Source organism: Elgaria multicarinata, chromosome 15 (assembly GCF_023053635.1).
Source record: "Elgaria multicarinata webbii isolate HBS135686 ecotype San Diego chromosome 15, rElgMul1.1.pri, whole genome shotgun sequence".
Classification (NCBI taxonomy): Eukaryota; Metazoa; Chordata; class Lepidosauria; order Squamata; family Anguidae; genus Elgaria; species Elgaria multicarinata.
Genome location: NC_086185.1, coordinates 21,105,875 through 21,250,053, shown reverse-complemented (window position 1 = coordinate 21,250,053; position 144,179 = coordinate 21,105,875). Strand labels below are relative to the sequence as shown.

At 43.8% G+C, this 144,179-nt stretch overlaps 1 protein-coding gene across 1 annotated transcript; it reads left to right on the top strand.

Moving 5' to 3' along the window:
• Nucleotides 1–24,082: 24,082 nt before the first annotated feature.
• KLHL4 (kelch like family member 4) lies at nt 24,083–84,294 on the top strand. Its single transcript, XM_063141936.1, has 11 exons — nt 24,083–24,523; nt 55,071–55,247; nt 56,819–56,955; nt 58,298–58,494; nt 63,319–63,531; nt 65,313–65,499; nt 75,916–76,140; nt 77,860–78,022; nt 78,977–79,189; nt 81,015–81,186; nt 83,764–84,294. The coding sequence occupies exons 1-11, from the start codon at nt 24,099–24,101 to the stop codon at nt 83,821–83,823; spliced, it is 2,169 nt and encodes a 722-aa protein (XP_062998006.1). The 5' UTR covers nt 24,083–24,098; the 3' UTR covers nt 83,824–84,294.
• Nucleotides 84,295–144,179: the final 59,885 nt, after the last annotated feature.

Below are 144,179 nucleotides of genomic sequence, written 5' to 3'. Positions count from 1 at the left end.
AGCTTAAAGATAACCAGGGGCCCTTCCGCACTTCGTCCCCAGAGCGCATCTATTCGACCCCAGTGCACTCTGAGGACGATCCTGTGACTTGCCTGTAAAAGAAACGACGATGAGAAGTCCTCGGCGCTGGCGCCGCCGGTGCCGCTACCCAGCTTCCTGCTCCCCGCCCGGGATGGATAGCTCGGCGGAAGAAGGCGGAGGAGAGAGCGGAAGAAGCTCTCTCCCCCGCCTTCTTCAAAACAAGCTATCCGTCCCGGGCGGGGAAGCAGGAAGCTGGGTAGCGCCGCCGAGGACGTCTCATCATCATTTCTTTTACAGGCAAGTCACAGGATCGTCCTCAGAGTGCACTGGGGTCGAATAGATGCTCTCTGGGGACGACGTGCGGAAGGGCCCCATAAGAACTTTACCCAGCAACAGTTGGTGCCCAGGCAGCGGGTTGTTCAGGAAGGCATGGAGTTAATCTTCCACACTATGGGGAGACATACTGTATTTCTATTGAAATGCTCATCATGGTTGCTAAATTTGTATCTATTCATATAAATTAGCACATGCAAGCCTCTGTCTTCTTTTTTGGTGAGGCATTCTCTCCATTTGGCCGATGCCACCCTAGTTGCAGCTGTGATCTCCCCCATCCCCACATTTTAAAAGTCAAGGCGGGCAACCATGCTGATTTCAAGAGAGGCTGTACAATCTCTTCGAATCCAGGTATCAATGCTCAGGTGGCAGGGGGCTCGCTATTGTGGGTGTTATTATTTATTTTAATTTCTTTATCATATTTATTACCTGCTCCTCAGCCCCAAAAGGCTCTCGGAGTGGCTTGCAATCAGTTAGCAAAGAAGACAGTCCCTGCCCTTTAATAAAGGCATGACACACAAGGAAAAGGAGTTCAGGAGGGAAGAGGGAAAAGAGAGAGAGGGAAGAGATAGAGAGAGAAATTAAGTAGACCGGCAACAGGGCAGATGGGGTTGTCCTGCTCCCGAAGGAGGGGAATCCAATTAGAGCAAGCCTTATGTCGTGTTCGTGCCTGTCCTCTCTGGCATTCACATGTGCTGGCAAGCTCGCATGAAACACTCACATCAGCGAGACTTCTTTTATTGAGGAAATCACATGGTAGACAAGCTTAATGGTTAGCGAGTCTCCAAAACACACTTAAAGCTGAACGATGGTTAGGAAGCTTTAGGCTCTTTTTTCTGAACAATCCTTAAGGCAAACACTCGGAGGGGTGTGTGTGAACAGGGTACGCCAATAACAGCTTTGAGCTTCTCCAGATGCCGCATATGCTGGCTCCTCAAAGGGACATGGCCAATGTCTTAAAACAAAGTCCCAGGAAAGGTTGCTCTGAGCCACCAGAGCCGGGCAGAGAGATCCGTCACGCACTTGTCAATCTCAGCCTACCACTACTGAGCTGACTCCATCACCACGACTTCAGGAAAGGTTAAGCCTCAGGCTCAGCAGTCCCATCCTTCTGCTAAGGACCAGGATCTCCCTGCCACCTGACACTGGGCACAGAACACAGAATCCACAGCATAGGCAAGTTCAAGTCTATGAAAAGCCTCACTACTTTTCATGGCACAGTTCTTAGATATCCAAAGTCCAAAGAGCAAAGCGTCCATGTGCAGAGTGCTTTCAAAGTCCCAAGCAGAGATGGAATCCAAAGCAGGAGGGAGGTCAGGCATTGCGCCGAGAGATGAAACCTAGCAAAGTTTTGTCCGCTTTGCCCCAGCATTTAAGGGCTGTTCAAAGCCACTTGACAAACAGGTCCTCTGGCCTGTAAACCAAGCCCACGTGCCAAGAGGGCAGAATGTTATCCACTTGGAAGAGGGCCCCCCACCTTTTCCAAAACACTCTGAAGTTCCCAGAGAACCAGCCCCTTCAAGGCTGAGACAAAGGTGTGAACCAGCTACTCCCATGGGAACTTCTTACAGAGATTAGCTTGCAGAGAACATCTGACATTCTCAAACTATTTCCTAATAAATCTAACCACTAGGTACAAGGCCGGCCTTGTGCCTATACCTGACACCCTAATGTTTCTCCCACCTGCTTCTGTCCCCTTGCTCTTTCTTCTTTCCCGCAGGGCCAAGTTGGCAGTTAGCCCTGGGGGGGCGGAGGGAGAGTCCAATTGGAGCAGGCCTTGATGTTTTCTCCATTTTTATTCCGGGGGCTTCCTTGGGAACATGCCAGCTTTTTTTCTGCCAGTCTTTGGATCAGAGGTGTGAAAGCTACTCTCCTTAACCAAGGTTTTTAGCTTGACTGCCTGGAATTTTTGCAGGCTGTTGACTGACATGTAAATACTCCCCCTACACATCTTTTTCTGTGGAAAGCTGGAATTCTTACACAAGATGAGACCTTCCTGTTTTAATCCCAGGGCAGTTTACAAGGAATTGAGATTGTAAAAAACCATTTAAAGGAGAGGGGGAAAGGGAGAGTTTAAAAGTGCAGTAGGAATGGACAAATCTCTCAGTTCCTCTCAGTTCCTCATTACTTCAGCCTTAAGTCTGGATCGTCTCAAACTTTGGGTCTCTGTGTGTGTTTTATAAAGTTTGCACGAAAATTCACATTTTGGTGCAATTTCTCCCAATGGATGCGATTTTTGTAGGTATCTTTGTGTGTGGCGAATATTTATTTATTTATTGAAAGCAATTTTCCTAATATTGGGTGACCCTATGAAAAGGAGAACAGGGCTCCTCTTTCTTTAACAGTTGCATAGAAAAGGGAATTTCAGCAGGTGTCATTTGTAGGCATGTAGCACTTTGTGAAATTCCCTCTTCATCACAACAGTTAAAGCTGCAGGAACCCTGCCCTCTTGACCAAGTACAAAACATTACATGCAGACCAGGATTTCTGGGCTTGTCTCTCCCCAGACAAGCCAGAGAAACAAACCATGCCTCCACCCCGGCTTGTCAAACATACCAAAACTGGAGAGGAGGCATGGAAGATAAACCACAGTGTGGGCCATGGTATAAGTCCAGAAATCTACAAACGACAGTCTCATGGCACCTCACAGTATGAATGCATGCAACCCTTTTTTTTTTTTAATGGCATACCCTTTCATGGACTAGAGTCCATGCAATGTGGAAAAGGTCATTTCAGAATTGAAATAGAAACACTTCATTTGTGACTCATGAGATGGTATATATACGGTATGGTAGAAGCTGGGGATGGAAGCTGTGACTATTTGTGCGCAGAGTATGTGCTCTTACTATGCCCCCAACCTTCCTTCCCGAGTTTCGGTATTATTAACAGAGAAAGAACCCATGGTTTGTTCTCAGGTTGTTTCTCTGGCTTGTCAGAAAGAGCTCTTCCTTGAGTGCCTTCCCTGTTAGCTCCCCACACTAGAAAAGAGATAGTAGCTCCTTGCTAGAGCCTGAAACCTGTCTATTTTTCTTGGAATCCACCAGGCAACTGCACAACAGCCCCAGTCAATGCCATCTCTCACGGCGGCATTCAACCAATAAACAAAGCAACAATATGTATAATTTCTCTGAAGGACCTATCACATCAGCATCTTGCAGCCAGTGATACAAACGAGTATTGACTGATCTATTTTTGACACAGCGTTGATGCCTCTTAGGACACAGGGAATCGTTGCTGGGTTCCTTAACATGCAGTGTTGCAAACTGTCACTTTTTGCCTCCTAGACACTTTTGTCCTCTCTTTTAGCAGCATGACTCACAAAAACAGGGTGTTGTGGGTGGGGGGGGGAGGGAGAAAGGAGAATGGGTTTGTAAGCGTGGCGAAATCAAAGAGAAGCAAGCATATTCTTGTTCTTATAGCATCATGGCTGGAGCAGCCATCCCTAACCTGGGGCCCTCCAGAAGTGTTGGACTGCAAGCCCATTATTCTGGGGATGATGGGAGTTGTAGTCCACCACATTTTGCAGTTACCATGTAGGGAAAAAACTGGATTAGAATGATGGATTAGGAACAGGAAAACATGGGTTCAAATTAGGGGTGTGCTCCGCTCTGTTTTGGATCCCCGAAACTGAAGAGGATTGGGCCAATCCAGACCTCCTAAACATGGTTCTGGAGCAGGTTGGGGGAGGTCTGGATTGACTTGAAGTGGTTCAGAACAGTCCAAATCGATTCAGACCATTCCGAAGCTTCGGAGGCAGGTAAGTGGGGCTTACCTGCGTCTGCTGCCTGCCACTGCCACCACTGCTGTGCTTGTGTCCAGTGGCTTCAACTGCCGCTGGACGCACAAGCCTGGAAATAGGCCGTGGCCTACTTCCGGCCTTAGGCGTCGATGGCAGTCAAAGCTGCCTCACAGATCACGGCAGTGACTGAGCCAGGTAAGTGGGGAGAGGGGCTTACCTGGCTCTGCCATCCGCCACCGCCGCAGTCCGTGTGGCAGTGGACAGCAGAGCCAAGTAAGTGTGGAAGGGGGGAAAGGGGCTTATTCAGAAGCCATTTTGTCCCCACTTACCTCCCTCCACCGCCCGCCGCAGAGGCAGGTAAGTGGGGAGGGGGGCAATATGGCATCCGAATATCAATCTGGACCTCCGGATCTCACTCTGGATCTGGTTCCGGAGTGGGTCGGGGGAGGTCCTGGATTGACCTGAACCAGTTTGGGCCCGATCCGGAAGGTCCAGATTGGGATACGAAGCGGTTCCGGGGGGTGGGGATACACGCACAGCCCTACTTCAAATTCCCTGCTGGTCACAAAAGTTCACTGGATGTCCTTACTCTCTTAGCCTCACCTACTTCACTGGGTCCAAAGGTCTCACTGCTCTTGCTACATTGGAACATACATCCTTCAGCCATCGATTTCATATGGATGCTTATTTAGATCTGCATCTAGAAGTCTCAAACCCTCCCCTCCTTTTTTCTCCTGTTTAGCAATGGTGTTATAAATTATTATTGTGAATGTGTATATTTTTATGTCTTCTTTTTTCTCTTCCTTTATTCCTTTTTTGTCTCTCTTTTCTTTTTTCCCTTCTTGTTTGTTTTTGTTATATTTGCAAATGCATTAAAATAACCTACTTCACAAGGCTGTTGTGGGGATAAAAAGGGGAGCAGAGAACAAAGTTCACAACTTCTTGGATGAATGAGAAAATAAATGTAGTAGTAGTAGCAGCAGAGAGGCTTGCCTGGCACCTACATTGTGCTCTTTCCAGTGCCAGCGGAAGACCTTTTTATCATCCCAGTTTTTCTTTGGGTTTTTACTTTTATTTAATACTGTAGTTTAAAGCTTTTAATTTTTTACCATGTGTTTTATACTGTATTTTGCGGTTTTCGTCCTTGTGAACTGCCCAGAGAGCTCCGCCTATTGGGCTTTATAGAAACATAATAAATAAATAAACAAATTAAATAATTGTTCATCATCTTCATCTGTAATACAATTATGGAGAGTCCAATCGATGCCCAGAGAGAAACATTTTTCCATTCCTTGTTAGCTCAAAACTTTCCCAGCATGCATTAGCAAAGAATTGGGCACCAAATGACAAAAGAAGAAAGATGAAAGGTTTGGATAGCAGGTATCATATTCCAGGGTTCCAAGCCTCTCTGACCCATAACTTCTGACCTCTCTTTACTTCATCCATTTACACTACTGATCCTGTTAAGTCATAGCAAATCTGCTGTCCATTGGAGCCCAGGGGTGTCGAATCTGTGGCCTGCGGACTAAGTCCAGCCTGTTTGTGGTCTCAGTCCCCAGAGGGCTAGATTTGGCCCTGCACCCCTGGCAGACACCAACGTGATGTGCATGATGTATCAAACCTTTCCTCACATCTTCTCATGTATGAACACCATCAGGTGCAGTGGGGGAAATCGCAGTTTCCTACCGTCGCTTCTCCACCTCTGCTCCTGTCCCACAACACTTCCTCTTTCTTCCTGGAGAAGAAAGAGGAAGTAAACAAAGACCATGTTGCCCATTCAGGGGGCATTTTTATCACACCACTTTTCCTGAACACAGAAGGAAATTGCTGGCACGTTCCATTCCATCCCACCACCATTACAAAAAAAAGTTGGAATAAAAGGGGTCCATTTTGTGATGGAAAAAAGGAAGGAGTGAGAGGCATGTAGGAAGTGGATGTCATCTAAAGGACACATGAAAAACTGTGAGTGGGCAGTAGCGAGCATGTGATGAAACGGCTGTCTCATGAACCCCTATATAGCTGGGACACTTCAGGAGGAAGTCCAAGGTACTGTAAAAAAAAATACTAATATGTTAATGAAGGGTCATCAAGGGAAACCATCAACATAGTTTTGACTAGTTTACTTTACTTTCAGGGTGGATCAGCACGTGCATTTCCTCCCATTATTCCACTGTGCTGCCTGTATTTACTGAAAAACATTTAAAATAAAACTAGGCAAATTTGTTCTGGGAGAATATAGACAGATGGATAAACTTCCTAAATTTGGTTTTCAGAAATGTGTTTTATCCGGGACCCTGGATAAAAATAACAGCAACATATTTGGAGAGGCAAAATTGTTCCTAAGCACGGCGGTCTAGAGCAGCGGCAGGCACGAGTAAGAATCCAATCTGCTGGTGGACATGTGAACAGTTTTTGATGGACCACCAAGGTCTGGTTGGTCGCTGTGGATTTTTGCACATTATTCTCAGCTAGATGGGTCTTGATCTGATCCAGCAATCATTGGGCACTCCTGATCTGCACTGAGCTCTGTCGCAAGCACATTTATAACTTGGGGAGACAGCTTCTGTCAGGTAAAAGGATCCATGGCTATTTTGGGCTCTATAGCTTGCAAGAGAGAAAGAGAGAGTATTGTAACGATCAGTTTCTTTATGCTTCATAGTGCTGAGCCTACACCCTTATAACCTTTTTCTCCGCTGGCGGTGATATTTATATCTTTGCTGCTTACATCCATAGCTTAATTTCCAACCTTGTTGCTGATGTAGCCAAAGTGACAGCTTCCTTATCCCCAGGTGAGCATTTCATTAATTAATCTTCACCATTCACCCTTCTTCCCTTGGCACTGTGGACTGGGAAGAATTTCAGGCAGCTTCGAAGCACTGACAAATTCTAGTGCCGAGAACCCGTCGCGCATCCCCTGGCCCGTCATGCCTGTAATGAGACATCAGAGCCTTTATAGAATGAGCAGGGCTAACTCTGCTGGCGCTAACAGGGAGAAAAGTGTGCGTGTGTGTCTGTGTGACACGGATGACACCAAGACTCCGACATTTCACATTACCTCCTAATGAGAAAATATCTTGCAGTCTCACACACACAGAATTACACACAAATAGCTAGGCCAACTGCCTGGCCATCTGAGACAGGGAGGAAACCACTTTCAAAGGGTTTCCTCTATCCTTTTCCATCAGCTTGAACAGAGTGTGGGCAGACTTCAAGCGTGTCAGGTCTATTTTATTTTAGCTAGGACATGATGATGATGATGATGATGATGATGATGATCATGTTGGCATTTATATCCCACCTTTCCCCCCTCCAAGGAACCCAAAGTGGCATACATAATCCTCCTCTCCATTTAATCCTCACAACAACAACCTTGTGAGGTGGGTTGGGCTGAGAGTCTGTGACTGGCCCAAAGTCATCCAGTGGGTTTCCATGGCCGAGTGGGGACTAGAACCCAGATCTCCCGACTCCCAGTCCAGCACTTCACCCACTACACCACACTGGCTCTCAAGATCCACTAACCAGATCCAGGTGCAAAAGAAGAGCTACTTAGAATCCCCAAACAGGTTGCCTCTGAGCATATGCAGCACCAGAACTGAAATGAGCTCACAGAACACAAAGGTTCACTCCTGTTGGCTCCAAGCTTTCTTCTTTCAGTGGCCTAATTTAGGTGGGAAAAGTCATTACACTGTTGCTATTGTTAAACAAAGTGGACATGGAGAGGACAACCATTCAAACAGAGGATGCCTTCACATCGGGGGCAGTCCTCTGTAAAAGAGGACACATGGCCACACTAGCCAGATGATTGGTTCCATAAGGCTTCTGACTCAGGAAAGTCAAAATGAGGGAGGGATGATCTGGAGGAATAAAATGATTCAATTCTTCCCCAGATGTTGGAACACGCTGGTCACTCAGTACTCCCTAGATCCTGTGACTCCAACGTCCCTTGTTCCATTGTATCTTATGGGCTCCTTTCCAGATTGAGGTCAAAGCAGAAGAGGATCCCTTCTGCTTTGACCTCAATTTCAAAATTGAGGTCAAAGTTGATTTCAAAACCAATTGATCATGTGGTACGGAGATGGGGGTGAACATACTTTTCAAGAAACATAAGCTCCCAAAACCCTTGTAGACCCGGAACTAACTACACAACATCACAATTCTTCGGAGATTACACACGCACACACACACCCTGACACACACAGCACTGTTCTTTTTGTTAGTCTAATAAAGCCACTGGTCTCTCAGAGCAAATAAAATTAAATTTATAGACAAAATATCCAATAAAGCTATTAAATTAACATAGTCTAGCTAGACTCATGAATAGAATATGCATCAACGTACGCCCCAACATTGTAAAACCAGCCACATTTCTAGTTATTTAGGTATCTGAATTGGCACTCACAATCAAGAATTACTGATTCATAAAATATGTTGTCCCAATGGTGGTGAAAGTGAGGGGTGGGGTTGGGGGGAGACGGAAGCAGATGGACCTAAAACTTCAAGCCACTGTCATTTTGAATTACTGCATAACCTCTGCACAAGACATTCCTCATAAAGTAATTAAGAGCAATAGATGCTGGGAATGATTTATGGTTTGGGGAATAGCTGCTGAAACTCGATGGTTTTTGCTTTTGTTTGTTTTTGATGGGGAGCAGAACGAGCCAGACATAATACACATGGGCTACGTCAATTCCTGACTAAGCGAAGAATCAATGGTTCAAACATTTTTATAGTTAACTCAAGAAGCTAGTGATATCACTGATGTCTATAAATCAATGTCATTGTCGCTATGATGGTCCCATGAAACTAAAGCCACAAGATCAGCGAAATAAATACTGCCGAGTGGAGATAACTCAGATGGGTTGCTGCGGAGAGGCTGTGTTGAATACAACAGAAAAGGAATGAGCCGACGTGGTCCAGTACTCCATAGAATATCATCCATTTTGATCTGGAAGAGCTTGCGCCAGAACCAGGTGTAAAATAGTATCTGTGTGAGAGGAGGACCTTAATGCAAAATGAGAGAGTTTTGCCTTTAAAAGTGGCCTAACTCACCCTTCCTCCAACACATTTTAAATAAGTAAATAAAATAAAATAATAAATGAAATGGTGCCAGTTGAGGCTGTTAGCTAGACCTGTTAGTCTGCGACGGAGGGGTGAAGATCTCGCAATGGTTTTATTGCGAGATCTCCTCTCTGTTTACATGCGCATGACGAACTCAGGAGAAGTGTCGCGCACGCCATTTTAATTTGGCGATTAAAATGAGATTTTTTTTTTAAAGGGACAGCAGCGCACGAACGCTCATGCACAAAAGGTGGGTGGTTTTTTTTAAAAAAATAATTACTTTCCCCACTCCCCCCACTCCCCCCTGATGGGCACAGTGCTCCTGAGGAGCGCTGTGCCCCTTGTGCAGGTCCTGGCTCCTCGCGAGGAACCACGAGGAGCTGGGACAAACCGTGGCGCCGGGACACATGTTCCACGGTTTTGGGCTCAGCCTGAGATCATGGTAAAACTGGGCCTAAAGGGTAGGGCGAGATCCCGGGACAAGGGAGGGATCATCCCTCCCTGATCCCGGGATCCCCTGTGCATCATGTGAACGCACAGGGACGAACATGGGGATCGCCCTGTCTAGCTATGGCCTATGAGTGATTCCATTCTGGGTTTCAGTCAAGACTTTAAAGGAGCTATCCAACGTGCTGAGCCCATTTAAGGGATTTTGTACGAGCTCCTTGGATAGCATCTATAAAGTTTTGTCAGTGGGCTCCATCACACGTAATTTCACCCCCTGCTTTGTCTCCGTGTTGTTGTTGTTTTTACCTCCGATGTTCTTTCACTTGTTTGCTCTTCCACTCCACTCCACCCCTTCTCTTCCTCCCTCCAGTTCATTGGTTGCTCCTTCCGTCCCCCACTTTAACAAGACAGGGCCTTTCAGATGAGTACTTCAACCAGACCGCCTTTCTGCACAGCAAAAATGGAACAACCCTTTAGTCTGGCTCTTTGAGGGCATTGAGGGAGTGTAATCCTGTCTCTGCAGAGATTCGGGGGTTGTACAATTTTAAAAAAAATGTTTTCAAGCCTGGGATGCAAGGTTTGGGTTTTATATTGAGGCTTGGAGCCAGTGGCTGGGAGAGATTGCTTTTCCCTGCCAGGACCTGATGTAATCCATTCAAGCCAACAGGAAGGCTCCCATCACAGCAGCACCCCCCAAAAAGGAAAATGTGTTTAGGGAAAATAATCCAGACTTTAGGCATTCTAGGGAAAAACGGAACAGGCTGGGGAAGAGGAGGGATATCAGCAGGACAGGCACAGCGTCATGTGAGCACCGTGCTGCAAATCTGCACACCAGGCATCGCGACAATGCACTAAATTATTGGTGTGATGAAGCTCTGGAACTCAGAGCGGATTCAAAAACCCACTGCCACCATAGCCACCAGCCTCCACTGGTTCAGCTCAATCTCCTTGCATAACTCTGGTTGCTAAGCTATACAATGTAGAATGATTTGGAACATAATTGACCTGTGATTCATTTTGATGACAAACAACGTTGTTTTGGATAGAATCATCCATTCACTCTGGAGAAATTCTGAATCCCTGTGCATTAGTGGAACAGAGAGAGAGAGAGAGAAAAAGCTCAAGGCCTCTTTCAGTACAATACAACACACTTTGATCAAACCTTCTCCTGCCTATGTTATTATGTACCAGATAAGCCTCACTCAGGAATCTAATCATAATGAGATTGAATCAGACATGAAAACCCCCACCACTACCACCACAACAACATGTGAGTCACTCCCCAGCATGGAAAATCTGATGCCTATCTGTATACCAATGTGTGTCAATACAAGTAGAATTAACAGAAGGGTGGAAGCAGCAGGGCACTGGAATGTTGGATTTTTCCATGCAGTGAGAAAACCCTTGGGTCTTTACTTACAGTGCATAAGCCAATTGTGAAATGGAAGCTTTCAGAATTTGGGGCACTGGTTGCAATCCTGCAGGAATGAACTCCTGCCATGGCATCCTTGCATTCATTTCAGTGGACTTGGTGTGAAATGCAGGTTTCCACAGGATTGTCCTAGGTGAAGTTCAATAGATAGATCTTTGGATCTATGGCTTGCAAAGCATTGCTTTGCTTTTCATCTTCCTTGAGTAGTAGAAATTACCAGGACAGCTTTACAGGGTCATTTTCATAAAATCATAGAGTTGGAAGGGGCCTACAAGGCCATCGAGTCCAACCCTCTGTTCAATGCAGGAATCTACCTCAAAGCATCCATGACAAATGGTTGTCCAGCTGCCTCTTGAAGGCCTCTTGTGTGGGAGAGCCCACCACATCCCTAGGTCATTGGTTCCATTGTCGTACTGCTCTATGAGGATAGTGGGCACTGGAAACTGTGATGATGTTTAGCCTGGAGTTGTACAAGAAGAGCAGCTGGGAAGCAGCATCCACAGGCAATCAGCAACACATTTAAGGCAGCATCAGTTGTTGCAAATAGCTGGGATTATGGGGTGAGATACAGACTGAGGGCGTTGCTAGACGAGACCTTAGCGCGCCTTGAGAGCCGGTTTCCCTGCTGTGCTTCCACATGACGCACAGGGGAATCCGGCCCCAAGCCGCACTGAAGCCTCCTCTAATGTGCCATAAGCGAAGTTGCTTATGGCGTGCCTTTTCCGCAGCTCCGGCCTGAGGCTGGGGCTGCAGAACGTCTAGAGACTTCCATGGCTTTTCGCGGCTACTCGCAAGCGAGTAGCCGCAAAAAGCCACGGACCTGGCACAGTGCTCATATGAGCATTGTGCCCATCGCGCCAGGGGGGGTTGATCCCAGAGGGGGAGATAGGGGGGAAGGCCGGACCGCCAGGAGAGGGGGAGGGCGCAGGGCGAGACGGAACGACGAGGGAGGGTGACACGGAACGACGAGGGAGGGCGACACGGGACATGCGGAGGGAGAGGGAGCACGGGCACCATGGGCATCAGGGAAAGGGAGAGCGGGCACCATGGGCATCAGGGAAAGGGAGACGGACATCAGGGAGAGCGCGGGGGGCTTAATTTTTTTTTAAAAAGGCTCTTATCTTCTCTGGAGTCTTCGGGTGCACGTGGCCCCTTTTAAAAAAAAAAATGGCCGACGCTGCAGGGCTTCCGTCATCCCTGCGCGTTGTGCGTCTAGGAGGCTGGCGGCGCGCGTCAAAGTTAGCGCACCGTCCCCCGCCTCCCTGCCGGCTTATCCCAGCAGGTCTAACAAGGCCCTGAGTCTCAAAACCCAAATGCAATTTCTAGAATACCTTTATTCAGATAATATGCAGTTCAATTCAAGCCATCCACACTTTCCACATTTGTGCAAATAGTTACCAATGTTGGAGCAATGGTGCCTAGTGGCCAGCCAGGTTGGATACTCAGAAGTGGAGTGTGTTCAGTGTGCAACTGCCTCTCTGGAGTTGATGTCTTCCTCTGAATTCTGCTGATTTTGGCATATCTTAAATACTCTTTCTTCCCAAGTCTTTGCATGATGTGGAAAAACACATCTGTTGACTACATGTCCTAGTTGTACATTCATTGGGTTCAAGATATCTTTCTTAGAAATTCCTTTTCTTGATGCTAAAGGACACCACCTTTCCTTCAGAGGTCTTGACTACTACTTCACCTGCTGGCAACATTCTTGAATGGTTTGCCTCACATTTTCGATTCATCTTGGAAGTCTCGTTGTCCAGTGTCCTCCGTCCCCCCCCAAGTCAGCTGATTTCATGTTGTTGTTATTATCATTATTATTTATTATTATTATTATTATTATATTTATTTATATCCCACCTTTTCCCCAATACTGGGACTCAAGGCGGTTATTGTTCACATCCCACAATTAACTTTGCACACCTGTTTTTCGAGTTCTTCAGCCTTTTGCTTCCTATAACATCGTATGTTTCATTTGTCAACTTCTTTCCATTCAAACCTCAGGAACCCTTTCACCCTCAACGGGGCCATTTTTTTGATTTTATATGACACAGTCCCCCCAAAATAACAGCAGTACCCTTACTGACCCTCAAAAGGCCACTCCCCAAACTGGTCAAATTGAATCATGGGCTTTTCTTTTTCTCCAATCAAAATCAAACCTGAATTCTAGCTCCATCTCAGGCAGATTGCTGTGACATCCCTCACTTGAGGCTGAAGGCCTCACCCCTAATCCAGGAGGGGATCTACACTATTCATTACACCGTTGTTTAAGTGCATTGTTGCGTCCTTCCTTGCTACGTTACGAAATGCAACTTGAGCCCAGTCAACCGAAATACCTTTTCTTCTATCGTTTTACCCCGGCACACTCTTCTTTAGAACGTTCTTCATTATGCTCATTATGCCATCTCTGAAGTAAACCTCCTTCTTCCTGTGACTCTGAGCTTTGCTAGACCTGCCGGGATAAGCCGGCAGGGAGGCGGGGCGACGCGTAGGGACGAGGGAAGCCCTGCAGCGTCTTAAAGGGGCCACGTGCGCCCCGAAAGATAAGCGTTTTTTTTAAAAAAATTAAGCCTCTGTCCCCTCTTTCACCGCCCTCCCTCCCCCTCCCCCTCATCGCGTTGTGCCAGCTCTCCCTCCCCTCGTCTAGCAAAGCCCTCACTTGAAAGACTTTGAAAGACGGCGTTGAAAACAACGAAAGGTTGGGGCACATTGTTAGTATTAAAACGATTTTAATGGAAAGTGGAACGGTTTTAAAAGTCAGAAGAAACGTAACAACAACAGCATCACATGACTGCTGACGTCATCTCTGCCAACTTGTTACGTTTCATCTAGACAAGTGTAGATTCCCTCCAGGTCACACCAAAATCTGTAAAAGAGCCACCTAGCATAGGCAATGTACTGGGTCAACATTTGTTAGAAGTTGGTAGTACTTTGCATAGAGGCCTTCTGTTAGCTGAGGCATTTTCTTTGACAGTGGACCGACCACCTCTGGGACTTTAAAAAACAACACCAGAGACTGACCTTAGGCACGTGCTCTTATTCTGTCAACACTCAGAGATGCTATTTGATGAAGATTTACAGTGATGAACGCCAAGCACGATTGGTAACTGTGGTTAGGGGGTTGTCAGAGCTTTTCAATACTGTTTAAAATTGACTAAATATTGCTACCAGATATGACAAGTTATGAGAAAGGTCACGACATCGAAACCAGAATGGAAAATGGAGGTGCCTTTCAACTTATAGGGATTTTACTACTGTCAACGCACTGTGGAACTATTTAGTACCCGAGATTGCCAAAGATGTAGTCCTAGTTCCCATAAACAGAGGTTAGGAAGAAAACTTGTTCCTCAACTTCATTCCGAAGGTGCATTAAGCAGTTGTCTGTGCAATTTGCTCAGCTTTAGGGTTGTCTGTTGCTGGGAAATCCAATTTTTTTTGGTTCGCCAGAGTTCCGCGATGTGTACAACTCCATGGTGTGTATGGGTCAACAAAACTGAAGCTATCCCTCCATCTCCAGGAGTGTTTTTTTGTGCATTTTGGGGAAGGTTCTGCAATTTGTCCAAATTTCTGAGCAATTTGCACAAATCTTGGCTGAATTTGCATAATTTGCAAATTTCGGCCATCATTTGAAGAAACTGCTTAGAAATCTACACAAAGTGCAACTCCCTTATCTGGTACAGACTGAAAGCCAGAGCAGATTCCCGGCCCCACAGACATCAGAGTCACTGGACTCCACTGCTTCTAATTGCTTTTTCAAGACCAAGCCATCTCCAAATACTTTGCATTACAGCAAGGGTAGCTGCCAATTGTATATTGTTGCTGGTAGAATTCATTTCCCCCAGGTACTGTGATTAGCATCCCTATTAATCAAAAAGTGCTGGTGCTGTCTCCCTGTGAACCTTGGCTTGACTACACCACTGCAGAGGTCTGAGATGATTGCTTGCAGAGGGCTTTTGAAACACCACAGGTTGTATCCTTGCTCTAGGACTTAAAATGCTCTGAGGCATCACTACCAAAACCAATAGCTGTGAGGGATTCTTCCCTCTACCCTAGTTACATCACCGTGAAAAGCAAATTAAGAACATAAGAAGAGCCCTGACGCTGGATCAGACCAAGGGTCCATCTAGTCCAGCACTCTGTTCACACAGTGGCCAACCAGATGTCGACCAGGGACCAACAAAGCAGGACATGGTGCTACAGAACCCTCTCTACCCACGTTCCCCAGCAACTGGTGCACGCAGGCTTATTGCCTCGGATACTGGAGGTTGCACAAAACCATCAGGGCTAGTAGCCATTGATAGCATTCTCCTCCAGGATTTATTCAACTCCCTTTTAAAGCCATCCAAATTGGTGGGCATCACTTCATTTTGTGGTAGTGAGTTCCATAACTTAACTATGCGCTGTGTGAAGTTCTTCCTTTTGTTTGTCCTGAATCTTTCGCCAGTTAGCTTAATGGGATGACCACCATGTTCTATTATTTTGAGAGAGGGAGAAAATTGTCTCCCTATCCACATCCTCCATACCATGCATACTTTTGTACACCTCTGGCATGTCTCCCCTTTGCCTCCTTTTTTCCATGCTAAACAATCCCAGCTGTTGTAACCTTCCCTCGTAGGGGAGATGCTCCAGCCCCTCAGTCATTTCAGTTGCCCTTTTCCATACTTTTCCCAGCTCTACAATATCTTTTTTTCAGTGTGGTGACCAGAACTGTACATAGTATTCTAAGTGTGGTCGCTATTTTCCCATTCCATCAATTGGTACTAGTGAATTCTATTGTAAAATGCCTTGTTTGGGAGCTCGTCTACAGTTGCCATTACAAAATTCTCAAAAAACGCAGCTTCCAGGAGCCCTGGTTGAGAATACCAAACAAAAGGAAAAGCAATAGGCCTTCTCTAACAACCTCCTCAAGGTACAGGTATCCTAATTCAATGGCTGTCAACACTGCCAAATAACTAAGATGATTTTCACAGTTCCCATTGGCTTCCCTAAAATATTTCAGCTAGGAAACAACTTTCTATATATATATATATATATATATATATATATATATATATATATGAAGAAGAAGAAGACATTCCTCAAACTAAAGATAACATGGATACAGGAAAATTGGCTGAAAATATAAAAGTGGGCTGTATACACCAATCAACTCAAATATTTGGTTGTAAATCAAGCTACACGGACACAATATCCCCGCATAACAGGCAAATGGAGCATGCGATGGGTAACTCATTTATGAAAAATGTAATTGCTTGCCTCAGAGGGAGGCTGGAAGAAAACGGGTGATGTGTAGTGTGTAATTTTCAGAAAGCTGAAAAGTAAAAGTAGAAAGTGCTTGGGAGGTAAATTCACCATCGCCATAATTTTTCAGGTGCCTGACATTTTTTCCTTTCTTTTTTTAAGATGAGAAAGGGATTAAAACAACAACACGACAACAGCAGGAACAGCAGCAGTAATAGACTTTTCTTCTGAATAGGGGGGGGAAATCATACAATTCTATCTCACTACATTTGTTCAAACGCTTCGCATTTTTCCAGCAAATGAATATCATTATACATAGAGAGTCCTCACTCCATTCTTGGAGTATCAGAACTGTCAGGGAACTTCCCCATGACCTAGGAAATTGAAATTGGGTACACATGTAGTCCAGGACACCCTGATTACCAGGAGATCTGGAAATAAGACATTGGTACTGCTCTTCATAATAATAAAAAAAGGAGAAATAAAGCCTGACAAACGTACTGCACTTCCATTCCATATGTAACAATCCCATGAGTCATAAAGGAAAATGGTTGGTTTTAATTCTGAAATTACATTTCGGGCATGTCTACACCATCCCTATATCCCGGAATTGTCCCGGGATTGTTCCTGTGTAACCAAATGCCACACAAGTGATCCCGGTTGCTGGCAGGGACAATGCCACCATTTTCCTGGGATAACCCTTAGGTGTAGAAAGGGCCTTGGTGTTGGAAAGAGAGCAAGAACGAGGGAGAGGTTGACACAAATGGACAAAACAAAAAGGAAAGAGTTGGCCTCATATCCTTTTGACTGCCCATGTGCATAGTGCTGACCAGTCACATTACATAATTCTGGCATATAACCTACATACACCAGTTGGTGGGGAATGTCGGTGGGTGGGTTCTGGTGCACTCACATCTGGCTTGTGGGTTTCCCATTAGCAGCTGGTGTGGCCAGTGTGTGAACACAATGCTAGACTAGACGGATCCTTGACCTGATCCAGCAGGGCTTTTCTTATGCTCATTGAGCAGTAGGGTGTGAAAGGGGTGCTCAACTTGCCTTCTGTCTGAGCATCCCCGATTGTGTGGAGAGATCCACTTCACCCCTTGAGTGTGATACAGTCAGGAATCGGGGGGGCGAGGGACTGTTTTAATCATGCATTATTCTTACTGATCTTACGTCATCATGCATCATTCTTACTGATCTTACGTCATCTTACTGATGACGCTCCCATCATAAGAGTGTCAGCAGCTGAAGAGCAGGGTAAAATGCTATAAATAAATAAATAAATACAGAGCTTCATCACACTACCGTTCTAGCCTGCTATCACAGTGCAATCCATGCAAAGTGGTTGTTGTTGTTGTTGTCAATGAGCTCCATCACACGAGCCTCCATGCCTCCACCCTCCTCCAGCGTGCGCCCCGGGAGGGCTGGGGCGGGCTCCACAGCACTTATTTGGGGACTGGCGAAGGTGCTGGCTCTGCACCTTGTCATCCTTTTGCACCCCCAATGGCTGCTCAAGAAGAATCACACTAAATGAACTTCAAAATACTTTGCTACAAAGGGAGGAAGAACGGCAATCAAGGCAGGACATAGTTGACGTCATCCGAGTCCTTTGCCACGATAGCAGACAATAATGTGAGCGTCACGGGAGTCCTTTGCATGGATTGCGCCGTGATAGCAGGCTATATATGTGATGAAGCTCATAAAGAAACTAATCAGTGTTCTCCCCCCTCCCCTTGCTGCTTGATGGGTGAAATAACACTGAAATGAAATTGCAAGGTTTTGAATCCAACCAGCCCCCATACGTTGGTGTTCATCAGAATTAAAACAACCGTGAAGATTTTAGGATTTCAACAACTGGAACTTCCTCCCACCTTCCGGCACCAAAATCAAACCATAGCCAACAACTTGCTTAGGTGACTCTTTTCCTTTCCTGTGCTTCCTCAACAAGTGGGTTAAGTGGTAAGTCTTCAAAAAGAAATGTGACATTTGCTCTGTTTGCACAATGAGACAAGTGTCTAAATTGAATGCTCTCTTTTTCTGCTTCTCCCCCCCATTCTTTTTTTTTTAAAAAATATATATCTCCAGGCTATATATTCCTTCACATTAGAGAGTTTGGAACTTCATTTCTAAAAAAACCCCATGCCCTTTTCTATGCTTTTCTGATGTGCTTTGAAATATCATGGGCGGAAGACTTCATTGCTGAAAAAGGGATTTAAGCTTGATGCTGTGGGGCACCCGGCTGAAGTGGCAACTTGCAAAATATGGAGCCAGGCTACTGGACCAGCGTCAAGGGTAGGCATGGTTGGACATACCACCAGGGGCCCATGCACAAGAGGCCCACTGGACTCTCTGCTTCCCCCCTTTTTAACTATTGTTCCTCTGTTCCTTACCCTGTCCCAGACAATGGAGGTAGTGAGCCAAAAGAGCAGTAGATGCCACCTACTCATTGGCTCTCTGCCTGCCAAGCAAGCAAGTGGTAGCAATGACGAGAAAGAGGAGGAGGAGGAGTAATAGCAGTTAGTGACCATGGCAGTGAGAAGGTAGACTCATTGAGGAAGAGGTGGGGAGTGGAGCTGCATCTGTCTCCTCTTTTCTGGTGAGGCATGCCATCTTTTTTCCACTAGCGGCTGACCTAAGGCTGAGTCTGTTGGGGATGGGTGTTTCCTATATCTAAGGTCTCAAACTATGGTGGCCATAAAAGCCCATTTCCATAAATGGAAATTCATTGAATTGTGGTTCTCATTGAGGTTGGATAGCTGCCGGGAGACTCAGGTAAGTCCCACTGGCTAATGGGGGCAATGGTCACCATCACTCAGAGTCAGACTGCCTCAGCTTGGATTCAGGGTTTGGGCCTGAAGCAATGTGCAGCTGTTGTAAGTGGTTTATTTAGAAGTTTATGCCCTGCCTTTCCTCTAAGGAGTCCAAGGCAGTGTACATGATCCGCCTCCTTTCCATTTTATCAACACAACAAGTCTAGGGTGACTATATGTAAAGGAGGGCAGGGCTCCTGTGCCTTTAATGGTTGTATTGAAAAGGGAATTTCTGCAGGTGTGATTTGTATGCATGCAGCACCTGATGAAATTTCCTCTTCATCACAGCAGTTAAAGCTGTAGGAACCCTGACTAGCATGACCAGATGCAAAAAAGGGCGGGGCTCCTGCAGGTTTAACTGTTGTGACAAAGAGGGAATTTCACCAGGTGCTTCATGCATAACAATGACACCTGCTGAAATTCCCTTTTTAATACAACTGTTAAAGATACAGGAGCCCTGTCCTCCTTTCCATATGGTCACCCTATACTGTAACAACCCTGTGAGGCAGGTTAGGCTGAGAGTCAGTGACTGGCCCAAAGTCACCCTGTGAGCTTCATGGCTAAGTGGGGACTAGAACCCGGGTCTCCTCAATCCCAGTCCAACACTCTAACTACTTAGGGTGACCATATGAAAAGGAGGACAGGGCTCCTATATCTTTAACAGTTTTGTACCTGGTCAGGAAGGCAGGGCTGCAGCTTTAACTGTTGTGATGATGAAGGAATTTCATGAAGTGCTGCATGCGTACAAACGAAATCTGCTGAAATTCCCTTTTCTGTACAACTGTTAAAGATACAAGAGCCCAGTCCTCCTTTGCATATGGTCATCCTATAACTACTATACCACTCTACTGATCTTCCTCTGTAACATGCCGCTGCAGGGAGATCCAGTTGTATTCCAGGACCACCTGATGACTCCCAGATGTCTTGGACTACAAGTCTCATAATCCAGTTCCATAATGGGGACTAGAACCTGAGTCATCCCAGTCCCAGTCCAGGACACTAACCACTACATCACACTGACTCTCCTGATGGTAGGGCTTTTTTTTCTTAAGTGGCGACCTGAACGCCACTCTAAGACTTGAGTGTACTCAAGCGATTGAGCAATTAGATCTCACCAGGGGTGCTGCACATACTTCATGAGGCAGCCCCCAAACCGACAGCCTCTTTAGGCAGAGCTCATTTTAAAAACGTTGTTAATACCCAGATGACACACTTTTCATCGCTCCAGAACAGTGCTGAGTTGACAGAAAGCGTGCTGAGCCTGCTACAAAACAGGAACACCTCCACACAACCTCATACTTAAGCCAGATTCAGGTAATATGCTGTTAGTGTCCCGCCAGGATCAATTTAAGTCTGCTAAGCTGTGGATTCTCTGGGTTTTGTTGTTGTTGTTGTTGAATACACACACACACACACACAAACTGCTGAGCAAACACTTGTAGAAGCACACACGTAAATGTACAAGGCTAGGGGAAAATGCAAGGAATTATGGATGTCAGAACAACTAGACTTCAAAACATCGTACAGTCTTGGGAGTCTTGCTTCCTTTCCCTGATTTTTAAATTTTCTTTTACAAAAAAATAAAAATGTTGAATATGGAGGGAATCATAGTTAATTACAAGTTGGCTGTGAACTATAGCTCTGTGAGAGATCTGAGGTTAGGATTGGCTCGAACTGACAATCATAATTTTGAATCTGTTTCGCTCGCATCAGAACACTTTGGCCACATCTACACCAAGCAGGATATTGCACTATGAAAGCAATATCAAAGCAGTATATAAGAGGCAGGAGCCACACAACTGCTTTATGACGGTATTGAAGTGTACTAACCACTGTTGGGGCCCATTGACACATCCCATAGACCACTTTCATAGTGCTATATCCTGCTTGGTGTGGCTTCTGCCTTTTATAAACCACTTTCAGTCCACTTTCATAGTGCAATATCCTGCTTGGTGTAGATCCGGCCTTTGTTTCGATTTGTCATTTTTTCAGAAAAATGGTGAAATAAATAAGTCTCTCTCTCTCTCTCTCTCTCTCTCTCTCTCTCTCTCTTTAAAGAAAGGCAAAGTTACTTTATTCGAAAAGTTACTTTATCTCCAGATTTACTAGGCAGCACTTCATATAGAGGACACCTTCCAAAAGAGGACTGTCTTCTGTAAATCAGGACACCTGGACCCTCTATGAAGCATTCCGTGACCAGTGAGCATGCTGAGTCCTCAGTGGACTGCTTTTTTGGTGGGGGGACGGTTCCCTTCCTTAGGTCTCCCCCCCCAGTACTTTTACACTTCTGTAAACTTTGGGGTTTCCCCAAGCCTGCTGACACCTCCCTATTAGCTGTTGGTGGCCTCATTTTGACTCTATAAAGATTGACACTCAGGCCATGGCTAGACCAGGCCTATATCCCGGAATTGTCCCAGGATCATCCCTATGCATTCAAACGACACACAGGCGATCCCGGGAGCAGGCAGGGACGACCACTCCAATAAACTGGGATAATCCTTAGGCCTAGCTAAGGCCTATGAGAATGAGTTCACTATTAGTATATGAGCAATGCCCCCCAGGTACCCATTCGCACCACTGAATTTTTCCACTGAAATTCGGCAGCAAAAGGTCCCGGTTTCCTGGATAATGAGAGCAAAGTGGCCCTTTCCTCGCTCTTCACTGCCAATTTCAGTGGTAGATTTGGCAGTAGTGGTGGGGTGGTGGTAGCAGGGGGTGACAAAAAAGACCACAGCAGCCACATGCAGCTCACGGATGGCGAGCTGCGCACCTTTGTAAAGGAGAAGACCATTTGTTCTTCTGAGGAAAAGCAAAGCATTGCACTTGGGTTCATGAATGTGGTGAGATCAGTGCTGATGCTCATCCTAGACCCTGAATGCTCAACCCAGGCAGAGTTCCTGCAAAGGGTGCAAGGTGCCTCTGTGTACGCATGTTGCATCCCTTCAAGCACCCCACCACAAGTGCTCCTCCCAAACATGCCTCCATCATAATCACAACAGGCGCTTGGGTATTTATCCTAATATGGTCGAATCTATGTTTATGATTGTCAGTTTTATAAAATGGCCTAGAAAACAAATTCTCTCGGCATCCTATAGTTTAGGGTGGGCCTTCAAATCCATGCACTGAGTCTCCAGCATATCCTACTCAATGGCACAGAAGATACAGGCAGCTTTGTTGTGCAGAGTCTTTAGATTAGGCGTGGGCAGCCGGTGGTCCTAAAAGCACTGGCCACTTTGGGCTTAATGTCAAAGCCCTCTGCAAGCACTCGCTTCCGACCCGAGCAAGAATGACCTGTCCCTCTCTCAGCAGCCTGTTGTGTGGGGAGGAAGAAGTAGAGGAATGAGAGGGAGGGAGGTGACCCCAACAATACCAGCTACAGGCTTTGGGAAAGACACCCCCAATGAGCCGCCTCCCTCTGTGAGTCCACCTTCTCAGCACCATGGCTGCTCTTCATTTTCTTTCTCCTCATTGCTCCCAACCTCTCTGCCTGTCAATCCAGGAAGTGGTTGCTTGTTTGCTCAATGGGCGGAGAGCTAGGGAGCAAGCCGGCAATGGTAGCTACTGTTTCTCCTTCTCACCACCTTGGTTGTCTGGGCCAGAGTGAAAACCAGCAGGTTGCAAGGGTGAAGGGGAGGAGCAACCACAGGGTGGCACAGGTGCCCAGCTATGCCTACCTTTGATCCTGGCCCTCAACTGGCTCCACCCACTCTTAGCTTTGGCCCTGCCCACCACTAGCTTACAGACTTCAACAGATTACCCTCCAGGCAAAGTAGGAAAAAAGTTCCCTGTGTGTGTGTGTGTGTGTGTGTATGTGCATGTGTATGTGTGTGTTAGGGAAAGAGAGAGGGAGGGAGGGGGTGATGAGCCGGATGGCATGAGAATATTTACACAGGCACTTAGCCAGGAAACAGTGTTGTGTTTTCCATAGATAAGCACCTTTAGGAAGAGCATCTCATCTGATTGTTTTCAGCTTCCCCTGCATCCCTTCATATAGTGGAGGTAAATACTACAAAATTCTTCTCCTAGAAATGGAGGGGGGAGGGAAGCGACAACTGGTGTGTGCGTGTGGGAGAAGGAGAGAGGCAGAGAGAGGGAGAGGAAGAAATAGATTTGATAGAAGACGGCACTACCGATTTTAAATGTTGTCTCCTTCATTTAAGCTAAAATTAGCTGATGCTTGAGGACACCCATTTCCAGTAATTTCACATTTTACGAAGAAGTGACATGAAATGGAGCAATTGAACCGCTAGAGAAACGGGCCATATAGAATCAAGCATTAAAGAGCCCCATAAAACCACCCACCCGTTAAAAAACCTCTGTCAAAGCTCGCATCCTGTCCCTGTCCCTGCTGACTTGGAAAATAAACCCCTGTGATTTCTTGCTTCCAAGCAAAGAAGGCTTAAGGTTGCAGCCAGGCAGCCGGATTCTATGGATGGGACAGACTTCCAGGGAAGTGTAGCCTGGATTCCAAACCTAAGGTGAGAAAAGGTTGCTCTTTACAAACCAGGTGCATTCCAGCCCACCTAGGGGGCATGTGGAATAAAGTATGAGCCACTTTCTTTTTTATATGCAGCTGAAGTTGCAGGGTAAGATCCCTTAGGATGATAAGAGGGTAGGTTATATATTTGAGAGCACAGTTCTACAGTGCTGTGCGAGAGAGAGAGAGAGAGAGAGAGAGAGAGAGACAGACAGACTAGCAGCCAGAGAGTGTAATAGCAGATGCTTGCCTGCACTAAGCTGATTTACTTGTTTAAGATCTGACCTCATCATTTTGTCAGGATGGATTCCCACCTATACAGTTAGGAAGATCTTAACTGAAGTGTTCGAGATATACAGGGAAAGAGAAAAGAAAAGACGAATCCCAGAAACACATGCCCTTTTGGATGAAGAGAAGACATTGAAAACGCAGGAGACAGACAAACAGAGTCCATTTCCTTTCCAGAGCAACCGGATTTCTGTTGTTCTTGCTGCTGCTGCTGCTTCTTTCTTTCTCTTTTTAAATAATCCTGAACTTATAAAGATGTCAGTATCTGGAAAGAAGGAATTTGACGTGAAACAGATCTTGAGGCTCCGCTGGAGATGGTTCAGCCACCCCTCACAGAATTCCACAGGCACCGGAGGTTGCCTCCAGCAGGAAGGATATGAGCATAGAGGAACGCCGGTTCAAAACAGGCTGAAGAGCCACTCGCGGGACAGAAACGGGCTGAAGAAAAACAACAGCCCAATCCATCACAACATCTTGGCGCCGGTGCCTGGCCCGACCCCGGTGCCACACCGGCCGATCCAAACCTGGCATGAACAAAACCTCATCGAACATCTGCAAGGGACGGCGGAGGAGACGCCGAAAGCTGGCTCAGAGGAGAACTGTGACAACGAAGAACCTGACAAAAACACGCCGGATCTTCAAATGATCACAGAAGAGAACACTGATGAGCCCGTCGAGAGGTGAGTGCTTTAGGCAGCAGGACTAAGAGAAATGTTCTATTGCATTCTGTTGCTCCCACTGTTGTTTTTATTGTTGCTATTGTACCACCAATGTGCATGTCACTTCAAGAAGTTCCAGGGGAAAGGTCCCTGCCCCATGGAACTTACAAATGAAAAATTTGACAAGGAGGAAACAACAACAGAGAAAGAGGGGGGAAATGGGGGCAGAGGTAAAGTGGGGAAATATGTATTTATTTCAGTTACACAGGCTTAGTTAACTCAGGTATGAGAACAAGGAGTTGTACCAAAAGCTTTACAGAAAAGGTGGGTTTTGGCCCAAACTGCTCTTTTTTAAAAAAACAAACCTGATCTCCTTACTCTTATTCTTATCTTAGAATTGCAGAAAGGAGAAGGAAAATACAGCCTGGATCTTAGGAAGACTGAAAAGACAAAATAAAGATGGGGTTTATAACCCCAAATCTATGCATTTTCCTTCCTCTAAAATCAGCACCAATCGTGCTGCACAAAATTTGGATACGTTCGGCTGGCATTTCCTATTTGTGAGATGCATCCCCCACCCCGCAAGGAATAAGGTCTTTCACACTTCACCTGATTTTCTCCCCCTTCTCTAAGCATTTTCGGTAGCTCTGCAGAGCATTTTAATTCATCCTTGCATAAATGATCCTGTTCCAAATTGTCCCTTCCCTCTGACTTCATCAATGCATTCAAACTTTGATGAAGAGCTTTCGGTCTGTTGGTATTCTTGCTGCTGCTGTTTATTGCCTCCTTGATATGGTATAATTAACCTTGAACCATGCAGGAAAACAGCTATAAGCTTCTCAAAGGTTTATTTGCGAATTGCATGGATCTCATGGGCTCAGTTTGCTGCAACGAGAAGCCATGACTGCAAGCTTATGCAGTTTTGCACACTTGCCTGGGAGGAAGCCCCGTTGAATTCATAGGATTAGACTCAGGCATTCAACAGAGGATTGGTCTCTAAGATTGCAGTCCGAAACATACATGCAGTTTGATCCTCTGGAAGTTAACTCAGAAATATGCTCACCTCCCTTACTTGGAAATAAATGTCAATAAAAATAACTAGGACAACTTCTGAGCTCAGGATCTGGGTGCAAACAGCTACTTGTGAGTTGAATAAAGAAAAATATAACTGATTTTTTTTTTTTTTACATTTCTATAACACCCAATAGCCAAAGCTCTCTGATATCAATAAGATCCTAATACAAAACGGAAAAATAAGAGGTTATGGGTAGATTAGTTTGAAACGTTGGTTTCAGAAGTATGTTTAAAAATGCTCATAATGTCACTTCGCCCTTCATGCGCACGTATCCCTCCCCCACCACCCACAAATAAAAATATTATTTATAAGCAAAGAACTTTAACTTGGGTTGGAAAATCCAGAACTCACCGCAAGGAAAACTCCCACTGCATTTTAAACACAAGTAACTTGTGTTTAATTTTGTCAAGCTGCACATGTATTTGCTGCAATACAAATGATATATTAAATATTAAGTCTCAGGCATTCTTTGGGCAGTAAAAATCTTATTAGACAACCAGCTTTTTCATTACATTTCATTACTCGGAGTTGTGATATACGGCAGCTCTGATTTCCTTTAAAACCTGTCTGGGCAATTCAAACAGGAAACATTACAGATTATTGAACTCTACAGAGGGCTTGTTCAGTGTTTAGTACCAGGGTAATTCTGTGCCGACTTTGAAAAGATCACAACGACATACCTGGGAATTGAATTTCTCTTGCAAGGCCCAAGGCTTGTTTACTGCATAACACCTCCAACGGAGGTCAGTGGGGCTTACTCCCAAGCAAATATCCATGAGAGTGCAACTTGTTCTGAAGTATGGCTGATGTGCTAGAAGTCAATATGGCCACCGCCAAGAGGACACTGAAATTGAGTGGTTCTTGGCCATCCATGGAGAGTCTCCACACACTCTCCAGCAGCTGCCGGGAATGTGGAGCAGGGGCACGGAAACTCACCATGTGAAAGCAGCTCCATGAAACAAGTGCTTCTGAATGTTATAGGGTAGGCATGGGGAATGTAGGAAGCTGCCTCATACTACGTCAGACTACGATGTCCATCTAACCTACAATTGTCTTCTCCAGGGATGCTGAATCTCAGATCTGCGCACCAAACCTGGCCCATCTGCAGTCCAAATTGGTCTCTTTGGGGTTCACCAGATGGCCCTGCTTCCTTCCCCAGGCTGACTGTTTCCCCCCCACAATCGTTTGGGAGTTTCCTGCCTTTGGTGGGGGTTTTCCCCTGTTCTAGAAGATTGAAATGCCTCTCATAAGGCTTCGTTATTGACAAGCTCAAATATCCCATCTCTTTAACTTCGGCCTTACTCCTTTTGCCTTTGGCTCCTCCCATTACCAAAATAAGGCCCCTAAAAGCTTCACTGGAATGGAAGCTTGGACTTTCATCCCTTGGGCTGAAAGAGGTTCAACGCCCGGGTGGCCATCATTGGATCTTGTGGCAGGGAGTTCCATAGCTTAATTAGGCATTGTCTAAAGAAGGTTAGACTGAGAGTTCCATGGCAGAGCCAATTGTTGATCTTCAGGCTTCTCCTAGTTCAAGTCTTATAGTCCACCTTGATGTTCTAATCAATCAATCATTTTCATTGTTGTGATCTCCAAGGTACATGAGGCTGGAGGGGGTTGCAGATGGGCGCAAAGGCCCTATAGGTCTCAACTAAAATAGCTGTGGTTTAGTGCAGGGTTTCCTCGGTACTGATGCAAGCGAAAATGCAGATGGTTCTTGCATGGAGATTCCCAAACTTGTAAACAGGAGTCATGGATATTAGTAGATTCTGCATGTTCTCCTCTTCTCTCCCCATCACTTTCCCCATTTTGTGTCATGACTCTTAGCCTATAAGCTTGACTGACAGTCTCTCGGCAGGGTCTCCGGCAGAGGTCTTTCCTATCCCTGGTTTCCTAATCTTTTTACTGGAGATGCTAGGGATTGAACCTGAGACCTTCTGCAGGCAAAGTAGTTGGCCTACCACTGAGGTATGATCCCTCCCCAGACTGGACAACATCACTATGGCAACTGCAATGTGTATTCCACCCATAAAACAGCCTTGGGGCAGAGAGAAACCCCCCTAGGAATACCATTTTTAAAACAGGGGTCTTCAACTCGGGATCAGAATAAACAGCCATTTTCAGGTGTGTGTGTGTGTGTGTGGTTTAAGGAGGACTCTGTATGGATTCCTTTATTTACTTTAGAGGTAAAAAAGGCTGCATATGGAAGCTTGATCACCTCATTTTCACGCAGGGACAGGTGCACCTCGGTTTAATTGTCATTGCCGCTTTCCCAGGGGATTCTGGGGATTGTAAGAGGGAGTCAGGAATATCTAGCAGGGAGTTCTCAGGGCCAAAACAGACATTCTGTTAAATCCATATCTAGCAGCTATGCTTTCCAATATCAGAGGCAGTAAGCCTATTTACCCCAGTTGCTGGGGAGCCTGGGGTGGAGGGTGCTGTTGCTCTCATGGGTTTCCTGTCCACAGCTGGTCAGTGAGTGTGTGAGCAGAATGCTGGACTAGATGGACCCTTGGTCTGATCCAGCCGGGCTCTTCTTATATTCTAGCAAAAGTACAGCCTGTGACAACACAGCGGACATTTGAATGCCTTCAAAATCAGCACAAATGGTTTATAGGTTGCATTATATTGGATGGGGTATTTTACTCTGTTTTACTGTTATGTGATGTGTTAAAAGCTGTTGTTATCTGCTCTGAGCCCCAATGAAGGGCTCAGCAAGAAAGTGAAAGGCATAGTTGTGTTTAGCATTCCAGAACCTAACAATTAAGGGTCACCGTGTGACACTTTTCATCTGCTGCCTTCCTTTCTGAATCGTGATGACACATGCCTACTATCGCTCATGAACTTTATCGAGTGACACATACAAGAATTGTGGACTCATCTAGTGGGAGTAGTCTTGAGTCACAACCTCTTCCTATCAAGGAGTCACGGCTGTCAGGATTGACTAGGTGGTCTGTTTTTCATGTCCTCTTAAATTACTATAGACTCATTATTATCATAAGACATTGTGTTCCTGTCTCTGAAATGCTTAGTGTTTTGGCAAACATTCTAGGCATGAAAGAAAGAAAGAAAGAACGAAAGAAAGAAAGAAAGAAAGAAGGAATTGCCCATGATATTTTTATCTAGTTCTTGTAAGGCTTGAACCCAATGGTGCTGTCATTCAACTGGAAAACAACTTCTACTAATACAAACGGTAGAAGGAGATGTTTAATTACTACCAATTCCCCCTTGCAATGGCAGTCTCCCCTTTAGGACTAACTTCTCCCATACAAGCCTGTCTGCATGTTCAGTGGTTGTCTTGGACCTCTGGAATTGGCTTCTGTTAGGGTTTGTCAAGTCCAACGCTTCAGCTCTGAATTCTCTCTTGCTTCCATGATCCTTTCCATAGTCTGCAGGTTTTATTGGAGTGACTTGTTCTTATAGCATTTTATGGAATGAATGAATGAATGAATGAATGAATTCCTTTTATTGCATCAGCCACGGACCTTAGCATTTGAAAAGAAATGTACAAAAGAATAAAAGCAAGATTATACTTGACCAAAATTACCCAAGTTGCCTTCTAAAAAATTACATTAAATACAAATTCCAAAATTAATACAAGTCTTTACATATAAAATAAGAATAAGTAAATAGAACAAATAAACTTCTGTTAAGTCAAAGGAGCTGTGAATTTTTTATGGAATAGTGATGGATTAATTTTCTATTGTATTTGTTTTACATACTTTTGCATTGTTTTTTATCTTGTATGCTGCCAAACACAGTCAGACACACACACACAAAACCAAAAGGAGAGCATCCAACCAGGTAAAAAAAGAAAGAGAAACGGCTATTCAGGATGCAAATAATTTATTTTCTGCAGGCACGATCTTCTAACAACCCCCTGAGGAAGGCCTTTGAATAAAGTACAGGCCGAAATGCGTTGGACTTTGTGAAAATAAATTCTTTGCATCCTGTGAAGCTTTTTCTCTTTTTTTCTATCTTATATGCTGCACCACACTGTTCCAAAGATGCCCTTGGCCCTCGGGAGCAGTTTTTCAGGCACCACGGTGGGAAGGAGGTGGTGGCAACAACTTATTGCATGAGAGGAACTCTGCTTGTAAGGACATACGAGCAACACTGCTCTAGCAGACCAAACATCCATCTAGTCCAGTATCCAGAGTGGGCAAGATATACTTTCATAAGAAGCAAAGCAAGAAGGGAACAGCTTACACATGCTGGACCTAGTCCGCCAGCAAGTGATATTCAGTAGTGTTCTGCTCCAAATGTGGAAGCTGTTGGTAGACCTCACAGTTCTTAGGATCCAAGTGAATGTCAGGAAATGTCCATCAAGATGATTCGTATCCAAGAAATACATCTGATTCCACCCCCAAATGGACACCATGGTCAATGCATACTCCTATCTAGTAGTGAACTCATTCTTCAGATGTGGCCCCTAATGTAACTAGAATGGCAACATTCACATTAAAGAGGGTGGTATCAGAAGGACTGGGGGAAACTTAAACAAGTACCCTTCCCAACCAAGAATAATATTGTAGGAAATCCTAAGGGTGGGGAGGGGGAGAGACTCCAAAACAGCTCATTGAGGACTGAGCATGTTCCATGGATATGGCATGTTGTCTGACTGTTAGGACTGGATGGGAGATGGAGTGGTGTCTATTAAAAAGGGGCATGTCAGGCTAGCTGGAACCCTGAACAGGATAATTCCATACTGCAATATTTAATTCCAGGTCTCTCCTCAGCCTTATCGATGTAGCTGTTACTGTGACTATTAGTACTTCACAGAATAATGATTACAAAACAGGTCCCTGTCTTGGGGAGTTTCCAACCTAAATTTGGACAGTAGGAGACCCTGAGGTGGCTTTACCACCTCTGCTGATTCTCTGAATGTTCCCTGCAGCTGGTCAAGTGAATAAGGGTTGCTTCCAACAACAATGAACATGCTGCAGAAATCAGAAAATACATCTGGGAGGAAGGATCTAGGATTTAAACATGCATTTCCATCCTTAAGTAGGTAGTACAATCCGTGTTACCATTAAAATTTACTGCTACTGATGTTGAAGCTATTTCAATGTGGCTGGAGACAAAGGCTATAGCTAGACTGGGCGAAATCCCAGGGCGATCCCCGGGATTGTACCTGTGCGTCCACATGATGCAAAGGGGATCCCGGGATCAGGAAGGGATGATCCCCCCTTGCCCCGGGATCTCACCCTACCTTAGGCCTAGTTTTTCCGTGGTCTCGGTCTGAACCCGAGACCGTGGAACGTGTGGCCGGGCACCAAGGTTTGTCCCAACTCCTCGTAGATCTTCGCAAGGAACCGCGACCTGCTCATGGGGCGCAGAGCTCCTCAGGAGCACTGCGCTCATCGGGGTGGGGTCGGGTGAGCGGGTAATTTTTTTTTTAAAAAAAAATCCTTACCTTTTTCACACGGGTGCTCGTGCACATCTTTTCTTTTAAGAAAATTTTAAAAAATGGTGGGCGCGATGCCTCTCTCTCTGAATTGTCACACGCCACGTGTAAACAGAGGGGGGATCTTGCAATAAAACCAGCACAAGATCTTCACCCCTCCGTCGCGGACTAACAGGTAGGTCTAGCTAAGGCCATAGAGAAATCTGTTAGTTTTGGTTTCTCCCAGATTCATCAACAACAAATCTCACGGACTAACAGGTAGGTCTAGCTAAGGCCATTGTTTCTAGGTGGGTTGGAGGGACCTATGTGATTAGCCTCACCTGTGTACGACCTGAGTTAACATGCTTGGTGCAATAGTGCAGGATATCACCAACAATAAGTTGGCCTGAGATCATTAGTGGTAAAAGCATGGAAGATCCCGGCTGGCTCTAATTTTGGGATGGGACTATAAAGTCCCTCTCCCTTTTAGGCCACTGTGAAACCTTTGGAAATTTGCTCTCTGCAGAGTTGCACATTTAAATTTCAAGTCACATCTGCACTTTCTATGCAGATGACATTGAACTGGACCACTAACTAATAGCAGTGTAAGCTTATTTCGAGCTCACACAATCAACGTCACCCAAATAAGGTCAGGGTCGGCTATACAGAAAATCATTAAGCTGCCTGTGAGTCTGCAGACAATGGGTGTGAGATTGACAAGGTGAGAGGTACATGCCTTGGCTTCAAAAAAGATGCCTAGAGAGCCGTAGCAGCTTTGGCTTTTCTCCCCTGCATCAAATCAGTAGTTTATTATGATCACAACGACAATACATACTAACAGGAAGGAGAAGAGCGACAAATGAAATTAAAACAAGCAAACAAAAATGGTTTTGAATCAGGAAAAATGAGGTGTCTGATAAACCATGTCCCTCTTGTTACAGTCTTTGACTTTGGTGGAATTATTGAAAATCTGGCCTTTTGTTTTCAATCAGTTAAGTTCAAAGATGAGGAACAAAACAGAGGGAAAGAAGACACGAGAAGGATGGGCTGAAAAGGTTTTGTGTGTCAGCTAGATAAGGTGTCATATAGAGAAAGAGTAAACAGCAGTTGCTGTTTTGGGATAACAATTTTGTTGTTATCAAAGCACTGCAGAAAGGCATCCCATAGGCCATTAAATTTGTGCAATGTGTTCCGTTGTATATACGTCCCTCACTTAGAGTTTGTGTTCACGTAGATGTTGATGGCAGGTTGAAGATTCAACCACAAAATCCCCTACATAATTAAATACAGCTATAAGAGATAAATGCAAGAGAATTCTAAGGCCCAGATGAAAACCCAGGAAATTTCTGTAGAGAGTGGCTAGTAAGGCAGCCTTCGCCCTATGCTGCAATGTAAATTAGCACAAGGGATTGAGGTCTGTAAGAAAAAGGAAAAAGAAATAGGCCCAGTGGAACATTTTTCTACAGTCTCCCCTCCTCCCCCTTTTCCTTTCTTCAGCTTTCAACTTCCTACATCCATCATTCCTCTAGGATTCTTGCAAGGAGCTGCTGTCTGGAAGGCAGCTGCCATTTGGAAGGTGCCTAAGGGGCACACAGACCCTTTGGGAAGCATTACGCTTGTTTCTTTTGACATTTTTGGGAGGACTGGTTTTTGCCTATCATTAGGGAGAGAAATGTGTTTCGCACAAGATGTTATTGAGATGTTGCTCTCTTGCCCTTTTTATACGTTTTATTTTATTGTTTTGTATTTTGTACCTTGGTGAGCCTTGAAAGGGTCCATTGGTTTGAAAGGCAGCATAGAAATATACTATACTATACTATAAAGTACTACATTATACCATAGCATAACACAACAACGTGTGGAACCTGCTGTGTGAGATAGGGTGACCCTATGAAAAGGAGGACAGGGCTCCTGTGTCTTTAACAGTTGTATTGAAAAGGGAATTTCAGCAGGTGTCATTCGTATATATGGGGAACTTGGTGAAATGCCCTCTTCATCACAACAGTTAAAGCTGCAGGAGCTATACTGTGACTAGATTTAAAAGAGGGCAGGGCACTCACAGCTTTAACTGTTGTGATGAAGAGGAAATTTCACCAGGTTCTCCATATATACAAATGACACCTGCTGAAATTCCCTTTTCAATACAACTGTTAAAAATACAGGAACCCATGGTCACCCTATGTGAGACATAACACAACACCCCAAGTTGGTGCTTCTTAACCCATGGCCAAGATCCTTTCTTTCAGCTATCCTGTAACTTGTTTCCTGTTAGTGCTGGGCTGACTGTCAAAAATGGCAAAGTTTGTCCAGAGTGTTTGTGGGAGAGGCACTATGGGGTGGATGAGGGAGGTGAAATTGCCTCCCCTCTTCCATCTTGTGATGGATGAACAGGGCATTTTCCTGCCTCGGGCAAAGGTCAAGATGGAGCTACACCTACCATGTACAAATACCAACTGAACTGGCAGTTGAATGTTACTTCAACCCTGGTTATGGGATAGCATTCTCATGGCACCTGAGTCAGCAGGCTACTTTAGGTGGGCCAGGATGGGCCCACACAGCTTTGTCCTCCAACAGAGGGGAATGCCTAGGGGTGTCAGGAGCAACCACCAGGGAGCTGCCACCACTGCCTCCCAACATTTGCCACCTGAGGCCACTTCATTCTGCCTAATGGGAGGGCCAGTCCTGTATGGGAACAACTCTAATAATCACTTTTCCTGTGGCCTTTTTGCTGATTGCGGGTGCCATTTCCTCTCCAAATGTCTTAGAACTACACCACATCACAATCTTTTCCTAGGACACTGAGGTGTGTGTGTGGGGAATGGTGGCTGCCTTTTGGTCCTGCCCTATTTCCTATATCTTAGCTCTGCTACAATAGACCCCTATAGACTCTTCACACATTACAATGAATGTCCACTAGATGCAATGTTGCCTCCTAGGTGCATTCAGAATAACTCCCCGAAGAGCCCATGTGTTTGCAAGTAGGAGTCCTTGCATTCCCACATCTACACACATTCGTCCTAACATGCGAAGAATCCTGAAGTCATTCCATCATCCCTTCTTCTCTCCACTCTTGCCTCTTTCTTGCCTCTAGTCCCAAGCGCCATTGCTCCCATGGCTGAATTTCATTGGCATCCCCGGTGTGCACTGTGAATCTTTTCCTTGGTCAAACTGTCCTTTCACGTCCCTTTCAGAAGCTACAAAATTTGCCAGCGTTCTGTGCTTTCAGGTTTTTTTTTCCTTGCATGGCATTATCAAAGCCCAGTCAATCATCGTGAGGTCAGAGGCTACAAGCAAGAGCCAATGGCCATGTTGGCTGTGGATGATAGCTGTTGCAGTCTAATATATCTGGAGGGCACCAGATTGGGAAAGACTGGCTCAGTTTATGACAAGATTAGCTAAAAACTACTTGGCACTGCCATGGGCAAAGTGGCTTTTCAACTCTACAGGGCAAAGGAAACAACATATTCTTTACATGGACATCTTTCCTGCTGGGACATATTATTTATGTGGACATTTTTCCTACTGGGACAGATTGTTTCCTTTTTGCTTTGGTTCTCTGGTGCCTAATGCTAGACTTCTTAGGTTGAAAGCCTCTGCACTGCAAATCAGGTTTTCCATTTAATCGCATTACACTCAGTAGGGGCATCGTTTTGAAAGTAACTTAAATTATATATTGTAGTTCCTCATTATAAGCAGCAAGAATTGGCCACGGCTGTTACCTAAGGAAGCAGCCAGTCTCAGCTAGCAACACAGGAGTGGCCGTTAAATAAAGGTTATTCACAATTCTGTGAAAGGCAGAGGTATTAAGAGAAGCCACTTTACAAGTCCATTATAGGCTTTCTATGCTGCCATTGATGCCAGGCCCACCTCGAGATAAATGTGGCTATTTGTGTGTTTGTATTTATGGCTCCATCCGAATAATTAGAAGCAATGGCTCCATGGTGGATGGGGCCTCCTGGCAGCTGCCCACAATTCTGACAGGAAGCTGGAGCAGAGGTGTTGAACTACTTTCAGCCTCCCTGGAGCAATGTTCCAATGGTGGACCGAGCTGTAGGCAAAGCGACAGGGCCCCCCAAACCCAATAATACCAGTATATCTGCCTGTTCAGACAAATGGTTAGTGAATATGTTTAAAACATGTTTATGTAATCACCATGGTTAGGAATGGTTCGCATGACACACTAAGCCATAATGTTTAGCTCAAAATGCTTAACCACCATGGCTTAGTGTGTCATCTGAACAAGGTCTATGAAAGCTTAAAGCTCTTACTGCCAGTAACTAAGAGTATAGCTGAGGCTTGTATTCTGTTTTAACTCAATGTAACTGTGCATGGTCCTTATTCTAATCAAGAGAAGTGCAGTCGGAAAGAGTATTAACCTCCACCCCTGTTTTTTCCTCCTGAAATTCTAACTTCCCACCAAGGTTTATCTTCTTCTTCTTCTTCTTCTTCTTCTTCTTCTTCTTCTTCTTCTTCTTCTTCTTCTTCTTCTTCTTCTTCTTCTTCTTCTTCTTCTTCTTCTTCTTCTTCTTCTTCTTCCTCCTCCTCCTCTTCCTCTTCCTCTTCCTCTTCCTCTTCCTCTTCTTCTTCTTCTTCTTCTTCTTCTTCTTCTTCTTCCTCCTCTTCCTCTTCCTCTTCCTCTTCCTCTTCCTCTTCCTCTTCTTCTTCTTCTTCTTCTTCTCTCCATTTGCCCAGGCTGTATCAAACCTGGAACCACTCCTGTTGAAGAGCCTTCAACAGTGTGTAATACAAAGGTCGTGGCACTTGTAAATGATCCGTGATATGAGCATAGAGTGCATTTCTCCTTTTATTTATTGGATTTATATCCCACCCCTCTTCCATGGAGGTCAGGGAAGCATGCATTGGTCTTCTTTATCCTCACAACTGGTCCAATTCATTGATCCAGGGAGAGAGTGACAGGCCCAAGGTCACTGAGTTTCGTGGTTGAGTGGGATTTGAACCCAGTTCTCCCCAGTTAGTCTGGTACTCTAACCACCATGCTGCACCAGCGTTCTTCATCTGTGAAATGTTTCAGAGTAAGGTACTAGCTATGGGGTGTCAGGGACTGGGGTTCGCATACAGGCCACAGCTGAAGACCCGCTTGCTCAAACGAGAATGGTCCAATATAAGGAACAATGCTCTGTCCATTTAGTTTAACATTGTTCCTCTCTTTTTAACATGGGAAATAATGATAATGGAATGGGCGCTTTTATTCTTTCCAATTATAGTTAGTAAATATTTGACAACAGCCATGGGCTTTTCAGAAAGTGTCTGCTGACCGTGTCGGAAAAGGCAATTCAGCCCAGATGAGATGGGCCAGGTACATTGAGGCAGCATTCTCATTGTTTTCATAAAGGGGTGGGCTATGCGGCTATGGAATCAACAGGAAATTGCATCACAGTGTTTGCATTTTTAGAAGGACATAAAAAACGATTACTCGTTTTATAGAAACACAGCCTGAAAGCACTTTAGATCTAATGGACAATTAAAGGTTATTTTATGGCTGAATCATTGACTTCCAAACTATTTATGAGGAGATCGGTACAGGCCATTAGTGAAATGTGTTTCATGTTTTAGAAAGTTGCCCGTACCGTGTGCCATTAAGCCAAACTGAGTGTGTGGGCACACATTACTGATCAGCCCTGAGACTCTTAACCTATAAGGTTAATGCCTGCCTCTGAGGAATATGTGAAGTGCTACCTTTTTCTGTAATGCAATGCTAAACTGTACATTGGCTAGAACATATATAGTGGATTGTTTTGCATTAACAACCACATGCGATGCAAATAGCAAGTAAGAGAGGCTCAAATGAACTTTTAAAGATCTTCACTTGGTACAAAGAAAAGCAAAACAGGACAGCAAGGAAATACTCAGCAGATTGAGAAGAAGCAGAGTGGTCACCCAATTCAAGAAAACTTAGGTCCCAATCCTAGGTGCACTTTCCTGGGAGTAAAACCCCATTGACTTCTCCTGGGCTTACGTCTGAGTAGACATGCCTAGGATTGCTTTGTAAATCAACAAATCAGTCAAAGGTGCATACATTTGAATGTAGATAAAACTACAGACCTGCAGCAAAACACATGGTTTCTTTGTTTTTCTATGATGGACATGTATATTGCACCTTAGAAGAGGCCTTTCCTTTTCTGGGAGAGAGAAGGGCGCAATTGTCACCTAGAGGTATGCTTTAAAATCCTTGTAATCAGTAAGTGAGGGGTGCCATTTTTAAGACAGTGCCAGTGTAGGTAAAATTAGAGAGGCATTCACTTCTGTGTTAGGTGGGAAGATCATTGGTCCATAGATGTCGGCAATCTTGCCACTGGCAATTTTGATGTCTTTGTATTAAGCTTTTAGGAAGGCTACCTTGTTTAGTCTGGCCTTCTCCTGATTATGTTTTATTATTATTATTATTTATTGGACTGAATTGTAGTTGCAATTGTGTCAAAGGGTTTGTCTTTTGTTGGGGAACGTTTGTGTTTTGGAACATTTGCTGTATTATGTTAATGCATCATTTTTTTTATTATATGCACAGTGTTTTATGTTACCCCACCCTGAAACGAGATCTAGAAATGCTTTAAATAAATGCAATAAATAAATGAGTGAAAACATTTTTTAAAAAATGGCACTCAATTAATGAGGGCTACTTTTTAATTAATTAATTTATTTTTTAGCTAAAACAATCAGTCAATTAAGCCAACCAATTACTTGATTAAATAAGGAAAGGAAAGGAACCTCTTGTGCAAGCACTGAGTCATTACTGACTCTTGGAGGGATGCCAGCTTTTGCTGACGTTTTCTTGGCAGGCCTTACAGCGGGGTGGTTTGCTGTTGCCTTCCCCGGCCGTGATTACCTTTCCCCCAGCTAACTGGGTACTCATTTTACCGACCTCGAGAGGATGGAAGGCTGAGTCGACCCAAGCCGGCTGCCTGAAACCAGCTTCTGCTGGGATTGAACTTAGGCCGTGGGGAGAGTTTCAGCTGCAGAAACTGCTGCTTTACCGCTCTGCGCCACACGAGGCTCTACTTGATTAAATATTGCAGCCCTAATATGGAGGAACTGTTTCCATTTTAATGGGCGAAAAAGGGCTGTGAGTGATCATGTGCCTTGCTTTGCACTTTTTATGCTGTTTTATTAGGGATCATATTATAAACTGTTTTGAGGGCCATTGTGTCAAAAGAAGAGAGAGAGAGAGAGAGAGAGACAGACAGACAGGGAACATTCCAGGAATCATAGAGTTGGAGAAGGCCTTGAAGGCAATCTGGTCCAAATCCCTGCTCTGTTCAGGGAACCCAGAACCAGTGGATGGCTGGTGGCTCCAATGTCACTGAGGTGGTGAATCTGCTCTGGATTTCAGTTGGAAACAATCAGAACTCTAATGGAGCTATCCAAGGTGCTGAACCAATTTTAGGAATCAGTGCCTTGGATACCTCCTTTAGAGTTCTAATACCTTCTGACTGAAACCCCAGAGTGGATTCATTGCCCCACTGATAGGGGAACCACCAGCCCAGAACTAGAGCAGCTCCAGCCTCTGCTTGAGGAGAACGGGCTCTCATCTAGGTATTTCATTCCACCTTGAACTACTATCCCCATCAAGACATTTCTCCTAATGTTCAAATTCAAATTCACCCCTCCTCTAGAATTTCTTCAACTGCTTTCAGCCCAGAATGTACTGTTACCCCAATGGGCAACATCAGAGCCCATTTTTAATTAGTTTTAGCATATGGGTGATTTGGCATGTCCCACACTTCTGAGTCCTGAGATGTTCCAGGGGCTTCAATATTGGGTTTAGTTTCCTTGAGTTGAGAGAGCAGTGGACACTTAAGGTGTCTTTGCAACATTTGCTTCTCTGTCTGTCTGTCTCTATCTCTTCCACAACTGTTTCTCCCTCTCCCACACTCTCTTTCTCCTTGGCTTGCAGGGTATTACCTTAGCCCTATCCAGGTCCTTTATAGCTCAGCAGTAGAGCACCTTCTTTGGGTGCAGAAGGTCCTAGGTTTGATCCCCGGCATCTCCAAGTAGGGCAAGAAAAACTCTGGATCTATGGTCTGACTCAGTATAAGTCTGCTTCCTATATTCACAATCATGAAAAGGGTTCGACTCACTTTCAAGGAAATGCAAGTAGAAGCCCCCTTCCAACCTCCCCACTCAAAATGGGGAGGTTGGGAACATTGGTGGTTGGGATACTATGGTCACAGCCCTCTTAGGCTTATTATGGGACCCTTTTCAGGCATTATACATGAATAGGGCTAAATAATAATAATAATAATAATAATAATAATAATAATAATAATAATAATAATTTTATTTATTTGTTACCCGTTTCTCCCTCTTAATCGAGGCGGGGTACAACACAAATGCAACACCATAAGTGCTGCCTAAGTGCTGATGAGTGTCTCATTCACGCACACATGCACACACGCACGCACACACACACACACACTCCTCCAGCTATCTGGGGAACATTCCTAACCATGTGCTCCCATTGATGAAACACTTGTCGATCAGCCTGTACTTTAACTGGCAATCTGCTTAACCCATGAATGCTTGGACAGCTGCTGCTGTAAACCCCGTCTATTCCCTATTTTCTCACTCCTTCTTTCTCTAGATCTCTATGTGTCATGGGTCATTTCTACACCTCCCCTTTCCCCCTGGGATCAGCTTGGGATCATCCCTGTGCATCCAAATGACACACAGGGGATCCCAGGAGCAGGCAGGGACGATCCCTCCATTTGCCTGGGATAATCCTTAGGTGTAGAAAGGGCCTTAGAGACTGAACAGCAGGATTCTCAGTTGATTTTGTTGCTACCGACTTAACATGGCTACCTCTGTGTTACACTCCCACTGCCCACTGCAAACAAGAAAAGATGGTAGTCGTGACACCCACCTTAACTTAGTGCAACACAGGCCATAGCTAGACCTAAGGTTTATCCCTGGATCGTTCAGGGGTCAAACCTGTTCATCTAGGTGACGGGCAGGGGATCCAGTGCTCAGGCAGGGGCGAACCCTGGATGACCCCAGGATAAACCTTAGGTCTAGCTGTGGCCACAGTTCTGGGTTACAATCCTGGGAGATAACTACTCCAGGGTAAAAGCAGTTCATTGCGGGGCATTTTTAAAACACACATTTTCATTTCTTATCCTCGTAACATTCTGGAGGGAGAGGAAAATGACCCACCCAAGGCTTACTGGTGGGTTTTGTAGCAAACCCCAGCCTGCCACTGTAAATCTGACAGTACCATACTGGTACTAAATATTTAGTCTTTCCATTTAGTTCCAAGCGTGCATTTGTCTCCTGCTGCCCTTACTCCAAAATTAAATCACACTATGGTATACATTCCTGGCATCCTATATTAGCATTTAGATGTTCCTCCCCCTGTTCCCTAGTGCCAAGCGCTGTCAACACCTATTAATTCCAATCAGAGCAGAAGCCTCACAGCACCTTTCAGAATCAGGCCCTAGAAGCTCACTGCAAGCTGTTGTGTGAATTGCTAACGTGCAAGTGTCAGGACAGAACTATTCTGAGATTTTCCATGTGGTTAGAAGCCGCTGTCCCGCAACAAGTTTTCGGCAGCTTTGCTCTTTGATTCCGAGGGTCTGGAAAAAAAGCTCTACGCTTTGAATGGTCTTCCAGTATTATTTTGTATTTATTTATTTATTTATTTAGAATATTTGTATACTGCTCTGCATCCAAAAGATTTGAACAGCAGATAAAATAAAAGAATAAAAACACCATGTTTTAAAAAAATACTTAAAAAAAAAAGAAAAGAAACAAGATATGATAAAAGCGAGTTCTGGTAAAGCCACAGCTAGTCACTCAAGGAAAGCTTCCTGAAATAGCAGTGTTTTCAGGAGGCACTGGAAGCAACACAGAATTGGCACCTGCCTGACCTCTGAAGGCAGGAATTTGATAGGAAGGGGGCCACCACACTGAAGGCTTTTCTCCTGGTGGATTATAATTGGGCCATAAGTCTATGTGGAACAACCAAGAGCGTACCCTCTAATGATGTCAGTGACCAGGCAGGTTGACAGGGGAGAAGGCACTCTCCCAGGTATCATGATCTCAAGTAGTTTAGGGCTTTATACACTAGTACTGGAATCGTAAACCTGGACTGGTAGCAAATAGGCAGCCAGTGTAGTTACCTCAGCAAAGGAGTTGCATGCAACTCCTGACAACAGTGTGTTGGAACTTAACTTGACCTGGGACTCCTTCAAGGCTTAGCCCCTGAAACTCTTTTCAGATGTCATGTCTGGGGCCTGCATAATCATTATCCAGAAGAGATTGCTTTTGAGCATGTAGAGAGCACTTTCCTTTGGTTTGCACTTTGCATGCTCACCCAGATGAGGATTCACTTTACACCACGGTAGAGCTCTCTCCTTGCCATCCCTTATGAATGATTATGTATTGGTTTCTCACTTTCCACGCTCTGCTTCACTTGATAGCCCTCTCCTCTACCACCCCTACACACTTTTTTCATCTTTTGACACCAAGTATAATCTCCTGCGTCACCAGGATAACGGTGTGAAAGGTATCATGGGGACAGCAAGTTGCTCCCCTGATGATGCTGTTTCTATGGAAACGGCTATTTCTAATTATGGCGGGTCTTTCTGACAGCTTATACAAATTGGCACATCTCGCTTTGGAGGAGAGCATCATGACACACACATTTCCAGCATCCACTAACTGAACCTTCTCTGGCTCTCAGGTACTCAGTTACTGGTGTCCATAGCAATTGATTGCTTTGGCTCCTTCCTTCCTTCCTTCCTTCCTTCCATCCATCCTTCCTTTTTTTATGGTAGAAATGTTTCACAAAGGGACCCCAGCTGGCCATGCTGCAAAACTGCATGCTAAAAGGCACTGGACCAACGTTGCCTTGGAGGCTGTGGTTCAGTGGCAGAACATATGCTTTGCATGCAGACTTTTCCAAGTTCAATCCCCAGTGGCTTCTTCAGGTAGGGTGAATCCTCCCTGAACCCCAGAGACCCACTACTTCCAGTTAGTGTCGACAATACCACTCCAGATTGTGTTCCCATGTTCCTGCTTTGTTGGCCACAGCTCAGGAGACCCGCAACTGGAAACTCTCACTTCTGGGTGCTCACTCATATGCCTATTCCCTTGGGTGTGGGCTTACTTGGTGGTGGTGGCTGAGGCCCTTTCTAAACCTAAGGATTTAGGTTTCTTTGCTCCTGGGATCCCCTGTGTGTCATTTGGACATACAGGGATGATCCCAAGACGATCCCAGGATAAATGGCTGGTGTAGACATGCCCTCAGTCTGGAAACCCATTTCCCATTTTTATTTTTATTTTTCTTGAAGTTCTCCAGAACGGCATTACATCATGCATTCTGGGCCACTGTGGGAAAATCAAAATGGTGGGCAGCTTCCCATCTGCTACTGTGGGAAGCAATATCAGCTCCAGGTTTGGGGGTGTTCTTGGGCGAGACACACTCAATGGGCCCCCTGCCACAGTGAGTCTACCTGCTCACCACCATTGCCACCAGCTGCTGTTGCTCCTCAGCCTCTTTCTCCTCAAGGCTACTGCTAGCTTGCTTGTCACGCAGGCAGCCAGGAAGCAAGTGGGCAGCGGCATCTCCTCCTCCTCCTCACTGCCACCATTGCTTGGGCCAGAGTGAGACACAGGTGAACCAACAGGTTGCAACGATGAAAAGGAGGAACAAGTCCCCTGCTGGGATGTGGGCCTTCGGCATGTGCCTACAGTAAGCATGCTTACCTTTGATACTGGCCTGTTCAGATGCCTGGGTCCAAACTGGGACAGAGCAAACAAGATCACAGGTGGTCCCTGCCTTGGGTTCTGGTGGTTGGCTGATGAGCAAGACGCTGCCACTGGCACTGGAGCGTTGTTAAGGGGAATAAATCTGAAACCGGAACCAGTGGAAAGAAGACCGATACAAGCACTCACAGAACCCTTCCCCAGCCTGGTGCCCTCCAGGCGTTTTGGATGACAATTGCCAGTATTCCTGATCACTGCTCATGCAGGCTGGGACTGATGAGGAGTTGGATTCCAAAACATCTGGAGGGCACTAGGTTGGGGAAGGCTGGCTTCCAGGAATGGCAAGTTAGTTATGGGGGCAACAGAAGACTGAGCAAGTCTTAAATCAGTCTGGATTGATAGTTTAATAAACTAACATGTTTGCTGGATAATCTATGAAGGCACATTTTAATCAATGGCACTACGACTTAAACACACACACCTAGGGTGACCATATGAAAAGGAGGACAGGGCTCCTGTATCTTTAACAGTTGTATTGAAAAGGGAATTTCAGCAGGTGGCATTTGTATATATGGGGAACCTGGTGAAATTCCCTCTTCATCACAACAGTTAAAGCTGCAGGAGCCCGTCACTCTTTTAAATCAGGTCACTCTAGTATAGCTCCTGCACCTTTAACTGCTGCGATGAAGAGGAAATTTCACCAGGTTCCCCATATATACAAATGACACCTGCTGAAATTCCCTTTTCTATGCAACTGTTAAAGATACAGGAGCCCTGTCCTCCTTTTCGTATGGTCACCCTACACACACCACTGTGTTTAATTTTTAAAAAGCTGTTTTAGTTCTGGTGGGTTTTAGTAACAGGTAATGAAAAATAAAATGATACAGATGATATTTTCTTTAAACAATTATTAGTAGCTTTCGCCCTTGACAAAATGGTTGGAGAAAAGCCCCCCCCCTCCTAAAATTTATGACAGCTAAAAGACTTATATGATTACATTGGAAGGATAAATGCTCATCTCCCATAATGCAATGGACTGAGGCCTTAACAATGCTATCAACATTTGAACGGGTGTTATATAGATGCCCTTTGCAAATGGATGTGTCCATAGATATTTGGTCAGCTTTTCTAGAAACATATACATAACTCTTTCTCTTTTTATTTTTTTTTTGAATGGTAGATCTGATGAAAAAAAATGATGACATTCCTATGTATGTAGTGTTTGTTTTTCTTTTTTCATAGTTTATTTTCTGTTATGTTTTGTTAAATTCATAATAAAACATGTTTTTTTTTAAAAAAAGGTAATAAAAATATAATGGTACAGATGATACTTAACAATTATTTTAACAATTATTAGTAGCTTTTGCCCTTGACAGCATGGATGGGGAAAAGTCCCCCCTCTTGAAATGTATGAATTTTATAAATAAATAAGTACACGAACAGTGCAATCCTAACATGTCTGCTCAGAAATAAGTCCCATTGAGTTCAATTGAGCTTATTTCTAAGTAAATGGGACTTACTTGGCCTTGGATTTCCTTGGTAACTTCATCACAGTACAACTAAAAAGGATCTTTCTGAACTGGAAAGGAAACGAGTGAGCTTGAAAAATTGCTTTCCTAATGCCAACCTGTCATTATTCTAGTCCTCATCATGTTATCTATTTGGCAAGTCATTTTACTACTGTCATTCTTACCTTAATCAGATATTAAAATGTGTAAGCAATTGCAAAATAAATAAGATTTATTGCAAAAGCAATTATGATGGTGCAGCTGGTTGAACAATGACTGAATCCAGCATAATTAGACCAGCCGCACATAACTGCTGCAAATAAATCAGGTCTATCGGCACCAGTGTTTCTCTTCAGGATTTGTGCAGTGGGTCCCCTGTTACAATAATTCTTCCACATTTTGTAGCCTTTGGACTTGGGCAACTAATCAAGCGGTAATTGGCTATTTACCTGACAAGCTGAACTGATTATTAGTATTGCAGAGCAATGCACACACTTTAATTTATTATTGCATATGTGAAGGCGCATCTTCTGGGACATTTGGGTGCATAATGAGAATATTATTTATTGGGACACAGTTGCCAAATGATTTCAAACGCATCATAAGAGCTGCCTTAGAGGGAGATTCTATAAAGTTGAAACCAGGGCATATCAGACTTTATTAGAGAGCGAGTAACGGTTAAGGTTAAAGGAAACAATTTCTAAAGCCTGCTTTAAGCCCCCAGTTCCTTCTCAGTCCCACCGTCTGTTCACCTGATGCCTGGTGATTCTTGAATGCCGGTGGGACATGAAGGCAATAGCCTCTGTCTCCCTCTGTTGTTGCTCTGCACTGCTTGGCATTCGGTACCATAAAGCCTTGGGGGCAAGAGCATGCTGTTGCATTGTGGGGGACCGGCAGTCCTTTAGGACTAGCGCTGCTTTCTTCCTGCTCAACCTATGTCTTTCTGTACAAATTGATATGAGATAAGCAACATGGGTCTTCAGGAATCTCTCCCCCTGCAAAAGGCCTTGGGACAACGAAGAGCAGAAAAGAAGATCAGTAACATCACTGTTCCACACGTAGGGGTCTGTGAGTTTTGGCCATGCAGCCATGGCACTACTAGTCGTTGAATGAGAAATCTCTTGCCCTGGAATCGAGTTCAAATTTGGGAGAAGTAGCGTGAGTTTAAAACTAGCTGGGGAACTAGTTGCTGACAGATGAACAGGTGGAAGAAGCAACAGTGGTTGTAGTGATGGTGGAAGTGGTAGGGTTGGTGGCAGTAGTGTGGCTTCAAGAGTGTGCATTTGTTTGGTAGGTGGCTGACATTGACTTGGGACTACTCCTAAGGAACACAGGAAGTTAGGAAGCTGCCTTATATTGAGTCAGACCATTGGTCCATCAGTATTGTCGACACTGACTAGCAGCGGCTCTCAGGGGTTTCAGGCAGAATTCTTTCCTTGCCCTGCCTGGAGAAGATGGGGATCAAAACTGGGACCTTCTGCACACAAAGCATGTGCTCTATCACACTGATCTATGCCCCCTCCCTATATAACTGTGCTTCCTTCCCCTCTGCTCGTTCTCTATATTTGCATATGAGTGGTTGTCCATGTTGTAGTAGCCTCTTGTTTAGATTCCTGCAATGCACTATACATGGGGCTGCCCTTGGTGATGGCCCAGAAACTAGCAATTAGTAAAGAACACAACTGGGACCACCCATTGAAAATATCTCTTTCTAGTGTTAAAAAGAGACCCATTTGTTGTGTTTCTCAGAAAACTCCTGCTTTCGATGGGAGGCAAATGACGAGGCTTGCTAAGTAATCCACAAAGCTTTTATTAAGCAACAAACATCTCTTCTACCTAAAGTGAGTCTAACCTCTTGGAAACGTCCTCCTAGGCAAAACTATGCAAACTAAGTGAGACAATTGCCAGCTTAAGAAGAATAGGAAGCCCCTTCCCAAATGCCCATAACTTCAGAGAGCCTGGTGCAGAGGCAGGTTCTGGCGCAATCCTAGTTGGACCGACTTTCTCACACCTTCCTTCCGCTCTGTGCATTTGAGCTTCCGGCGGACCCTAGTATCAGCTAGCTTGTCGGAACGCTCTCTTCTGGAAGAAAGCTCACTTCCCATTGCATGTGTAGGATTTGGCCTTGAGGAGATAAGCTCTGAAGAGGGCTGACACCCAGCTGGAGTATTGTCCATGACAGCTTCCTCCCCCACTGGTACAGGCTGGCTGGTGTCTGGTGCTGCCTCCTCTATTTCCGAATCTGATTCTGATTGATTACCGGAAACACCTTCTCCCAAAACAGGGGCAGTAGGGTAAGACATGACACCATTTAAGGGACTAGCGCTTATCTATAAACCCCAGTACCTACAGTCCCCTTTAGTACCCCATTTACTTAAAGCACTGGTGGGCAACTTTGGAGGTCAGGGCTGCATGGCCCTCTCTGGAACCCCATGCCAAATTTGACTCTGAAAGTGCTGCAGTAAATACACATGCAAATAGTGGACAGTATTCCTTACTGGGGTTGTGCATCTGCTAGTTACGTTGTGCCCACAGGAGTCACTTTTTTATATATAAATGTAATAAATAAATGAATCATAAATAATTTTAATGCTACAGGAACTATTGCTTCCAAAAGCAATCTCACTTGAACTTGCAGCGAGTCCTGCTACCACAGTGGGCAGCACAAGGTACTGCCCAGTATTACTTTAGAGAAAATATGGATTTAAATAGGGTGACCCTATGAAAAGGAGGACAGGGCTCCTGTATCTTTAACAGTTGCATAGAAAAGGGGATTTCAACAGGTGTCATTTGTATATATGGAGAACTTGGTGAAATTCCCTCTTCACTGCAACAGTTAAAGCTGCAGGAGCAATACTAGTGTGAACAGATTTAAAAGAGGGCAGGGTTCCTGCAGCTTTAACTGATGTGATGAAGAGGGAATTTAATCAGGTTCTCCATATGTACAAATGACACCTGCTGAAATTCCCTTTTCAATACAACTGTTAAAGATACAGGAGCCCTGTCCTCCTTTTCAAATGGTCACTTTAATTTAAATACACATTAAAAATAAGAATTAAAATGTGATTATACAAAACATAGCCATGGATCAAAAACAGACAGATTCTTCATCCCTATTTTCATTAGAAACTGGTGTTACTACTATAACACAGGAAACTTTTAAGAAATTAACAATGGATGCTAATGTTTTATGACTGCATATAAAAATGCTCAATATACATTTTTAACAAGTCTGGATTGTAATATTTCTTCCTTGTGTGCTTGTGTAACAGCACAGAGGAGGTTGACTTATCCTTGGGTCTCAGCAGTAGCTGAAAAAGGACTCCCTGGAAAACCACTTGTTCACTCCCTTCTCTGTAGGTCTCTTGGTATTCCTCCTGCTTCATAAATATAAACAAGTTTCCTGTTTTCTGAACCATGTAAACATGCAACAAGAGAACTGGAAGTGAGGAAATGGGCTCATTTTAATCCCAAACTCATAAAAACTACCCAGTGATGATAAATGAAAATGGTTCTCCAGACCTAACATCACACAAGTTTTCATTAATGTTACATGAGTTTCCTATTATACAGGAGATGCATCAATATCACCCACGGAGGACATTTTCACAAGCATCAGACATGTATTTGGATTTTTCGTCTTCTTCTTTCCAAAAGAGAGATGCAGTCAGTTCATATCCAAAGCTTGTAATAAAATTCAGCATGTGTGTGTGTCTGTATTTTAATGTTTGTACCCTTTAATATCTTCTAACTGTTTACTGTGCTCACTATCAGGGTTTTCAGTAGTCTGTCTAAACTGTAGCTTCATCACACCAGCGTTATACTGTGCAATCACTGCGAATTGCGTGCAAAGGACTCCGAAGTTTTCCAGCTTATAATCTGCTTTGACTGTGAAGTACTCCCATGCATCCTGCTTTAATTGTGCTTCTTAGCCAAAGGAACCAATTTATTTTACTACCCCTTGTTGTTCTCCAAGTGGCCACTGGGGGCACAGGAGGATGATTTGATATGTTTAAAGTACAAACTAAACAAATGCTTACATCTGCATAAGTTTTAAAGATAAAGACATCAAAATTGGCACAGTAATAGATATTAAGGAGGGCTTTCAGCATACCAAATTTGAATCGGATTGGGTCATCCGTTGATTTTTTACATTTCTCCCCCTTAAATCGTTTTCCTGGTATGCAAAGGAGCTTAGGAGCGCCACCGCCCAGGGTGTGATTTAGCTAACAACAACAACAACAACAACAGCTTTACATTATGGGGATAATTCGAGGGAAACGGGTACGTGGGATGAAGCTACTGGATCAAGCCTCCATCTGGCCCATACAATGTTCTGTCTTCAACAGTGGCTAGGTGCCAGAGACTTCTAGAAAGCTCACATATATGCCCCAAAGGCAGTAGCCATTTCCAGTTGCTTAAATGATGATAAATTGATATATTTTAAATTAATATTTATAAATGAAGAGGGATGTGTAATACACCAGATGTTTTTGGACTTCAATTCCCATCAGTCCTAGCCAGTATAGCCAATGGTCAGGGATGCTATGCGTTGTAGTACAAAACGTCTGGAGGTTACCAGGATGGTTAAGGCTGTAGGAGATGCTAGAGATTCTGACAGCAGAACTAGGGTTGGATTTGTTTCAGGTTAATTAACAGAAAAATAGAAATATGTGATTGTGTGCATGTATCATAGAATCATAGAATAGCAGAGTTGGAAGGGGCCTACAAGGCCATCAAGTCCAACCCCCTGCTCAATGCAGGAATCCACCCTAAAGCATCCCTGACAGATGGTTGTCCAGCTGCCTCTTGAATGCCTCTAGTGTGGGAGAGCCCACAACCTCCCCAGGTAACTGATTCCATTGTCGTCCTGCTCTAACAGTCAGGAAGTTTTTCCTGATGTCCAGCTGGAATCTGGCTTCCTTTAACTTGAGCCCGTTAATCCGTGTCCTGCCAGAGAGTAGTACTGCCAGAGTAGTACTGCCATGTAGTACTGCCGTGTACTGCCAGAGAGAGGAAGGTCCGCTTGTTCTCTGTGTCAATGTTCTTGGTTTTAGGGTGGCCGGGTGTTCTATTTTAAGAGGACAGCATTGCAAACCTGCCAAAAAAATATATGTTGATTTTAGTGTGGATTTCTGTCTTGACTTGTTTAGAGGGTCAGGGATTTTTTATTATTATTATTATTATTATTATTATTATTATTATTATTATTATTATTTTTAAACTGCCCCATAGCTAAGGCACTCTGGGTGGTATACATAAGATTAAAACAATTAAAAACAATATACAACATGTTAAACCATAAAAACGTATGACACACACAGAAACATATATCTAAAAACAATTACAAACAACTATAAAAACAGATCCAGGATCAATGAGGTGCAAATTGAGTAAATTGGGTAGAATAAAAACAAAATAAAAATAAAATAAAAACAAGAACGCAAAAGAGCAATTTTTTCCACTCAACCCTACTCAGCAATCCCTAATCTTGATTTTGGGTCAATGATAGTCAACTGGAAGACAATAAAAGATGTCTTGATGTAGACTGATCTACAAACTGATCAGCAGTTCTTAAATGTAACCATTAGCATAAGCCTTATTTAGCAGACCTTAGTCAGGAATGGACATTATTAATTCACTCAGTGTTTGAAGAATCCAGATAGTAGCAATGCCAGTCTATTCCATTCTACCGTTTTTCCATGTTGATCTCTAACCTTTTACAAAATGAATTTGTGCTGATTTGTTGAAATCTGAAAATATAGTTGCAGCACCAGCCTATCCAAGGGGACTGACAAAATGTTATTGAGGCTTTTCAGGACTACTGTCTCTTTAGTTAGTAGCTTTCCCTTGGCCTTTTTCTTTTAAAGTGGCTAATTTGTTGCTTCCTGTTCACTCACATGTCTGTGGCACTCCTTAATTCTTCCCTAATCTATTCTTGTTACTTGTAGGGGAGGGGAGTGGCTGCAGAGAGGGAGGTTAAAAAAAGGAATGTCAGAGAAATTGCAATGGAATCAAGTGAGTTCAGATTTCTATTAATCTCACCAGCTTTTCCTGAGTTGCACAGATTTTGTGGACTTGAGGTCTAGGGTGTGTGGGTGTGCGTGTGGGTGTTTACTTTCTGGAATTTACACAAATTGAGTTGTAGAAAAATTAAACACTGGCTGAAAATGTGTATTTTCTCCATAGGCTAAAGCATGAAAATGCAAATTTTTCAGGGGATTTGTGTATTTGGGGGAGGGGATTTCACAATTGTAAATTTGCACAAACATGCATTTTCACAAATGCAAATTTGTGCAAATTCAGAAAATTGGAAAAGATCCAATTCCATCAAGGAGCAGATGATGGAACAGAAATACCTGATAGTCCACAAAATGCAGATGGAATAGATTTTACATCCCTAGGTAAAACTGGTTTCCTCTTTGCCAGCAGAGTAGAGGAAACTGCTCTTTGATGCGTGGAAGGCAGGAGGATGTTCCAAGCATGGATGTGGGAACAGGAGGATACAAAGTGGGCCAGAAGCAGATAAGCTTGTCACAATTTCTGAGCAAAGCAAGCTAGTCATCATGCTGTAAAGTTTTGTTACTGCAGGACAGAGTGTAGCAAGGTCGCTCTGCATGCAGCATCTTCAAAAGAAACTCACCAGATGGAACTGAATTTGCATTTCTACTCCATTCTTGAAACAATCACACCAACAGGATTAAAGAGACCACCCTCAGGACGTTTCCCTCCTCTGCAGTAATTCTGGCTCTGGTACATTGTTGTCTTCTGCCTGAAATGCAATGCCAGCAATTTTCAGTGGTATTTACCTAATAGTTCCAATTTTTGAGTTCCATCTCTCATATTTATCTTCTAAGGCAGCCGCCTAGTCAGCGGCTCCATTTGAAATGTATGGGGCATTCCAAGGCATATAATGAGTTTCCGTCAAATGCTCAGTTAGTGGCTGGCAGTGAGGATAACTCATTTTGACTGAAAATAGGAAAGGGGGTGGAAGAAGAAGCCGTGCATTCTCAATCAGCTAGAGCAAATCCTTTAGGCTGTGTATGGATGATGATTTCTGTAACACACTTTGGATTGACTTTCCCCTCAGTACTCCCTTTGCACTTGCCCTGATCCAGTATTGGCAACTCGATAACTGTACACACTTAACCGGGGGGGGGGGGGGAGGGGGGAGAGCCAGTTAGGAAAGTCAGTTTGGTCCAGTTTTCCTCACTTCAGCTACTTCTATCTTGGTACAAAGCAGTGGGACGGTGAAATTGACTTGGCCAGTCACATGTAGGGACTGCGCTAGTCAGTTTCACATTATGCTTGCTGGTTTCAACATAGAATCATAGAACAGTAGAGCTGGAGGGGCCCTTAAGGCCATCGAGTCCAAATCCCTGCTCAATGTAGGAATCCTCCTTAAGGTGTTACTTTCTGCATTGTTAAGCAGGTGATTGCATAAGATCCTGGTGTCTGTGTGGGATTGGAATAATAACGTCCATTGATCATGCACTCCTCTATTGTAATTTGTACAGAGATTGTAGAGAGAGGCTGATTCTCTTTCTAGTAAGAATATTCTAAGGACAATCTTCCAAATATCTCATATTGTTATACATAAAGTATGATTCCCCTTGTATTACTGAGATGCATTTTTTTTACTCTATTACAAATTGGAGGGGGGAATATGTTGGCCTATGTCATAGAATCATAGAATAGTAGACTTAGAAGTGGCCTATAAGGCCATCAAATCCAACCCCCTGCTCAATGCAGGAATCTACCTTAAAGCACCCCTGACAGATGGTTGTCCAGCTGCCTCTTGAACACCTCTAGTGTGGGAGAGACCATGGACCTCCCTAGGTAACGGGTTCCATTGTTGTAGTGCTCTCACAGTCAGGAAGTTTTTCCTGATGTCCAGCCGGAATCTGGCTTCCTGTGACTTGAGCCCGTTATTCCATGTTCTGCACTCTGGGAGGATGGAGAAGAGGTCCTGGCCCTCCTCTGTGTGACAACCTTTCAAGTATTTGAAGAGTGCTATCATGCCTCCCCTCAATTGCTCTTCTCCAGGCTAAACATGCCCAGTTCTTTCAGTCTCTCCTCATAGGGCTTTGTTTCCAGCCCCCTGATCATTCTCATTGCCCTCCCCTGAACACGCTCCAGCTTGTCTGCATCCTTCTTGAAGTGTGGTGCCCAAAACAGGACGCAATACTCAAGATGAGGCCTAACCAGGGCTTAATAGAGGGGAACCAGCACTTCACATGATTTGGAAGCTATACTTCTATTAATGCAATTTGCTTTTTTTGCAGCCACATCACACTGTTGGCTCATATTCGGCTTGTAATCTACAACAATTCCAAGATCCTTTTCACTTGTAGTATTGCTGAGCCAAGTATCCCCCATCTTGTAACTGTGCATTTGGTTTCCTTTTCCTAGGTGTAGAACTTGGCATTTATCCCTATTAAATTGTGTTCTGTTGTTTTCAGCCCAGCACTCCAGCCTATCAAAATCACTTTACAGTTTGTTTCTGTCTTCCAGGGTATTAGCTATCCCACCCAATTTTGTGTCATCTGCAAATTTGATAAGCATTCCCTGCACCTCCTCATCCAAATCATTAATAAAAATGTTGAAGAGCACTGGGCCCAGGACTGAGCCCTGGGGTACCCCACTTGTTACCTCCCCCCAGTTTGAGAAGGTGCCATTGATAAGCACTTTTTGAGTCCGATTCTGTAGCTAACTGTGGATCCACCTAATAGTTGTTCCATCTAGCTACTTTAGCTAGTTTGTTAATCAGAATACCATGGGGCACTTTGTCAAAAGCTTTGCTGAAGTCAAGATATATTACGTCCACAGCATTCCCACAGTCCACCAGCAAGGTTACCCAATCAAAAAATGAGATCACATTAGTCTGACAGGATTTGTTCTTGACAAATCCATGTTGGCTTCTAGTAATCTCTGCATTGTTTTCAAGGTGCTTACAGATTGACTTCTTTATTACCTGCTCCAAAATTTTCCCAGGGATGGATGTTAGACTGACTGGTCTGTATGTCACAGGTTCCCCCCTTTTGCCCTTTTTGAAAATAAGGACAACATTAGCCCTCCTCCAGTCATCTCACACCTCACCCGTCTTTCATGATTTCGCAAAGATAATAGACAGTGGTTCTGAGAGTTCTCCTGCTAGCTCCTTCATTACTCTAGGATGTAGTTCATCAAGCCCTGGAGATTTGAACTTGTTCAAAGAAATTAGATGTTCCTTGACCCTTTGTTTATCAATCTCAAACTGCAATCCTGCCCCTTCAGCTTGTACTTTACTTTCTCCAGGGGGTTCATAGACCCGCTTTTGGGAGAACACTGAGCCAAAGTAGGAATTGAACACTTCGGCCTTTTCTTTGTCATTGGTTATCAATTTGCTATCCTCATTAAGCAGTTGAGCCATCATTTCTTTCCTCTGTCTTTTACTATTCACGTATCTGAAGAAAACCTTTTTATTGCTTTTAGCATCCCTCGCTAATCTTAACTAATTCTCAGCTTTAGCCTTCTTGACAACATTTTGGCACTTCTTTGCTACCTGTCTGTACTCTTATTTTGTAGCCTGGCCTTCATTCCACTTCCTATATGTATCCTTTTTTGTTTTCAGGTCATCTCTAAGCTTTTTGTGGAGCCACATTGGTTTCTTCTGTTGTCTTCTATCTTTTTTCCTTGTTGGGATTGTTTGTAATTGTGCCTTTAAAATTTCCTTTTTTGAAATACTCCCACCCATCTTGGACTCCTTTTCTCATTAGGGCCACTTGCCATGGGACCTTATTTATCATAGTTCTGAGTTTATCAAAATCAGTTTTCCTAAAATCCAGAGTATGTGTATGGCTATACTCAGCTTTTGCTTCCATTAAAATCAAGAATTCAAGTATGACGTAGTCAGTTTCCCCCAGTGTTCCTGTAATTGCCACTTTATCCACTAAGTCATCCCTATTGGTCAATACCAAGTTAAGGATTGCCGATCAACAAAAAGTGGAGGAAGGAACTAGAGGATCGGCAATCCTTGACTTGATATTAATACACATATGTTAGGAATTTCTTTGAAAGGCCACTTCTGGCAGAATTTGTCACCCAACAGATATCGGGGTAATTGAAGTCCCCCATCACTACTACATCACACTTCCTTGAAACTGGCAACTTGTTTCTCAAAAGTTTCATCCTACAACTGGGATCCTACAAGCTGGGAGTTCTAGGCTTTCTTTGTGTCTAAACATGCAAAGGATTGCACCCTTAGTTGATCTTAACTGGTTTTAGTTGCTCTGTTTCCTCAATGTTTTTATTTGCCTGTGACTGCCACAAGCAATTCATTCATTTGCTTTGAAAGAGAAAGTTATGAAAATAAGAACATGTTTTCGAGTGTGCTGGAGAATGGGGGAATATACTGTTGAAGAAACATGAAAATCAAAGACATCTGCTTGACAAGAGATCATGGAGGCACATGATGGTCCAACGATAAACCATTGCAATCTTTGAAAAGTTATCACCCATACACAGAGACTGCAGTATGCTTGATATTACAATTGGGCAAACACACCTGCACTGGTCTCAAGCTTCCTGTATTCCCAGCTTGGTGAATTCAGGGTGAATGGATTGTATGGCTTTCTTATTTGTTTATGTTTATCTCCAGTAAACAAGTTTGCATGTGTATATTGTCTGTTAAATGTTAAAGACAAGGACAAAGTGACACTTGTTAGAAAGCCCAGAGGATATCAACATCCATATAAACACCACCTCCTTCCTTACCACATAAACAATAGTCCTAGGTGAATGGCATTAATTTGCTTTGCTTTCCCCCAGACTCTTTGGTTGCATAGCAATTTCCACAGCCCAGTTATTATCGTGTAAGTGACCTCATTTCATCTCCAACAGGCTATCAATAAGCAACTGTTCCTCTCCTATGGGAGTGAATAACAATGGATCTGACGAATACTTCCATTCCACGAATCATGCAGAACAGACATTTCGCAAGATGGAGAATTATCTCCAGCAGAAGCAACTCTGTGACGTTCTTCTCATTGCTGGAGACCACAAGATACCTGCTCATAGGTAAATGTTTTGACCTGTCACAGGATCTCCCTGCATTCCAGGAACACCCTGTCTGGCTTCTCTTTGGATAACAGGGAACTTAAATGTCCCTCAGAATTATGGTATAGGAATAAATTAGCCTTTCTTTAACATGAAGAAACAGCAACTGTCATAAATGGTGGCTGATGCCCATTGGGACCAGTGGGATGGAGGTAAGAGGAGTAATAGTAGGCAGAGCCAAGGGGGTCACAGTTATCCACAGCATGATAAAAAAACGGGATTAAATCAATATAATGAAAAATACTGAGGCAGAAATATTGAGGATGTACTGAACTTGATTGCCAAGACATTTTGCTCTCTGAGACAAAAGACAAGATGGTGCCCTGTCGCATTCAATGTACAAAAGCTGGCTGTACAACCTGTTGTATCTTTGTTCAACACAGCTTTCCCAACCACATTTGGAGGCAGCAGGGAACAGGGCAGGCTGCTTGGCACAGCGTTCTCAACTCCGACCAAGGATGTCAGAGAATCCTGTCATGGCATTTGGATTTCTATAAATTTGACCCATGGATTCAGCAGGACACCAGCTTTTCCCAAGCTGCATGGATTCCACAGACTTCCAGATCACTTTTTAAAAAAAAATTCCAGAATTTTACACAAATTTAATTGTAGAAAAATAGGTAAAATAATTTTAAACAAACAAACCACCAGCTGAATATGCACATTTGTCCCATAGGCTAAAGCATGGAAATGTGCATTTTGGGGGGAAGATTTGTGCATTTGAGGAAGATTTGGGAAATTTGGGTGGTATTTGTGCATTTTTGCAACGGCAAATTTGGCAAATTCAGGAAATTGGGAAAAATCTGATCCCATCAGTGAGTGGATGATGGGATGAAAAGCCCCTGGCAATTTGTGAAATGCAGATGGAATGGATTTTACAAAATCTGTCTATCTCTACCTCCAGCAACTTGCTGCCGCCTCTCAGCATTTGACGCCTGAGGCGACCATTTCACTCTGCCTAATGTGGCTGGTCCTGCTTGTTCTTAGCCAAAAGGCCAAGAATCTGGCAACAGTAAAGTTGCTATGAAGATAAGGTCCTCTGTGGTCTTTTGAGCCTTAATTTGTTGTTGTATTCATTTGGTAATTTTATCATTAATTGCTATGGCTGGTGGCTGATGCCAATAAATTTTATCTATCTATTTTGCGAGATGTGAGTACGATCCATGAATCATTAGGCAATCCACAATAGGCAGGCTGCACAAAACCATACTGGTTGCCTGTTTTGCATCGACTACTTTAAAACAGGAAGATTTTGGATATCCAGCTAGTAAGAGGGATTTCATTTTGCCAGTGAAGCAAAACAGCTCTCTAGGAGAATATTAAATGACTTAATCACTCTTTCCTTTTGGCTGCACAGACATTCTAATCGTAGGCCAAGGAAATGTTATTCTGTGGGCTGGATGCATCATTAGAAACACAAGAAGCCAGGCAAAAAAAGGGAAAAAAATCATCACACACAATAAATAAGGTCTGAGACCTCCATTGAAATCAGGTGCTGATGTAGATGGTCACAAAATCCCTCTCTTCCCCAGGCTGGTTCTGAGCGCTGTGTCTGACTATTTTGCTGCGATGTTTACCAATGATGTCCGTGAAGCGAAACAAGAGGAAATAAAAATGGAAGGTGTGGATCCCGATGCGCTGAAAGACCTGGTGCGCTACGCCTATACAGGTAATCTCCTAGCCCACTTCACAGAACCATAGAATCATAGAATAGTAGAGTTGGAAGGGGCCTATAAGGCCATCGAGTCCAACCCCCTGCTCAATGCAGGAATCCACCCTACAGCGTACTTGACAAATGGTTATCCAGCTGCCTCTTGAATGACTCTAGTGTGGGAGAGCCCACAACCTCCCTAGGTAACTGGTTCCATTGTCGTACTGCTCTAACAGTCAGGAAGTTTTTCCTGATATCCAGCCAGAATCTGACTTCCTGTAACTTGAGCCCATTATTCTGTGTCCTGAACTCTGGGATGATTGAGAAGAGATCCTTGCCCTCCTCTGTGTGACAACCTTTTAAGTATTTGAAGAGTGCCGCTCCTCATGCAGCTGGCATTGCTGGTTTGCATTTCGACCATAGCATCCACCACATTCCTGTACTTGAGATCTACAGCCATTAATCTGAAGAAGCTGAAATTCAGGGCCAATCTAGACATAACGCTGAGGTCCTCACTAGCAGGTTTGTGTGTGCGTGTGTGCGCACACATGCATGTGTTTAAAAAAACTTTTCATAGCAGAGGTGGAGAATTTTCATTGGGTGGAATTCAAAAAGAGAATTGAATCTAATGTGTTTCAGAATGAAGAGTTCCTTCGTCAGACATCTTCTACAAAGATGAGAGATTCTATCATATTGAGCAGGATATAAAAGTTACAAATATATAAAGAACAACAAATTTTAAAATCAAGTAAATTATTGCCCTGGTGGTGTAAAAGAATACCCAACGCCTTTGGAAGCTGGCTTAGCCTCTTTCAAAAAATTGGGATTATAGAGTATACTTATTTTATAATTAGGTTTATAACAGTAATCTATCATTTTGGTTTATTTTTTGTTGTCCCTTCCTTTTGTACCACAGTTTGTATTTAAAATGATGTTTTAACCTTTTTACAATTTTACATTTTAGATGTTTTATTCATTTAAATCCTCATGCAACATTTTCTGTTTACAGAGTGGATTTCAAATTGGTTATTCTCTGTAGGTCACCCCTGATGAAGGAGCCTTTCATTATGAAACATGTTGCGTTCAATAGGGTGTTTTTTTGTTTTTGTTTTAATTGGCACCTTTGAGAACATGTTCTGTTTTTCCAATCCATCTGCTTTGGTGCTTCTGTTTTGTTATTAGTTTGGGATTTTCAGTGGAACCGTGGCATGCAGGAAGGTGCATTTAACCCTTTCCTCCCCTGCTGTGGGGGACGACTCCCATTGATATCAACAATGCTTTCTCTGAATTGCCCAACCCCCTCAAATAATCTCTTTACTTGCATATGTCTTGTTTTTCTTTTTAAAATCACATCGCATAGGTGTCTTGGAACTAAAAGAAGATACTATCGAGAGCTTGCTAGCTGCAGCTTGTCTTCTCCAGCTTTCGCAAGTCATCGAGGTCTGTTGCAACTTCCTCATGAAGCAGCTTCATCCTTCAAACTGCTTAGGCATCCGGTCCTTCGGAGATGCTCAGGGGTGCACAGAACTTTTGCAAGTGGCGCATGTGTACACTATGGTGAGGACGAGGACGTAGGCTCTTTGGAAGTAACTGCTAGAAAGCTAGGGCTCACCTAGGCCACAGCCTGACCTAACGTTTATCCTGGGATCATCCAGGGTTCGCCCCTGCCTGAGCACTGAATCCCCTGTGTGTCACTTAGATGAACAGTTTTGACCCCTGGACGATCCAGGGATAAACCTTAGGTCTAGCTATGGCCCCACACTGAGCAGAATATTCCACTATGAAAGTGGTATGAAAGTGGTAGATAAAAGGCAGGAGCCACACTACTGCTTCATAGCAGTATTGAAATGCATTGACAACTGTTGGGGCCCATTACACATGCCATATACTGCTTTCATACCACTTTCATAGTGCTATATCCTGCTTGGTGTAGTGTGTCATGGACCCCATCAGTTGTCAGTGCACTTCTTTACCACTATAAAGCAGTAGTGTAGATCCTGCAGTGCACTTCAATACTGCTATGAAGCAGTAGTGTGGCTCCTGCCTTTCATATACCACTTTCCTACCGCTTTCATAGTGGAATAGTCTGCTCAGTGTAGATGAGCTCCTAGACTAGAGAACCCGTGAGATCTGCAACAAAATGTTGCAGCACAGAGTGTTCTTCTTCCATGCCCTCTTCCAGGAGACTTCATTCCATTCTCCCATCCTATCTGGATTTCCATCCCTCCCCCATTCCCCTAATAGCCAGTATTCTGTAACTATTGAGGAGGCTCAATCTTCATTTTGGGATTCCACCTCCACATTGGTTTGAAAACAAGGTGCTTTGTACTTCTATAAACCTTGAGGTTCCCCTATGTCTGCCAAAACTTCCTTCTTGTGGGTGTGGCGTGAGTGCTGTTTTGGCTCCATACGCAATGGCACTCATGCCTGTTCATCGGAAACAGAGGGAATGATGCAGGATGGGGGGATGGTTTGTGAAAGGTAGTAAGGAGAGGAAACAGCAGTAGGATTGTTTGGTGGGTTCCAATTAGCATTAATGTCCTTCGTTTACGCAGAGGCAAATGCTTAAGGAATTTGATCTTCAAATGAACTTGGACTGGACAGCCCTTCGAACTGAGGACACCTTCAAACAGAGAACTGTCCTCTGCAAAGTAGGACACAGGGCTACCTTACGCCATAGTGGTAGAATGGACCATACTATTTCAATATGCAGGGAGCTAGGAGAGGAAATCACATTTCTGATGCTTCCCATGGTGTGTGTGCTTAAATAAGAATGCCTCCCTACGTTAAAAACTTGCTCCAAAACCTCTGCAAAAAAAACACAATTGCCAACACATGGAATGGGCTAGAACTTTCAACCCTGGTGTGTTCGGTGTTTTTATTGGCAGGAAGGTTTTCCTTTCACAGGGAAGCGATTAAAAATGAAAGCAAATGCCACCCTCCCCCAACCTGCTGCTTGATGTGGTATCATCCACACTGCCCCTCACCTGCTGTTTGCATAGCTTCCAGGCCTTATCAGTGCTGGTGCTGTGCTCTTGATGGAAGGTGTGCCAGGAACAAGAGCTCAGCTGCCTAACTCCATTTAATGTGAAGGGTTTTTAATCTGCGTCTAAGCTAATCGATTAGTCGCACCAATCAAAGGCGGGCATGCTTTCCGCTCTTCCTTGTCATCTTTTCAAAGGGCAAAGAAATGGCTCCCACCCTACCACCTCACCTCAAGACGATAGAGCAAGCAACAGACAGACCCCCTCCCTTCCAAACATCAATAAAAAGATGTCAGTTGAAAAGAAGGAGACAAACGTTTGTCTTGGCTGGATTTAGATTCCTTTGGTGGCATGGAAATGGCAGCTGCATTCTCAGAAGGGCAGCTGTCTAAGGGTGGGATGGGAAAGTGGAACTATAGAATATATGGAGAAGAGACCCACCCTCCTCTCAAAAGAGATATTCTGCGGAGCAGCAGAGAGCATTGCTTCGGATACTAATCCGTTGCTAACTCAAAGCAGGGGAAAGAAGAATAATCGGACTGTCAGATGAGGGAGGAGAGAGCTTGCTGTGAAACTAAATCGAAGTATAAATATTTCAGAGGAGAAGGTCTAGCAGAGCCATGCTTGCTTCTTCAAATGCATAAAGAAGGCACAATTACTGGGGCCCCTGAGTGTGAAAGGGAAATGATGGCAGGTTGGGAACAAGTTCAAACTAAGATGCTGATTAAGCCAGAAGCTGATTAGAAGCTGCCTCGTGAAGCTAACGGAGAGAATGTTCATGTTCACGGAGCCTACCAAGATGGGTACATCCAGACCGCACAACCCTTCATCATAAGAACATAAGAAGAGCCATGCTCAATCAGACCGAGGGTCCATCTAGTCCAGCACTCTGTTCAGACAGGGGCCAATCAGCTGATGACCAGGATCCCACAAACAGGACCTGAGTGCAACAACACCCTCCTGGCTATGTTCCCCAGAACTGGTGTATATAGTGGATATATAGGCTTATTGATATTGATACTGCAGGCAGTATCATCAACTTGCTATGTCTCAGGGGTGGGTTCAAAGCTGCTCGTTTAATCCATAGTCGGCTCATAGAATGGGGTTGTAGGGCCCTTTCTCGTGGAGGGCTATGGAGTCCACACACCTTCACTTATACAGAACTAGGAAGTGTTTAGACATTTGTATCTGAGGACCAAAAGAGAGATGCAATGCGTGTGTGTGTGTGTGTGTCTGTGTGTGGTCTACTCCACAGATCCCCATTTCTTCCCCCAGGGTTCTCCTCTCCCAGGGAACATAAGAGCAGCCCTGATGGATCAAGACAAAGGTCTACTTCAGGGGTGCAGAACTGAGGCTCAGGGCCAAATGGCGCACCTGGGGTCCTAATATGCCCCGCTGGAGTTCACCAAAGAGCCGTTCCTCTTCCTCTTTCCCACAACCACTAATCATTGGGTGCTTCCTGGCTATTATGCATCCCTCCCCATTCTAAAAGTTAGCATTATTATTATTATTTGTTCAGTTTATATCCCTCCCTTCCTCCAAGGTGTGCAGGGAACCTAACAACCCATATAAAACCATACAGTCCTCTCCTAAGGCTACCAGCAGTAAGAGCTTTAAGATAAAACATGCAGGTATGTTTGATATTCTTGGCCCTGCCTCTTTTGCTTTTGGCCATGCCCACCACTGGAATGCAGCTCCCAAGAACTTCTCCGGAATGGAATCTGGCCCTTGGGCTGAAAGGGTCCTGCAGCCAGAAGTAGACCCAGGTTGGAAGCTTGGAGGAAGGGAGAGGGCCTTTTCAGTGGTGGTCCCCCAATTATGGAATGATCTCCCTGACAAGGCTCGCCTGGCACCAACATTATTATCTTTTCAGTGCCATGTCAAGACTTTTCTCTTCTCCCAGCCATTTAACAGCATATGTTGAGTTTTATAATAATAATAATAATAATAATAATAATAATAATAATAATAATAATAATAATAATTTTATTTGTTACCCGCCTCTCTGGATCAAGGCGGGGTACAACACAAATAAAAACACCATAAAATACATAAAACTAATTCAAATATTTAAAACCAGTGCATCATTAAAAGCAATTTAATTGACCCAGAATAGATAGATATTGTATGTAATGGGTTTGCTTTTTTGTTGTTGTTGCTTTTTATGGTTTTAAATTTCATATATTTGTTTTTTAATATTCCATGTTTTAATCTTCGTAAACCACCCAGAGAGCTTTGGCTAAATGCAAATAATAATAATAATAATAATAATAATAATAATAATAATAATAATAATAATAATATACAGGGCAGAATCAGCAGGACAGGGGAGAGGAAATGCCCTGTGCCCCTCATTCCCCATGATGATCTGAACAGCCGTGGGATTGGAACCACACTTTTGCCACTGAAACATCTCCATCAGCCCTCTGTCGCAAATGGAAACCCTGCCCTTGAGTCTCCAAAACAGACCCAAATGCCCAGCAAGAAGGCCTTCCGTTTCTTTTACCTTTGTTATTATTGATGTAGACTATTAACAGTTTCCTGCCTGGAAATCTTGCTTCCACAGATAAAATCGTTTCCTATAAACAGCTTGTGCTATTTTTGACATTTACAACGACACCCCCATCTTCCTATTTGCTTAGCATCACAAAGAGCAGGAAGGAGTGAGGCCACCGTCTCCTTTATCACTCCCAAGAAATGTAGCTTTCTCTCCTTGCCTTTTCCTTTTCAATGTCTATTCACAGTGCAGAGATGCTTAAGAAAAATAGTGTACTTTAGAGGATTGTCTGTTTCTGTCCACGCCTGCTCTAGACCACAACTACTATACAGTACCATCAGCTCTAGACCACTGGCTGCATATTGTTAGCAAAGATTGCTAATTCTCTCTTCTTTTATTGATTATTTATAAGCCATTCCAGGAGAGGATGGGGTTTTTTTGGGGGGGCGGGGCGGCAGCAAAGTAGTGGAATAAAATGCTTTAAATAAGTAATTAAATAAATAATTGTGTACAAGCTCTCGTTTAGGAAAGCTCATCTTCCATCCCCATACAATTTCAAGGAATGCAATTTAAAGTTACTTATTTCTATGAAGAAAAATAAGTTTGGCTCAATCCTAAAACTTCCTGCACCAACAAGAAGTTTAAGATTAGCTGGATGATCAATTGTGACACCATTGCAACATCTCAAACCATTCCCTGGAGATTCACCAGACCTCTAGCCAAAGAAGCCAGCTTGGAATTTGGAAAATTGAGTGTATGCAGGTGTATGCAGATATGCCATTTATAACAACATGTTACCCTCTCTGAGGCTCTAGTATCAAGCTGGATAACAAGCAATATAAGTGAACGAATGAATAAAACGCAAATGCACTGTTAAGTTATTTTTATTTCCCTCCTTAGGAGCACTTCACCGAAGTCATAAAAAATCAGGAATTTCTCTTGCTGCCTGCCGGTGAAATTGCAAAACTCCTGTCCAGCGATGATATCAATGTTCCGGATGAAGAATCGATCTTCAAGGCATTAATGATGTGGGTTCGACATGACTTGCAGAACAGGCAGCAGGAGCTGGGAATGCTTCTCTCTTACATAAGATTGCCCCTGCTCTCCCCACAGGTGAGTCACCACATGCGCCACTGGGAAGTGATGCATTGTGGGAATGGGAATTCTAGGGAAGTCCAGAAAAAGTTTTGTGGGGGCCTTGAGTAAGAGTTTGAAGGCATAGAGATAAGGAAAAATGTTCCTAGGTGTCAATTCCTAGGTGGAAACACACCATTGACCATGGTTCTATAGCTAGACCTAAGGTTTATCCCTGGATTGTCCAGGGGTCAAACCTGTTCACCTAGCTGACACGCAGGGGATCCAGTGCTCAGGCAGGGGCGAACCCTGCATGATCCCAGGATAAACCTTAGGTCTAGCTGTGGCCTAAGAATCAACAGAGGGCTGCTACTCTTTCCCTGCATCTGTACAGTAACAGCCCTGTATACCTGCCACTGTCAATTAATTCAATGTAATGTTGAAAGGCCAAAACATCTACAGCATGACTATAACCCTTTGTGGAAGGGAATAGGATTGCCAACTCTTGACGTACAAAAAGGGAGAGATCATAGCCTCTCTCTGGCCCTTTCTACACCTAAGGATTATCCCAGGCAAATGGAGGGATCATCCCTGCCTGCTACCAGGATCCCTTGTGTGTCATTTGCATGCACAGGGATGATCCTGGGATGATCCTGGGGAAAAGGCAGGTGTAGAAACAGTCTCTCTCTCTCTCTCTCTCTCTCTCTCTCTCTGTGTGTGTGTGTGTGTGTGTATGAGGGAGAGAAAGAGAGGTGAACCTCAATTGCTATATTCACATAATTCTTCCATCCAGACATTATCAGAGTGCCTTAGGATCAGACTATGGGAAGTAACTGGGTCCCATACAGGTGGGGAGATGTTTTGAAGCAAGGGCAAGAAGGTTGAAGCTGCAATGACAGGGAGTCACTGGCCTGGTTTGCATGAGCACATGGCTTCTTTAAGCCACAGTGGGTTGTGGTGCATGCCAGTGGCCATTTTGAATATGCAAATTGCAGTGGGCATAAAATCAGCCCATGGTTTGTCGGTGGTTTGTTAACCATGCCAACAATCCACCCTCATTGGGTTTGGACTTCAAAGTAAGCCATGGTGACCATCCATCATAGCTTGAATATTCAAAATGGCCATTGCCATGCACCACTACCCACTGTGTTCTAAATAGCCGTGGTGGGCTGTGGTGATCATGCAAACTGGGCCAGTGTAAAGTTTCATGGGTTTCCTGTGGAGAAGGCCAGAGAACAGGTTTGTGAACCACCAGCAGCCAGCATAGTTAGGCATCTACTGGAGCTCAGGGGGTCCACTGCTGACCTGCTAACTAGATCACCTCTCCCTCAAATTGCAGCAGAATGCCACCATTTTGTTCAACTCTAATACACACACTGTCTACATGATTTCAGTCATGGCTGCTGCCCAACTCACTCTCCCGTCCCTCTTTTGACCAAGTCCTGGGCCTAATCTACACCAAGCTGGATATTGCACTATGAAAGTGGTATGTGGTATGTGTCAATGGGCCCCAACAGTTGTCAGTGCACTTCAATACCGCTATAAAGCAGTAGTGTGGCTCCTGCCTCCATATACCGCTTTAATACCGCTTTCATAGTGCAATATCCTGCTTGGTGTAAGTTAGGCCCTGGTGTTGCAGAAGAGGGAAAGGAGGAGGAGAAGCAGTTGCAGCAGTAAGGAAGAGGAGTAGTTCAGGTGGCTGGTTCAGGGTTGCACTGATATTGTGATGCCCAGTGGCCCATAAAAACCAAGCAGTCCTAGATAGAAATAACCCTCTGACGATTTCAGTAGGAATTGAAAGACTTCTTTGTGTGTCCCAGCTATTAGCAGATCTGGAAAACAGCCCCATATTTACTGATGACCTGGAGTGCCAGAAACTTCTCATGGAAGCCATGAAATACCACCTGCTCCCAGAAAGGAGGTCAATGATGCAGAGTCCTCGTACCAAGCCCAGGAAGTCCACCGTTGGCTCGCTTTATGCTGTGGGGGGCATGGATGCCACCAAAGGTAAGCCCACCATCTGACCAAGTGGTCTCTGGCATAGAATAGGGTGACCAACTGTCAGGATTTCCCCGGATTTGTCCTGGTTTTTGTTCTTTCCATGGTGTCAGGGGGGATTTTCTATCATTTTCAATAATGTCCTGGAATGACACACCTTCCCCTTTAAGGCTGCCATTGGCATGGCAGGAGGGAATGACATGCTTTCTTGAGGCACATCATTCCCCCACCCCGAGCTCCAATTGAGGTCTTAAAGGGGAAAGTGGGTCATTCGTGGACATTATAGAAAAGGCCCCAATTGGAGTGGATGGTGGTGGTGCAGAATGAAATCCTTTCCCCTCCTCCACTCCAATCGGGTTCTTTAAGGTGGCGGGGGAATAACGTACTTTCTGCAGGACTCAGAAAGCTGCTTCCCCACACACACACACTAGGTGTCCTCTTTTTTGGTTTCCCAAATATGGTCACCCTAGCATAGAAAAGCTTAGGACACACTACATTAAGCCTGTCTTTAAAGTCCAACTCTTAGGGCCAAAACAGCCATTACTGTGAACCCATGTCTAGCAGCTACGTCTTTTTCCCACCTTCATTTTTACTCTAGAGTAGGTGCAAGCCCCCATCCAGATTTTTTAAAATTTTTAAATCAATTTTTATTGTAAGTTTCAACCAAAGAAAACAATAAAACAAAACAAAAATTAAAAAATGCAAGTGCAACTACATTCTTACAACATTCTTAAAAAAGGAAAAAGGAGTAAGACACACAAAAATGGTGTGTGGGGGGGAGGAGTAAATTTGGTGCTTCGTTAAACTCATCATTTCATTGGAGGTTTTGATTTTCTTGTCTTTTTAGAACTAGCATTTTTGTGGGTTGAGAAAGTGAAGCAGAGAGACGAGAAAGGATGGCTAGCATGAGTTATAAATTGTGACATTGTGGCTGTTAGAACTGTAACGGATGTCAGGGTCCACTTGACAACCCTGCAAGGTAGGCTCCTGGACCAAACGTCCTGAACTCCCAGACAACCCACCTCTCTAGACTTGTCCACAACCGGGACTAGCCAGATGTTCAGGGAATAACACACAGACGCACATTTAGGGACCAAAGCAAATTTATTGCAATCACTAAAACTAACACATAAGGCCTTGGTCAGTAAAACAGCCTCTTAAAAAGGGAGATGAGGAAAAAGGAAGTGAGGAAAGAAGGTGAGGAAAAGCTCTAACAATTAGCCGTTACCCCAATAAACAATCATATGTCCCCACACCCAGCCAAAGCAACGACTAGCCTTCTCCAGAATAATCAAACACGTTAAAACATAAAAAAACCTTTCTAACTCCAGGCAACCCCTTTCCGGTTGCCCTGGACCTGATCTTCCCATTTGACATAAGCACGCATCACCTAGGGTGACCATATGACCGGATTTGCCTGGATTTGTCCAGGTTTTTTGATGACAAATCCGGGAGGGGGAGGAGAAATCCGGATTTTTCCAAAGAGCAGCTCTAATGGGAATTAACAAAAATGCTTATAACTCTGTCATTTTTTTAAGATAAAGACATGAAACTTGGCACAATGGTAGCTCTTAGGAAGGGCTTTAGTCCTACCAAATTTGAAACAGATCCGTTCATCCATTGATTTTTTTTTAGGATTTTTTTTAAAATTGAGGTTTTAAAATTATTATTTTTAAAACTGTCATTTTTAAAGATAAAGAGCTGAAAGTTGGCACCATGATAGCTTTTAGGTAGAGCTTTAGCCATACCAAATTTGAAACAGATCTGTTCATCCATTGATTTTTAGGAATTTTTTAAAATTTGAGGATTTTTTTTTAAATATTATTTTTAAAGATAAAGAGATGAAACTTGGCACCATGATTGCTCTTAACAAGGACTTTAGCTATGCCAAGTTTGAAACAGATCTGTCCATCCATTGAGTTTTAGGATTTCTTTTTAAAGTTTGAGGTTTTAAAATTATTTTTTTAAAATGACATTTTTAAAAGATAAAGGGCTGAAAGTTGGCAGCATGATAGCTCTTAAGGAGAGATTTAGCCATGCCAGGTTTGAATCAGATCTGTTCATCCATTGTTTTTTTAGGATTTTTTAAAAAAAGTTCAAAGTTTTAAAATTATTGTGTTTTAAAACTGCTGGAGCCATATCCTTCAAACTCAGGTTGTCAAACCTCCTCTTTGGGGTTTTGCATATTGAGCAGTTTCAGCCCTTGGCATTAAGAGGATCTCCAGTCTTTAGGTAAACTGCCACAACACCCACCCTACTGTTAGAGTAGAGAAACTTGTGACAATTATACACAAGCTTTTTTAAAAAAATGAAATTAAAAAAAGCCAGCCAGTCATCCGGCCGGGCAGTAGCAAAGCCTGTTAACAACAACAGCAGCTTGCAATGAGTGAAGACACAGTCAGAAAAGATATTTGAGGGAAGGGGAGACTGTATCACACAAAGCACAGCAAAAGCTTCAAAGTACAGCAAAACCTACAAAAGTAGGAGTGAGTGAAGTTAATTTCAGATACATTGAATCTCTCACTTGTTCTTTATTTCAGTGATTTTAACATTAAGATGTTATGTAGAACAGATTTGTCTTAAATGTGTGCTGTAAAATCAGACATGTGACCCAGGCTATGTTCGGGTGGGCACGCCCCCTTGGTGCTGGACACACCCCCTTGGGGGCCAACCATGTTGTCGTCCTTTTTGGTTTCCAAAATATGGTCACCCTAGCATCACCAAGGAAGATGGAGGGTCTTCTTCATGGGGCTTTTTATCTCTTCGTTGGACCCCCTGCCCCATGACCCTTACCAACCAACCAGTGCCCTTCCTGGGCTTTTGCCTACCCCTTCCCACAGGGGCTAGGCCCACCTCTTTTTCCCACAGCTGAATCCCGTTAGTTTCTCCACCTCCCTGATAATCTCCAGGTGCCAGTGGGAGGCAGATCCGGTCAAGGCAGGCAGCCACCAGCTCCCGCCCTCCCCACCCGAGCCTGGCACAGCAGATTTGAAACAATGAAGCATACATAGAGGGCAGGTTTCATAATCACATAGCAACAGCTTAGAGGCGCAACTTTGCTCCCCTATCCTTCACAAGAATAATGGGGGCGAAGGGAAGGATAGTAGAAGGGGAACACAGCACAATTGTTTCGGGGAATTCTATTAGGAGTTGGGGTCTCCTACCCACTCACCCTTTTCTTTATCTCGATGACAGGTTGTTTGCACCTCATTTTTGTCCTTCCCTGTTACTCCTACATTTCACACAACTACTAGAACACTTGTAGCATGAATTTCTATAACAGTAGAAATTAGGGACGGAGACGTAATTTCTTCAGTTCACACTTGAATGTGGATTTACTTAATTTTGCACTTTTGAATCAATGCACAAGTTGAAACTCTGGCCCTTTCTGCACCTAAGGGTTATCCTAGGAAAATGGAGAGATCATCCCTGCCTGCTCTTGGGATCTCCTGTGTGGCATTTGGAGGCAAGGAACGATCCCAGGACGATCCCGGGGGGAAAGGCAGGTGTAGACAACTTCCTCTGTTACCCTTTAGAATGTGCAGTTTTGCAACAACAAAATTCCCCAGTCAAAATGTGTGTACATACATGCATATAATACGGAAGCATGTATAGAACAATCTATATCCTGTTTAAAATATCATCACACGATGCATATCTTTGGAAAAGTGCTTGCGAAAAAAATGTCTGTCTGAGGCGAAAGTCACATAAAACTGCAAACATTAAAAGAAATGTACACAAAAATGCCTACTAATTTTCATGCAAACTTTTGAGATTAAAATTTTAAAGTACAGGAGAAACCATACTTAAGTTTGGAAAAATTCTCAACGTTTGGAGTGAAGCAAATTTGAGGCCATGGCTAGATGAGGGGGTTGCAGGGCGACGACCTCACGATCTTATGATCGCGAGATCGTCGCCCTCGTTTACACGTGGTGCGCGACATCGCGGCCACCATTTTGGATTTTGGGTTTTAAAGGGAAAGGAGCGCATGAGCGCTTGTGCGCAAATGGTGAGTTTTTTTAAAAAAGAAATTTATAGGCCTGGTCTAGCCATGGCCTGAGATTGGAAAAAAGAGAAACAAAGAGAAACCCAAACTGATAAATAGAAACCAACCATCCCTGGGAACAGTAATCAAACTTCGAGAAATATAATTCTGTAGCACTGACACCAGTAGTGCTTCAATAGCAAGTGTTGACTCTGGAATGGCCACTCCTTGTTTGCTCAGATTTTACAAGGCACATCACATTGAGCTTTTTTAGATGAGATTTTTATTGTGCGCTCATCATTCTTCACTCCTGATTCTTTATGAGAGCTTTAGGTATTGCTGCCACCATCCAGTTTCTCTTGCATTTTTTAAAAAGCAATTTTGCAGGGTTTTTGTTTTGGAGGCCGGAGAATCCAGTATTTCCCCCCAAATCAAATCAAATCACTAATCCCTGTGTCCAGTTATTATGTTCTACCACACTGCCACCTAGAGGTTATGTAGTGGAAAGCACGGAAAGTCAGGGCATAACTTCATGTATCGCCCTGATCTTAATTCTGCACCAAAACTGGAAGTAGAAACCGTGGGCTGAACAGGCTTGTCCAGAGAAGCTCATTTGCATCAAGGCAATTTTTTTCCTGTGTTCCCCCTGCAGTTCTTCCTTCCCTGTTGAGAACTTACAAAATTCCAACTTTTTTTCCCCCTGGGGTGGGGAGAATGGAACAATAGCACAATCTCTTCAGGTATAGATCACCTCGACGCTATTCTCCCATCATTCTGAGGAGGTGTGTTTTTGACATTTGCAGTGACATTTGAATTGGTTAGAGTGACAGCAAGGGATTTGGTTGGGTGTGGAGGACAAAACTCCTAGGGACAACCCAGTCTCAAAACCTGCTAGACTTCACCAATCATAAACACATTTGGTAAGTGGAGCACATCCCTTGAGACTGTCCTGTTTGCCTTCACTAGACAACGTTGTGCCCTAGGCAGAGTTAAAAATCTGTCCCACTTGCATTTTCTGAGCCAAAATTACCTGCCATTTATACAATAGTATGCCTATTTTTAACAGCAGAGAATATACTTATCCCCCTCTTCTGCAAGACCTTTAACTTCACAACTACAGTGTCCCTGTCCCCCTCCCCCACACCGGCCAAGGAAATATTCAAAGAGGTAGTAGCGTTACTTGCTATTGCGGAAAAAGTGACTGAGATTGGATGTTTGAACTAATTTCATACACAGCGTCTTGTTACTGTGCTGCATGTTGTTATATGGAATTAATATTAATGTCATCCAGTTGTAGTTGCTCACGTCTTTACTAAGTCAAGTAACACAGTACTTTACATCCTCAAGATTAAGGGAAAAAATGCTTTGGAATGCATTGAATTTCTTGCAGAATCATAATGGACACACAAGATTTCAAAGTTGAAACCCCAATCCTTAAGATTATTGCTCCGTAACTATAAAATTAAGCGGTCACTGGTTGAATGAATTGGAATTTCACAGATAGATTTAGCAAGACTCTAGTTTACCTTTACATTCCTGTTCTCCAGAGTTTGTTTCCACACTAGCCCCTTTCTTTAGAATTGCAATTCTTTGTCTATTCACCTTTCTTTTTTTCGTTCTTAAATCCAGTAGATACCAGTGTTCTGGTTGAAGTATGCTGTGGTAGAAAGCATCAGCGTTTCATTTTCTCAAGTGTATTGAGACTTCAAATTTCCTCCACAATTCCCGGGGTCTAGGAAGCCACCTGAAATTGTAACTTGCAAATATGAATCGAAAACTTGAACGCCAATGTGAAAATTAACATGCTGGGTATTTAATTAACCCAATGCCTAGATACGGCTGACTAAGGTGCCTTAGAGAGGTCTAGAAACAGGGGTAGTGATGAAGCTGCCCATCATATATGTTAACCAGAGGCCACCTGATCAGAACATGGGCAGTGCTGGCTTCAGGCTTGGGGGTGGGAACAGATGCCTGGGCAAGATGTTCTCAGCAGATGCCCTTCTGCCTCCTCTACCCATTCACTTTCCTTCTCCCCCCTGGACTCAATTTGTATCACTGCCCAGAGGGACAGCACAAGGCGGATCACACTGGTCACTGCTTGGAAAAGGCATGTGGACCAGCAGTGACATGAAGGAAGAGGAGTAGCAGGGCCAGGAGGCACCAAGGGTCGCAATGGCTGTCCCGCAGGGAATGTGGGCCTTGGAAGGTGCCCAAGGATGCCTACCTCTGATGCTGGACCTCAACCTGAGCCTCCATAAGCCTTTCATTTCATCCCTTTTCCTCTTTAATATCTACACCAGGGTTGTACGATGTGTGGCCCATGTCCACATGTGGCCCCTTCCTCCCCCTGTTGCCCCCCAGCACTGTTAAATCAATTAAAAGGGCATCTGGAGTGGCCATTTTGACCCATATTGGACCACTTTAGTGCTCCATAGCTTCAACAGAGCACTAACTGGATCAAAATTAGCACACAAGCAAGCAAATTTCGACCCTTTGGGTGCTCTGTAGCCACTCTGGACACCATTTTTTTTTAATTTTTAATTTTATTTTTACTTTATATTTTGGTACCATATGGGGGAGGGGAGGTGCAGCCCACAGGGGGATCTGGTGGGGGGTAGAAATGGACCCAGATGTCCCATAGTTGCCCATGCTTATTTATTTATCTATTACATTTATATACCGCCCCATAGCCGAAGCTCTCTGGTGGTTTACAAAACAGATATACAAAATTTAAAACCACCAAAAGTATAAAAAAACAACAATATCCATTTAAAACAACTATTCTCAGGTCAGTTAAAAACTCAGCATGTGCTGTTAAATGCTGTTAAATGCCTGGGAGAAGAGAAAAGTCTTGACCTGGTGCCAAAAAGACAGCAAAGTTAACATCAGGCAGGCCTTGTCAGGGTGATCATTCCATAATTGGGAGGAGGGGACCATTAAGAAGGCCCTCTCCCTTGTTTATTTATTATATGCTTGGTCTACATGAAGCCATTGGGTGAGGTAATTTGAGGGACTGGGGTTAGGTTTCTATGCTGAGACTACACAGGGTTCTCCAAGTATCAAGAACTATTTCCTGACTATTAGTTCCTATAGATGAAATTTCTACTAACCATCCTGGATTAATAACTAGCAATGTGCCTAACAAAGAGTTGGTTGGCTGGTAGCTTTAATAATATTTTATTCATAAACCCCTAAGAAAGGGAACCAAGAAATAAATTCTGCTGGTTTGCCAGAAGGTGATGTGAGAATGTCACAGTCGCTTTCTGACGACCTTGCTTATTGGCTAGAGGCTAAACAGAGCTTTTTGAGAGGCACCTACAGCCCACAAGTGATTCATAGAAGTGACTCATAGGAGTCACAAGTCCCTAAATAGTGCAATTTTTTGAGACATGGGTAACTAAGCACCTAATTATAATGCTAGAAAGGGAAAAAAAATCATTAAGAATATTCATACACAAAGGAGAAATGAAAGAGCTGAGACATCCTGGGCTTATGTCCAGCCAAACCTGAATTGTGTAATATTTTAGAGCCCAGAAAGGCAAAATGAACACCTGAGCAAGACATAAGAACATATTTTAGATGCTACATGCACACCTAGATGCTTGAAAAAAATTGATATTTGGGAATTCCGATATGAACTGAACAGCAAATTGGAATTCTTTGCAAGACTCCTGGACTACCATGTGGACTTTTGCATTTCCTGAATGTTCCGATGAAATCCTTGGCTCAAAATATGTATTGAGATAGATTATTCCTAGCTACAAGATACAATTAAATCCTAGGCAGGGATGTGCGGATTTTGCAAAATCCGTTCTATCTGCATTTTGCAGATTCTCAGGTGCCTTTTGTTTTATCATCTCCGCATTGACAGAATCAGTCCCCCCTTAATTTCCAGGTTTTGCACAAATTTGCATTTGTGGAAATTCACTCCTGTGAAAATGTGCAAATCCAGGAACGCCTCCTCCCATATGTACCTACCCGGACCTTAAGATCATCTACAGGGGGCCTTCTCCATGAGCCCCTGCCAAAGGAAGTGAGGCAGGTGGCTACTAGGAGGAGGGCTTTCTCTGCTGTGGCACCCCGGTTGTGGAACGAGCTCCCCAGAGAGGTCCGCTTGGCGCCTACACTGTACTGCTTTCGTCGCCAGCTGAAGACCTTTTTATTCACTCAGTATTTTAACACTTAATTTTAACTTAAATTTAAATTTTACTATTTTAACTCTGTATTTTAATCCTATATCAACTTTGCTGTGTGGTTTTATCCTGGTTGCGCTTTTTATACTGTATTTCGTAATTGTGTTTTAAACTGTTGGGTGTTTTACTGTGGTTTTAATTTTTGTGAACCGCCCAGAGAGCTTCGGCTATTGGGCGGTATAAAAATGTAATAAATAAAATAATAATAAAATAAATAAAATCCAGCAAAATGTGCAAATCCCCACCACCACAATGCAAATGTTATGTTCAGCTTTTTTTTTTTTTAATATTTATTTTGCTAAAATTAAATTTGGGGAAAATTTGGGAAAGTAAAACCTAACAAAACCAACCAACCAAACAAAGAAACGAATCAAAGCAAAACAACAGTTTGCAAGTCTGCGGAATCGGTGTGCCTTGGGAAAAGCTGGGTGCTGTGGAATCCATGGGCTGGATTCATAGAAATAGACTCATTTGATTCTGGGGCAGATTTCTTTGACACTCCTAGTCCTAAGCATTCCTGTGGCGATACCCACCTTTCTGTCCCTTAGGTATGTCTGAGGTTTGTATGTCTAGTGAGTGTGGAATGTTTGACTGAGTGGGTGTGGCTAGTGATGCAGTGAGAGAAGGCGAGGGAGGAGTATAAATAGGTTGGCTGAGGGGATTGTGGGTTGTAGTTTTGAGGTTTGGTTTTAGTCTGGGAGTTTTAGTCTGGCTTGTGCTTCGTGAGAGTGTTTGGTGTGAGGAGTGAGAAGGGGTAGAATTTTAAGGGACTTGGGATTGTTGTTTTGAATATAAAAATATGCAGGTTTGATCTAAATTGAAATACTAAAGATTTGTTAAATTTCAATAAACTTAACTTTGTGTTCTTTTACCACAAACCACATGTCAGCTCTGATTTATTACCTGCTATATTACCCAGTGTAAAAACATCTAACAATACACCTGCAGTTCAGTACCTCATCAATAGAACCTATTTTCCAAAACCCTTTACCTTGTTCCCTCACATATAGGGAAAAGGTTGTGTTGTTTTTACCCTTTCCTCAGGCTTTTCCAGAGGTGGTGCTTGGCTTGAGAAGGGTGTGCTAGGCAAGGCCTTCTGGGTGAGTTCGGTGCCGTCGCAATTCCTCACTCCAAATTATTAATCCTTCTCCCCATTCCAATTATTTCCCCCCTTTTTTATTGTGAACATTAACAAAACAGAACAAAAATACACTGTGAAAAACAAAAACAAAGGAACATCACATATATAGGAAAACTATCATTTTCCATCAGAAAATTCCAACTATTAGCATGTAGTTCATTTTTCATAATCTTGCTATTGACCACTAGCAAACATCATACTGTACATTCTAAACATTTATCTGAATCAGGGGTGAGCAGGAAGGAGATTTCCAGTTGTTTTGGCCTTCCTTTTAGGGCTGTGCACCCACCCCTTATCCACTTTGGAGGCTGGTTCGGGAGTTGCCCAACCTGCCTTGGCACTGAAGCTGAGGTGAAATTTGGGCCCTCCAAGGCAACTCAGACTTTTCTGGGTGCTGACTGCACAGCTGGGCTGCACAGCTGACACCCAGAAAAGTCTCCCCTTCCCCACTTAACTGGTGCTGCCTCCGCCCTTGTGTCTGGCGGCTTCCCCTGCTGCCGCTGCATAAGACCGGAAGTAGGCCGCGGCTTATGCATTGGTGGCAGCGGAAGCCTCCCCTCCCCCTTCCTCACTTACCTGCTGCCTCTGCAGAGGCGGAGGCAGCAGGTAAGGGACCCGCTGAGGGCCATCTCCAAAACGCTGAGGTGGCCTAAAGCTTCGGAGCCAATTGGCTTTGACTTTGGGCTGCCTCGGGTTTCACCAGAACTGGCTTGGATTCAGGGCCTTGGTCTGAGGTGGAGCACAGCCCTACTTCCTATCTATTGGCCATACTGGCAGCCAAAACATCTGGCAATCTACCTTCTGCCCACTCCTGATTTAAACAGCCAAATTGTACATTTTGCACTGAGTTTAGATCTCCTAGTCATTTTAACTCCCATCAGCCCCAGGCCACCTACCAGGAATGCTGGGAGGGATCCGAATTCCAAAATATCTGGAGGACACTTGGTTGGGGAAGGTTATTCTAAAAAACAAGAGAATGCTTCAAAACCATGCTTTTAGCAAACTAATTAATTGCCGCACCAATTAAAACTCATTCTGCTGACTGGGCAAGAGTCTTGAGAATTGGAGATGCCTCCCATCAGATTTACATTTTATATGTTCAACAGGCACCACCACAATCGAGAAGTATGACTTGAGAACAAATAGCTGGATACAAATTGGAACGATGAATGGGAGGCGGCTACAGTTTGGCGTTGCTGTGATTGACAACAAGCTTTACATCGTGGGAGGAAGAGATGGTCTGAAAACATCCAACACCGTCGAATGTTTCAATCCAGTAACCAAAGCCTGGACTGTGATGCCTCCGATGTCAACCCACAGGCATGGCTTAGGTAAGGTTGACAGAGCATTTGCAAAATTATTCTCTACTTAATCTGGCAACAGACAGGTCATTGCACAATAAGCATCTGCTAGCAACTTGGTGGTTCTCCGGGGATTGCTAATTGTGGGCTGCTTTGTACAGTATCCAACAGGACCGATCAACCTCTGCTGGTTTTGCTGCATTCACAGGAATGATCGCTCATGCAATGGGGTGTTCTTTCTCCTAAAAAAATAATGGAAATGACTGGAAAAGCACCACTGACCTGCCTCATTGTGAAAACAAGCATTTTCACTCATTCTGGGTTATTTTTAGGAGTGCCAAAGCTTCATTGCAGGAGTGGTCACACCCACGATGCAATAGATATTAGCCATTCTCTTTAGCAAGAGCCATTTCTTCCATTGCTTCTTGAAAAAAGCAAAATGCTTAGGAACCTAGGAAGCTGTCAGACCTTGGTCTATCTAGCCCAGTATTGTTGACACTGACTGGCAGCAACAGCTCTCCAGGATTTCAGGCAGGATTCCTTTCCTTGCCCTACCTGGAGAAGCCAGGGATTGAAACTGGGACATTCTTCATACAAATCAGGTGCTCTGTCACCCTGAGCTATGTCTCCTCTCAGCTCACCTAAGTGAACCGGCCACCATGGGTCCACCATCACTGGAAGAACTTGCATGGCGTGGCTCAAACCCAATGCATCTGATCTGGAGTTTGTGCATGAAAAAGACTTGTGCAAGAGGGCTTCCTAGTCCTGTCCTTTCCTGTTGCAGCAGAGTGTTGTATTTCAGCCTGAACTATTATATTACACTTATAATAGTTATACCCCTTATTGTATTTATTTATTTGATTTGAACCCTCCTCTCTACCAAGAAAAACAGCAATCAAAGCAGCTGTCGATCCATTGGGTGGACAGCCAGGATACAAACATAATACACAAATGCATGCTATTAGGAGTGCCTACTATTAGCTTCGGCTGATATGCCAGCTGCGCCCCTTCTTGGAGTTGGAAGACCTAAAGATGGTAGTGCACGCACTGGTAACTTTGAGGCTCGACTTCTGCAATGCACTCTACAAAGGGCTACCTGTGTGCCTAGTCCGGAAACTTCAACTAGTTCAAAATATGCCAGGCTGGTCACCGGTACACCTAGGGGTGACTATATTACACCAGTTTTAAAATCTCTTCACTGGCTGCCGATTAGTTTCCAGGCGAAGTATAAAGTGTTGGTTATCACCTTTAAAGCTCTACATGGTTTGGGTCCAGGCTACCTGCAGGATCACCTTCTGCACAATCTGCCCCGCACACTCAGGTCCTCTGGGGAGAACTTCTTTCAGCCAGCCAAAACTAGGCTGACCACCATTACTCAGAGGACCTTTTCCTCTGCTGCTCCCAGACTGGAACGGCCTGCCGGAGGAGATTCGTCAACTTAACAGTCTTTTAGCATTTAAGAAAGCTATTAAGACTTATCTCTTCCAGCAGGCCTATCCAGTGGAATTTTAGGATACTTTTAGGGTGCTTTTAGTATGTTTTTAGGAAGTTTTTAGGAAGTTTCAACAATGTATACTGTGTTTTGATTAATATTTTATACTTGCTGTTGTTCCCCGACTCAGTCAGGATGGAGTGGTGATTTAGAAATAAAATTATTATTATTATTATTATTATTATTATTATTATTATTATTATTAACAATATTTATTGGTCTTCTGCTTGCCTCCCACTCTCCCTTTTCATCCTAAGGTGTAGCGATGCTTGAAGGACCCATGTACGCTGTGGGAGGCCATGATGGCTGGAGCTACTTAAACACAGTCGAACGATGGGACCCGCAGGCCCGGCAGTGGAATTACGTAGCAAGCATGGCGACTCCGAGGAGCACTGTGGGCGTTGCAGCACTGAATAGCAAGTATGTATGACTATCAAGGTTCTTTCTATGACCTGGGCCCCTTGAGCAACTCCTTAAGGATCTCTACTTTCTTAAGTAGAGATCCGTCTTTCTTTTTACCTCCCCCTTTCTAGTAACGGCGGCTTTAGGCTGTAGACATGGGGTGAGTGACACTCCAGACACTTGTGGCTTAACAGAACAGTTTACTAGTTAATAAGAACAAGCAAATTACACTTGAAGGTATTTAGTCAATAGAGCTGATTGGTCAAAGACATTAAAATAAAATAAAAGTTGCAAAAATGGAAGTTCTTTTATCCTAAGGTGCACCTAGACTTCTTCAAGCTGCATCTTTCTGCTCCTTCCTTATGGTCTGGTCTTTCTCTGGCTCTTTTCTGGCTGTCTCTCTCACTATACCCTATTCCCACAAAACACAAAATACTGTTCCAACTTTGAAGAAATGAAACTTAACTGGAGAAATAAAACTTAACCAGGGAATAAATCTTGATCGGAGAAATGAAACTGTTCCTCTGTGGAATACCCTTTCCCAACAGAACACTCCACCCTCAAGTCTAGTTTTCCTAGATTCGGGCCATGGACATTGTTTTGGTTCCTACTGTGACACCCAACTCGATCTGCAGTGAGTTGAGTCTGTTTGTAGTTTTCCCAGGAGTTTTACGTATTTGGGGGAAGCTCCTGAAATTTGCACAAGTCTCTGAACAGTTTGCCCAAACTATGATTGAATTTGTACAAATCATGCCATGGCCGAATTTGTGTAATTCATTCAGATTTGGCCATACTTTGCATAAATCCGACCCTAATTGTTCCTGGAGTTTAGGGGAAAGCTCACAAATGCAAAATGAGTTGTGAAGTTCCATTGAGTGAAAAAAAAGAGACAGGTTTTCTAGTGACAGACGTCCCTATATTAGACAAAACGCTGATTTGACCACTTCCTCCTCCTGTGGTTGATTGCTGTAGGTTGTACGCCGTCGGAGGGCGAGATGGCAGCTCCTGCTTGAAATCCATGGAATGTTTTGACCCCCACACCAACAAGTGGAGCATGTGTGCTTCAATGTCAAAGCGGCGAGGAGGAGTCGGTGTTGCAACCTATAATGGGTTTCTATACGCGGTAGGAGGCCACGATGCTCCGGCTTCTAACCACTGTTCTCGACTTTCTGATTGCGTCGAAAGGTATGGCACAAAGATGTTTAATTCTTTGCCATCTTTGATGTGCTACGAAATCCACCTTTTAGCTTTCAACAGTATACTGGGATTTGTAGCAACTATGTAAGGACTGCCTTGCTTTTCCTTGGGATGCTTACTTGATGTCCTTGAAATGGAAAGGGAATAAGGAATGGCTGATTGACATGCTGCATTGATCTCCAAATTACACCGCACCTCTGTTATTTTACTTAGTAGAATGTGACCACCAGCAAGATAGGACTAGTTCATGAGTCTAGAGAGCCCTCTAGTGGCTAAAGAAGGCATGACCAGATGCCCTGATTTTCTTTCACTACTCTGTACGTGAATCTAAACTTCCTAATGGAACATTTTCAGCCCAAGTTTGCAAGGGCATGGTGGGTTTCCCAAAATGGCACTACTCATTTGCTGCCATCACCACCTGTTCTTTTACCACTCTCCATTTCAGCTTGGTGTCATCCCCCCTCCCCCAAAGTTCCATCAATTCCTTCCTCTCCAGGCAGGAAACCTTTCTTCTTTTTTCTACCCTCACTTTGATGTCATACTGAAGCCAGATCAGAGTGAAGGCAAAAGTGGGGAGCAATTTTTCCTGCCCTTACTCTGATTTGGCTTCAAGGCTATGCCATCAGAGGGAGAGCAGGGAGGATGGGTTGGAAGGAACATTACGGCGAAATGGCATGTCCCACCAGCTGAGAAAGTGAATACTGTTGCCAGTAAGTGGAGTGAAAAATCCACATTTATGCACATTCCCTTTCTTGACCAGCAAAATCCACCACCATTTCACAGCCTGTACATGGGATGGCTAAATTGAAGGGAAGCATTTCAGTTGACCTATGTTCTAATAATTATTTATTTATTTATTTATTTATTTATTTATTTAAGTATTTTTATGCCGCCATTCAGCCAAAAAAGGCTCTCATGGCGGCTTACAAAAGTATTTCTTGACAGTCCCTGCCCACAGGCTTACAATCTAAAAGACATGACACAAAAGGAAAGGGGATTGGGAGGGAGGAGGAGGAGGGGGAAAAGGAAAGCAAATTCAGGCACTACAATCTTAGTTGGAAAGTTCAGCAGTTACAGGAGACAGCAGGAGGGAGGGGGCTCTCAGCTGGAGCTGGACCCAGGCACGGTGGAGAGATGCCTGGCTGCTGCTTCCTCCCTCACTGGTGGCCTCTGCAGAGACAGTTGGGAGCAGGAGGGAGGGGGCTCTCAGCTGGAGCTGGACCCAGGCCCGGTGGAGAGGTGCCTGGCTGCTGCTTCCTCCCTCACTGGTGGCCTCTGCAGTGACAGTTGGTAGCAGGAGGGAGGGGGCTCTCAGCTGGAGCTGGACCCAGGCACGGTGGAGAGGTGCCTGGCTGCTGCTTCCTCCCTCACTGGTGGCCTCTGCAGTGACAGTTGACAGCAGGAGGGAGGGGGGCTCTCAGCTGGAGCTGGACCCAGGCCCGGTGGAGAGGTGCCTGGCTGCTGCTTCCTCCCTCACTGGTGGCCTCTGCAGAGACAGTTGGTAGCAGGAGGGAGGGGGCTCTCAGCTGGAGCTGGACCCAGGCACGGTGGAGAGATGCCTGGCTGCTGCTTCCTCCCTCACTGGTGGCCTCTGCAGAGACAGTTGGTAGCAGGAGGGAGGGGGCTCTCAGCTGGAGCTGGACCCAGGCCCGGTGGAGAGGTGCCTGGCTGCTGCTTCCTCCCTCACTAATAATTGCCATAGAGACCCATAAAAACAGATAAACTTACTATGGGTTTAGAAAGAGAAGTATGTTTTTTTTTAAAAGGTAGTCTTAAATTATTATTGGTTAACTTTGTCGGCAAAATATTCTAGGTATGACCCCAAAACAGACACTTGGACTACTGTAGCACCTTTGAGTGTACCTCGGGATGCTGTGGGAATCTGCCCTCTTGGAGACAGGTTATATGCAGTTGGTGGCTATGATGGACACACCTACCTGGACACAGTGGAATCTTACGACACACAAAACAACGAATGGACAGAGGTAAGTTTTACAGAGCTAACCTTTTCTTCTCCATCTCTACCATGTTCAGCTGCTCAGAGATGGGTTGTTCTCTTCAGTGACTCTACTTGTTCTTAGGAGTGGGGGAGAAATCCATGTAGTTCACATTTTAATAAAAATGTACACAATTTTGCACTTTCTAACAAGTATGACAATGACAACTCAGTTATCCTTTGAATTTTGTGCTTCTCCAAATTTGGCAATACAGCTCTTCCATCAAAAACACATGTAAGAATGCACAAATCTGGGGGGGGGGACTTTAAAAGTGCATTGTATTAAGAAAATTGTTTGCAAAAAATATGAATATTATGCAAATAGGCATACAAAAATGCATGTATTAGGAGAAACGTACACAAAAATGGTGTAAGCATTTTCTTGTGAACCTAAAACAACAACAACTCACAGTTTGTGACAACCCAGAAAAACTGTATAAGGGCCAGCCAAAATGCCACAAAAGTTTGTGTAAGTGTCCAAGTTCTTCAAAACTCTTCACCTGCTGAGGTGGCACAAAAAGCAGAGGATGGGGGGGAGGAACAGAAAACTCCCAAAATTAGACCATATGTTGTGGCTATGAGGGATGCAGTTTCGCTCCAGTCTCAACATGAGGATTTGCAGACTAGGGCAGGATCTATGTTACTGCTTAAAAATAACAGTAGTGACAATTGTTGTGGCCCAGAACACACTCCATATACAGTTTTCAAACCATTTTCAAAATGTTATATCCTGCTTGGAGTAGATCTGGCCTGAATGAACTAGTCACTGGTAAGTGTTACATGTTAGGCCTCATCTTGAGTATTGGATCCGGTTCTGGGCAACACACTTCAAGAAGGATGCAGGCAAGCTGGACGTGTTCAGAGGAGGGCATCGAGGATGATCATGGGTCTGGAAACAAAGCCCTATGAGGAGAGACTGAAACAGCTGGGCATGTTTAGCCTGGAGAAGAGAAGATTGAGGGGAGACATGAGAGCACTCTTCAAATACTTCAAACGATGTCACACAGAGGAGGGCCAGGATCTCTTCTCGATCCTCCCATAGTGCAGGACACAGAATAATGGGCTGAAGTTACAGGAAGCCAGATTCCGACTGGACATCAGGAAAAACTTCCTGACTGTTAGAGCAGTACAACAATGGAACCAGTTACCTAGGGAGGTTGTGGGCTCTCCCACACTAGAAGAATTCAAGAGGCAGCTGGACAACCCTCTGTCAGGTATGCTTTAGGGTGGATTCCTACATTGAGCAGGGGGTTGGACTCGATGGCCTTATAGGACCCTTCCAACTCTACTATTCTATGATTCTATGATTCTATGTATCAGATTACACTTACCAATGAATTATGGGATAGGAAAGCAATGCCTACTGTCTGTTTTTGAAAACATAATGCTTATAAAATGGATGCAGATTCTCTTGCTCATAGCCTGGATGGATCCTCCTCCAGTCCATCTAGACTTAATTCCAGCCAGCACAGTTGAAGAGCCACATAGTGTCAACGTTTCTCTGGTACTTCCTACAAATAACTCAATAACTGAGATCTGCCTCTTGTCTGAAGTGAAGCAGACAGAGAGATATGACAGACCTTATATTAGCAAAGTCGGATATCAAGTTTAGGTGGTGCACTAGGTAAAGAAAAGTATGGCTTAGTGGTTGGAGGGCATGGGGCATTCAGTGCAAAATCTCTCTACAGGTGGTAGAAAATCATCTCCCTCTGGTGGTAGATTCTGCCCTTTGCAGGCGAAAGGGGAAATAATGAGACGAGACAACTATATATGGTATAAAATTTGGGCGACATGTATTAAAAATCTGCAAAGGGAAACTGGGCGGGGCCTATTCTACGCCAGCCACTAGCTAGGCATTATATTGGGTGAAGCATTCTATGTCTGGTGAGTGGCATCAGATGATCACCACACCCAGGCCATACCCATTTTGGGGTGGGTAGACTGACCCATGCCACTCACAACCTGGGTCGCACAACACCGGATGGAGTGATGAGAGTCGGCCTCACAAGTGGCCTTATCCCCCCACTGGGGCCACTCGACCCTTAGCGGAAGACCTCAGGTATCACCTGACACCAAACAACAGTGCCACAGAATGATCACCATCCCTTTCTTCTAAGCGTGCCCGCCCTACCAGCCTGAGCCAAATGCGCCCAAATTAACCAGAATCAGAATTTTAATTCCTGAGACACTCTCTCCCCACTTACAGTGTGAAGCAGGTGAAAGGACGCATAGCCCAGGCCAATCAGACTATGTGCCAAAAATTCCTACTTGGCCCCCTAAAAGGGTGAGCAGGTAAAACCCACACTGCCTACAGTGAAGGAGCTGCGCTTTGAAGAGCCTGACAGGCTAGGCCCCACTGCCCTATATAAGTGTGGTTGCCCAATCCCCAGCCCAATGGCGCCAAATATCCCCCCAATGGGGAGGGAGCACGTCTCTCTTCCCCTTGCCTGCAACTACCTCTCCACGGCCAGGACGCCGTGGAAGGGAATTTCCAAAGCACATTAAACAATCAACAAGCCAAACCAATGCAATAGAAGAAGTTAACTAAGCACCTTCTGTTTTATAGGAAGTTCCGGTCAACATAGGAAGAGCTGGAGCCTGTGTTGTTGTTGTAAAGCTGCCATGACGGATGTTTTCGGGTGTGTAATAATACATGAGCACAGCTCCACAAAGCAGCATGGCAGAAGAGGAGGAACTGCATCCCTGAAAGCTACTCACATGGCTTTCGTTACAGAAGGAGAAACGAAAAGGATGAGCCACTGTGGAACTGAAGCATGAAAACAGCATTTCTCTGCATTCCAAAGACAAACTCAAAAGATCTTCACTCATCGTGGTGATGTTAACCTCTGTTCATAGGCAAGAGCTGGGTGCACATAGTTTCTTCAGATAGGACAGCACAATTCTAAACTGGGGCAGGGGATCACCTCATTTTTGTGTCAAGAACAGTCAATCGTGCAGCTCCAAAGGAATCATGGTTTTTTTGTTGTTGCATATAATTGCTTTCTTGCATAAACAGTACACCTACTTCTTGGTTTGGGGAAGTAGGATAAGGAGTCATGATGTTCCTGAGCCTTCACCCTCTCACCACTGTCAAGTCTCTTTGTTTACTCTCTATGCTCTATAGCACAGCGGACATCAGTATCTGGTATCATTGGGCAGCTGCAAGGGACCCAGCACCTTGGCAGGGGTCACTGTTGATGCCTGCCCTGGGCCCCCCCTTCATTTTATTTTTCTGGCCCTGCACTCTAAGCAGCTGGAACTAGCTAACCTTTTGATTTCTCACTATGTCCTTGATTTAGCGTGGTTCTGGGACGCTGCAGAAAATTAAAAGAGTGTCTCAACTGAGCTGCTCAACATGGCTCAGAGCACAGCCACCACAACCAGGCAGCCTAGGAAGTTGCAAATCAGCAAAGCAACAGCTCATTGAGGTTCACCAAATTCCACCTTGAAGCTCATTTGAAATTGTGAGCTTTGGGGTTGTTGTTGTTTTTTGCACAAAAAGTTGTGCAGATGTTGAGTGCGTTCTCCTCCCTCCCATGTTTGCATTGATTGTGAGTGCATTTTTGAAATGTATGCATTTTCTCCCAATGATTAAAGTGTGTTTGTGTGGGTGAAAAGTATGGATTTTTTCACGGGCATTTTTGAATGCCTTTTTTGTTGGTGTTCTGCGAACTGCATCAAAAATGTATAGACTTGGGTCCATATTCAGTTCCAGGAGGTGAAAATTAGGTAAATTGTGTTCAAAAACAAACTGAAACCAATTTCTCATACATCCTTTGGTTCACCCTGCTTCTTTGCCCAGGGCCCTGCCCTGACATTTTTCAAAGCACCCAGAAGCACATGAAACACAAGACCCCCATCAGGGCAAGTCTGGATACATCCTATCAGGTCTGGTCAAGTGGGGTCAAATCCCATTGGATCAGGTTAAGTGTGGCGAAGCCCTTGGTGTCAACTCAAGTCTGGTCCAGTCAGGTTTGTGCTGAATAGCAAGTCAAGGTTAGACCACACAGGCTCTTTTAGTACCTTGGCTAGCTCCAAGTTAGCTGAGACTCAGTCAAGGTAACCTGTTGACTCAGCAACTATCAAGGGCTTTCTGAACCCTTATAAAGCCAGCAGCTCAAGACCTTTAGTTAGCTCCACCCCCTCAGAGAAGCAGTTTGTTTCTTAAAGGGCTACTGCCTGGTTTGTAACCACTGGCTTTTATGGGGTGGGGTGGAGGGTTAAGTAGAGGCACATCCTCTGGACTGGAAGGCCCTGGCATAGCAGGAGATGGGTTAACAGAGGGAGTCTCCTCTGCCTCTTTGGAGCTGGAGGATGGGTAAAGGCTAGGGGATATGTCAGGCCCCATCAAACCTTGATCCAATCCTGAGATATCACCAAGAATGCTGTGACATCCTACCCACCTGTGATGTCTTGGCTTCACCTGAGACACCCACAAGCTACCTGACAGGACTATCCATGCCACTAGCACTCAGGACCACTCAATCCCCCCTGTGCTGACAATGTGTGTGAGGGTTTTGGCCTACTGCTGCTGCTCCTGTCTCGCCTTTATTTTTTAGGCCCCACAGCTCTACAGCCCAGCAACCTAGCCCTCAGTTGAACACTCCACTGCCACCATTAACTGCTTTCTCCTCAGTCACTCCTCCACAGACCACACAGGTTGTTTGAAAGTAATTAGAATTTATTATAAGTAAGTGTGTGAACAAGCTTTTTGGTTTCCTCAGTTGAAATGTGTATGGTTACAGGGTTCTAAGCGGATTGGTTTCTGTCAGTTCTTTCTTACAAGGTTCCACTATATTATTATTATTATTATTATTATTATTTATTTATATAGCACCATCAATGTACATGGTGCTGTACAGAGTAAAACAGTAAATAGCAAGACTCTGCCGCATAGGCTTACAATCTATAGAATACTACTATCTATAAAACTATCTTTATTCTCATTTAATCATCCACTTCTTCCATATATCATATATTTCTCTCATATATCTCTGTTCCCCTCACAAAATCATATACACATTCCTTAACCACTCCTTTACTCTCTACCCCACTTCTACCCTTCACTTCACAGAATCCTAACCCCGCCCCCCCACACACACTCCCTGTCAGCTCAGCCTATCTATCTATCTATCTATCTATCTATCTATCTATCTATCTAGAGCTATATTTCTCCAGCTCCTCCCCATCTCACCCAGCCAATCCAAGCACTTCCCTGCCAATATCCAATCAGCACTCAGGCATTCACATCCCCCTTCTTCTACTTTCATACTCAACCTGTGCATAGAAATTGTAAGGACATTGAAGCCTACTTACTTCCTGGAACTTTATGCTTAATATAAATCATTAACTTTGCATATATATGTACATTTAACACAGAATAGGCAGCTGGACATCACAAATGCTCGTGAATTTCCGATGATTGGGAGCAGGGAAGCACCACCCCTGTCCCTCCCTGAACTATGTGTCAGTATCAGTAGTTATTGTTCTACCTCTTTGTGTGGGCATGGAAGAGAACTATTGAAGACCCACAAACACAATTAAACCTTTGGCTGGTTTCAGATATGGTGTGTGTGTGTGGGGGAAGAGAGCCTAAGGCACAATGATAAAGTAGTTTGTAGATTAGAGAAACAGGCAGCACTGTCAGTACTACACTGACACTTCTGGAATTGCTCAATAGAAAAAAGATTGTAAGACCCAATTCATATGGCCCTTCAACCTTTCAAGACCGTGCAGACATGGAATCCACTTTTGATGTTTAAAACATAGGCAGGATCTACACTATTTATTACACCGTTGTTTAAGTGCATTGTTGCATCCTCCCTTGCTACGTTACAAAATGCAACTTGAGCCCAGTCAATCGAAATACCTTTTCTTCTATCATTTTACCCCGGCACACTCTTCTTTAGAACGTTCTTCATTATGCTCATACCGGCTCTGAAGTAAACCTCCTTCTTCCAGTGACTCTGAGCTAGACCTGCCGGGATAAGCCGGCAGGGAGGTGGGGCGACGCGTAGGGATGAGGGAAGCCCTGCAGCGTCTTAAAGGGGCCACGTGCGCCCCGAAAGATAAGCGTTTTTTTAAAAAAATTAAGCCTCTGTCCCCTCTTTCACTGCCCTCCCTCCCTCTCCCCCTCCCCCTCGACGCGTTGTGCCAGCTCTCCCTCCCCTAGAAAAGCCCTCACGTCCTAATCAGGAAGCATGGTCACGAGACATGACTTTGAAAGACGGCATTGAATACAACGAAAGGTTGGGGCACATTGTTAGTTTTAAAACGATTTTAAAAGAAAGTGGAACGGTTTTAAAAGTCAGAAGAAACGTAACAACAACAGCATCACGTGACTGCTGACGTCATCTCTGCCAACTTGTTACGTTTCATCTAGACAAGTGTAGACGGGCTCATAGTATGTTATTTTTCTCTCTTTACCTCACATAGATTTGTCCTCCTTTCTCCATTTCACTCCTGCCCCCCTCCATCAACAATCGTGGCACAATTGGTACAGCCTGCTTTAGGTCATGTGGATTGCTTGTAACCCACCAGTCGAAGAACACGTGATTAGGACATGACTGGATTCAGATCCTTCTATGTTCAGTGCAAATTCTTTAGATCCAAATAGAAGTCCCTGGGAAAAGGTAGCATAATAGACAATGTTTCAACTTCAGGAGGGGGTCTCTCCAAAATCTGCCATTTCACCTTCTTTCAAACATGTTCTCATTGGAACATGTCTTCAATGAGAAGCATAGGTAGAAGTAGCTTCAATGTGGTCGTTCAGGGGATGGAGGTAATGATCTACTGCATCCCAAGAGCAGATGACTTAATGGAGGTCATCTAGGGGGGGATCTACACTACTGCTTTTAAAGCGCTTTAAAGCACTTTGAAAATACTTTGAAAACTGTATATGCAGTGTGTCCTGGGCCCCAACAGTTGTCAAAACAGTAGTGCTTTGTACAGAACAGTAGCAGTAGTATAGATCCCCCCCTGGAGATGACCTACATATGACCTAAATATGTAGCTGGCAGCTACATATTTAGGTCATATTGAAGTGCACTGACAATTGACAAATACCATAAACCATTTTCATACTGCTTGGTGTGGCTCCTGCCTTTTACATACCGCTTTCATAGTGCAATATCCTGCATGGTGTAGATGAGGCCTTAGCTGCCTAGCCAGAGATTGTAACATGGAGTTCAGCGGCTCAGCACGTGGGGCACCACCCACAAACATCAAAGATACCTGGTTCCAGCCACATAAAATAAAATGCATTGGCATTATTACAGCACAGTTAATACACCCTAGTTTTGATGGGGAGGGGAGGAAGGCTTTTGTAGTTGCTGTTATCAAAAGGCCTATTCTATCAGTAGTTGATATTTTAGTGATCTATCAATAGCTGCTGATCTTCCCTCTATCAATACCCGGTTCTAGGAACCCAATCATGTCCTCTCCATAAGGAAATGCCCCTGAAATGAGAACTCAAAATGGAGACGGAGCATAACTTTTGCACTTTGACAAAACTGCATTGTTGCAATTATCCTATCAGCCACCATGTGTTCATTGCATCCCGTAACTGTCTTTGCTTTGCAAACCCATTGGTTGGAACTGTTGGAACCAATCTCTCTCTCTGGAATAATCACTGTGGGTCAAGACCTTGCTGCCTGTAAGGCTGTAATGTAATCACGTTTGCAAATGAAATGTATGCAGTGAAAATATGTATATCATATTGATACGAAAAGTCTGCAACCTCAGCTATGGAGTGTAAACCTCGTGGTGCAATCGGAGAAACATACTGTTCAGCCAGGATGAAGGATTTATGGATTGTGCAAAATCTCTTCCACCTGTTTCATGGATTGTGCAAAATCTGTTCAATCATTCACCCCTCATTGGAATCCGATTTTTTTTCCAGTTTCTGAATTTGCGCAAATGCAAATCTGTGCAAATCAGAATGTGTGCAAATTTGCTAAATTCTCAAATGTGCAAATTTCCCCCCAATGTGCATTTTTACGCATTAGCCTATGGTGGAAATGCACATTTTTAACAGGTTTTTTTTTAAGGAAGTGTATTTTTCTATGGTGAAATTTGGGGGAAATTACCAAAGGTTAGGAAAAGGGTCTGCAAGGTCACGGACTCCACCTGAGAGGGGAAAAGCTCATTTGCTGTGGAATCTACAGGTTGGATTGCTAAAAATCTGAACTCATTTGGTTCCATTATGGATATCTCCAACATCTCTAGCCAGGACAGGTGTGCTGCAGGTATCATTAAAATAACTGTGTTTAGGGGATTCACTTGAAATTATTTCAAATACTAAAAAGTGCAATTGAATATCCCCTGCTATGGAAAGGAAACCAGGAAAGTATGTTGTGAATTGGGCATGGAAATGTATCCCCCCACTGGTACAGTGGTGTTGAGAGGGAAGGTCCCATAGCTCAGTGGACACTGCATGTGGACATCTTCTATTCAAGGATCCCTGACAGCAAATGCTGGGAAAGACCTCTGTTTGAGGTTTCAAAGATCTGCTGCCAGTAGACAAAGCAGAGCTCGATGGACAAATAGTTCAAATCAGTATAAGGCCCTTCAAGTGTTCATGGTCCGTTTGTTTCAGTCGGATACTAGTTCTCTTGAAGGAACACTACGGTGAAGTGTTCCTCCACCCTTGAAGGGTGGAGGGGGAAGGCTGCACTCCATAAAGTGATCCAACTGCAAGATCTGATCCCACCAATGCCATTTTCCCCTTGTCTCTCTTGCCTCCAAGTTGGCAACTTAGGGGCCAGGGGATCTCTTCAAGTGGATGGATTTGCTTCAGTGTCTTCTACTTACTGACCCCTATAATAGTGTTACAAAACTGCCAGCAGTCTTTGATTTTACCCTTACAATGAAGATTACATTCAAAAATCAGTTCTCCCTTTTGGAGTGTGAGTGTGTGTGTGTGTGTGTGTGTGTGTGTATAAATAGCACATGCAAATCTACATCATATGCCATTCTATAAACTCTCTTTCTCTGTGTGTATGCACACATACACGAAAGAATATTCTTCATTTCTGATGTTTTCACATATTCCCATCATCCAAACAAAGGGAATGTTAAACTGTATATAAGAAGCTTTAATCTGTTTTTAAAATATGGGTTGTGGTGGGGGAGATTTGGACTGTATAAGTTTTGATGTACACCATGTTGCAAGTTGATTGTTTTCCCTTTAAAAAAAATCTCTTTGTGACTCAGAAAAAAGTAATTGTCAAAAAATGGACATTGATTTCTGAACCCTGCCAATTCATGGTTTTCAGAACAGACTTTATACTATTATGCAATTTGAAGGAATTAGATATGAAAAATGGGCAGACCTATTCGTGGTGTTGGGTGGGAAAACTGCTGTTTTTAGACTGCTGATACATTCACACAATGAAAAATCTTATATTTATAGTACAGCAAGTACAGCATGCATTTGAAATAAAAGGTTGAAATAAAGTCTACTTTCTCTCACAAAGATTTCATTGAGCATTATTATTATTATTATTATTATTATTATTATTATTATTATTATTATTTATTGCATTTTTATACCGCCCAACAGCTGAAGCTCCATTATATTTTATAATGATGTGAATTGTCTTTTTCATGACACCTTTGGCTTCTGCTATTCAAGAAATTAGAGACAGGGATTGCATATCTCCTGCCATCCAAAGCACTCCCCCCAACCCAGATTTAAAGAGACAAGCAAGCTAATCATGGATCTCCATCACCTTGTCTAGTTTGACCCTGAAATCGTGAAAGACATCAGCTTCTCCCCACCCCCAGATCACTTGAAAACTGCTAGAGATCTGGACTGATCACTTAATAAACTTTCTTTCTTTTTACGGCATTGTTATTATTATTATTATTATTATTATTATTATTATTATTATTATTATTACATTTGCATCCTACTCTATATCTTTGGGATCTCAGGGTAGCGTATAGATAAAATACACAGACATTTCTCACCTGCATCAACTATGAAGCAAAAAGGCACGCACACCCTTTTAGTGCCGGCATCATTAACCAAGCCAGTGCCATATTGTGAATACTTTGCATTCCAGCAGGCTGTAGAAAGAGAGATAAGAGGGGACGCAGCCCTTCTATAATATTGCATAATTTGCCCCTCTCTTCCCGTCTCTGTTTTCTTGTGTGTTGTGTAGGGTGACCATATGAAAAGGAGGACAGGGCTCCTGTATCTTTAACAGTTGAATTGAAAAGGAAATTTTCAGCAGGTGTCATTTGTATATATTGGGAACCTGGTGAAATTCCCTCTTCATCACAACAGTTAAAGCTGCAGGAGCCCTGCCCTCTCTTAAATCTGGTCACTCTAGTATAGCTCCTGCACCTTTAACTGTTCTGATGAAGAGGGAATTTCACCAGATTCTCCATATATACAAATGATACCTGCTGAAATTCCTTTTTCTTTGCAACTGTTAAAGATACAGGAGCCCTGTCCTCCTTTTCATATGGTCACCCTAGTGTTGTGTCATTCTGAATTGTAAGCCTATGGACACAGGGTCGTTTTGTTTAACTAATTGTTTGTAAGCCAATTTTTTGGCTGAGGAGGAGGATAAAATGCTTTATTTATTAATTAATTAATAAATCAAGAATAAATTGACGAACCGTGGGCCATAGGACAGGTTACAGAGAAAGGTTATTATTATTATTATTATTTATTTATATAGCACCATCAGTGTACATGGTGCTGTACAGAGTAAAACAGTAAATAGCTGGGACATAGAATCATAGAATAGTAGAGTTGGAAGGGGCCTATAAGGCCATTGAGTCCAACCCCCTGCTCAATGCAGGAATTTTAAAGGGAAAATGAAAAGCCTGCATCCCAACACTTCAGCAATGTTAAATGTGCACTGAGCATGTTCAGTCATTACTGGCTTCCATTTTGGCTTATTTTAAATTTGGGGTTTCTCACGAGCAGGGCAAATACATTTGTACCCAATCCCCACTATATTATAACCTTTGATTACTCGGTTGATTTTTATGGGCAGCCCGTGTGTGTGCCCATGTGCATGTGATATGGCTGCAGCTTTGGTGAAAGCATGAGCACGAGAAGAATCAGTATTAGAAAGGATTGCAAATTGCTCATGTTCTTCCACGTGGCCCATTTAACACCTCCACAAGTTCCTTGGATATTTAGTTACATGGATACTTTCTTAACCAATTATTAGTTACAGCAGGCCCGCACATGCCACCCTCGAAGGACTCAGTAACCGCCACCCTGCCTCAAATTGCAGAAACAGCTTGCAGCTGTATCAAAACACAAATTGTTATTGGTCAGTCACATTGTTTTACGCAGCAGGTGGGAAAAGGGCATATTTAAATGGTTCCCCTGTATAGAAACAACACAAAAGCAGCCTAGAGCTGTCATTTGAGGAAAGAAATCTTACTCCATTAAAGAGATGTGTATGAGATGATTAATAAAACCACTGCTTACATTTGCATTTATTTGCATATGAGGAAAACAATGGTTCTGCTGGGGAAAAAAAGAGAGCGCATCTTTTGTTTCCATGGTGTTGGTTCAAGCTTTTACTGACAGTGACCCTGTTCAGATGACACATCAAGCCATGGTGGTTAAGCATTTTGAGCTAAACATTGGCCCTGTTCAGACAGCACACTAAACCATGCTGCTTAACCACAAAATGGTTAATGGAATGTATTAAGGTCAATGCAGTCCGTTAACCATTTTGTGGTTAAGCAGCATGGTTTAGTGTGTTGTCTGAACAGGGCCATTATGGCTTAGTGTGTCATGTGAACCATTCTAACCGTGGTGGCTGTGTAACCATGGTTTAAACACACTCACTAAACGTTTGCTGGAAAATGGTTAGCGGTCTAGCCATGGCTTAGTGTGTCGTCTGAACAGGCCCAGTAACTAAACTTTAGGAGAGGCATTTCAACCTTTAGAATGGGGAAGGAATTGTGAAAAAGCCAGGAAAACACCAAATGAAAAGCGCTTAGGGGGGAATAGTGGAAACTACCTGGAGACATTGGCCATTTGGGGAGGACCAGGTGGGCCAGATATGACCCCTAAGCCTGACATTAGAAGATGCACTCTCCTTTCGCTGTCACATGCCCAGCAGTACTGCTTCATTTAAGATGGTGCTCACCATCTATCATTCTTAGAAGTGCTTGTATTGAAAAGAGGGCCAGTCCCAGGTTTCGGGAGGTCCTCAGAAAACCATCCTCCTCTGATGCCACCCCGTCCTAATTCAGCGGTCTTATGTGGGTGGGCAGTAGCAGTGCTCTGATAAGTGCTGGGCAGCTGTGAGCCACCGTTGAAATTTCCCACAATGCCTTGAAACTACACCTGGGGCATTCTGGGAAATGTAAATGGCAGATTCCAGATTGAATATTTTGTTGGGGGGAAATTAGCGGGAGTCCTCGCACCTTCCTGACAATGCCTCGTGCTGACATTGGACCTCATTAAAAGATTTCCTTCTGCAGTTCAACCCTATGCATGTGTACAAAGAAGTACTATCTTCCCGCTATCTTCAATGGAGCAAATGCAATAAGGAGTGTGTATAGCATTGCAGCTGTCAAGTGTAATCCTATGCACACCTACCTGGGAATAAATCCTAAGGAATTCAATGGGGCTTACTTCTCAGTAGACACACATAGGATTGTATAGTTTATCTGCTTTCTGATTTATGAGGAGCATCTTTTTAGATAATCAAATAAATAAATAAGAATAATTGATCAAGCTACCCGATCAATCATTTAAAAGTGGCAGCCCTAAACTACAGGAGTACATAAAGGGGAAGGGTTCTAACCGAACCGGTTGCTCTTCAGATGCGGGGAATTACAAATCCCATCATTCCCAATCCTGATGGCTGGGATGATGGGAATTGCAGTCCGCATCTGGAGAGTGCCAGACTGGGAAAGGCTGTTCTGGCTTAACTGTCTCCCTGTCTTGTCAGTCAAAAAAATAAATAAAAAAGCTGGTTGGAGGATATTTAAACCTGCAATCTGTCCCCACCTACAATGAAGTAATAGAGACTATCTAAAATTGCACCACGCAATTCTGCTGTTTGCTTAGCTCGGCTTGGGAAGAGCTGGTTAAGTACTTTTTGTTTGGAAGTGTTGCCTTCCTTCAGAACTTAATACCCAGAACAATTAATTGAAGGGGAAACCAGAATTCAATGCACTACCATAAATAACATTAGTGGACTGAATTATTGAACAATGTTAATAATGCATTGAGCAAACATTTGTATTACTATTTGTAAGAGTGAGACTGTTGGCGTGGTGGGGGTGGGGGAAAGCCTTATTTTTCTCAGCTAAAATTAGTTGAATGCTAGAGATGGCCATGCTCCAATAGGGTGAAAATATTGCAAGAATGCAGATGTCGTGAAAATATGGACTACTTTTGGAAAGAGGTGCGAGAAAATGAGGATTTCCTGATGTCATCCATGATGGGCATGTGGAAGACTTCACCAGTTTGGAATTCTACTTAGAACAGGCTCGTGATTTGTAGACTCAGAATCTGTCTTGCTCATGCGTCTAACCTGTTGCTCATGCTGCAAGGGTTAAGGAGGCAACGAGTAAACACTTGCATGGCCCAGAAGCTTTAGGAAGCTTGCTCGAAGTGTCTCTGTCCCACATGGTTCCTTAGCTCTGGAACTTCCCACCCTGCATTTCAGAGTCAGGGGAAAAAATCAGTATTGGTCGCAACATTGGTTGGAACAATGGACATTTCCCAGCCTCTAAAAAGGAGTTCTGGTGGTCACCACACCTAAAAAAGGATATTATAGAGATGGAAAAAGTGCAGAGAAGAGCAACTAAAATGATTAAGGGGCTGGAGCATCTCCTCTACAAGGGAAGGTTACATCAACTGGGATTGTTTAGCTTGGAAAAGAGGAGGCTGAGGGGAGACATGATAGAGGTGTACGAAATTATACATGGCGTGGAGAATGTGGATAGGGAGACATTTTTCTCCCTCTCTCAAAATACTAGAACCCAATGGGGTCATCCCATGAAACAGATTGGTGGGAGATCCAGGACAAATAAAAGGAAGTCCTTCTTCACACAGCGCATAGTTAAATTATGGGCCTCACTACCACAAGATGGTAGTTAAAAGGGGGCTTGGATAAATTCCTGGAGGCGAAGGCTATCAATGGCTACTGACCCTGATGGTTGTGTGCTATCTCCAGTATTCGAGGCAATAAGCCTGTGTGCACCAGTTGCTGGGGAACATGGGTGGGAGGGTGCTGTTGCACCATGTCCTGCTTGTTCATCCCCGGCTGATGGCTGGTTGACCACTGTGGCCTTAGCTAGACCTAAGCTTTATCCCGGGATCATCCTGGGGTCATCCCTGTTCATGTAAATGCCACACAGGATATCTCGGGAGCAGGCAGGGATGACCCCGGGACGATCCTGGGATAAACCTTAGGTCTAGCTAAGGCCTCAGTGAACTGAATGCTGGACTAAATGGACCCTTGGTCTGATCCAGCATGGCTCTTCTGATGTTCTAATGTGAGCCTTCTCAAGATTATTACAGTGTTTTAAACTGGATGGCATAGTTTTCATTACTTTTTAATGATTGTAAACCCTTCCGGAATCAATATTGATGAAGGGAGCTCCAGCGGCAGGCTGAATAAGTGATGGAAAGCCTCCTTCCCTCCCATCCTGCAGAGCCTCAGCTAGACCAGCAAAAAGATCACCTAGCTGAAACACAGAGCAGGAGGAGGATGGAGGCAAAGTTTGCCTCTGCTGCTCCTCCCGCTCTGATTGGAAGGCTGTAAGCCTCCAAATTCAGAGATTTACACCCATCCCAATACGATTGTGCCCTAAAGTATTATAATCATTTTCTATTCTGTCAGGGGTGGGGAGGCTGTTTCAGGCTGAGGGATCTTGATTGCTCACCAGTGGTAATAGAGTAGAATGCAGAAGTAGGGGCAAAGGCAAACAATGTGAGCACCCAAAACAAAATAATACCATCGTAATGACATTTAAATCGCTTACTGCCAGTAACTACAAGCTCCATCAGAAGAGCATTTTATTGTATGCTTGTTGCTGGGCACTCATGGATTTTCGGGGATCCCTCTCATTACTTCGTCTGCCTCCCGTGCACCTCCCACCCCTTCTAGCCTTCTTCATGTGACAGAAAAACACCCCAGTAAGTCTGATTTATTTTTAAAGACAGAGGTTGCCACTAGGGCTGTGCTCCACTTCACTTTGCTTCATAGAAGCGATAGCAGAGTGGCCTGATTCGCCTCCGACAAAGGTGGAGATGAATCGGGTCGGGGGGGGGGACTGTGGATCGAGGCAAAGTGGTTCACCTCTATCTGGAGCACCAGACACCGGTAAGTGGGGACTCACCTGGTGGCGGCAGTGCAGTCCATGTGGTGACAGCAATGGAGCCAGGTAAGGGGGCAGGGGGGCAGGGGGCTTAACTGTGTCCATCACGGGCTTCAATTTAGGCCCCGGCCTTCTCTTCCGGCTTGAAGTCAGAGCCTCAACTGAAGCCTGCAACGAACACAGGTAAGGGGGCAGGGGGCAGTTTGGCTTACCTGGTTCTGCTGCTGCTGCTGCTGTTCATGCGGTGATGGTGGCAGAGCCAGGTAAGGGGGCAGGGGGGAGGGGGCTTACCTGCCTCTGTCGCGGTCCATTGCAGGCTTCAACTGAGAGCCAGGTGATGGACCACGACGGAGCCAGGTAAGGGTGGGGGGATTTTCGCTTACCTGGCTCCCCCACCGCCGCAGTCCATGTGGTGACAGTGGCAGAGCCAGGTAAGGGGGCAAGGGGGAGGGAGCTTACCTGTGTTCATCGCAGGCTTCAATTGAGGCCCCAGCTTCAAGCTGGAAGAGACCGTGGCCTTCTCTTCTGACTCCAAGCTGGGGCCTCAATTGAAGCCCGCAATGGGCCGCGATGGACACAGGTAAGGGGGCAGGGGGGAGGGGTGCTCATTCGGCCCCCATTATGCCCCCTTCCCCACTTACCTGCCTCTGTCATCCACCGCAGAGGCAAGTAAGTGGAGAAGGGGGGGCAAAATCTTGATCCACCCCTCTGGATCTCGCTCTGTGTACCGGAGTGAGGGACAGGTGGATTGACCCAAGTGATTCAGGCTCGATCCGGAAGTTTTGTATTGGGCCACCAAGTGGTTGGGTGTGTGTGTCTGTGCACAGCCCTAGTTGCCACTATCCCCTGCTGTGTGCAGGAGAAGCAGCGGGATCAAAACGGCCCACTGAATGGGCCCCGCGCACATTGTTTACTTCCTCTTTCGAAAGAGGAAGTAATGAGGGACAAATGTGGGGGTGGAGAAGTGATGGTAAGCAAATGTGATTCCCCCCCCCCACGTGATGATGCTCTAAGCCATTGGAGAGAGGCATTTCAACCTTGGAATGGGGGGAAACACACCCACAAAAGTCAGAGACCACAGAACGCTTAGTATTTGGGGGAAAGAGGTGGGATTAGGGGAAGAGGGAATGGGCAATATGGGGAACACAGGGCCCAAACTGGGACCTCAGGAAGGCCAGATCTGGTCCCTGTGCCTGAGGTTCCTTACCCCTCTGATACATATTCTACAGACATTAATGCTGAGTATTTCGTCACTGGGGATATTTCTTGCAATGAACCCTTTGCTCAGAAGATGGTGCTGTATGATTATCTTTAAAAGAAACACAACTCAGTAGACTCTCTTACAATAGTCATTTGATTAGCTGTATATAAAGCCAATAATCCATCCTCCCTTGCAACTTTCTTTAGGGTTCATTTCTTTTGCTACAAGGAAGTGTCTTCCTGCATGTAGCAGCTCATGTGTGTGTGTTTTTGGCACACGGATGCTCACATTTCACCACAGCTCCCGTGCACTTCGCTGTGACTTCTGCAGGCGCTGGGTTCCCCCCTCCCCCTCAGCATGTTTGTGCAGCCGTTGCCAATTCAAAGCAAGGCTCTTTCACAACGCATCCAGCGTTCTCCAGCTGGTGTTTGAGCTTCTTGCCTTCGATTTACTAGGCTGGCTTGTTGGATTAAAGAAACGTGGCCACAGTGTAAACAGAATACCAAACAGACTGGGTGGTGTGATTAGAATGAAAACTGACTTGACACTGATTTCATTTAATCATCATTCCCCGTAAGCATCTATTTAGAGCCATCAGGGGACTAAACACTGCAGATAGCATGTGCAGGATGCAAGAGAAGCAGGCTGAATGGAAGCAGCATGTTGGACTACACTTTCCGAGCTTGGCAATAACTATACTACAAAGTCATCTTTTTAAAAATAAATAAATAAAAGCATTTTTAATTTAACAGATGATGACAAAAATGCACCTATCTGATTCATAAACCTGAACATGCACAAATTCGCATCTGTCCTTGTATCGCTGCAACTGTCATGGCTTCTCCAAAGTACTGTTGTGTGCAGTAATGCTGCCAAATGTCGTAATTAGTTGGTTCATTGGTTGAAACTCATCCGTTCATAATGCTCACCTTTGCAGCAAGACTAGGTCAATGTATTAGGAATTCGGTGTTCAGTTCAGAACTGATTGTGAGCTTTGGAGCATGTGCAGTAAACTAGTACACAGATTCCACTCTGAAATCTTCAGTCATCCTATCATCTAGAACCCCCCAAAATGTTCAAATTTGCATCCAAAGCATTTACTCCACCACTGAGCTATGGCCCATTGAAATGGTCCATCAAGTCCAACTTCCTGTTTCTAGCCAACCGGATGTCTCTGAGAAGCCCATGAGGAGGGCATCCAGACACTCTCTCACACTGATGCTCCCTTGCAATTGGTATCTAGGAACATATCAGCTCTGAACATAATAGCCTTCATGACTAATAGGCACTGGCAGACTTATCCTCCATAAATCTGTCTAATTCCCCTTTTAAGAGGATCCAAATGAATGGCCACCACTATATATTATGGCCGCCAATTCCATGTATTAATTAAATGTCATGTGAAGAAGCATTTTCTTTGGTTTGCCCTGCTCATCCATTTCATTGAATGTTCATGAGTTCTTGTTATCTAGCCAGTTTGCCACACCACGAATGATTCCATGAATGTATCCCTTTAGTTGGCTTGTTGCTAAAGTAAACATCTAAGGCTGCAATTGTAGGGTGAAATCCAACAGGGGCTTTCTATGTACGGCCAGCCCTGCTTGCCCCCATATGCATGCGGGTCCTACTGCTGGTATCTGTGATGTACCACTTCCTGGGGTAAGATCCAAAATGAACATTTCTGCTCATTTCAGAGGCTTACCTCTGGAAATTATAGGTTGTGGCCACCAGCAGTAGGGCTGCACACACAGCCATAGGGACTGGCTGCACACAGAAGACCCCCGTTGGATCCTGCCCCTAAATCCACTTACATACATATTCCAATCTTTCCTTTATTCAACTCAGTCTACTGGAGGATCCCAAGTGGGATTCCCATCTAGTCACTGACCAAACAAAGATTTGCTTAGCCCTAGCAGAGTTAACAGTATTTACCTCCCCTTCAGACCATGATCAGAGCTTGTGAGCAACTAAGGTGGCCAAAGGGCATGTAGGAAAATCACATTCATCTGTTGCTTTTCCTCCAGGGAGCACATCGTTGCATACATGGAGAGTCATCCAACGTTATGCTAAGAAGAGAACCTGTATAACACATGTTATATAGATGCAACTTGCAAGTGGATAAATACATGAATATCTGGTCTGCTTTTCTTGAAACCTTTGTATTTATTTATTTTATTTATTTATTGCATTTATATACCACCCCATAGCTGAAGCTCTCTGGGTGGTTTATAACTCCCCCCCCTTTTTTTAATGAATGGTACACATGATGGAAAATAATGATAATCTTGTATACCTAATGTATGGTGTCCCCCTTCTTTTCACAATGCATCTTCTGTTCTGATTTATTGATATTCACAATAGAAAAAAAATGCTCAGACACGTCTTAAAAAGTTGATTTAAGTTGAGAGTTGTGGACTTTCTTCATAGCTCAGCATGGGTACGAACTTGATCTAAGCCCAATTCTCTTGGTGAAATGGCGCAATCCAGAGTCCATACTCAACTCCAAGCCACCTTGAGTGCCAATTTTGGTAGGATACTAATAAAAATAAAATAAAGAAATAAGCAAGGATACTATCGAGATACTAGGACTATGTTTCCATTGCACTTACTTGGGAGCATGTTCTATTAGATTGAGTGGACTTGCTTCTGTGTAAACAGCATAGGATTGGGCTATAAATAGGGATGGGTGAATAAGTGATGTTTGAGCTTACGAAGAGCCTTTGAACATCAGCTTACTGATTGTCCTTCCTCGACACGTGCTCGTGTCTGTGATCACTGTTTGTTTTGCATGAAATTAGGAGGAACTGAGCAAGAAATTTCACAAACAACCCCCAGATTTGCACAAAACTTTCAAACTTTCATATATTTCCCCAATATAAAATATATGCAATTTTGAGAAAATTGCACATTTTTCAAGTACACATTTTGCAAATGGGAAGGCAAGTTTGGGAATTTGCAAACATGGGCGGAGAAAATGTGCACCCATTTCTGTTCATGTTCAGGGTTGCAAACGGGGCATGTTTGAGTGATTTTTGAACTGAACAGAAATTCTCATCCATCCCTACCTATAAAGGGCATTGCAAAAAAGTTTTATTTATTTATTTACAATATTTATATACCGCTCCCCATCCAAAGATTTTGGAGCAGAGAACAAACAGAGTAAAACAGAATAAAATCACATTAAAATTATGTTTAAAAGAACAAAGTGTTATCAATGAAACTTAAGCATGTACAAATCTCTGTGAATAGCATCCTGACTTGAATATTGTCTGGTTATGTCCTGAAAAAAACAAAAATGAGGGTATTGCAAGATTTTTTTCTTTACCTAGTTGAATTTCACTCAACCTGGAAGCCTCCAGATATGTCAGACTACAACTCCCAGAATCCCCAATCAGCAGCCCCACTTGTACTACCACCAGTCTCACTTCAGAGGAACCAGTTCAATCAATACATCCCTGCACATCTGCTCCTAGGCTGTGCCACAACCAATTAAGCACATTGATCTTTGAGGACCTCTAGAGGCAAGCAGAGATGTTCAACGTGTTTTTGAGTACACTTTACCATTCATTAAACATGACATTCAAATTCAGTGGTCTCATTACTGGGATATAATTGGATTTATTTGCAATGAAGTCTGAGGAATGCAGTCATAATGAAGTCCGGTTCTATTACCCCCTCCCTCTAAAAGATGCCAGATCGTTTCAAAAAGGGGTGGGAATTGGAAGCGTTAAGGTCAAAGCTGGGAGCAGAAGTGATTTGTGGTTCTCAAAACATACCCACCCACTCTGCTGCAAAGGCGAGAAGGCCTTATAGGTGTCCCTTCGTCTTCCAAAGAGAGAAATGCAACTCTCAGTTTGTTCATTGAGTTTGCAATTCAGCACACAGCTTGGTATGCTGAAACACCTCTGATGTGCTGAGTTAGGAACACAGGAAGCTGCCTTGTACTGTGTCAGACCATTGGTCCATCCAGCCCAATATTGTCAACTCTGACTGGCAGCAGTTCTCCAGGATTCCAGGTGGGATTCTTTTCCTCGCCCTACCTGGAGAAGCCAGGGATTGTACCTGGGACCTTCTACCTACATAGCAGGTGCTCTATCACGCAAAGCTATGGCCCAGTTGAGTGGGTTGTATGTTGGGCAGCCATTAGAGCCCCCTCTCTATGTGTCATACAGACCTCTTGAATGGACAGTAGAGTAAGAGGACTCTTTAATTCCCTTTGAGAGATTATGATGGGAATACACAAGTGGAGCGTGTTCAGAGGAAGGCAACCAGGATGATCAGGGGTCTGGAAACAAAGCCCTATGAGGAGAGACTGAAAGAACTGGGCATGTTTAGCCTGGAGAAGAGAAGATTGAGGGGAGACATGATAGCACTCTTCAAATATTTGAAAGGCTGTCACACAGAGGAGGGCCAGGATCTCTTCTCGATCCTCCCAGAGTGCAGGACACAGAATAATGGAAGTTATAACTTAATTCTTAATTATAACTTAATTCTTCAAGTTAAAGGAAGCCAGATTCCAGCTGGACATCAGGAAAAACTTCCTGACTGTTAGAGCAGTGCGACAATGGAATCAGTTACCTAGGGAGGTTGTGGGCTCTCCCACACTAGAGGCCTTCAAGAGGCAGCTGGACAACCATCTGTCGGGGATGCTTTAGGGTGGATTCCTGCATTGAGCAGGGGGTTGGATTTCATGGCCTTGTAGGCCCCTTCCAACTCTGCTATTCTATGATTCTATGATTCTGTGTGTGGTCTCTATGACACAAAGAGCACAAACAGACCACACTATGCCTGCCTACCATGCTTTTAACAGCTGCTTGGCATGCCTTTCTCTGCATGCCACTGCCAAAAATTTATGAGGAGTAACTACCAGGAAAAGACCCTTCTCTGTGGTGGCCCCCATTTGTGGAACGTATTTCTTCCAGGGAAATTATCCTGGCATATTCACTGTCGAATTTAGATGCAAGGCCAAGACCTTCCTCTCTACCAGCAGGCATTTTTCTTTACTCTGTTGCTCCAGTTATTCACTTTGCGGCTGACTTTTTAATATTTTAATGGGTAATATTGTAATGATTTGATATTTTCATTAGTTTTGGTTGTTATCTAATTGTTTCATGGTTTGTTACTTTGAATGATTGCAAACTGCCCTAAGAGCATCTTCCAGTTGAGCAGTAAATAAATGTACTAAACAAACACGTTGAGTTGAACAGTTCCCCCTGCCCATTTTCTGCTGCTTCATACAGGAAAAGAGCAGTCAACATTAGTAACCTCTAAATCAGGGGAGGGCACCCCCCCTCATGAAGCACATATGTCCCTCCCTCCACAGCACCAAATTTAGCATTATTGATTCTCCCTGCCCCCTGAGAGCATGTCAAAAATGGCACTTTTGGTGCTAAGGAGTGCTAAATGGCTCAAATTTAGCTTGTTTGCAAGTGAAATTGGGATAATTGAGTACTCCCTACTGAGTACTAGGGAGCTGTCTGCTGCTGAACTGTGTCTCTGGGGGTGTTTTCAGGGGGTGAAAATGGCCCTGTACCTACTGCAGTTTGCCACCCCTGTTTTAAAGTTTCATGTTCCATAACAAAGCCCAATGAGGAGAGACAGAAAGAACTAGGCATGTTTAGCCTGGAGAAGAGAAGACTGAGGGGAGACATGATAGCACTCTTCAAATACTTGAAAGGTTGTCACACAGAGGAGGGCCAGGATCTCTTCTCCATCATCCCAGAGTGCAGGACACGGAATAACAGGCTCAAGTTACAGGAAGCCAGATTCCAGCTGGACATCAGGAAAAACTTCCTGACTGTTAGAGCAGGACAACAATGGAACCAATGACCTAGGGAGGTCGTGGGCTCTCCCACTCTGGAGGCATTCAAGAGGCAGCTGGACAGCCATCTGTCAGGGATGCTTTAGGGTGGATTCCTGCATTGAGCAGGGGGTTGGACTCGATGGCCTTATAAGCCCCTTCCAACTCTGCTGTTCTATGATTGTATGATTCTATGGTTCTATAAATTTAGTCACTTGTGAAGGAGCCACTCTTCAGATATTGCCACACACAACAGTCTTGCTTATTGGAAAAGAGCAAGGCAGGTTTTTTAACGCCAAAAGGAGTTGCATCCCTGATTAAATCAGAGGCCTTTTGTTTCTGTGGAAGAAGCAAAGACAACATGAAAATATTTAGATCTTTTCCATATTTTTCCTAATGATGTTTTTGCTCATTAAAATCACAACCCTGGTTTATGCCATGATATACAACTCTAATTAGCAGGATTATGGCACTCGGTGCCAAAGAGATTCCATATTGCTTGCTAATCCTGTTAACATTCTGTCAAAGATAAGTTAAACGTCTTCTATTTACAGTCATGTTTACTCCAATTAAGAAAGATTAGTAGATGGATATGGGGGAATAAAAAACAAGCAACCATGAAAAATTGGGGAGGAACTAGAAATTAGACTGGATAGGGTGGAAACAGTGCTGAAACCAGCAAGCCCACATCTCCTCCTCTATCCCACAATGGGTTGAATCCAGCCATAGTCATACTTAGAATACATAAGTCCATTGAAATCAATGGGGATTTAAGTTAGTCCAAATATAACCAAGGCTAGAATCAACCCATTGTCCAATAATAGAAAACAGGGGTAGGGAACCTCAGACTCATGGGCCAAATCCAGCCCTCTGAGAGCCTATATTTGGCCCTCCAGGATTCTTTAGATGGTCATGCCCCCTTTCCTGGGCCATATTACCTTTCCCTTGATTACTGATTATTTGGTGATTTCCCAGCTTATGCATGTCCCCCCCCCATTATAAAAGAGCTCTCCTAAGGCCTATTTATTTATTTATTTATTTTATTTATCATACTTATACCCCACTCCTCAGCCAAAAAAGGCTCTCGGAGTGGCTTACACTTGGCAAAAAAAGACAGTCCCTGCCCTCAGGCTTACAATCTAATAAAGACATAACACACAAGGAAAAGGAGTCAAGGAGGGAGGGAGGGAGGAGAGAGAAAGAGAGAGAGAGAGAGAGAGAGAGAGAGAGAGAGAGAGAGAGAGTCCAGCAGGAGCAGGCCCCGATGTTACTTCTGCCTGCTCCTGTCCCCTCAGTCCTTCTTCTTCCCCACAGGGCCAAGATGGCAGTTTGCCCTGTGGGGGGGGGGGAGAGAAGAGTCCAGCAGGAGCAGGCTCCGATGTTACTTCTGCCTGCTCCTGTCCCTTCGGTCCTTCTTCTTCCTTCTTCTTCTATTTACTGGAGTAAGAGCTTCCAGCTAAAATAGGCTGGTGTCATGTCTAACCCTACTGCCCCTGTTTTGGGAGAAGATGTTTCAGGTAATCAATCAGAATCAGATTCAGAACTAGAAGACACAGAGCCAGACACCAGCCAGCCTGTACCAGTGAGGGAGGAAGCTCTCACAGGTGATTCCCCAGCTGGGAGTCAGCCTTCTCCAGAGCTTATCTCCTCAAGGCCAAATCCTACACACTCAGTGGGAAGTGAGCTTTCTTCCGGAAGAGAGTGTCCCAAAAAGCTAGCTGATGCTAGGTTACACTGCAGGCTAAAACGCATGGAGCGAAAAGAAGGCATGAGAAAGTCACCAGAACCTGCCTCTGCACCAGGCTCTCTGAAGTTAAGGGCATTTGGGAAGTGGCTTCTTATTCTTCTTGAGTGGACAATTGTCTTGCTTAGTTTGCCTAGTTTTGCCTAGGGGGACATTTCCAAGAGGTTAGACACTATTCAGGTAGAAGAGATGTTGGTTGCTTAATAACAGCTTTGTGGATTACTTAGCAAGCCTCGTCATCTGCCTCCCATCGAAAGCAGTAGTTTTCTGAGAAACCCGACAACTGGTATTTCAGCGCTACCCCTTCTGCCTTTGGCCTTGCCCTCCGCTGGAAGAGCTCTCAATTTGAGAGCTTCTCCAAAATTGAATTCAGCCCTTGGGCTGCAAGAGGTTGTAAGACATGTGACATGGTGTCATTCCATGTTTCTCTGCCTGAGTCTGCTTTATTGTTCTTGCCAATGGACCTAAGTCAATGTGAAGAGACTGTAGTCACATATGTATGTAGATCCAATCAGTGTGAACTCTCCCCCACCATCTAAATGTCAAGAACTCTACAATTGCATTTATGGATGTTTCTCCATGTGGAGTGCCATCTTATGCACTTCACAGAATCATAGATGATAGAATAGTAGAGTTGGAAGGGGCCTATAAGGCCATCAAGTCCAACCCCCTGCTCAATGCAGGAATCCACCTTAAAGTATACCAGACAGATGGCTGCCCAGATTCCTCTTGAATGCCTCTAGTGGGGGAGAGCCCATAGCCTCCCTAGTTAATTGGTTCCATTGTTGTCCTGCTCTGACAGTCAGGAAGTTTTTCCTAATGTCCAGCTGGAATCTGGCTTCCTGTAACTTGAGCCCATTATTCTGTGTCCTGCACACTGGGAAGTTCGAGAAGAGATCCTGGCCCTCCTCTGTGTGACAACCTTTCAAGTATTTGAAGAGTGCTATCATGTCACCCCTCAATCTCCTCTTCTCCAGGCTAAACATGCACAGTTTATTCAGTCTCTCCTGCTAAGGTTTTGTTTCCAGACTCCTGATCATCCTGGTTGCCCTCCTCTGAACATGCTCCAGCTTGTCTGCATCCTTCTTGAAGTGTGGTGCCCAGAACTGGATGCAATACTCAAGATGAGGCCTAACCAGTGCCGAGTACAGAGGAACCAGTAAATTGCATGATTCAGAAGCCACTTTCTTAGGTCCAAGGTGAAGGACCTTTGTTAGGAGAAAAAGCTCTTCAGATGAGGACATGGAAGTATATATATATATATATATATATATATATATATATGTGTGTGTGTGTGTGTGTGTGTGTGTGTGTGTGTGTGACTCTCAGACTGAAGAATAATTGAATAATTGTGTTGGTATGAAGTGACCATCTCAAGGACTATTTTGCGTCAGCTGCCACACCTCTGCAGTACAGGAATCTACTTCAGTCATTGAAATACAAATCATTACATAGGCAGCTACAGTTTTAGCTGATCCATGTATAAGGCTACATGATTTCTTTTCAGCTAAGCTTAATTCTGAATATCTTAGGCTCCCCCCTCCATTTTTCGCTTTGAAGAAGACTACAATTTCCCTGTGATACACTGAGCTTTAAATTACTGTTGCGACCTCTCACCCTTAACTTAATCTCGACACAGCTTTTGTCTTTTGGATAAATGGAAATTTGTGTTAATCTTTTATTAGATATACTTACTTTGAATTATAATTGGATGACCTCTGAAGATAATCATCAATTTTTGATCCGAGCCCTGATGAAAATAGAAGAATGTGGATCATTAATTATGCAGCCCTTTGAAGAAATGGTAGCAGTTGTGGTGTGAAATATATCACACTCTCCATGATTGAAAGTTTTTTAATGTGAAAAGCTGAAAGTCTGCAGTGGGGAGGTAAAAAAGCTAGTAAGAGAATGTCCTCTTTGGGGCGTCCCTGAGGACATGGCTGTACCATTTCAAACGGTTCAATTTGAAAGTTAAGCAGATAGGTTTTTTAAAATTTACAAATTTAGCATTTCAGCACACTCCTAAACATTATTTGGAAAATCACTGATTTCAGGTGAATTTGTTTCCAAATACTTGGGAACCGCAACTTTGCTAGCAGTTCTGACAGCCCAACAGCAGAAGTGTCTAGAGAGTATTGTTATATAGTTGGCAATGGCCTTAACTGTAACTGGTTGAACTCTGCTTAAGGCAGGACCATTGTCAAATGTAGGCATGGTTGGGCACATGGTGAGGGCCCATACCCAGCAGGGGACCATTGACGAGAGACCCTTGGATTTGCTTTCTTCTTCTTCTTCTTCTTCTTCTTCTTCTTCTTCTTCTTCTTCTTCTTCTTCTTCTTCTTCTTCTTCTTCTTCTTCTTCTTCTTCTCCACTCCATGAGAGCCTTGGCTATTGGGCAGTATAAAAATTAATTAAATAAATAAATACCACCACCACCACCATTGCAATCTGCTTGTTAAGTACCTCTTACTCTGGCCACTAATACTAACACCTCATTTATGCTAACACCTCATTTAAAGTTAGGTTGGCATCCATGGGGAACTTTCTGTTTCTATAAAATTCTATGAAACCTATAAGAATCTATAAAAACCACAAAGGGAATCTATAAAAACCACCAAGGATGCATACCAGCATCACTGCTTTTCAATTTATATATAAATTATGTGGTTTTACATCTACCCAGCTCTTAATATTTCCCACCCAAAATAGGTGATAAAAAGATTTCTACTCTCCTTTATGCAAAGACACTGTATTTAATGCAGACTGGTTTATGACGCCTTCCTCAATCCTTTTGTAAATATTGTAAGGAGGAAGATTCACAATCTAATTATCAAAAGACCAAAATGATTGGGGTTTTTTTTTTTTTGGTGTGTGTGTGTGTGTGAAATCTTGTGAACATCTTTGGACATCATATGGGATGGAAAGCAAACAACTACAGGTTTTTAGGTAACTGGGGGTGGTGTTTTCATGAACAGGAACCTGGACACAACATGTAAAATTTGCGAAGGAGAAAGTGGTAAAAATAGCTTTAAGATGCAATTCTATGCACATTTGGACAGAAAAAAGTCAGACAGTGGGCCAGCTAGGAAGAAGGCATTGAAATCTACTGCTTGTACTTCTCACCAAGTTGAGCCTCGAAGTTACCAGCATGTGCACTACCATTTTTAGGTCTTCCAACTCTAGGAAGTGGCAAAGCTGGCATATCAGCCGAAGCTGATAGTAGGCACTCCTGGTTGTCACATCTGTCTGGGCTGTCATTTGGCTCGACTGATCCAGGAGCACCCCCAAGCTGTGAACACAGTCTTTCAGAGGGAGTGTAACCCTATCCAGAACTGGTTGACCCACCTCCAAACCAAGGTTGCGGCCTTTGACAGCAAGCACCTCCGTCTTATCTGGATTCAGCTTCAGTTTGTTTCTCCTCATCCAGCCCATAGTAAAGAGCAAACAAATATCTATGTACCCAGCCTCAAGATCAGGGTGAGCAAAAGGAGAATGGGGAGGAACTTGCATAGCAAAAACAAATGAGCTGTGGCGAACTCACTTGGGGTGATAAATCACCTGGCCCAGTAACATCTCATTTCATGCATGCCAAATTTTACTCTCCTCACAGTGAATCCTGGTAAGGATTCAATTTTCCAATTACCACTCCAGCATTCTTTAAACTGATGATCAAATCAAATTCTCTCTCATAACTTTATTTAAATCTTTCCTCCTCCACTGAGCTATAAAAGCTTTTTCTTCAAGAAAAGAAAATGTACTAAGCCAGTGGCTTGCTGCATGCTAACTAACCTGTGTATATGTATGTACCTGTAAAGGTCCTTCCCCCCACTCTTATTAGGCAACCTGGCTATATTTTGCCCTTTTAAATGTAAATATTAGGCTACCTTGTGTAGGAGTCTAATTCTGCTGTGAAGGTTGGTGTGGCATGCTTCTACTAGCATCAGATCCGAATCTGAATACGAGAGGGGGTGAGACTCATTGGCAGAGTGTACACTTTGCCTGAAAAGGTCCCAGGTTCTACCTACGTATCTCCAGACAGGGTGGGATAAGAACTCTTTCTCAACCCTGGACAGCCTCTGAAGCTTAGTTTGGACAATACTGAGCTAGATGAATCAATGTTCTGGTACGGAATAAGTTGGCTTCCTATGTCCATTAGGAGACACATAGCTTAGTGATAGAACACATGCATTGCAGGCAGAAGGATAAACCTCTGGCCTCTCCATCTACCCATCCTCTCTTCTCCCTTTCTCTGTCTTTGCTCCTTTCCCTTTTTCCCTCTCATTCCCCCTCCCATTTAATTCTCTCACTCAGCTACCCCACATTCGCCTGTCCACCACCAACAGGGACTCACTGCCTCATCAGATGCTTCTGGCTCACAGTGACCCAGCTGCTGTAAGAAGAAGAGACTGGGAGGGGTCTGCTCCTCCCCAAAATTCAGGGTGGAGCTCTGAGGCAATTCCCCCCTGATTTTCGGGGTGCCTCTATCTCCCCACACCACTGGATTACTCGTTGGAAAACCACTCCATTTTCAATGGGAATTAACAAAATGTATACATCTCTGTCATTTTTAAATATAAAGACATAAAACTTGGTACCATCGTACCTCTTAAGTAGGGCCAAGTGTAAAGCAGATCCCGTCATTCCTTCATTTTTAGGATTTTTAAAAAAATCTCCTCAAACCCCCCCCACCACCACACATACACACACTTGAAACTGCACAGGACCTATCCTTTACTGTATAAATATCTTCAGTTTATAAAAAGGGAGATCAGATTCAGTTTATAAAAATAGAGGTCTGTTCCCTGATGGTTTGCGCTAATGGGGTGAAATGGTGTGTGTGTGCTCTCCCTATGAGAGGTCCAAACATGCTGTAAATATAATACCTTTATTTTTTATATTTTTTCCAAAGCATATAAACTTGAGTGCTGTCTTCAAAACCGGAAATATACTAGTAGTAGCAATGGCAAACTTTTCTCCCACTGTCCCTTCTTCTCTTGACTTTACGCCCAGTCAAGTTCCATCCATACTTGCCGTACACAGATCGGGTTTTGGCATAAGATTCTTTTCCATATCCTAATTTTGGCTTGTGAGACTGTATGGATCTACACTGCCTGCCAGTCATCATCACTTCCTGGGACAACTCATTTACATGGAATGGTTTTCATTATTTTCCTAATGTGAGCCGTTTTCGCTAAATCCTTCCTTTCAGCCAACATTGATTTTTCAAGAAGTGAAGAAAATTTGTTGTAGCTTCATTCTAGTTCAGACACAGCTCACATAATTTAAATACATGGCAACACACATGGGGGACTTCAATTTTTGTAGGAGGTTAGTTTCTGAAAGTTCTGCAAAGTGCATTTGAGGAGTGGAACTTGGACTCATTCTCGCTCCATGAGCTAGCAAACAAATGAGTTCCAGGGCAGGGGAAATGGGTTATATTGTCTGCAATCCCTCCCCCTAAGCACTATGATTGGAGGGAGGAGAGGGAGGAGACTGTGGCTATTGTTTAGCCACAGATGTCAATCTCAGAACTACCCCTTCCTCCGCCATCAGTGACAGTGTCTTCCTAATATAGGAGGGTCAGTTAGTTGTCCATTAACATGAAACGTGCCCTCACATTACCTAAAAAAAACCTTTGGATACCTATGGATCCATTCTGGTCTGCGAATGCTCTTCTAACCACACTGCGGTTTTCTGATGGTTTTAAAACCACCCCCTAAATGCACCGTGATTTTGGAGGTCTGTTGGACCCTCAGATTTTCGGTGCAGAGCACACACCCCTAGCATGTACACATGTGAGCTCAGAGGCATGTCCACAGAATGTGACTCTATGCCACACTCAACATTTCTGGAGCTGTCCCAAAAACCAGCATGATAAGCACGTCAGTAGTATCCCTATCACACACATGCACACACACACACCATTTACATCCCACAGCTTTTCCCTCTTTCAACATGGTCCTCCTCCTTCTCTCCATTTTATTGTGACAACAACCCTGGAAGGTAGGTTAGACAGAGAGTCTGTGACTGATCAAAGCCACCCAGTGAGCTTCATGACTGAGTAGGAAATAGCATCCATATCTCCCAAGTCTCAGTCCAACACTCTAACCACTGCACCACAATAGTCCATATATAATGGACTAGGGCCCACAAGTTGTTGATGTTAACATGGTACCACTCCCTTGGCCCAGATTTTGTAGATGTGGTAGTCATAGCCACTCATTCCTTTCATACTAAAGGGAGACATCATACTTAGAGACATGACTAAATTAAGTCCCTTTGATTCCAATAGGTTTACTCAATATATGAACAAATGTACTTTCCCATTATATTGTTAGGATGCTTTTAAGATGTTTTTAGTATGTTTTTTTAGGAAGTTTTAACAATGTATACTATGTTTTTAATCAATATTTTATGTATTTTATTCTTGTTCTTGTTCCCCACCTCGATCAGAACAATCCAAGAACAATCTATTCCGGCAGGCCTATCCAGTGAAATTTTAGAACGTTTTTAGGATGTTTTAATCATGTATGCTATGTTTTTAATCAGTTTTTAATGTGTTTTATATTCATTTTTTTCCCCAACTAAGATTGTAGTGCCTGAATTTGCTTTCCTTTCCCCCCTCCTCCTCCTCCCTCCCAATCCCCTTTCCTTTTGTGTCATGTCTTTTAGATTGTAAGCCTGTGGGCAGGGACTGTCAAGAAATACCTTTGTAAGCCGCCATGAGAGCCTTTTTTGGCTGAATGGCGGCATAAAAATCCTTAAATAAATAAATAAATAAATAAATTGTTGTTCCCCGCCTCAATCCAAGTGGAGAGGCGGGTAAGAAAAAATTATTATTATTATTATTATTATTATTATTATTATTATTATTATTATTATTACCCACAACCAGACCCACAAAACAAAATCCACAATCCTGACTGCACATAAGGTCACACATATTTACACCACTACCTCTACCTCCATCACACACACACACACACACACACACACACACACACACACACTCCAGAAGTGTACTTATTTATTTATTCCATTTATATCCCACCCCTTTTCCTCCAAGGAACTCAAGGTGGTGTACATAATCCTCCTCCTCCACTTTATCTTTACAACAACAACCCTGTGAGGTAGGTTGGCCTGTGACTCTGTGACTGGCCCAAAGTCACCCAGTGAGCTTCCATGGTCAAGTGGGGACTAGAACCCGGATCTCCCGACTCCCAGTCCAACTCTCTAGCCACTACGCCACACTGGCTCTTTACAGAAACATGGAATATTCTACTATTCCTAGTTCAAAGTGAGCTGATTTTTTTTTGTCCTACCTCCTTCTCTTCATGACCTCAAATTCTGATGCTTTCCCATTCTGACTTACCCTTCAGCTCTGCCCTTTTTATCTTTCTTATGGCACAGACACAATATTATTATTGCGCCCTTAAGAGGGTTTAGTGAAGCATTCAAAAGCATCTTTTATGTAGATTCCACCCTCCTTTCCCATTTGCACCAGACACAGACATAATTGCAACTTAATAAGCTCTCTCTTAAAAAAAGGAGGAAGAAAGGAGAAGGTCCGCAACCATTTCCAACTTTGACCAATATTATTGGGGAGGGGAGGGGGAGAAGGCAAATATCATATTTTAAAGCGAAAGCAAATGGAAACATAATTCAAGGCTGACAAAGAGTTATGCTACTCAGAGGAAACCAAAACGCACTCATTTGCATTTCTGCACTCAGCAACACGGGCTACGAGGTGTCGATTATGTTCCATGTGTGACCTTTTTAGTTTTTAGGTAATGTGCCTCAATTAATTGTCTGTGGCATCATAAAGAACCTTTTTCGCTGCAGCGTGACTCTGAAAAGCCATAAAATTCTTGCCGTACAGCTGAGGTATGAAATGCACAGCTGACCTTAGCACTTAGCAATAGCTCACCGAAGCTAATGCAGACTTTCTATTGGCATAAATTACGGTGAAACCCAAACCTGACTAGGCTCAGCTAAAGCTTTCCGAGTAGGCACAGCCAGTTTTGGTAAAGTCGTAGAAAAAGATTGTGCTCCTGGATTTGTATTTCAGCCCATCTGCTGGGCTGCATCCCAGGAATCCATTAAGAACGTCACGTTTCATGAAATGCAAACAAGTTCCTCCTTTACCAATGTTGTCAAAAAGTTTCAATTTCGGCAGGCAACAATTCGCTTTGCTGGATCAAATCAAGGCTCCATCTAGTTGGTTTTAAAAAGCAGTTGGCCAGATGCCGCTGTCACCCACAAATGGCATTAATGGGATGGTCTTCTCTTATTGCATGACCCAGTATCTAGCATTCAAAGTGAAACTGCCCATGCATGGCTATCAATAATAATAATAATAATAATAATAATAATAATAATAATAATAATAATAATAATATATTTCTTACCCGCCTCTCCACTTGGATTGAGGCAGGGAACAACAATGAATATAAAACACATTAAAAACTGATTAAAAACATAGCATACATGATTAAAACATCCTAAAAGCATTCTAAAATTTCACTGGATAGGCCTGCCGGAATAGATCGTCTTTATTGCTTTTTTAAATTCTAAAAGACTGTCAAGTTGCCGAATCTCCTCCAGCAGGCCATTCTGCAGTCTGGGAGCAGCAGAAGAGAAGGTCCTCTGGGTAATACCTGTCAGCCTAGTTTTGGTTGATTGAAGTAGATTCTTCCCAGAGGACCTGAGTGTGTGGGGTGGATTGTACGGGAGAAGGCGATCCCGCAGGTAGCCTGGACCCAAACCATGTAGGGCTTTAAAGGTAATAACCAACACTTTGTACTTTGCCTGGAAACTAATTGGCAGCCAGTGTAGGCATGGTTGGGCACCTGTCAAGGGTCTACACCCAGCTGGGGCCTACTCCAAGTTCCCAGGAGTTGCTCTTCCTCTTCACCATTGCACCCCACTTGTTCACCTGCCTCTTGTTCTGGCCCAGCCAATGGTGGTGGTGAGAAGGAGAAGCAGCAGATACCCCTGGCTACTTGCTCCTTGACTCTCTGCCTGCCAAGCAAGTGGTAGCAATGAGGTAAAGAGAATGAGGAACCATAGCAGCTGGTGACAGTGGCAGTGAGAAAGTAGACTAGTTGAGGAGGGAGCCCAATGGAAGGTGTCTTGCAAATGGCCCTTAAAAGCCTGAATCCAACGCTGTGCCTGTGTATGTAAAGATTCCATTTAGCTGCTATGGCGACATGTTGTAAACAGTAGGGATGGAGGAAGTTGTCAATTCCCCCCACCCTCTAAATTTCTTATTTTTCAGATCTTTATTCTGGTTCATCCCATTTTCCACATCAGTTTGAGAAGTCCCCCCCCTCCTCCTCCTCCTCCTCCTCCTCCTCCTCCTCCTCCTCCTCCTCCGCCTCAGGCTCATTAAACATTCATGCATTTCTGGACACATTTCTCCTGATGTACACCTTTTTTCTATACTATGTTGCCTAATGTACACATTTTTGCCAATTTCTCTTAATATAATTCATTATATCATTCTTAATACAATTCACTATTTTCACTAATATACATTTGGTTTTGTATGCGCTTTCCCCTAATAATATATTCATTTTGAATGCATTTTTAACTGGAGAACTCCACTGCAAATTTCAGAGAATTTGTTTTTATTTAGTTCGTTATTGAACTGTTATACTGGCCATTAACTCATATTCACGGGGTGGTGTATTTTATGTATATGCACATGTATGAATAATAGGGGTGTGCACGGATTCCCCGATCTGCTCTGCGGGCCGATCTGAAAATTTAGGATTGGCCCGCTCCGCTCTGCGCCGCTCCACCCATAGTCTGCTCCTCTTTGCCGTGGAGCTCCGGCTCCGAATCGGAGCTCCGCAGTGGAAGGGAGTGGCGCCAGGTAAGGCCCCCTCCCTCCTCTCCCTTACCTGCAGAGACCAAGGGGGAGGGGGGCCTTACCTGCGTCCGTCCGCGGTCCCTCGGCTAGACAAGTGCGGCCTAGACTTCCCGGTTGAGCCGCGGGCTTAATTGAAGAAGCCGAGGGACCGCGGACGGACACAGGTAAGGGAGAGGAGGGAGGGGCAGGGCTGTCGCGGCAGGGCCAAGTAAACCCCACTTACCTTTTTGGCGGAGCTCCGGATCGAGGCGAAGGATCCGCCTTCACCTCGATCCGCTCTGCAACGCTCCGCCGGCCCCCCAATCCTCTTTGCCTTAAGGGTAGGCGAAGCCCCCCGCTCCGCTCCTGCTTCTCCAGTTTGAGGAGAAGCGGAGCACATCCCTAATGAATAACATTTGGAAAAGTACACATTTAAAAGGATAATTGAATTTTAGTTTGCATATAAGTTCAAAGTTTGCATTAAATTTTGGGGATAGCGTTCAGGACCCTGGAGTTCTCGCTGATTCTGACTAAACCCCAGAATGGATTCACAGCCCCACTGGAACTGGGCCACCAGCTTTCAGTGAAGTCTGAAGGAGATGGCAGATAACACCAATAACCCTGCTAATCAACACATTGCTGGTGCTGCATCCCTGTGAGGCCAGGGTCCATGACACAACTGTTTTTACTTCCAAATTGATGGGCATGCAGCCACTGACTTTGCTATTGGAGCGATTGAGTACAATGGACATTGAGTGTTGGGATGAAATTCCAAAGTAGGGACTTTGCAAGTGTCCTTTGCCTATGTGTGAGTTTGTGAGTCAGATAAATGTGTGCATTCATGGAAGTGTAGAGGAGGAAGAGATCAAATGATGTCTACATGCCAGTGTCCTCCCTTACTCATTTAGGGAATCCAGTCAGCCTATAAAAGATTTGTCTAACACTCTTCCACTCAGCATCTCTGGTAATATATAAAACCACTTTCCATCCTCAGTGCTGCATGTGACATTGGAAAATGTTCATGTAATAGAAGAATCAATGTGGGCAAGTAAATGGCGTGTAAAATTGAGGAGAAAGTTCTTTACTTTTCCCTCTGTATTTATTGTCGCAAGTATCCTCAGAATGGAGGCGGGTTGACAAAGCATTCAAGTGGAGTCTTCCATTCATCTGAGGCTTGTTTTCATTTAACAGTATAATTTCATGTCAAGAGAATTTATGCCCAGTCCTCACATGCATTATATGATATGTTTAAGGTGTATTAAAAATGTTTTTGATCATCCAGCTTCTAAGAGACGTCCATTTATTCAGCTTCCGCCATCCAGAATATGACCTTCACTTCTTCCGTAGCAAAAGTTAAAACTGTCCTTTGCTTGAGGGACGTTCACTGTTTTTCCATTGCTCCTTAGTTAAGGAAATATTGTCGCTTGACCAGAAATGTCTATTCAGACATTTAACGAAAAGCAATGGGACAATTCTCTTTTTTCTGTGCTAGTTTATGTGCATACAGAACTGGACAATTACCTGCCCGTAGCAAACTTCTTCAAGGGCATATCGGCATTTCACATGGTAAACTGGTTGGCATTTAACAGCAACCAAGACAAATTTATCTGAATACTCATGTGGCAGACTGTTTTAAGGATAATTTTATATGTTACAGTCTGAGTACTGTATCTATTTCTTTTGTGATGGACTGACGGTTAAGACGACAAACTGACTGATAGTGAAACTGGTTTATCACACATGAATGCATCTAAAATCCTCAGCTTCTCTCTCTCTCTTTGTCTCTCTCTCTGTGTGTGTATGTGCAAAAGAAGTTGCTTTGAAAGCCCAGCGAATTACTGAGTAGGAGAGTCTTGTGCATGTAAACTTCATGTATCCAACTTTGTAGATCCATCAGTGGTATCTGGTAGCTCTGATTTTGGTGGGGCTGTAAAGCCATTTTGGGTTTCAGTCAGAACCATCAATAATAATAATAATAATAATAATAATAATAATAATAATAATAATAATAAATTACTTACCTGCCTCTACCTCTGCATCAAGGTGGGGAACAACATTAAATACAATATAATACATAAAACTAGTTAAAAGTGCATATAAAACTAATATAATACTAAAATAACAATCACAACATCTTAAATTTTAAGGTTTAAAATTCATTTGGGTAGGCCTGCTGGAAGAGACTAGTCTTTATGGCTGTCTTAAACTCAGAGAGACTTTAAGCTGACAAATCTCCTCCGGCAGGCCATTCCACAGTCTGAGGCGGCAGAAGAAATGGTCCTCTGGGTAACAGTTGCCAGCCTAGTTGTCCCCAAAATAGGTGCAGCACCTTGGATAGCTCATTTAGAATTCTGGCTGGTTCTGACTGAAGCCCAGAATGGATTTTCAGTCCCACCAAAATCGGAGGCAGCAGCCTCCACTGATATCTAGCATCATCAGTGCAATGGTTAGGGTTTGGAACAGCACAGTTCACAAATCACTTCATATGGAGCACTTATGTTTAAGACTATTTCATCTTACCTTAACAGGAGCCCCGTGTGGCGCAGAGTGGTAAAGCAGCAGTTTCTGCAGCTGAAACTCTTCCCATGGCCTGAGTTTGATCCCAGCGGAAGCTGGTTTCAGGCAGCCGGCTCGGGTCGACTCAGACTTCCATCCTCCCGGGGTTGGTAAAATGAGTACCCAGCTAGCTGGGGGAAAGGGAATAATGGCCGGGAAGGCAACGGCAAACCACCCCGCTATAAGGCCTGCCAAGAAAATGTCAGCGAAAGCTGGCATCCCTCCAAGAGTCAGTAATGACTCAGTGCTTGCACGAGAGGTTCCTTTCCTTCCTTACCTTAACAAAGTGGCAGCCTGATCAGGTCCCACTCTGTAGCTGTTTTGATACAAGCAAGGCCCATGAACAGCATTTTGTGGTAGGTGTGTTGGGCAGAGTAGAACTGTGAGCAAATGCCCTCTCAGAATTCTTCTCTCTGTTTTGGGCAGAGAAATGAGGGGGGGGGGATAATTTCACTGAATTTCTCCAGGCGGAGGAAAAACTCTCAACAGTTTCTCACAGGTAGGCATCACCATCAGCAAGGGTTTGTAAAACAACTTCTTTCTTTTTCCCTAAGTGTTTTTGGGTTTTGTGCTGCCACTGCAGGGTAGCTACAGCAGCAACTCTGCTGGCAAGCGAACCCCTATTTTGGATCCTCCACAGTGCAGGTGTGAGGGAGTCAGGGTTTGGTCCTGTTCCAGGGAAGAGCTGGAGATAGTGTTGTGCCAAAATTCATCCTCCAACTTCCTAAAAGTTTACTTCTTTCCATTGTTCTGCCTCATTCTCTGGGTGTTTTATAATTTATTTTTATGGGGGTTTCGAGCTGATTTAATCAGCTGTGAGGCAGCCAAGGGAGGTCTCCTTTTGCACTGGATTTTAAACTTTCCCTCCTACCTGTTTTTTCTTCAAAATTCCACCTCTGGGTTAAAAACACCTCCAATGGAGACTTCAAAACAAAACAACAACATGATGTGTGTGTGTGTGTGTGTGTGCACGAGAGAGTCTGTTTGGGGGAAATTGGTGGGGTGTTATCTACACAACATTTGATTAGGAGATCATTCAGTATAAGAATGCCTCTAGGGTGGCTCTCCCGCCCTAGAGGCTAGCCTTCAAGAGGCAGCTGGACAGCCATCTGTCAGGGATGCTTTAAGGTGGATTCCTGAATTGAGCAGGGGGCTGAACTTGATGGCCTTAGAGGACCCTTCCATCTCTATTATTCTATGATTCTATGAAATCATAATTTTACAACAGACTTCTCAAACCAGTGCCCTCCACATTATTCCCATCTGGCATGGCCATGAGTGTTTGGACTGGGAGTCAGGAGATCCTAGTTCTAGTCCCCACTCGGCCATGAAGTTCATTGAATGACTTTGGACCAGTCACAGACTCTCAGCCCAACCTATCTCACAGGGTTGTTAATATGAGGATAAAGTGGAGAGGGGGAGGATCATGTATGCCTCCTTGAGTTCCTTGAACAACAACAAAAAAAAGGTAGGATATAAATGCAATAGATAAATAAATAAATAAATAAATACATACATACAAATAGAATTATGACCATTCATTCCAAGAATGAAAATGGCTGTTTGCTTGCTTTCAACTTTGACTATGACTGTTTGGGTTGGGTTGTTGCCTTGCCATCCAATAACCAACAGTAGACCCCTGCTGAGGCCTGACAGGGGACAGGAATATTCCCTGGAAGGAGGCAACCTTGCCAACATCCGTGCCATTTGTAGTGCCCATGGAACAGGTCAGGCTCCTACATGGGAAAGAAAACACTGGCGTTTGGATGGCTTAAACACCCTAGAGGCTTCTGCCGCTAAATGCACTTATTGGATAGATTTGAAGGGGACAAGTTCTCTCCTGCATTGAGCAGGGGGTTGGATTCGATGGCCTTGTAGGCCCCTTCCAACTCTGCTATTCTATGATTCTAAGTTGTGGGGGGACAGGAAACAGTGAAATTTAGAACTTGACATTCAGTGTCAGTATCGAGCAAAGTGACGCACTGGGAAAGGGGAGAGAGAAAATTAATTGGCTGTGGCTATTACCACTGTGCAAGCCTAGGAGTCCCCTGAAGCTATCGCTGTAGTAGCTGTTATGGGAGACTTCAGCGGTGATGAGAGGCCTGGGCAGAGCTATTATTATGGAAACCACTAAGGCAGAGAGTTGAACACAGAATCCAGAGGGGCTAATAGGCCACTGGTGCATAGCTTATATTCTCATTTGTGATTCTGGCAATAAAGAGATTAGAGCATATAATAAAAGGGATCTGTTTCTTTTAATGAACCACTGATTTCGGTTCAATGGACTTTGGGGAGCTTCAGCTAATGTGGCTGAAAAAGAAGCGAAGGCTTGTGAAAGGATGCTCTGTCCCCACCATTCTGCTTTGCTCATCTCTGCACTTTAAAAATAAATAAATGGTTTGCAATATTGCCAGTCACACAGCGAGTAAAAGGCAAATGTCACAGACTTATTGAATTCAGAGAAGGACCACAAAACCATTGAGAGGATGGGCCCAAAAGTCCTGAGCCCATCTCAAGCCGTGTGAGAGCTGGGCAGAGAGAAATGAATCCAAACAGGACCAATGTGCTGGATTTTGAGATATGGGAATCAAATCACTGCGGTAGCTTTTCAAACAGCAAGAAAAGGGATAAGGTTTGAACCTTGAACTATGCTGCTGAACATCTTTGAAGATGAACAAGTTGCTGTGCAGTTACAGCTCTAGAATTTGTCAACCTCAACAAAAAATAAATAAAAAAACCGTCGTGGCCCAGCAAATGAAAGCTTTGACTATCTCCGAGAAGTTTGAGGAATGGCTAAATTTCAAAGCAGGAACCTACCTTAAAGCATACATGACAGGTGGCTGTCCCACTCCATATTAAATTCCTGTAGTGTGGGAGAGCCCCCCCCCGGTAATTGGTTGCATTGTCGTACTGCTCTAACAGTCAGGAAGTTTTTCCTGATGTCCAGCCAGAATTGGGCTTCCTGTAACTTGAGCCCGTTATTCCATATCCTACACTCTGGGAGGATCGAGAAGAGATCCTGGCCCTCCTCTGTGTGACAACCTTTCAAGTCCTCGAAGAGTGCTATCATATCTCCCCTCAGCCTTCTCTTCTCCAGGCTAAACATGCCCAGTTCTTTCAGTCTGTCCTCATGGGGCTTTGTTTCCAGTTGTGGGACTGTATCACTGTGTAAATTGTTGACTGGAAACAATACAGTTGTTGTGTTAATTTATTTATAAATGTATTAATCAAGTTATTTATTATGGGGAAAATGTCAAAAATAAAACAGAAGGTAAGTATTTTACATATAGGGAAGAAAGATCAAATTCAGAAGTACAAGATGTCTGGATAACAGACTACTCAGCAATACTTTTTATATTTATTTATAACATTTGCATCCCACCTTATATCATTGGGATCTTAGGGCAGCATTCTGAAGGGAGCAACGCTTGTTTCTATGTGGTACTTTCTTATACTAAAGCCTCTCCATTGGTACATGTTGTTGTTGTTGTTGTCTATTCGTTCAGTCGCTTCCGACTCTTCGTGACTTCATGGACCAGCCTACGCCAGAGCTTTCTGTTGGCTGTCGCCACCCCCAGCTCCCCCAAGGTCAAGTCTGTCACCTCCAGAATATCATCCATCCATCTTGCCCTTGGTCGGCCCCTCTTCCTTTTGCCTTCCACTTTCCCTAGCATCAGCATCTTCTCCAGGGTGTCCTGTCTTCTCATTATGTGGCCAAAGTACTTCAGTTTTGCCTTTAATACCATTCCCTCAAGTGAGCAGTCTGGCTTTATTTCCTGAAGTATGGACTGGTTTGATCTTCTTGCAGTCCAAGGCACTCTCAGAATTTTCCTCCAACACCACAGTTCAAAAGCATCTATCTTCTTTCGCTCAGCTTTCCTTATGGTCCAGCTCTCGCAGCCATAGGTTACTACGGGGAATACCATTGCTTTAACTATGCGGACCTTTGTCGTCAGTGTGGTGTCTCTGCTCTTAACTATTTTATCAACATTTGTCATTGCTCTCCTCCCAAGAAGTAAACGTCTTCTGATTTCCTGGCTGCAGTCAGCGTCTGCAGTAATCTTTGCGCCCAGAAATACAAAGTTTGTCACTGCCTCCACGTTTTCTCCCTCTATTTGCCAGTTATCAATCAAGCTGGTTGCCATAATCTTGGTTTTTTTGAGGATTAACTGCAACCCAGCTTTTGCACTTTCTTCTTTCACCTTTGTCATAAGGCTCCTCAGCTCCTCCTCGCTTTCAGCTTTCATGTTAGCACATACTATTTCCCCAGGCTCTTTCCTGAGATTTTTATTTTATTGGAGATGTTCCAGATTGAACCTGGAATGTTCTGCATGCAAAACTTGTGCTTTACCACTGAACTATGGCTTCTCTTCTTAAATAAGTGAGAGCTTCATCCCACGTACTTTCCCCCCTCAAATTATTCCCTACAGTGCTAAGCTGTAGGCGTTGTGGTTGTAGTTGTTGTTGTTGCTGCTACCGGGTGGCAAGACCCTTTGCATACCAGGAAATGGGTTTAAAGGGGGAAATGTAAAAAAATCATTAAAAAATCAACGGATGACCCAATCCGATTCAAATTTGGTATGCTTAAAGCTCTCTTTTATATCTATGACTGTGCCAATTTTGATGTCTTTATCTTTAAAACTTATGCAGATGTAAGCATTTGTTTAATTTTTCTTCAAATCCTGCTTCTGCGCCCCAGTGGCCGCTCGGATGATACGCTCGAAAACTAGTATCAAAATATGGCGAGTCTTTTGCCTTTATAGAACAATTAAAGCAGGATGCCTGGGAGTACTTCACAATAAAAGCAGATTATAAGATGGAAAACTTCAGAGTCCTTTGCCTGCAATTCACAGAGATTGGACAGTATAACGCTGGTGTGATAAAGCTCTGAGAGTAATTTCTCTTTATCTTTCCACAGACATCATAAGCCGTATGGATGCTTTTTCATACAATACCCCAATTCAGCTGAATAGGATATTGTAATCAGGTACCCACTAGATGGCAGCATAAGCTAATATAATGTACAACAGAAATTCAAACACTGTCTGCTTTACCTCTGGTGCAAACTGATTATTATATAAAAAATGTAAGATTGTTTCCTTGAGTGTGCATTTCTATATGCAACCAAAACATTATGTCAGAATTTTCTAAACAAGACTGGGGGAAAACAGTTTACATGTACCAATAAACTGAAAATATGCAACTCTTGTTTCTATGCATAACTTTAAAAAAACAATTGGGCAACTTCCAAGTCAAGTCAGCAAAAAATAAATAAAATGAAAATATTTCACATCATATTCTGGCAAGAATTCAGAGCATACTCGCTCACACCCATAAACAGTAAAAAATTAACAACTTGCATGCATATATAAATGGAAAAGCTCCTACTTTACAGCTACATGACTTGACAAAATATGACTGCTATTGTAAGTTTCCTGCTGAAAATGAATGCACCTATCCCTATACACACACACACACCACATACCCATAACATATGTGATCAAACCCAGGAACAAATACACTGGATAATTGAACATGAAAACCTAATACATTGGATTGAATTCAGATTTAGGCCGTAGCTAGACCTAAGGTTTAACCCAGGATCATCCAGTGTTCATCCCTGCCTGAGCGCTGGATGCCCTGTGTGGCACTTAGATGAACAGGTTTGACCCCAGGACAATCCTGGGATAAACCTTAGGTCTAGCTATGGCCTAAGTTAGTCATGCCTTAGTTCCATTGAAATGAATGGGATTGAAGATAGTCATGACAAACTTCTCCCATTGATTTTAGGGGGCCAAAAGTGTGATTAATGTATGATGTAATTCTACCTTCTGTATCAGAGAGCTCCAATGTTGGGACCTCCATCCAGCCCAATGCCCCACTAACCTGAGCCCAGCAGGGCATCAGTGGGGGAGAAGTAGCACATCTCTCTCTTACTGGGGCCATGTTTTTTCTCCCATTTAATGGCTGAATTTGCATAATGAGTTCACCTCATCATGGCTTATATAAGGTACCATGGACTGCAACAGCTGCAGATGTGATCCTGCTTTGTCTAGGTCATCCAAAGCCAGTGGGTCTGGGTTGTGCGAGTGTTAAACAAACCTCTCAGACCACATGGTGGTCCAGTTTGCATGATTGCCACAGACATGGTGGGTTGTGGTGTGTAGTGGTGGCCATTTTAAATATTCAACCCCTGGTGAGATTTGCCATGTCGTCTGTCTGTACCCAGGTGGCATGACTTGTTGGAGGGAGAAACAGCCCTCTAAAATCCCTACAACAGGCCATGGGTTATTGGACAGTTGTTTTCCGTCTGCGGCAAGTCATGCTACCATGTTCAGATGACACAACAAGCTGTTTGGTTGTCGGAACAGGTCCTAAGTATGACACTGGCCTTACCTAGACCTACCTGTTAGTCCGCAATGGATGGGTGAAGATCTCATGATGGTTTTATCGTGAGATCCCCTCTCTGTTTACACGCAGCGCGTGATGACCTCAGATGGAGAGGCGTCACACCCTCCATTTTTAATTTTCTTAAAGAAGCAGCAGCGCATGAACACTCGTGCACAAAAGGTAAGTTTTTAAAATATATTTACTCTCCCCGCTCCCCCCACCCCACCCCCAATGGATGCAGAACTCCTGAGGAGTGCTGCACCCCATGCGCAGGGTCCGGCTCCTTGAGAGGAATCATGAGGAGCCTGGACAAACAGCGGCACCCAGCCACACATTCTGTGCAGAAAAACCAGGCCTAAAGGGGAGAGCGAGATCCTGGGGCAAGAGAGGGATCATCCCTCCCTGATCCTGGGCTCCCCTGTGTGTCACGTGGACACACAGGGATGATCCTGGGGATCACCCCGGGATTTTGCCTGGTCTAGCTATGGCCTGAGTCTGGATCCAACCCATGGAATTCTGCATCTATGTGACTTTTATTTATTTTTTAACCTATTTCTCCTCCTCCTCCTTCTAAAAAATAACCTTCCCATATGAACACAAAACATGGGGGGATTTTTCCCTTGCCTTTTTGTTTTGAAGGTACATGTGCTCAAACGCTGTAATTAACATTCTGAAATCCACAGTTCCTGCCAGAATTAAAATGAAGTGAAACCCAATGTCAAAACAGAAGGGAACAGAACTGGGCAAATCCATTTATCCCTAATTTAATCAGTTATACATTTCTGCCCAGCAGCTGTCAAATGGGGCTGTGATGAAGAGAGGAGGGTGAAAGAATAAATCTTGGTTCATGCACTCAGCTGTTGTTGCAATAACGTGATGACACAACGTGAGCTTGCCTTCGTTTGGATCACTTTCAGTTAGGTTGCACACTAGGGATGTGCTCCGCTCCGATTAGAATCGGAGCATCAGAAGCGAATTGGCCTGCTCCGCCTTGCCCAGAGGTGGAGTAGAAGCGGACCGCAGACCCTTAGAAACAAGGTGAAGAGAAGCACCCATAGGCGGAGCGCTTCTCTTTCCGTGGAGCGCTCCGATCGCCATTTTGAAAAATTTCGCCCATAGGATTGCATTGCAGAAAAGAATAGGGGATAACGGTGTTGTTTTTTAAGCTATCTTTCTGAAACTTCTTGTGCTTATAGAGTCGTGGCTGGGGGTCATTTTGAGCCTACTCTCAGCTCTCTGCGTGGTGCGGTTCGCTTGCTAGAATTTTTTGAAAAAATATATTAAAAAAACGGGAAAAGGTACCTTTTCGAAGTGCTGAGGAGCAGAACCAGCTCCCGGTCATAATCACATGATCCCAAAGTTGGAGGAGGGGATAGGCAAAACAGGTCACTTGGGATACTGGGAACTTCTCTTTCTTAGTCTGAACGGACTTTTCCCAGTGTTTTTTAAAACAGTAGCCCCACCAAATGCACAAACACAACCTGAAATCATATACTAAGCAAATAAATAACAGATAGGAAACACAGCACTGATGCCCACCCTAACCTTGGTGAACAACTGAATAGATGTGGTGCAAGGGGATGAGGTCCCCTAGGGCATGAGGACGTGCCCTGTGCTGAAGCTAATACCTGTCATGAGATGAAGTAACAGGTAGCTTCTTAATGGCATAGAAGCAGCTAATGCCTTTCATGAGTTGAAGTGAAAGGTTGCTTCTTAATCCCCCTCCCCTTGGGCACGTCCACTTCCCTCTTACTGGTAAAAGACAGACATAGCCTTTTAAAAAAATTCTTCTTGTTGCTTATTCAGCAGCACTGCTGCTTTTAATTCCACCCCTCCTTTATTTATTTATTTATTTATTCCATTTTACACCCCATAGCCCAAGCTCTCCTGGCTTTTCCTCTTCAGTGAAGTCAGGCAGGCTTTCATTGTGGTTCAACTCCTTATTGTTGTTGTTGTTGTTGTTGTTGTTGTTGTTGTTGTTGTTATTGCTATTAATATTAATATTAATTAGTACTGCTATTATTAACATTACTATTGTTGTTGTTGTTGTTTAATAATGGCTGTGATCACAGTGCAGTCAATCAACTCTGAAGCAAGGATCACAAAGCTTTACTGTTATCCTCCTAGCCTCCTAGTTAGTTATGGGATGCAAAAGAAAAGGCATCTCTCTGTGCTGCTCCCGCCTCACAGGGATGGTTTGCATTACTGGCTTTGAAATTATCCTTGGCTCACTTCCTTATGCCCCCAGAAATGTCTGCTGCCTGCTTGCCTTCCCTCCCTCCTCCCCTGCCCGCCTCACAGGGATGGTTTGTGTGTGTCTTGCTTTGACTCAAGGGATAAGTCCTTCCTGCGCTCACTTAGACTTTTGGAAGTTCCAAATCAATTTTTCAAGTGTGGAAGAAGATTCATATAGGTTTATCTCTACTCCCCAATTCATGGCATGTTGGGATTTCCTTTGAAATGCCCCCATTGAGCTGTCTGCAGCTTTAAATCCTTGAGATACTGGGGTGTCCGATTTTCATAAATTCCCCAAAAATCTGGGGATGATGGGATTGGCTTGAGTCTTGACATGCATGTGTATCCATGGATAATCTATCATGGTGCCGAGTTTGAGGTTTCTAACGTGAAAATTGACGGAGATATTGAAAGGGGTGTGATTTGGGGTTATGGGTGGTGCGTTAGAAGTTAAAGCCCCGCCAAAAATCAGGGGATGATGGGATTTGCTTGAAACTTGGCATGAATGTGGATCTAGATGGCATCTGTGAGGGTGCCCACTTCCAATTTTGTTATCTGTCAAAATGTTGGAGAACAGTCCATGCCTGAAAATGGGGGGGTCCGATTTTCATAAATTCCCCAAAAAACAGGGGATGATGGGATTGGCTTGAGGCTTGGCAACTTGCAAGCATGTATGGATACGCTATCATGGTGCCATGTTTGAGGTTTTACTTTCTAACGTGAAAATTGACGGAGATATAGAAAAGGGGTGTTTGTTTGAATTGCGGTTAGGGGTGCTGCGTTGGAGGTTAAAGCCACCCCCCAAATCAGGGGATGATGGAATCTGCTTGAAACTTGCCATGAATGCAGATGTGCCTGCTTCCAAGTTTTTTTATCTGTCAAAATGTCGGAGAACAGTCCATGTCTGAAAATGGGGTGTCCGATTTTCAAAAATTCCCCTAACATCAGGGGATGATGGGATTGGCTTGAAACTTGTCGTCCATGTGGACACATGGATAAGCTGTCATGGCACTGAACACAAGGTTTCTGATGTGAAAATTGACGTAGTTCTAGCATGGGACTTGATTTGGGGTGAGTTTAAAGGTTTAAGCCCCGCCAAAAATCAGGGGATAATGGGATTTGCTTGAAACTTGGCATGAATGTGGATCTAGATGGCATCTGTGAGGGTGCCCACTTCAATTTTTTTAATCTGTCAAAATGTTGGAGAACAGTCCATGTCTGAAAATGGGGTGTCCGATTTTCATAAATTCCCCAAAAATCAGGGGATGATGGGATTGGCTTGAGTCTTGGCATGTGTGTGTATACGTCCATGAGGTGTTATGGTGCTGAACTTGAGGTTTCTAACATGAAAATTGATGTAGTTCTAGGATGGGACTTGATTTGGGGTGAGTTAAAAGGTTTAAGCCCCGCCAATAATCAGGGGATGATGGGATTTGCTTGAAACGTAGCATGAATGTGGATCTAGATGGCATCTGTGGGGGTGCCCATGTTATTTTTTTTTATCTGTCAAAATGTCATAGAACAGTCCATGTCTGAAAATGGGGTGTCCGATTTTCATAAATTTCCCAAAAATCAGGGGATAATGGGATTGGCTTGAGTCTTGGCATGCATGTGTATCCCTGGATAAGCTATCATGGTGCTGAGTTTGAGGTTTCTAACATGAAAATTGATGGAGATATCGAAAGGGGTGTGAATTGGGGTTATGGGTGGTGCATTAGAGGTTAAAGCCCCGCCAAAAATCAGGGGATGATGGGATTTGCTTGAAACTTGGCATGATTGTGGATCTAGGTGGCATCTGTGAGGGTGCCCACTTCCAATTTTTTTATCTGTCCAATTGTCGGAGAACAGTCCATGTCTGAAAATGGGGTGTCCGATTTTCATAAATTCCCCCAAAGTCAGGGGATGCTTGGATTGGTTTGAGTCTTTGCATGCGTGTGTATACTTCCATGAGGTGACATGGTGCCAAACTTGAGGTTTCTAATTTTAACTGAAAAAAAGTTGTATACTTTTTTGGATTTCAATGTAAGCCTATGGGGGGAAAAAGCGGAGCTCCGATCCGGATCCGGAGCTCCGCAGCGGAGCGGAGCGGACTATAGGCGGAGTGGGGTGGAGCGAAGCGGCCCGATCCGCAAATTGTGGATCTGGAAGAGAAGCAGATTGGGGGGGTCTGTGCACAGCCCTAGTGCACACACAAGCCACTCTGGCCAGGTTTGGACAACACCACAAGCTACTCTGAAACAAACATGGCTCACAACCCACCATGGATTATTGTGTTGTGCAAACCCACCCATTATGTCCAAACTGTGGTTTGCACTATCCAGAGTTCAACACCCAGTTTGGTTTTATTTTCTGTTTGTGCTGAAACGCATGAACACCCCAGCTTTGTAATTGCACTATTGTGGTGCATCTTACTCGCAGCTGTTCCTGACTTGGCACAGGGATTTCAACTGGGTTGAACTGGAGTGGGGAAGAGCCAGTGTGTGTGGATGTGTTGGCTTCCTAGTTCCTTCCGGCTCTCTGAGCCCATGAATATTACCGGATAGATCAATACGATTTCTGAGAGCTTCTTCAAATGAGCGTTTTATTGCATGCTCGTGACTACATATTCACTGTTCTTTGCAGGGCATCTCCCACTCCTTCTGGTCTTTTTTATCCATCACAAAATGAGCCTCATCAAATCCTATAAGAAAACTTGCTGCCATTTCCTGCTGTGTGCAGGAAAAGTGGCGTGATAGAAACACCCACCGAATGGGCCGTGTGGTCGTTGCTGGCTTCCTCTTTCTTCCCCATGTGAAGAAAGAGGAAGCTGATCATCCCTATTGTGGGGCAGCAGCAGAAGGCAAAGTGATGGTAGGGAAACACAATTCCCTCCTGCCCCTCTGTCTGATGATCCTCTGTGTCAGAATGTACAACTGAAGCTGCTGTGTGATAAGTAATCAGCTTTGGCAAAGCACTTTGAGGAGCCCAGCCAAAGATTTGAATATTCATGCCGTTGCCGGCCTTGGCACCGCACTGTTTTACAAAACTACAAGTTTTGACATGGTTTGTTGTATTGTTAGTGTGTTTCCAATGTGGATCAGTTTAGATAGGGCTCTTTTTGAATGGTCCGTGATGGCTTAACATGACGTCTGAACAGTCCCTCTGTCTACTTGCTTCCTGGCTTTTTACTTGTTAAACAAATGAGTGGTAGCAAAGATAAGAAAGAGGACGAGGAGAAATAGCAGCCGATTACAATGGTGGTGAGAAGGTTGACACACTGAGGGTGGAGGCCCAGCATCGGTGGGTCCATTGGAAAAAGGCACATCAAAGCACCCGTGTCCCCTTACTTCCAAAGATCACGTGACCATGAACTCTTGCAGAAATGTATATTTATTGCTTAAAAGAATTACATCACAGACAGCCAAGACAAAATAAACTACAAACCCACAAGTTAGAGAAACAAATCAGAAAAGTTCCTTTAGCAAAGTCTCTTTAAGCCTGTGAGCCTTGGCTTGCACTGAGGTAAGCACCTCTGCTACCACATTCTTCCTTGTCTGTTGGGGAAATTAGGAGCTCTGTCTCCTTAACCACACCCTGGTGTCAGCTTCCATAGATTTGTGGCAGGAGGTGCCTGTGTCCTTTCCCCAGTAGCTTTGCCCTATCTGGAGATGAGCATGTCCTTTTGCTATCCTATCACTTGCCCCCTTGTGCCCTGTTTCTTTTTGCCAAGTAAGTATAGGTTTGACCACATCTTTCTCTCTGCCCTCTTTCCAGCCCCTGATGGGTCTCATTCCTCTTCCTAAGGCACTAACAACTTCAGGAATTAGGCTAAGGACTGAAATGCCTCTTTCACCTTGACTTCGTCCCCTCCCTCTCCTTGCCTGCTGTTCATTTCCTTCATGTGGCTCCACATTGAAGATGTCTTGCCCAAGGGTCCTCAAAACCTAGGAGCTGGCAGAGAGCATCTTCTAGCATACCTGTAGGCAGGCACACTAGCTTAGGGGGCACAAGGCAGATAGACTACTCACTACACAGCTCTCTCCTCCAACACCTTACTGCCGCCTTCCTCGCTGACTTGTGCATCAGATGTCTTTAAGGAGCTTGAGACGACGTACAGAGTTATGGTACAGCAATGTAGACTTGGACGTAATACACTTTCTGAGTTTAATTGACAATCAAACGGTGAACCTTCATTCCTAAACTGAATTCACCTAAGCATCAGCTAGAGGCCCAGACTGGCATGAGAATAGTTAATTTTAAAATCCATCACTTTAAATCGACATAATTCATCTTACCTGGGTTGTGGATTTGGCTGTATGGTAGTGATCATAGGATGAGCTATAATTCATTCTCTCCCATTAAAAACTAATGGAAAACACAGGGCATTCTTTAGCAACCAATTTCCAAAGAGAAGCTAATGAAGGCAGCACAATGATCCTACGCACGAGCTGAAAGCAATACTCGCAAACCCAATGTCATCTCAGCATGGGTCTAATTATTCAATTTTTAAACTAATTTTGAGGGCTTTCCAGTCACTATGGGGTTTAATAGTTTGAACATGCTTTAGCTTAATGTATTACACAGATAGGAAAGACTGATTGTTTTCTGCACTAGAGGGAGAAAAATAAAGGCCTAGCATGACAAATGGACATAATGCTTTACAGAATGTTTTTGCCTAATACCTCATTATCTCATTCATAAAAACTGGTCTGATCTCACCACTCTGGCTGAAAGCTTTACCTCCTTTTTGCCTTCATTGTTGCCCTATGTATCATATCAACACTTATTCTTCTTACTGCCTGATGTGTCCATCAGTAAGCCTATATACACCAGTTGCTGGGGAACATGGGTGGGAAGGTCCTATTGCATCCGTGTCTTGTTTGTGGGTTCCTGGTCAACAGCTGGTTGGCCACTGTGTTAACAGAATACTAGACAAGATGGACCCTTGGTCTGATCCAGATGTTCTCCTCCTCCTCCTCCTCCTCCTCCATATACATGTCACTTTATGCTCCTTGCCCAAGAGACCTTGAAATCTATGAAACCTGTTACATTGGATTCAAAAGTAAGGATAGATTAGGTTTTGGTTAATAAATAATACCAAGCTTTGGTATTACGTGTACGACTTAGAGATGGATGAGAAGGTTGTTTCAGTTTGGTTTTGGTAAGAATTTGCCATAAAACCCCACAAAATTCTCCATATCTGGGACAAAAAGAACTCGAGATTTAAAACATTCATATATGGAAGAAACCCAAATGGACAGATGTGTCCATCCAAGCTTTTGTCTTTATATACACATTTATAAAGACTGGTACTGTTCAGAGAGCCCCTTTTATCTTCGTTGCAGCTAGTGTAAACAGATCTACTCTGTAGCTGACAAATTTGTCTTTGTCCGCCAGCAGCCCTCTGATCTTAAGGTCATCTGGTAGACCTTTTAATGAAGTCTGGAAAGTGAGGATAAACTTGATCTTGGAGAAGTTATAAGAACATAGGAAGAGCTCCGCTGGATCAGACCAAGCACTAGTCCAGCACTTTGTTCACACAGTGGCCAACCAGCTGTCAACCAGAGACCCACAAGCAGGACATGGTTTATATAGAGGACAATTTGGCCTGCTCCACATACACAGAATCAGTCTTTTGCTGGCTTTTTAGGAAATCTGCCAGCCAGATATTCAGTGGGCATCAGCTGGAATCTAAGTTGGATAAAAGCACACCTTACAGGAAAATAAAAGGTTAATTCCTTCATGAGGTCTGAATCCCTGCCTATTCAACCATGTTAATGTTGAATTAGGGTTGCCACTTCTTTTTATTTTTTGACAGGTTGCTCATCTTTATCTGCTGCATGACAGGGAGGTACATTACAGATTAGCTGTACCCACTGAATTTGGCTGGTGCAGATGGGTGAGAATTTCAGTTCTATTCATTTTTTTAAATTTTCAATTCACCAAAATTCTCAAAGTTTTTCACATTCAGGAGAGGAAGAACCAGAGATTTAAGAAATTTGAATGTGGGAGAAAGTAAAACAGATGGATTCCCCCCATCCATAGAATGACCCCTTGTATGTACACTCCTCTCCACCCCACCCCTTCGAACAATCCAATTCCCTCCCGTTCATCCGAATCACACACTGTTGGGATGACATCTTTCACTGCTATGACATGTTTAATGCCTGTCAGTGAGCTGCTTTCTTCTCTTTTAAAGCTCCCAAGTTTGAATTTTGTTTAATTAAATGGAAATCACTAAAGCATATGTTCCCCCCCACATCCTGCTTTCTCTGGTGATTTTGAAAGGCTTCTGGGATTAGAAAGCCCCAAAGGGAATTGTCGCAAGATTAAAATTTGCAGAAGGATTTCCCTTATGTTAGACTCTTATAATTAATATTTTGTCGCATTTAAGGCTCAGCAGCACTGCCATTAGCTAGTGCTGATAAAGACAAACAAGAGCACACAGGTTAATCTTGATAACTTCATTTCTCTCCATAGAGTCTTGTACTAGGAGCATTGCACCATTCTCCACAAAACCTGCCACCAAATTAGCTAGGAGATGGATGGCAGCCAATTCAATTAGAAAGGCCATGATCATATATATATATATATATATATATATATATATATATATATATATATATATTGTTTGAGGTTAGTTAGATGGCATTTGGGGAACATTGTAGAATTGATTAATCCCCCCCAGCTCCCCCTCCTCAGAACTGGACAGTTTCCTCATTTAAATGTTTTTTTTGGGGGGGGAAGGAGGGATAAATTAATCTACTTCTGGTCTCAGTCAATTTTACATACGTTCATTCATGCATCTTTTTGATCCGCTTCTGCATTCATTTGCAGACGAAAATCTGCATGGGACTTGGATTAATTAAAATGAATTTTTGAAGAGCTTTCTCACAAGTTATGCATTTATACATGTATTTTATTTCAAAACACCTATTACTAAAGGTATTTTATCCTAAATTAGCCATCTTTAAATGCATTTGGGCATGCGTCCTTTGTTTGTTTTAGCTGAGAACTGCATCACAAACTTAGAGAATCCCAAAATCCAAAGGAGAGTTATATTCTAATACACACAATATTCCAGGGGGTGCTGATTACGTCAGTTTGCAACAGAATTCACAAAGCTCAAATCCTTCAAGCGACTCTAGGGGCCTTGCTAGACCCTGCCGGATAAGCCGGCAGGGAAGCGGGGCAACGGCGTGTTAATTTTAGCGTGTGCTGCCCCGCCTCCTAGACGGCCGACATGCAGGGACGATGGAAGCCCTGCAGCGTCGGCCATTTTTTTTTGTTAAAGGGGCCACGTGCGCCCCGAAGACTGCGGACAAGGTAAGGTTTTTTTTTTTAAATTAAGCCCCTGCCCCCTCCCTCCCTCCCCCTCTCCCGTGTCGCCCTGTGCCATCCCTCCCTCCCCTTCGTCGCCCTGTGCCAGCTCTCCCTCCCCCTCGTCGCCCTGTGCCAGCCCTCCCTCCCCCTCGTCGCCTTGTGCCAGCCCTCCCTCCCCCTCATCGCCCTGTACCAGCCCTCCCTCCCCCTCGTCACCTTGTGCCAGCCCTCCCTCCCCCACGTCGCCCTGTGCTTATGGCGCGTTAAGGGAGGCTTTAGTGCGGCCTGGGGCCGGATTCCCCTGTGCGTCATGTGGATGCACAGCAGGGAAACCGGCCCTCAAAGCGCGCTAATGCCTCGTCTAGCAAGGCCCTAGGTGTAACAGCAGCTGTGATTTATCTCCCTGATACAGAGCTCTGCTATGAACATGCCTGCTCCCACGCACCTATGGGCTTCTCTGGAAGTTTGCCCTCTCCCATTCACTGCAATGCTAGAGGATGCTCCTTAGGCACTCATCGCTGGAACTGCAGAGGTTTCCTGCAGTGCTAAAAACAACAACGACAACAACTACTACAACCATGGTAGAAATGAAAACGACAGCAATAATGACACATTGTAGTCCTGGGAAAACAAAATGCTCTTTGGTCCCCAAAAGCCATTTGTGTGGGCACCATGTGATCCTTCATGGATCACATGCAGTGCTGGCTCCAGGTTTCTGAGGCCCTTCACCCATCATGTGCTCCCTCCCTCCCTGAGTCTACCTTCTCACTGCCATTGTCAGCAGTTACTATTGTTCCTCATGCTCGTTCTCATCATTGCTACCATGTGCTTGCTTGAGAGCCAGCGGCTAAGCAGGTCGTGGCATTTACCCCTCTTCCTTCTCACCACTACTATTATCTGGGCCAGAGTGAGAGGCAGGTGAACCAGCAGGTTGCAACGATGAAGAGGAGGAGCAACTCCAGCGGGTTCTTGTGAGTGGGCCCCCTGCTGGGGTGTGGGACATTGGCAGGTACACAACCAACCCTTGATGCTGCCCCTGATCACATGATTCTACAACAGGGTGCCACAACCCAAAAGGCTCTCCCTTATTGTTACCTACCTGACTTTAGATGATGGGTTTGGTGATTCAAAGGTCTGCTCCCAATCTCTTAACCCCCACTACTTCTGTACCTGCTCAAGTCAACAGCTCCTGATCTCTTAGCTTCTACTATATCTGTACCAACTCTTAGCATGAACTCATCCCAAGTTACTTTGCTACCCTCTTTAAATCACCACCTTATGGAGGGAGTCACACTAAAGGATTTTCCTCATCCCAGAAAGATATTTACAGCCAAAGCAAAATGCAATGAGAGCAAGCGGCCCCCTTTTTTTATTGAGAGAAAGAAATGGGCCGTGACACTCCTGTCACACAGCTGATGGATATCAAAGCTCTCCGTGATTAAGAGCAGATGAATAGCAAACTTTCAAAGTGTCACTTGAAATTATCAAACTGGAATGGATTTTTCAGAACAACATCAAGGTAGCAGCGGTTGATAAGAAAAGTACAATCCAATTTTCCTAGATGAATGAACGTCAAGCCGTCAAGTGCAGCTAATTTGGGTACACATGTTTTTCTTCTTCCTTCTAAAGGAAACAACATGCTCCATTTTCAAGGTATGCAATATAAAGTCTTGAATAAATAGTATTGATAATGTGCTGCCAAATGATTAACAGGAGTCTTAAGAAGAACCAGAAAACTAGAGCTGAACTTACAGGTTATTAAAAATGTGGGACAGTCCCTTGGACATGTGAAGTCCTACATCAATTTATTAATTGCATTTATATCCCAGCTTTCTTCTAAGGAACTCAAGGTAGCATACACAGTTCCTTCCCATCTTATCCTCCCAACAACCCTGTTATGTAGGATAGCTGAGAGACAGTAACTCCCTAGGCCACCAAGTAGGGTGACCATATGAAAAGGAGGACAGGGCTCCTGTATCTTTAACAGTTGCATTGAAAAGGGAATTTCAGTAGGTGTCATTTGTATATATGGAGAACCTGGTGAAATTTCCTCTTCATCACAACAGTTAAAGCTGCAGGTGCCCTGCCCTCTTTTAAATCTGGTCACTCAAGACTAGCTCCTGCAGCTTTAACCGTAGTGATTTTCACCAGGTTCTCCATATATACAAATGACACCTGCTGAAATTCCCTTTTCTATGCAACTGTCAAAGATACAGGAGCCCTGTCCTCCTTTTCATATGATCACCCTACCACCAAGAGAACTCCATGGCTAAGTAGACGGCAAATCCTGGGTCCTAGTCTATCTGATACTGTTAAGAACTACATCACACTGGCTCTACATCAAGGTCCCCATTGCCCCTTCATAACTTACAAAATGTCCCAAAGTCATTACAATGTAATTTCCCCACCCCCTGCTCCACATTTCACACAACAAAGGCAGCACCATTCAACACAGAAATCTCTGGAGGAAAAGGATAAAAAAGAAAAGAGATAGGCTCTGTGCAGAACCACAGCCACAGCAATACATTTTCATAATTTTTCCCCCCAAAAATGTAGTGCAGGGGTAACCTCTTTTCTAGTTTTTAAAATTATTATTAATAATAATTAATGATTAATTAAAATAATGACAATTTACTGCTAATAATGATTAATGGATACTACTACTACTACTACTAATAAGATAATCATTGTCATCTAAACTAATTTGGGAAGGGGTATGGCTTTGACATCTCTGTCTAGGACATAAGCCAACATAGACCTAAAAAAAGAAGCAGCACATATGCACACCATGTAAAACCTGATTAAGATATATTTAAAAACAAAGTGGGACAATAAATGGATACAGCATGAGCTAGGGTTTGCAATTAAGTGCTCAATTTGTAAAGTGACTAGAGCCTCCACTAACCTTAGGCCAAACTAGATGAGACATTAGAGATCCGTAATTGGATCTCCTGTCTGTTTAATGTATTTTTCTTTAAAAGCAAACATCTGCAAGGAAAGAGGGTTGGACTGGACTGGGGTTTATCCCATTCCACCAAGTTGCTTTCCCAGTTCTTTCAGAGATGAGATTATCTTTATTACAGAAATCTTACAGTTTAGGGGAAACTATGGCTTTTAAAAAATCTTAACATGGGAACCCAGATTATGGACTTTCGGTAGCCCTCTTAAGGCATTATTGAAACTAGTTTTACTCTACTACGTGAGCAGGAATCAGGTCCTGTTGAGTAGCCCCACCTCCTGGCATTGCATAACCATGTAGCTCAACCCAAAGGTGTCCAAATGTACAACATGAATAGACAGGGTTCCAAACTGTGTGGATGACTGCATGTGTACATAAAATCATAAGAGCCATGCTGGATCAGTCCAAGGTCCATGTAATCCAGCATTCTGTCCACACAGGGGCCCACAAGTAGAACATGAGTGCAACAGCACCCTTTCACTTATATTCCCCAGTAACTGATGTACATAGGCGTATAGGCTCTGATAGTAGAGGTAGCATATCACCATCAGGGACAGTAGCCATTTGATTATTTTATTTATTGATAGCATTTATTTATTTATTTATTTATTTAAGCATTTTTATGCCGCCATTCAGCCAAAAAAGGCTTTCACGGTGGCTTACAAAAGTATTTTTTTTTGACATTTGTATACTACAAATGTCTAGACAGATCTAGACAGATTCTGGAGTGGTGAACAACAAGAGAAAAATGAACAAAAGATACAAATAATAAAAACATTTCAATTATTCTTTAAAAAATAGAGGGGGAGGCTGGTCAACCAAGGAAGGCATCCTGGAAAAGAGCTGTTTTTGGAGGCGCTGAAAGCAATACAGTGTTGGTGCCTGCCTGACCTCCAGAGGTAGGGAGTTCCATAAGAAGGGAGCCACCAGACTGAAGGCTCTTCTCCTTCAGGCAATAGGTCCATGGGGAACCACCAGAAGCATGCCCTCTGATGACCTCAATGATCAGCCAGGTTGGTAAGGGAGTAGGTGCTTTCTCATGTATCCTGGTTCCAAGTTGTTTAAGACCATTGATTGCCTTATCTTGCATGGACATGATGTCTTCCTCGCTGTAGGGATTTATTTATTTGTTACATTTATATCCTATCATTTTTTCTCCAAGGAAGCCAAGGTGGGTGACATGATCTTTCTCCTCTCTGTTTATCCTCACATTACAACCTGCTTATCCATCTGCCTATCACCCTGGCCCAGACAATGGTGGTGGTTATGAGCAGGAGAAGATGCTGCTTCCTGTCAAGCAAGCAAGTGGTGGCAACAAGGAGAAAGAAGACAAGGAGGAAGAGCAGCAGCTGGTGACAAGGGTGGTGAGAAGTTGGATGCATGAGGCTTTCCTTCTTGTTCTCAAAACATGCAAGCATGCCCTGTTCGAAGCCTTGAATGCTAGCATGAGTGCAAGCATGTGTCTACCAAAAATGTCCACAAATGTTTGGATACATGCTCATGTTTGTCTCGCTCCAAACTCCCAGTCTGATTCGCGTGAATTTCCTAAGTAGACTAATTTCCTAAGTAGTTCTATATAGGAAATTTGTGCAAATTACACAATCTGTGCAAATCTCCCATTTGATGGCTGCTCAATTTGCACATTTCTGATTTGCGCAAAGTGAGCAGTGATTGCAATCACGAACAAGAATTGGGCACAAGATGAATGGCAAGATGATGCTTGGAGAATCTTAATTATCTTGAACATCACTTGTTTGTCCATCCCTAATTTAGATTCCCTGGGAAAGGGCCCCCATTGAGTGTGTTTTGCTCTTAAAAAACTCAAGCAGAAGTGGAACAAAATCTAGTTGAGCTCTGGCTGCTGCCAGAGTTCTTGAATCCCAGAGTGCTACTGCCCTGGGAATCATACTACCCCCTCACCCAAGGATTTTAGCTCCAAACTTCCCTGAAACCTCCCCATTGTTTGAAGTGGAAATGCCCTTCCTCCCTGAATGAGGTGAAACACCAATTTCATGGAAGCACACTACTGCCCAATAAAACCAGAACCCTACACACTAGCAGATGAGAAGACTTTACTCCTTCTAGCCTCCTCCATTCTGCAGGTGTGGGTCAAAGAACATCTTGTCTTATTTCTATTACCTTTTGATTAAAGGGAAAAAGAAGAAGAACCTCAATGCAAAATTGAACACCTGGAAAGCCCTTTATTTCTCAATGGGGCCCAGCATCTCCTCTGTATTAGGGTGACCATATTTGGGAAACCAAAAAAGAGGACACCTAGTGTGTGTGTGTGGGGAAGCAGCTTTCTGAGTCCTGCAGAAAGTACGTGATTCCCCCGCCACCTTAAAGAACCCGATTGGAGTGGAGGAGGGGAAAGGATTTCATTCTGCACCACCACCATCCACTCCAATTGGGGCCTTTTCTATAATGTCCACGAATGACCCACTTTCCCCTTTAAGACCTCAATTGGAGCTCGGGGTGGGGGAATGATGTGCCTCAAGAAAGCATGTCATTCCCTCCTGCCATGCTAATGGCAGCCTTAAAGAGGAAGGTGTGTCATTCCAGGACATTATTGAAAATTATAGAAAATCCCCCCTGACACCATGGAAAGAACAAAAACCAGGACAAATCTGGGGAAATCCTGACAGTTGGTCACCCTACTCTGTATAAAACCTCCGAGTCAACATTTTGACCAACACATTTAAACACAACGACACACAACCGCAAAATCAGTTTGCTAAATAGAGAAAGAGCTTGTCAACAGGAGACAAAACACAATGTGAGTCATGTTTTAATTTAACCTTTGTCTTGTTTTTCTACTAAACCCAATGGTTAGTCATTGAAATCTACTGGTAAGATTGGCTAACAATTAAATGGGACAAACACAAAAAAACACACACACACTTTACAGACAAGACACTGTTCATTGATTATTTATGATACAGTTCAGGGGCTTTAACTAGTCATTAGGCGTCTATAAACCTCCCCAAAGAGCAAAACACTGAAAAATATATCAACTCAGACCACGATCGCAAGGCAGTGGCATTGCATCGTTTGGTTACATCCCCAGGTGGACATGCTGAAGTGACACAGACAAAGAGGAAATGACATTCATGTAGCTAATTAGCTTTTTTTTTTTTTTGCCCTCAGGCTTTGCCCGAAAATAAAAGCTCGTCTTGTTGTTTTAATGACAGTTCTACAAATGCTGCACTCTGATATTAATGGGAAGTAATTACTCAGTTTTTCTGCTCCGTAGTTTGTAGAATAGCCAGCAACTACATTGGTGCAATTGAGTGGGAATGAAAGGAGGGGCAAACCAATAATAATAATAATAATAATAATAATAATAATAATAATAATAATAATTCTTACCCACCTCTCCATTTTGATCGAGGCGGGGAACAACAGTCAGTATAAAATGCATAAATACTGATTAAAAACATAGTATGCATTGTTAAAACAACCTAAAAAAAATCCTAAAAGCATCCTAAAATTCCACTGGATAGGCCTGCTGGAAGAGAGCAGTCTGTATAGCTTTCTTAAATGCTAAAAGGCTGTTAATTTGATGAATCTCCTCCGGCAGGCCATTCCACATTCTGGGAGCAGCAGAAGAGAAGGTCCTCTGGGTAATACCTGTCAGCCTAATTTTGGCTGGCTGAAGGAAATTCTTCCCAGAGGACCTGAGAGTGCGGGGTGGATTGAAGGCGATCCCACAGGTAGCCTGGACCCAAACCATGTAGGGCTTTAAAGGTGATAACCAACACTTTATACTTCACCCAGAAACTAATTGGCAGCCAGTGAAGATATTTTAAAACTGGTGTAATGTGGTCCCCCTCTAGGTGTACCGGTGACCACTATTGCTTCCCCGTTTGAAAGCCAAGATCTGACATTGGAATCTATTATTTTCCCCCTCAAAAGCATACCAGGGACTTGTCTATATGACATAGGGTTACTGAACTCCTCATCCCAATAGCCAATTTCCATTTCTGGAAAGCTCTTGGGAGCTGCATTCCCATGGAGGGCATGGTTGAAGGCAAGAAGGACAAGGCCATAGACAAAAGCAATGTGACCAAAATGTCAAAAATCCCAGCATATTTTAGTTTAAGGCTTTTACTACCAGTAACTAATAGGGCTGTGCTCCGTTTCTCTTCGGTTCTTAGAAGCAATAGCGGAGCGGGGTGCTTCGCTTCCGTTATAGGTGGAGGAGAAGCAAGTCGGGTGGCTAGTGAAGCATAGCGAAGAGAAGTGACCACAAGCGGATCGATCAGCTGTTTGGATATTTTTTCCCCATAGGATTGCATTGCGGAAAAGATGAGCATATAACTTTTTTGTTTTGAAACCCACATCCCTGAAACTTACTGTGCTTAGAGAGTGGTGGTTTGGGGTCATTTGTGGAGATGTTCAGACTTTTTCGTCCTGTGGTTTGCTTGCTATTAATTTGTTTAGAATGACTAAAAGTGGGAGGGTGTAACTTTTTTTGAAGCGATGATAGGCAGATTCATCTCCCAATCGTGATGAGAAGTGATCACCTCATGTGAAGCATCCTCCAATCCCAATGTTGGAGGGGGGACTAAGGCAGACCCACCCAGACACAGTTTTTCTTTTCTCTCTTTGTGGGGTTGGACTTCGTGGAGATAGGAGTTAGTTCTGTGCTGCAGCTGTGTTTTGGAAGAGATATAGGTTTAGGATTTAGCTTGGGTTGTGTGTGTGTGTGTGTTTGTTTCTGACTGTTTGCTTAGCTTGCTCTGTGTTTTTCCCTTACTTTGATTTATATCAATTTTTCATTTTTGGAGTGTTTGTTTGTTTGGTTTCCCACCCCCACCCCACCCCTCTTTTAAACCCTGTGTCCTGTGACTGCGTTTCATCTTCCTTCTTTCTTCTATATAAAAAAAGATTACAAATATACCAATTTTTTTTATCCTCTCTTTCTCTGTCTTACTCTCTCTCTCTCTGTGTTTCTTTGGACTGTGTGTGATTGTGTGAGTGTGTTTGCCGTGCACTGTTAAGTGCAATAAGTATTCAAATAAAGTTTGAGGCATTCAAATAAACTTGGTGCAAAGCATACACACTTGTCCCATTTCCCCAAATAATAAATACTATTATTATTATTATTATTATTATTATTATTATTATTATTATTATTATTATTATTTATTCATCATGAGAAAAGGCAGCAGGCGCCCAGAAGACAAAGGTTTAATCTCCTCCTCCTAGCCCCTTATTAGTTATTGGTTGCGAAAGACATCTGTCTGTGCTGTTCCTGCCTAACAGGGCTGGTTTGCAATACTGCCCTGGAATGGAAACAATCCTTGGTTCGCTTACTTGTGACCACAGAAATGTCTGCCTGCCTGCCTGTGCCCGCCTCTCTGCCCGCCTGCCTGGGAGCCGTCCTTGTGGGGTAGTTGGATCTGCTGGGACTGACTTTCCCAGAGATTGATGGCTTACCTGTGCAAGGTACCAGCTCCTTTCTGCCCGCCTGCCAATGCCCGCCTGTGCCCGCCTCTCTGCCTGCCTGTCTGTGCCTGCTTCCCCATAGATCTATGGCTTAGTCGTACATCATGTGCCTGCCTCTTTGCCCTCCTGGTGCCTAGGAGAGGTACTAGATGATGGGCTTTGTGGGTCAACCCCACCAGCCTCTGGCATGCTTGCTCCCAGTGCTACAGGGGCATAGCCACCTGCTGCCTCTCCTCCTCTGTGCCTGCCTCACAGGGATGGTTTGTATGTGTCTTGCTTTAACTCAGGGGATTAGTCTTTCCTGCGCTCACTCTGTTTAGACTTCTTGAAGTTCCAAGTAAATTTTTGAAGTTTGGAAGGTTTATCTTGAAATACTCCCCAATTTATGGCATGTTGGGATTTCCTTTGAAATGGCCATCAATAACGAAAGCCCTTTATTTATTTATTTATTTATTTGTTACATTTTTATACCGCCCAATAGCCGAAGCTCTCTGGGCGGTTCACAGAAATTAAAACCATAATAAAACAACCAACAGGTTAAAAGCACAAATATAAAATACAGTATAAACAGCACAACCAGGATAAAACCATGCAGCAAAATTGATATAAGATTAAAATACAGAGGTAGAACAGTAAAATTTAAATTTAAGTTAAAATTAAGTGTTAAAATACTGAGAGAATAAAAAGGTCTTCAGTTGGCGATGAAAAGAGTACAGTGTAGGCACCAGGCAGACCTCTCTGGGGAGCTCATTCCACAACCGGGGTGCCACAGCGGAGAAAGCCCTCCTCCTAGTAGCCACCTGCCTCACTTCCTTTGGCAGGGGCTCACGGAGAAGGGCCCCTGTAGATGATCTTAAGGTCTGGCCAGGTACATATGGGAGGAGGCGTTCCTTCAAATAACCTGGCCCCAAACTGTTTAGGGCTTTAAATGTCAATACCAGCACTTTGAATCGGGCCCGGACCTGGACTGGCAGCCAATGAAGTTGTAAAAGGACTGGCGTAATGTGATCTTGCTGTCTGCAGCTTTAAAAATCCCTGAAATATTTGGATTTCTGAAAATGGGGTGGGGATTTTCAAATATCCTCCAAAAATCACTGGATGCTTGGATTTCCTTCAAACTGGGCATGAATGTGGGTACATGGATAGGCTCTCATGGTGGCGATTTTGAGGTTTCTAACATGAAAACTGTCAGATCTAGAGAAGGATTGTTAGGGGTTGAGGGTTAAACATTAAAAAAATGTTAAAAATCAGGGCATGCTAGGATTAGCTTGAAACTTGGCATGAATGTGTATCTCGATGGCATCTCTGAGCATGCCCACTTTCAAGCTTGTATCTGTAAAAATGTCAGAGTAAATCCCATTTCTGAAAATGGGGTTGGGGATTTTCAAATATTCCCCAAAAATCACTGGAGCCTCAGATTGACTTCAAACTGGGCATGAATGTGAATACATGGATAAGCTCTCATGATGGTGATTTTGAGGTTTCTAACCTTTACAGTGACAGAGATATCAAAAGGGGTGTGAATTGGTGTTAGGGGTGATGCTTAAAACATTAAAAAATCGCTAAAAATCAAACATGCTTGGATTGGCTTGAAGTTTGGCATGAATTTGGCATCTGTGAGGGTGCCCATTTGCAAGTTTGTATCTGTAAAGATGTCGGAGATATTAGCATTTCTGAAAATAGTGTGGGGGATTTTTTAATATTCACCGAAAATCAATGGATGCTTGGATTTGCTTGAAGCTTGGCATGAATGTGGATACATGGATAAGCTCTCATGGTGCCGATTTTGAGGTTTCTAACATTAACAGAAAAAAGATATAGGCGTTTGGATTTCAATGCAAGTCTATGGGGGGAAAACGGAGCTCCGATCCGGATCCGGATCTCCGCAGCGAAGTGAAGCGGACCATAGGAGGATCGACGTGGGGTGGAGCGGGCCCAATCCAGAAGTTGCAGATCGGGATCCGGAGCGGATCAGGGGGTCTGTGCACAGCCCTAGTAACTAAGCCTTAGTTCAACCTTTTGGAATGTTGGTCAAGCTTGCACACTCAGGCCAATTCTTCCTTTCTCTGCCTCTGAAAAGAACCAGTGTCCCAAAAGTTTTGCACGCTAAAGTGTTTTTTTGTTTTTTGTTTTTTTTGTTTAGCCTTTAATAACATTTCCCCCCTTGGGCGAT

Excerpts from the sequence above, each read along its gene's own strand:
- KLHL4 (XM_063141936.1), top strand. The coding sequence starts at position 24,099 with ATGTCAGTATCTGGAAAGAAGGAATTTGACGTGAAACAGATCTTGAGG. Across the intron at positions 78,023-78,976 it reads GTTGCAGCACTGAATAGCAA|GTTGTACGCCGTCGGAGGGC; the intron begins GTATGTATGACT and ends TGATTGCTGTAG. Across the intron at positions 79,190-81,014 it reads CTTTCTGATTGCGTCGAAAG|GTATGACCCCAAAACAGACA; the intron begins GTATGGCACAAA and ends AAAATATTCTAG.